Source organism: Mirounga angustirostris, unplaced genomic scaffold (genome assembly GCF_029215605.1).
Source record: "Mirounga angustirostris isolate CCGP_5_RB_7025 unplaced genomic scaffold, mMirAng1.0.hap1 SCAF_1, whole genome shotgun sequence".
Taxonomy (NCBI): domain Eukaryota; kingdom Metazoa; phylum Chordata; class Mammalia; order Carnivora; family Phocidae; genus Mirounga; species Mirounga angustirostris.
Window position 1 is genome coordinate 70,104,384 of NW_026991709.1, and position 121,896 is coordinate 70,226,279.

At 47.2% G+C, this 121,896-nt stretch overlaps 2 protein-coding genes across 28 annotated transcripts; both read right to left on the reverse strand.

Moving 5' to 3' along the window:
• Nucleotides 1–26,612: 26,612 nt before the first annotated feature.
• On the reverse strand, nucleotides 26,613–73,650 carry TNK2 (tyrosine kinase non receptor 2). 23 transcript variants are annotated; one of them, XM_064574987.1, is made up of 17 exons: nucleotides 73,385–73,650; nucleotides 73,239–73,286; nucleotides 45,035–45,215; nucleotides 43,902–43,972; nucleotides 41,756–41,977; nucleotides 40,582–40,734; nucleotides 39,805–40,082; nucleotides 38,249–38,375; nucleotides 37,689–37,835; nucleotides 37,516–37,610; nucleotides 32,538–32,732; nucleotides 31,044–31,135; nucleotides 30,358–30,477; nucleotides 28,373–29,727; nucleotides 28,173–28,268; nucleotides 27,870–27,997; nucleotides 26,613–27,440 (listed from the first exon to the last, which is right to left on the reverse strand). In XM_064574987.1, exons 3-17 carry the CDS (start codon nucleotides 45,195–45,197, stop codon nucleotides 27,434–27,436), a joined length of 3,249 nt encoding a protein of 1,082 aa, XP_064431057.1. In that variant the 5' UTR covers nucleotides 45,198–45,215; nucleotides 73,239–73,286; nucleotides 73,385–73,650; the 3' UTR covers nucleotides 26,613–27,433. The 23 variants fall into 23 exon arrangements, with proteins under 23 accessions (XP_064431057.1, XP_064430928.1, XP_064430953.1 ...); XM_064574858.1 differs by lacking the exons at nucleotides 73,239–73,286; nucleotides 73,385–73,650 and adding an exon at nucleotides 53,997–54,047; XM_064574883.1 differs by lacking the exons at nucleotides 73,239–73,286; nucleotides 73,385–73,650 and adding an exon at nucleotides 53,516–53,718.
• A 16,789-nt stretch (nucleotides 73,651–90,439) lies between these two features.
• TFRC (transferrin receptor) lies at nucleotides 90,440–117,922 on the reverse strand. 5 transcript variants are annotated; one of them, XM_064575598.1, is made up of 20 exons: nucleotides 117,769–117,864; nucleotides 115,469–115,529; nucleotides 110,436–110,497; nucleotides 109,652–109,862; nucleotides 108,420–108,633; nucleotides 107,105–107,254; nucleotides 106,822–106,927; nucleotides 104,936–105,049; nucleotides 104,160–104,258; nucleotides 103,641–103,780; nucleotides 102,035–102,192; nucleotides 100,954–101,073; nucleotides 99,745–99,830; nucleotides 99,113–99,176; nucleotides 98,091–98,158; nucleotides 97,261–97,319; nucleotides 96,963–97,044; nucleotides 95,254–95,475; nucleotides 94,101–94,241; nucleotides 90,440–93,505 (listed from the first exon to the last, which is right to left on the reverse strand). In XM_064575598.1, exons 3-20 carry the CDS (start codon nucleotides 110,469–110,471, stop codon nucleotides 93,263–93,265), a joined length of 2,313 nt encoding a protein of 770 aa, XP_064431668.1. In that variant the 5' UTR covers nucleotides 110,472–110,497; nucleotides 115,469–115,529; nucleotides 117,769–117,864; the 3' UTR covers nucleotides 90,440–93,262. The 5 variants fall into 5 exon arrangements, with proteins under 5 accessions (XP_064431668.1, XP_045759028.1, XP_045759024.1 ...); XM_045903072.3 differs by lacking the exon at nucleotides 115,469–115,529 and having other exon boundaries at nucleotides 106,822–106,924; nucleotides 117,769–117,922; XM_045903068.3 differs by lacking the exon at nucleotides 115,469–115,529 and having other exon boundaries at nucleotides 117,769–117,922.
• Between the last annotated feature and the right edge of the window lie 3,974 nt (nucleotides 117,923–121,896).

Sequence of the window (121,896 nt, forward strand, 5' to 3'; positions counted from 1 at the left end):
GTTTGAAAAGGGGAGGGGCCACCTCCATTAAAGGAAGGTTGAGGGCTTCAACCTGAAATAGAGTCAGGCTGGTATTGGGAAGGGGGGATGGAAGGGGGGGAAGGAGGCACGGTGAGCATGGAGGATGGCAGGCAGAGCATGGATGCTCCTGACGGGCCCTGAGGAACCCACGTGAAAGCCTCTGTTTGGAGCCTGCCCTGCACCCAACACTGTGCTCAGTGCCCTCCCTGGAGCACCATTCAACCCCACCTCCTAACTATCCTCTGGAAGGTGGTTACTATCCTTACTGGCGCGAAAGGAAACTGAGTCTCAGAGAAGTCTAAATCAGTGCTTCCCAAAATGTAGTCTACAGACCCATGCTGGTCACAGGGAGGTAAGGACAGGAGTTGAGAAAAGGTATCTGGAAATTTCCACAGCACTTTGACAGAGAAGTTGTATATGTCTTGTATCTAATAATAAACAATGGGCATACAACAGCTAGGAATAAAGTTTAAAAGAACTGTGAAAAGTCATATGATGAAAAATTTTAAACTGTTAATGAGGATTTTTATTTATTTATTTATTTATTTATTTATTTATTTATTGTTAATGAGGATTTTTATAAAGTCTTGAATAAATAGGGGAAGACATGTCATGTTCCTAGGTGAAAATCTTTAATAGTGTAAAGATGTTAATTCTCTCTATATTAATCTCTGCAGTTAGAATTAAAATGCCAAAATTTTTTTGGAATTTGAAATTTCAAGTATAGTCTCAACCCAAGAACTGGTAAATACATCAAGGCAAGGGAATTGTATTTAGAAAAAAACACATGGAAATTAAATGAAGATTTTGACAATGTTGAAACCTTGGTACTAAGTGGAATCCCAAGAAATAATATATATGTATTTAATGGACATGTCTCTAGGGATGTTTATTTCACTTAGGGTAGTTGGAAACACTTCCTATTTGTGGGTCCCATCAATAAATATTCACTGGAAACAAAAAATAATTGTTTTAATTCTACAAGGAAAAATATTATGAGTACATTGCTTCACAAGGTAGTGAGTTGAAAACTAAGATACTCTTGGGGAAATCGATAAATCTCACAAATGTTTGGCCAAAATGTGAAGGTTGGCAAACTATGGCCCATAGCTCCAATTCAGCTGCTGCTTGTTTTTGTAATTAAAGATTTAAGGGAGCACCGCAGGCCCCTTCATTTTCAAACTGTCTACGTCTGCTTTCACGCAAGAGTGGCAAGTTGAGTAGTTGTGACAGAGACCGCACAGCCCTTTGCAGAAAAAGTTCGCCAAGTTCTGCTCTGTATGACTGAACTAGAATAAATTAAAAGTGCAATGAAGGATATCTAAATTATGCCATCATTTATTTGTTATCAGAAGAAAGACCCCGGGGGTGCTGGGGTGGCTCGGTTGTTAAGCATCTGCCTTCAGCTGAGGTCATGATCCCAGGGTCCTGGAATCGAGCCCCACGTCTGGCTCCCTGCTCCGCGGAAGCCTGCTTCTCCCTCTCCCACTCCCCCTGCTTGTGTTCCCTCTCTTGCTGTGTCTCTCTCTGTCAAATAAATAAAGAAATCTTAAAAAAAAAGAAGAAGAAGAAGAAGAAGAAATACCCCAGGTAAGCATCGTGCATTTATAATCACAAAAGAGTTGTAAACCCACCCTATAACTTGAAAAATAAAAGCTAAAATAAAATTTTGGAATTGGATTTTTGTAAATTTCATTTTTTTCTAGTAATTCATTTTTTAAAAGATTTTATTTATTTATCTGAGAGAGCGAGAGAGAGGGGAGAGAGCGCACAAGCAGGGGAAGCGGGAGAGGGAGAAGCAGGCTTCCGGCTGAGCAGGGAGCCCGACACGGGGCTCGATCCCAGGACCCCGGGACCATGACCTGAGCCGGAGGCAGACGCTTAACTGACTGAGCCATATAGGTGCCCCTAGTAATTCATTTTTAATAATATTTTTAAAAGAATAATTTTCGATTGACAGAGAAATTGCAAGACTGGTACCAATACCCATGTACTCCACACCTGTTTTCCCCTTATCGATATCTTATGTTAGTAAATACATTTGTCACAATGAATGAGTCAATATGGATACAGTATTAACTAAAGTTACAATTTTACTTATTTATTTACCCATACTTACTCAGATTTCTTTACCTAAGGTCCTTTTTCTGTTCCAGGATCCTGTCCAGGAAACTGCATTACATTTAGTCATCACATCTCCTTAGGCTCCTTTTGGCTGCGACAGTTTCTCAGGTTTGTTTTTAATGATCTTGACAGTTTTGAGAAGTACCAGCCAGGAACTTTGTGTTATGTCCCTCGACAGGAATTTGTCTGATGTTTTTCGCATGATTAGATTGAGGTGAGGAGTTTTGGAGAGGAACATCACAGAAGTATAAAGTGCCATAGTCATCACATCTTAGCATGGGTACACACTCTTGACATGACCTGTCATTTCCGGTGTTGACCTCGATAACCTGGCTGAGGCAGAGTTTGTCAGCTTTCTCTACTCTTCTTGCCCCCTTTACATACTGCGCTCTTTAGAAAGAAGTCACTACGTGTAACCCACCCTTTAGTGTTGGGAATTATGTCACGTCTCCTTGAGTGGGTGGTAACACATCAAGTATTTGGAATTCTTCTGCAAAGGAGATTTGTCTTTTCTTCCCCATTTCCTTATGTGTTCAATCATTTTTTTACATCAGTATGGATCCCTGGATATTTATTTTACACTTCAGATTATAATCCAGTACTACTGGGGCGTCTGGGTGGCTCAGTCCTTAAGCGTCTGCCTTTGGCTCAGGTCATGATCCCGGGGTCCTGGGATCAAGCCCCGCGTCGGGCTCCCTGCTCAGAGGGGAGCCTGCTTCTCCCTCTCCCCCTGCCTTCTGCTCCCCCTGCTTGTGCTCTCTCTGTCAAATGAATAAATAAAATCTTGAAAAAAATAATAATCCAGTACTATTTTATTTATTTTCTTGCTCAAATTGTTCCAGCTCTGGCCACTGGGAACTTTTTCAATTAGCTCTTGTGTCCCTTTGACATACCTCATCATTGTGTTCGATTTTTATAAGCACTTCCTTGCTTTCTTCACTTCTACCAGCTGCTGCAGTTCATCTTGTATATTTCTCATCTCGGTCTTAAAATTAGTCATTTCTCCAAGGAACCCAGATTCCTTTTTATGGGAGAATGGAATGAGAAACCAAGATCTTGACCCTAGGTGTAGCCCCCACTGCTTCAGTGTTTCTCGGGTGACTAATCCATATACTAACGCACATACATATACATATTTATAAATGTTCTTTATATAGCCTTCTGTATCAATAGTAAGCTCAGCATGAATTCATACTGATGTCTCCAACTCCAACCCATTTCCACACGGGTAATTCTAGCCTCCTCCTCTTACTTACCTGTAACCTCCTACTCCCAAGGGAGAGGCACCTGGCTGCCCAGCACCATTCACTCAATTGCTCAGTTCCAGTGTGTAGAGTGTTGTCAGGATTCTTAGCCTGCACCTCCACGAGGAGGAACTCATGCAGTTCCTTTTGCCTTTAGTCTTATATACGTCACTCATTTGCAAAGTTACTTATATCGGCGCCATCTACCCCACCACTTTTAGTCAGAACTGTTTTGTACATTTGCAATACAGTTAGATTATTTTGTTGCATTCTGCATTCCATCCTGGGATTCCTGACCTCCTAAATGATCTTTGTTTCATTTGCATGCATGAAGGTTCACTTTATGTGCCATCAAATTCTATGGGTTTTGGGCGCCTGGGTGGCTCAGTTGGTTAAGCGACTGCCTTCGGCTCAGGTCATGATCCTGGAGTCCCGGGATCGAGTCCCGCATCGGGCTCCCTGCTCAGCGGGGAGTCTGCTTCTCCCTCTGACCCTCCTCCCTCTCATGCTCTCTCTATCTCATTCTCTCTCTCAAATAAATAAATAAAATCTTAAAAAAAAATTCTATGGGTTTTGACATGTGCATATCACGTATGCACCTCTACAGAATCATGCAGAATAGTTTCACTGCCCTCAAAAAACCCATGTGCCTCACCTTCTCAGTTCTACTCAGCTCCCCCTCTCCCCCTTCCCCTTAGCAACCACTGATCTTTTTACCCTTGCTATAATTTTGCCTTTTGCAGAAAGTACTGTATTGTGTAAAAATATTGATCTATAATGAATTTTTTTAATGTTTTAAACCTGATTCTTCACCACAGATAGTTTAAGAATCAGTGGTCTAGGGGCACCTGGGTGGCTCAGCCAGTTAAGCATCTGCCTTTGGCTCAAGTCATGATCCCAGGGTCCTGGGATCAAGTCCCACATCAGGCTCCCTGCTCAGCAGCGAGTCTGCTTCTCCCGCTGCCCCTCACCCCACTCGTGCTCTCTCTCTCTCTCTCTCAAATAAATAAATAAGATCTTTAAAAAAAAAAAGAATAAACTATTAAAAAAAAAAGAAGCAGTGGTCTAAAGAACTTGCTCATGGTCACTCTGCTGCCACAGGGCTGAGTGAGAATGTGAAGCCACATCTGTCTCGTTCTGAGTCCTGAGCTGGTTCCCAAATCTGTCCATTGTTTCTTCCCCCATTTGAGCACTAAGAGGGGACCCCTCACCCTGAATGGCTACTCTGAAACAATTTAGGAGCCAGTTGGACAAGATTATGGAGGAAAACAAATGTAGGCAAGCCTCGGTTATTAAAAGACTTTATGTGGACTCAGGAAGTTGGAGGAAAAAGGAGGAAGAAAACTATGTCTACGGCCCTGGGCATTGGGGAAACCCACTGTGTTTGGGGGATCCCATAGCCCCACATGGAGAGCCTATCTAATGCCAGGCCCTTACTGGGTGGCTGGGATACAGGACGTAAGGCATATTGTCCCTCAAGAAGTTCCCAGCCTAGCAAAGTATTTATCAATACATATACAATCTGATACCTACCTTATAAGAAGAAAACATGAAATGGTTCTTTCAAAAACATAAAAATGTGAGACTCAGGAAAAGAAATGAGTGGTAGGATTTTTACCCACTCAACCAACAACAAAGGAAGAGTCCCGTGAGAAGATCAGGTATTTGTGTTTATTATGCTTTCAGATACGAGGCAAATAATTGAACAACTGTGAAAACCTTTGGTTCCATGTGGTGAGGGGCGAGAATTCTAAATGGAGATGTGAAATGTGGGAAAGAAGCTCAGGGCAGAGGTACCAAAGAAGTCAGTCTTGGTGATTACGATGAAGGTGGAAGACTTTCAGGTAGACTTTGGGTTTAATGTGACCCCAGAGAAACCAACCAGTGAGTAACTCCAAGCGCTGACACTGGGAAAAGCCAGATTCTGTGGTCCCATAAAGTTGACTCTGAGGTAGTGCTCCATAGCAAAAATCTTGGTAGTTCTTTTCATAATACTGTACGGATATGAAGCCGACCTCGCTCCTCCTGAAAATGCAAAATTGTGCACTGCAAAAAGGGTGAACGATTAACACGAAGGGTGACTTGACCTTTGTCTCTGTGGGCACAGACCTAATGCAGCCGAGGGGTCTCTGTGGTTCTATGTGTTGATAACTGGCCTCTTTCCTGAGCCAAATACCACAACTACCTACTGGCCAATTCGGCTGGATGCCTTTCACACACTCCAAATTCACATCTCCCAAACAAACTCATTGTATCCTGAGCCTGCTCTTTTTTTTTTTTATAAATATTTTTATTTATTCGTCAGAGAGAGGGAAAGAGAGAGAGAGAGAGGCAGGCAGAGGGAGAAGCAGTCTCCCCTCTGAGCAAGGAGCCCAATGTGGGACTCGCTCCCAGGACCCTGGGATCATGACCTGAGCCGAAGGCAGATGCTCGACCAACTGAGCCACCCAGGCGTCCCCCTGCTCTTTTTTTTAATTGAAGTTTTTATTGATATAAAATTTGCATAACATAGAATTCATCATTTAACCCATGTGAGTGTACAATTCAGTGGTTTCTAGTATTTTACAGTGTGGTGTGACCTTCATCACTAATTCCAGATTTTTTTTTTTTAAGATTTTATTTATTTATTTGAGAGAGAGAGAATGAGAGACAGAGAGCATGAGAGGGAGGAGGGTCAGAGGGAGAAGCAGACTCCCTGCCGAGCAGGGAGCCCGATGCGGGACTCGATCCCGGGACTCCAGGATCATGACCTGAGCCGAAGGCAGTCGCTTAACCAACTGAGCCACCCAGGTGCCCCTTCCAGAATATTTTTATCAGCCCCAAAACAGCCCTGCACTCAATAAGCAGTCACTCCCCATTCCTCTCTCCCCCGAACCCCTGACAACCACTAAGCTACTTTCTGTCCCTATGGATTTGCCTGTTCTGAACCCTTAGTGTGAATGGGACCATACAACATGCCTTCTTTCATGTCTGACTTCTCTCAGCATACATTCTCAAGGTTCATCCGTGTGGTAGCACATGCCGCTACTTCATTCCTTTTTAGGGCCGAATAATATTCCATTGTACAGATGTACTACAGGTTTGTTTATCCCAAACCGGTTCTTGCACCTGCCTTCTGCAGTCAAATGCTCTGCCACTGAGCTATACCCCCAGCACCTGCCTTCTGTATCTCCTGAGTGGCCCCACCCTTCCTTCAGGTTCCAAACCAAAAATCGGGGTTCCTTTTTTGATCTTTTCCTCTCGTTCACCCTCATAACCCATTGAGATAAGACAGAAGTATAAAAGTCTTGTTAATTCTATCCCTCTCTCTATCTCCCCCCGCCATCCATCATCAGAGACCCTACCCCAGTACAGGACACCTTCCTCTCTCACCCAGATGACTGCCCCATGCCCCCAGGCCATCACCCTGCCTCCAGCCCTGTCCCTTCCATCCACCCTCTATGTCATGGTGGGCGTGATCTTCCTTATTTTCAGAGCTGACCATGTCTGCACCTTGCTTAAAATCCTTCAGTGCCTGCCCACTGTCCTTGGGATAAAGTCCAAGTTTCTCAGCAAGGCTTACAAATCCCTGCTGGCCGTGTGCCCTGCCTGGCTCTCAGGCTTGTCTTGCATCCCATGCTCCAGCCCACTGAACGCCCTGTCCTGACCCAGCCGGGCTGTTCCCCTGACGAATAGCAGTTTGTTGATCAAGATTTACCTTGGTGGCCACTTTCTGTCTGACGCTCTTCATCTCTTGCCCACGCTCCTGATCGGGCTAGACCCCACACAAGCCTCCCCACGGCAGTTGGACCCCTTGTTCACATCTCTGCTCAGATGTCACTGTGTCACCTCCACAGACAGGTCTTCCTTGACAATGCCATGCCACCATCCACCCTGGTCACGCCATTCCACTTTTAGCACTTATGACTACCTGAAACCTTATTAATTTGTTTGCTTCTTTGTTATTGATTTCCCCACACTAAAATATTAAGTGCTTTGAGAGCAAGAATCTTGTGTTTCTTATTTATCTTGGAACACAGCCTGGCACACAGAAGGGACTCAATAATCATATATTAAATGACTAATCTGTGGGGACGCCTGGGTGGCTCAGTTGGTTAAACATCTGCCTTCAGCTCAGGTCATGATCCCAGGGCCCTGGGACCGAGTTCCGCATCGGGCTCCCTGCTCAGCGGGAAGCCTGCTTCTCCCTCTCCCTCTGCCTCTCCCCCTGCTCATGCTCTCTCTCTCTGATAAATAAATAAATAAAATCTTAAAAAAAGTAAATGACTAATATACATTTAATGTGAAAATAGATTCTATTTGTTAAAAATCACATAATGATTTTTTAATTGAGGTAAAAACGGTATAGAACATTATATTAGTTTCAGGTGTACCCCAGAATTTGATCTTTGTATACACTACAAAAGGATCGCCACAACAAGTCTAGTTACCATCCGTCACAGAACGACTGTTTTTAAAGTCACAACTCTGAAGACCTTTGCAGGAGTGGAAGGCCCCCATCTCACTGTTGCACCTACCCAGCCCTGACTTCCTCCTCCTTTAGGAGACTTCCTACTCCAGCCTTGGGGCCACCCTGGTTTTTCTCTCACTCTCTTGACTGGTCCTTTGTCTACTTATTTTCTGTTTCCTCATCCTTTTCCTCCCCCCCCCACCCCAACTGTGGGCTTTCCTCAACACCTGGGTCTTCGTTCTCTCCGTTAGAGGGTAACGTGCATCTTCGCAATAACATCGGGGTCCCTCTGTGTGGACGGCTCACCTGTTCATTCTCCCACTACCTGCAACCTGCAAGGTCCCACTGTAATTTCCTATGTGCCTTTAAACCGTGTGATGACAGACCAATGGCTCCTAGCAACTAACAAGGTGATTACAAACTAGGTTTTGTAATTTGTGCCTCCAGACCCCTATGTTTATAGCAGCAATGTCCACAATAGCCAAACTATGGAAAGAGCCCAGATGTCCATCAACAGATGAATGGATAAAGATGTGGTATATATATATACAATGGAATATTACTCAGCCACCAAAAAAAAAAAAGAAAAGAAAAGAAATCTTGCCATTTACAATGATGTGGATGGAACTAGAGAGTATTATGCTAAGTGAACTAAGTCAACCCAAGAAAAGACAATTATCATATGATCTGACTGACAGGTAGAATTTAAGAAACAAAACAGAAGAGCATAGAGGAAAGGAGAGAAAAATAAAACAAGACATAATCAGGGGTGCCTGGGTGGCTCAGTCGTTAAGCATCTGCCTTCGGCTCAGGTCATGATCCCGGGGTCCTGGGATCGAGCCCCGCATCAGGCTCCCTGCTCGGCGGGAAGCCTGCTTCTCCCTCTCCCGCTCCCCCTGCTTGTGTTCCCTCTCTAGCTGTGTCTCTCTCTGTCAAATAAATAAATAAATAATCTTTAAAAAAAACCCAAAAACAAGACATAATCTCAGAAAGGGAAACAAACCGTAAGAGACTCTTAACCATAGGAAACAAACCGAGGGTTGCTGGAGGGGAGGTGGGTGGAGGGATGGGGTAACTGGGTGATGGACATTGAGGAGGGCACGTGATGTGATGAGCACTGGGTGTTCTATGCAACTGATGAATCACTGAACTCTGCCTCTGAAACTAATAATGCACTCTATGTTAATTAATTGAATTTAAAGAAAAAAAGAAGAAAGAGAGATACTGTGCAGAGTGGTGCTGCCCAGCAAAAATATAATGTAAGCCACACATGTAATTTTAATTCTCTCACAGCCACATTAAAAGTAAAAAGAAACAGATGAAATTAATTTTAATAATACAGTTCATTTAACCCAGCAGAATAGTAGCATTTCAACATATCAATATGAAAAATTATTAATGAGATATTTCCCTTTTTTCTCATATGAAATCTTTGCAATCCTAAGTCTTCGAGGCGTACTTTATACTAATTACATCTCACTTCGGGCTCGCCCTGTCCCAGGTGCTCCTCAGCCGCCCGCGCCGGCGGCCGCCCTACGGGCTGCGGCTGACTCCGTGCACCGCCAGCCCACAGCAGGGAACAGCTCCTCGGCTTCCATGTCCCCAGTCATCTTTCCCACTTAAATGCTTTATGGGACACTGGTGACTGACCATGGGCCATGGGAGCAGTTGGAGGCCCCCTTAAATGTAAGCTCCAGCTCCCTCCCATGGCCCTGCTTGGACACCTCCAAAGGCCTGCCGTTCGGGGGTACATAAAGACTCCTCCCATTTGTGCCCAGACGCTGTCTCCCCTAGGAAGCAAACTAACTCCTCTCATCCCAACCCCATTCTCATCATCCTCTAGGTGAAATTGGCCAAAATCAATCAATCAGCCCATCCATCAGTCCAACAACAAACAGTCCCTGTGGGCTTACTTTGTGCTAATTGCTTGCCAGGCCCTGGGGGCATGAGACACCTCCTTCCCGCCCCCCTGGAGCTCCCAGTCTTGTGGGAAATCTCTCCCCAGCCCCCCCCACCCACTCCCTCTGCCTGCCCCTCTTCTGACCCTTGATCCTCTTCGTGCCTCTCTCAGGGCCTCAGATCTCTGTCCTGGCACCCATGGGCAGTGATAGGCGGCTCCCCCAGGGGCCGACCACACCCTTTTTGGGCTCGGTTTCCATTTCAGGGTTCAGGCTGGTCTCTGCTCTTCCTGGGGAGGTTTCTGTGTATTAGTCACTCTGCTCAGGGAGCATGGGATGGCAGAGATGATAGGGTCATCTCTGGGGAGGGGAGGAATTCTGGCCTGCAGAGCAGGGACTTGGCTCGGGGCCTCAGAGCCTCTGGGCTGCTCTGGAATGACCAAGGCCAAGCTCGCCTTGGAGAGAAAGGAAAGCACAGACGGAGGTGGGTCTAGTTGACGCTGGGACTGGGTGTGGGGCTCCCGCATAACTTGCCTGATCTGCCCGCACACCTGGAGGAGAGGGGAACTGGCTCCCCTGGGGTGTCTGGTCCTGCACGGACTCTCCTCCTGCAGGTCTGTAACAAACCAACAGACTTCCGCTCGGCAGCGAGCTTCAGGCCCTCAGACCTGCTCCCTGCGGGCCACCGCCCTCATCACCCTCCTGGACTCCCCACTCCGGTTCATCCTGCACCAACCGCCCCATTCACCTTGGTGCAACCTTGCTCCTTTGTCACTCCTGCTGAACAACTCTGCTCGGTCCCTTGCCCGGGCCTCGGCGGTTAATGCACCCATCCCTGCCCCAGCCGTTTCTCCGGCTAACCCATGAACAATGGGACAGACCACCACGTTCACCCCACCCCAAACTCTGCCTGGGAGGGTTCTTTAGGGAAACAGAGGGAGAAAAATAGAGACGCTCTCAGCATAATAGTGTACCACGGTTGTGAGTTGTCCATGTTGGCAAGAGAAAGGCATGCTGGTTTTGTGGATGGGCCTTTCTGAGGCTGGACATGGAGTGCCATTTTCCTTTATCCTCTCCTCCTCCTACCCAGCTTCTGAAGTCTCCTTGCCAGCTCCACGAAGAGGAAACTCGGACAGAATCACAGCCCTGGGCTGATGAGAGGTTGATGGGGGTGTGCGTGTGTGTGTGGAGAGGGGTTGTTGGGGTCAGAGCAGAAAATCCTGTGTCCCCAGCTCCCAGTCCACGACTGACTGTGGCAGGGATAGAAACCCATTCCTGAGAGACACAGGCTCCAGGACTCCCTGACAACTTTGTCAAACCTTCCGGAGAGTCCTGAAGGTCTGCGACATTCCACGCACAGCGTCTGCACAGCGGCCTGAAGCTCTCCCTGCATCTCCAGCTCCCTCCCTCCTTAGCTCCTCTCACAGTCACTCCCCCAAATAAAATCCCTGGGCATTTAATCCCAACCCTTGGTGAGTGTTTTGTGGAGGATCTGAACCAACACAATTGGACTGTGCATGTCTCCCCCCACCGCCACCCCCCCACACCCTCAGCCTCAGGCAAACCCAATCCACCGATTCTACCAGCAGGGGGCGTAGTGCACAGAGAGAGTACCCCTCTGCCCTCCTCCACCGGGCCCAGTCAGGGAAGAGCCCACTGGGGAGAATGTGCTCCTTTGTTCTCCCATCTCCACCACAACCTCCATGCCTTTGTCAGCCTCCTCTTACACCTGCCAAACTTAGCTGTCCTTCAGAGCCTCCCTCAAGGTCAAGTCAATTCAAGAGGACGCTGGAGGGCATCAGAGCTGGATACTGGAGCACTCTCGGCTCCCTCTAAGGCCCAGGTGTGGAGGGGCGGGGAGGACCTGCAGAGCTGCTCTCACTGGCTCCTCCCTGGTCTGGGCCTGCCAGGTCTGTCTGAGGGTCTGTCTGTGGTAGTTGGGGTGGGGGGGTGGGGGGTGGGAAGCCACTTGGGGTGCTGCCTGAGGAAGGAGGCCTTGGGCTGTGGTTCCATCTGCCCGCCCAGGCTCTGAGGGCACAGCACAGTTCGGGGAGGCCCGGTTGCACTCAGCCTCGAGTTCTTGGCATTGCCCTGTGTCCACGTGGAGGGAGGCCCCTATATAAGGTTTATGCTTTTCTGTGATAAACAAACCTGGCCACAGCCTAGTGGCCATGCAACTTGATAAACGACAAACACCCACAAATTGACCTATACGGGGAAACCGGCAGCCTTGGGTTCAAATCTTGCTTGTTTCCCACTTACTAGCTGTGTGAACTTGGACAAGTTCCTTAACTTTTCTGAACTTGATTTTCTTAGCTAAAGAGAGGTAATAGCAACACTTACCCCCTAAGCTTATTGGGAGGATTAGATGAATAACGTGTAAAGTTCCAAGCACCGGGTTTTCTCCAGGGGCCGGATGGTTCGAAATGAGGACAGTGATGACCCCTGGAGGAAAGTTTGGGAAGTGCCGGGGGCGGTTTCCCTTGTCAGCATGCCTCAGGCCACTGGTGTAAAAGGCCCCCAGTACACTGAGCAGTAAAGCTCAACGAGGAAATGTCCTCTATTCTACATGGCAAGGTAGGTTTTGGCATAATTTTAAGACACACTGAATTTTCCAGGAAAGCAACTACTGGATAAATTGAGGGAATTTCATAATGTGTTTCGTTTGGCATTTTACCAAGAGTTGTTCACTGATTTGGAGAATCTTACCACGGACAGTATTGCCACTTGTGGTATTTGAGTGGCCATAAAGTGCACTTTGCATACCCCGCTGCGGCCACGCACCTGCTGGGAACCCGGCTGAGGTCTGCACGGCTCCCAAGCCCCCAGGAGGGGCCGCTGTTTGGGGTCCTAGCGCTGCCACACCGAGCATCCCAGACAGAACGTGTTTTATTGTAGATTACTCCTCTCTTATTCTTCCTTTGTATGGCAGGGCACCATATTCCCGTGAGTCCCCCAGGAAACAGACTCTAAGAGACATTTGTGTGTGCCTGGGGTATGTTCTCGGAACCCCCGTGAGGGGTGGGAAATGCAGGATTGGGCAGAGGGAGAAGTTGCACCATGATGCGGTCACAGGAGAGGCCTCCGCTGATCCCTGCCGAGCTCAGGACCTGCGGTTGGCCCTTCAGCGATGTCTCACACCGAAGCAGGAGGGGCCGGCTTTTACCCCACATCAGGCAGTCACTGGAAGTGATCGGGCATGACCTTGGCTCTCTTGTGTGGCAAGTCCTAGGGAGGCCTCAGCTGTGAGCCACCCACAGCCAACACTCCTGCCGCTGGGGGAGGGGCAGGGCCTCTCCTGGATGAGGGATCCGGGCAGGACACCTGGCATCCTGTGTGAGAGGTATTCAGTGTTTAAATAGCATATGTGAATAGATATTATCTCTGAAATTTTATTTTACAATAGTAAAGAGGATGTTTCAAAATATTTGTTACAGAAAGGGAGCTCTGGGTTTAATTTAGAACCTTTGAACATAGTAATTGGTGTACGTGTCTATTAATAAAAATAATAGTTCACCAAACTTGACATTCATTGGGTGCTTACTACACGCCAGGACTGGTTTTAAGCACTTGAAGATCATCAGTGAACAAAGCAACAAGGCCCCCTGCCCCTGTGGAGGTTACATTCTAGCAAGTGCCAAAGGGTTACAGACTGTGATCCCAGTTCTCGGTTTTAGGACTGCATCAGCCCTCCAGGTGGTCGGCCACCCATCCCGAAACCCATGCCAGTCAGTGGGCACCTCGTTCACAGTGAAAGCCTCTCCTCTCTTCCTGCTCCATCCAGGCTGTCTGCGTGTAACAGATTCCTTTTGGCTTCGTCGCTCACCTCAGTCACGTTCTCATTACTAGCCATAGAAACCACCTCTGGCTACTTTAAACAGAAAAGGAATGTGTCACAGGATACTGAGTAGCTCACAGATCCTCTAGGAGAGCCGGAGGGCCACCTCGTAATGCACGACAGTGCTAACCCACCCCCTGATTGATCGCACCCTAAATATCCAACAAAGGAAAGTAGGAATGTTTCTTCAAGAAGGATGTCATCTGAAGCCTCTTCGGTCCTCTCTACACACTGTTCAGCAGATAATAATCCTCAGGCACAGAAAGAGCCCCCCACCCCGCCAAAGGTGACTGACATGGTGGGAAAGTAGACAATAGAATAGCCCCACAGATGATGGCAATATTGACGGCATTATTCAAGGACTTGAGGACAACTGTGATTACCATGGTGAGGGAAATGGGGAAAAACTGGATGAGAAGGGCCTTTTCAACAGTTGAAAATACTTGTCACCAACCAGCTTGCACCGCTAGAAATATTAAATGAAGTTTTCATACTAAAGGAAAATGGCTGCAGATGGAAGCACAGACCTGCAGGAAGGAAATGAGATCATTAGAAAGAATAAATATACACTAAAAGGATTATGCAAAAATGCATAACTAAAAGCAGCTAGTAAAGGAGAAAAAAGTGGAATAATAAATCTGCCCAAGTTTTAAAGGGCTCAGAGGTCTCTAGAAGAGAAATCACATCTAACCCGGCTGAGGAGAGCCTCCAGAGAGCCAGGACCGTGGCCCCGGGCAGGACTGGTCAGAATGTGTAGGTTGTTTCCTTGAGGGAGGGGAGGATCGAGGTGGTAGACTGTGATAGATTTTATTATTGGCCAAGTCTTCTCTGCCCCTCCCTCCAGCACCCTCCTTACATGGAGCCCCGTGTTGCCAAACTTGGCCCTGTGACTTGCTTTTCCGTCATTGGAGTGGAAGTGAAGTGTATGCCTTTTGAGGCAAAAAGCTCCAGGATTACTACCTTTGTGCTGGTTTCTGCCCCCCTCCGCAATGAATCTGGGGTCCAGAATGAAGGACAGAAAATAAACGTTTTGGTGACGTGAGGGGGGGTGGTGGCTCAAGAGTAGCTCAGCCTCAGCACCAGTGGAAAACCTCTTCCAGGGCTCTGCTCTGACGCTGGACGGTTCTGATGATTTCTTGCCCAACATTCCATTCACTCATTCATTTAATCATTCAATTCTTACTAAATCCCTGAACCCAAAGGTGCTGAAAAACAAAGATGACTAATTCAGTCCCTGCCCCCATGTCCTAGCCGGCCGGGCAAGAAGTAAACAGCTCCAAGAGTGGCCCTACTCACAGCTGGGGGGGTGGGGGGTTGCTTGTTGAGTCAACGCAAACAATTTGCCAAGAGAACAATAGTAATAAGATAAAGACCATTGAATTCCCCTAAATCTCTTCCACTCCTGCCAGTGTCCCCACAGTCATGTTATACAGCTGTCACCAGCACTCTGGGACCATTTGCGGGACACCTCTTATGGTTTCGGCAAAGCCTACACACAGGTCCGGATGGATTCACGTGGCAGTCTGAGCCCCATGTTTGCTGAAATGCCGAGGGCCTGGGCCAGGAAAGGGAGGTGCTCAGACCCTCAGAGCAGCGGGCCAAGTGCTAGTGGGGAGTCACATGCTCAGGAGATGGGGCACGACTGTGGAACAGGGTGACTGTCATGCCAATGAGTTTGGGAGGATAGGGGACACTTCACTTTGATGAAACTGAGGTACCCATTGCTGGGTGAGCCAGAGGCCACCTTCTGGGGGGTCTCAAAGCCCATTCTGGGCCTCTTGCCCTCTGCAGCTTTCCCTCCACTAGGTCATCCTGCACCCAGGCCCTTACTGACTCATTTCTGGAAGAGACGTGCCCAGACTGGAGCCCAGTCAACGAGCTAAAGAGAGGGTCTCGAGGAGGAGGCCCTTCCACAGCAACCCTCAGCACCACTGGCCCCTCCGTGGGGGCAATCCCAGTTTCTGCCCTGAGTCTGGGTCCTCAAGGCTCAGTCTCCATCCCAGGGCCCCAAGGACAGTCAGGTAAGGGCCCAAGAGGGGGGACAGAACACTTATCTTTGCAAATGAACATGTACATGCTTTTCTGCATTTTTCTGAGCGTCTAGGAGCTTGGGTTTCCAGCTGGGCTCCTCCATCGACCCTCTGGGGAATCAGGAACCATCAACCTCAGATCATTTTTTAATTCACTAATAAGCACAGTTATTACAATGGATCTATCTCTATAATGTTTGATTTCCTTTGAGTACAAAATTATACACATACACGCACGCATGCACACATACATGATTTAGAAATTTGAGAAACTAAAATATATATATATGTGTATATATATATATGTATGTGTATATATATATATAAAGAAGAACTAAAGATCGCCACAATTTCACCACCCACATTCAGGCACCACTAACTCAGGATGAATAACCCACTAGGTTCTTTCTCTGAGGTTACAGTAGAACTGCTACGGGTAGCTTTTATAACCACAGCTGCATTCTTATTAAGACCTTAGCATTTGTTCAGGGAATATGTGTTTAAGCAACAACACTGTTCAATAATCAGGGCCCCACTGCAGCAGTGAGCCCCCTTGCAGGACCCTCTTCTGCATCCCTATTCTTCAGCTGCTCTAACCTGCAGTTTGTGCCAAGTGCTTTACATTCTTATTTCATCGAATCCCTACAACCACCTGAAAATATGTTTTATTATGCCCATTTTATGGATGAAGACACTAAGACTCAAAGAAATTAAAGAGTCTGCCAGAGGCGGCAAGTGGAGAGCCCAGGTCTGTGGGTTCCAAAGCTCATGCCCTTTCCACGGTAGCATGCAGCCTGCTGAAAGCCCTCTGGGGATTGCCCGGGCCGGAGATGAAGAGGCTGAGGGAAGATTCAGGAAACATCTTCTGGTCCATGTGGAGGTTTAAGTGGAGGGGCTAGTGACTATTCTGTCCTGAGAACAAGGCTAAGCATATGGCCAGAGGCATGGCTAAGCATCCCCCATTGGAAAGGGAACTCTATTATAAGCCACGGTCTGTACTGGGAGGCAGCTAGGTGGGTGCTAGAGTAACCCACATCTGAATTTGGATTCTAGTACCATCTCTATCTGTGATTTTGAAAAATAAAAAATAAAAAATCACCTAACCCTTCTGAGTCTCAGTTTCCTTGTCTGTAAAATGGGACCAATAACATCTAATTTGTGGGTTTATTGTATTAGATGAAATATGGTCTGTGAAGGGCCTCCTGCTTAGTAAATGCTCCATAAAGGTAGTGCTGGTCTCTGAGATGGAGTTTGTGGGTGGTAGGGCTGGGGTCCTTGGGGTGATGCTAATTAAGTAACAGGGCCAATGCAAGTTTTCTAGATGGGGATAAATCCTTGATTGGCCCATGGCTTTCTCCTATTTGTACACCCTCAGGAGTGCGAATCTGAGAGGCAGATCCCCTGTTCTAGTCTGAGGCCTGCTATTTGAGACCCTGAAAGGTAAAAGATGGCAGGTGGATCGGGCAAGGAACCCAGACCCCAAAGTAACAGCGAACCAGCAGCGACACTTACTTTTTTTTCTCCCTCTGGCATCTCCTAGCTTGGACTCAAAGACAGCTGAAAACTGGAATTGTGGTCTGGGCGAAGACAGAAGGAGTTCCAAAGAAGCTCTCTACTTCTGGTCCAAGGAATAGAAGAAGGACTCATGGGTCTGAGTGAGGGGAGGAAATCTACACTCGTTGTCGCTCTGTCCCCGCTGCCCAGCAAACCCACACCAGCAGGGACGGCAGCGGCCAGAGAGACAACCACAGCTCCAAGCGAGAGAACTCTGGTCCCTGACCGGATAGCCTGTGGTCCTAGAAGGACGGGGGAAACCTCATTGCTTTGCCCCCTCTCCATTCCCTCTTTGCTTGGTCCCAGGCAGGTGCAGTCATGGGAAGTGACGATAGAGCAGACAAACTCAAGTCCTGGCTGTCACGCCACAGAATCAGAAAGGGGGGTCATGGGAAACAAAAAGGGCCAACGAGGGGCACCTGGGTGGCTCAGTCAGTTAAGCGTCTGCCTTCAGCTCAGGTCGTGATCCCAGGATCCTGGGATGGAGTCCCACATGGGGCTCCCTGCTCAGCGGGGAGCCTGCTTCTGCCTCTCCCTCTGCAGCTCCCCCTGCTTGTGCTCTCTCTCTCTCTAATAAATAAATAAAACCTTAAAAAAGAAAAGAAAAGAAAAGAAATACACCAGACTAAATGCTAAACACTGAGAGAAGTTGATTAAATAGGAGAAAAATGGGATGTTAAATAGTGGTTGTATTCAAGTGTCAGACTACATCTGAGCTAAAAAGATTTTATTTTCTTATGTTCCAGAAATTCTAAAATGAGAGTGTTCTTGGGGCGCCTGGGTGGCTCAGTCGTTAAGCGTCTGCCTTCGGCTCAGGTCATGGTCCCAGGGTCCTGGGATCGAGCCCCGCATCGGGCTCCCTGCTCCCCGGGAAGCCTGCTTCTCCCTCTCCCACTCCCCCTGCTTGTGTTCCCTCTCTCGCTGTCTCTCTGTCAAATAAATAAATAAAATCTTAAAAAAAAATGAGAGTGTTCTTTTGGCAAAGAAGGAAATGTTTTTTTGGGGAAGGACAAAAAGACCACTCTTTTCCTTTTGGTAGGGGGCATAGCTGGAACATCTGACGTTAAGCAAATGTCATGCCTGGTAGCGCATTCCCCGTTTTCTCCTGCCTGAACCTAGATCAGTATTAGGTCTATAGTAGGAATGCAGTGTTGGCTGAATAAGTGGATAGATGACATATTTGGAAATATTTGATACTTGACTTTTTAAAATACCTAGTAGAGACATAAAGGAGTTGAAAATAAGAATTATTCCAAATGGGAACTATGTAACTGAGACAAAGAAAAATAAATGCACATGAGAGGAAGCCGTTAGCCTCCTCACCCTAGGGAAACAGAGCGTAAGCATCAGACAAGACACAGCACTCATAACCCCAGGGCTTTGGGCAGCCAAACCACTTCTCCAAAATACAGGCCAGACATGGAGTGCTCGCTTCGGCAGCACATACACAAAATACAGGCCAGACATGGATTTTCTGCAGCTCTGCCATCCCTCTCTGACCAGCTCTCCCTTACCTCCATGGCCAGAGCCTTCCTGGGGTTCTGAGGGGAAGCAGGTAAGTGAGAAAGGTGGGCAGCTGACAGGCCAAGAACAGAGAGGGTGGGAGGCTTCCCCTGAGGCTGAGTCCTTCTGGAGGTCTGCCCCTGACACAGGGGGCTCACTGCGCCCAGGGGCCTCCCTGGTGCTGGCAGGGGAGGAAGGGACTGGGGAGCCAGTGATTTCCCATGATAGACGGGATGTCTTACATTAATACAATTAATGCATCCTAAGTACCTCAGTTCCAACAGGGAGGAAGGGGGAGGAGGGGGGGGAAGAAAGGAGGGAGGGAAGGGAGGAGAGAGGGAAGGGCGAGGAGAAGGAGGGAGAGGGAGGAAAGGAGGAGAGGAAGGGCTGGGAGGGAAGAAGGGAAGGGAAGAAGGAGAGGGGGTTGGAGGGAAGGGAGGGAGAAAGGGAAATGAAATCAAAATGCTAACCTGGAAAACAACAAAAGCAAGTAATTGACACACTTTCCTGGAGCACATGAAGAGGAGTAAGCTACAAGTCGGCTCTCTAGAACTTAAAACCTAATCATAGAGACAAAACCATCCCCCGAGGCCACCTTTCCAGCTCTTTTTTCTGGGCTCTGCCTGCTGCCGGGCACCCTGGTCCAGCCACCATTTCCTACCACTCAAGTGCTTCTGTGATTTCAGATCTTTGCTCCTGCTAAGCTGCCCTTCCTCTCATCACCGAGAGCCCAGAGAGCCTCGTCACTGCGCCAGAGGGCGGCTCGAGGCTACAGGGGACCGCGGGGGGACAAGCACGGGGCCGCGGGCCGTGCACGCATGCACCGGAGGCTGCCTGGCTCGGAGGGGCTGGGAGACGAGCGGCAGGACTGCAAGCAGTCCCTGGACAGGGGTAGAGGCGGGCTGGTGGGGGATGCCAAGAGACCCGTGCACGGTGCTGCTCCTCCAAGAACAGGCTGATAATTCCCTCAAACAAGAAACAGCCGCGACAGAAGGCGCTAGCGTGTGTGGAGGAAGAGCCAAGCCCGCGCCCCATGCTTGGAGAGAGGAGAAAGGCCGAAAGCAGTATTCCCAGGGCCAGTGAAACCAGATGGTGAGAGATGAGGCCCAGGTCATGGTATCTGGCAAAAGGGCAGTTAGGACAACAAAACCCAAACAACCCAATTAAGAAATGGAAGACAGGGGCGCCTGGGTGGCTCAGTCGTTGGGCGTCTGCTTTCAGCTCAGGTCATGATTCCAGGTCCTGGGATCGAGCCCCGCATCGGGCTCCCTGCTCAGCGGGGAGCCTGCTTCTCCCTCTCCCACTCCCCCTGCTTGTGTTCCCGCTCTCGCTGTCTCTCTCTCTCTGTCAAATAAATAAATAAATAATCTTTAAAAAAAAAAAAGAAAAAGAAATGGAAGACAGACAAGTGACCACAAGGACATGAAAGATGTTCCACATCACTAATCATAGGGAAATGCAAATCAAAACCACAAGATACCACCTCACGCTCATTAGGATGGCTGCTATTAAAAAAAAAAAAAAGCATAAGTTTTATGGTATGTGTATTTTACCACTATAAAAAATTTGGGGGAAAAAACTGTAACAGGAAGCCATTTTACAGTAGAACAGGATACAGAAGTTAAAAAAAACCCACAATCTCATATCTCAGAAATAATCAATTTTAATGTTAATTGAATATTAGTCAAATACTCTTTTAAGGATTCTTTGATTTGCTGTGTTGATTCCCATTCTGTAGATGAAATAGTTATATTTAACCAATCCCTTATTATGGTACATTTTGATGGTTTCCAATTGTTTACTATTATAAACATGGCAATTAAATTCCTTGCATATATTTTTAAGTGAATTATTTATTCAAAAAAGGGCAATTAGGATGGGTGATGGGTCATGGGGGTGGGTGGCTGGGACAAGGCTGGGAGCACAGCCCTGGCCTAAGAGACCAGGGGCTCCTGGCAGCCAAGCAGGGCTACCCAAGGCCCACCAGCTCTTTGGGATTAGAGCAGAGCTGCCTTTAGTTCAAGGCTTTACACACTTGATCATTTCCACGCCCCCCCCCCCCCCCCCCGGGAATCTTGGTAGAACGAAGATTCTGGTTCAGTAGGTCTGGGATGGGACTCGGGTTCTGCATGTCTAGCAGGTTTCCAGGTGATGCTGATATGGCCGGACCTCATGCTATCCTTTCAGTAGCAAGGCCTCAGGACAAAGGGTGAACACGGGATGGGGTCCACAACACGGCTGGTGACAGGACTGGAGCGGTTTCCCTCAGGATTTGGTTCTGGGGTTTGTAAAACTCCACCCTGACTCTACCTCACAGAGGCCCGCAAGAGAAGGGGATTCTGAACACTCCGTGCCAGAGCCGCAAGGGCGGAAGTCATGCATCCTGGGGGCCATCCTGGTGGTGTCAGCAGAACAGAGAAACCTGCAAGGGCAATGTCAGAGAAGACAGAGGGCCCAGTGGGAATGTCCCCAGCTGGAGAACACATGCATTTTTGCTTCACTTTCTCTTGTGGAAAGGAACATCCACCATCTTGAGTACAATAACCCCTCATACCCCATCATCACCTTCAACAATTATCAACTCGTGGCTCATTTCCTCCAACCATCCAGACTATTCTCAACAGATCACTTCACTCAAAAATATTTCAAAACATATCTCCAGAATATAAGTCCTCTCTTTACTAACGTATATGCTTTGTTGTTGTTTTTTTTAAGATTTTTATTTATTCATTTGAGACAGAGAGAGAGAGAGAGAGAGAGCATGAGCAGGGGGAGATGCAGAGGGAGAGGGAGAAGCAGGCTCCCGGCTGAGCCAGGAGCCCAATGCGGGGCTCAATCCCAGGACCCTGGGATCATGACCTGAGCCCAAGGCAGACGCTTAACCCTCCGAGCCACCCAGGCGCCCTTATGTTTGTTTTAATAAAGAAGAGAAAGCTTTCTGGAAAGCCATTTAGCAGTATTTGGTAAAATAATTTGTCACAAAATAGGAGCGCCTGGGTGGCTCAGTTGGTTGAGTGACTGATTCTTGATTTCAGCTCAGGTTGTGATCTCAGAGTCATGGGATCCAGCCCCACATCAGGATCCCCGCTCAGTGGGGAGTCTGCTTGAGATCCTCTCCTTCTTCCCCTCTCCCAGCTCTCCCAAGCACGCATGCACTCTCTCTCTTTCAAATAAGTAAATAAATCTTTTAAAAAATCATGTTACAAAATAAAAATGTTAACAAAACAATGTATTAAATAACAAAATTTCTGCATTTCATTTCAACAGAATGAAAACCATAGTGTTTTAAAATTTGACATTTAATAACATTTGAGAAAATGAATTCAAGATATAAAAAACTGCCTGTGGTATGAAATATTAAGTAAAAAAGGGTCATAAAACAGTAGAAGCAGGATGACCTTAATTTCATAACACTATAATACACACAACATGTATGTGCACAGGAAAGAAACTGGAAGAAAATATATCAAAGTTCCAAGAGGCTTTCTGGGTAATTTTAATTTTCTCATTGTGCTTTTCTGAATGTTCAATGAACAATGAGAATGTATGGCAATCGTAAAAACATTAACAAAAGAATCAGTGGTGCCTGGGGCTTCCCAAAGGGCGCTGGTGTCATCCTAGGACTTGTCACTGGTGAGTGAGTGCATGTCCTCCCTTCGCCCGCAGCATCCTCCCAGGCAGCCCCTGGTTTCTTTCCTAGATTTAAGGGTGGTCTTCAGAGCCCCTACCCAGTCCCTTTTCCCTGGCATTAGATCCTAGCTGGCCCCCATCTGGCTCCAGATGGTGGGCGAACCCGTTCCCTCCCCTCCCAGATTCCCTGGGATGAGTCCCCTTAAGCACCCATGGGTCTGGGCCAGCAGCTTTTGGATTTAATGGATTTATTGGGCAATGACTTTACACAATCTTATCTCTCCACGATCTGAAATTTAGCCTGGCTGCAATGTCTCATTGGGCCAATAGGTGGTGCTGCGTAACCCCAAAGCACTAGAGCCCGGCGGTTCTGAAGACGGATTTCAGGGATCCTTAGAATAATTGCTGGGGAGGGCGTGCTGACATAGCATAGCTGCATAAGGGCACGCAGACAAACTTACCACCTGCCACTGCCACTCCCATCATCACACAGGAATAGCCATTGCAGTGTAAATGTAAGAAGACAGAAATCTCAGAATAAAAGCACTTGCTGAACTTGAACGCATTGTACTTTAAGAAAAACTACGTTGTATGTTTCTTATTCTTATCATTTCAACTCAGACCGATGAAAACTTGACCCTAGACCAGCACAACCCTAGACCAGCACTGGCGCTGACCTGGCCTTTCGGAACCCTCCAGCCAAGGATTCCAGGGAGGTCCTTCCATTCCCCAAGGTCAAATTTCCATAAAAATTAATTTGCTTCAAATTAAGAATCCTTTGTGTTCCTTCCCAGTGTGCAGTGAGACACATCTACTAGATCTTTCCTCCACTCATGGTTAAAGTGAAGCAGTGAGCCACTTTTTTTTTTTTTTTTAAGATTTTATTTATTTATTTGACAGAGACACAGCGAGAGAGGGAACACAAGCAGGGGGAGTGGGAGAGGGAGAAGCAGGCTTCCAGCTGAGCAGAGAGCCCCACGCGGGGCTCGATCCCAGGACCCCGGGATCATGACCTGAGCCGAAGGCAGACGCTTAACGACTGAGCCACCCAGGCGCCCCAGCAGTGAGCCACTTTTAAGCAGAGCTATCTCTCTTAAAAAACACAGGTTGGGGGCGCCTGGGTGGCTCAGCCAGTTAAGTGTCTGCCTTCAGCTCAGGTCATGATCCCAGGGTCCTGGGATCCAGCCCCGCATCGGGCTCCCTGCTCAGCGGGGAGTCTGCTTCTCCCTCTGCCTGCAGCTCCCCCTGCTTGTGCTCTCTCTCTCTGACAAATAAAATCTTTAAAAACAAAAACAAAAAACACAGGTTGACTACATCATTCCTCTGCTTATTCTCCTCTGCTCTCTCCCTTTGCCTACAGTCAAAAGGACTCAAGATATCACACCAGCAGCTTCATGATCCAGGCCTGCCTCACTCACCAGGATCAGGATCGCATAAAAGCTACCTCCAACTCATCCCAGGAACACAACAAAAGGATGGCCTCCAGGCTTACCGAACTTCAGCACTTGAACCCAGTCTGTTCCCTCCAGCTGCAATGTTGGCATGCCCCTCCCCTTCCTGACACATGCCTATTCTTCCCCAACAAGTCATCACAATGTCACCTACTCCAGGAAGCCACCTCCTCTGCTCCCAAGGCACCTGGCACATAATGATCTTAGAGTCCTTATCACCCGGTTATAATGCCACCGTCCTCTGGGCAGACTGTCTGTTCAGCTTGTGTTCCCTCTTCAGGACTTGACTCAGTAAGGTACCCAGCGAATCCTTGCTGATTCATTGATTCTCCTTGTTGGCAAACAAGCCTGGTCAGCTTTTTCAAAAGCCTCCCTTAAGATCTTTTCAATAAACCCAGGAGATGCTGGCTAAAGCTGGCAGGCTGGTTGGAGTGAGAAAAACAGCAGGAATCCCTGTGACTTAGGGAACTGGGGATCTGGCAAAAGTACATTGTGTTTCCTGATACTCTGAGGAGCCCCCAATCCTCTGGCGTCACCCTTGCGAAGTGTCTTCCTGAAATGTACTACCTCTGCCGTTGCTTACCAAGAAACAGCATTTTAAGAAATGGAGTTGAAAATGTCCATGATCAGGGCACCTGGGTGGCTCAGTCGTTAAGCATCTGCCTTCGGCTCAGGTCATGATCCCGGGGTCCTGGGATCAAGCCCCGCATCAGGCTCCCTGCTCTGCGGGGGGCCTGCTTCTCCCTCTCCCACTCCCCCTGCTTGTGTTCTCTCTCTGGCTGTGTCTCTGTCAAATAAATAAAAAATTTTTTTAAATCTTTAAAAAAAAGTGTCCATGATCTATAAAAAGGAATGAGTCTGTAGCCAAAGAACAAGCTATTTTTTTTAAAAAGATTTTATTTATTTGACAGAGACACAGCGAGAGAAGGAACATAAGCAGGGGGAGAGAGTGAGGGAGAAGCAGGTTTCCCGCTGAACAGGGAGCCCGATGCGGGGCTCGATCCCAGGACCCTGGGATCATGACCCGAGCCAAAGGGAGACACCCAACAACTGAGCCACCCAGGCGCCCCAAAGAACACGCTATTTAAAAAATAAAATGAAATTAAGGGAAATGGGAAGAGAAGACAAGTGTGCACAGAGTTGTGGTCAGTGAGTAATGTGAGCTACTGATAGAAACGGCAGGAACATGAAAAAATAAAATGTATAATGATTACAGTTTATTGGGTACTTGTCATGGTCCACGCACTAAGCAAAATACTTGATCTGTGCAACCTCATTTAATCCACACAACCGTTCTAAAAAAGCAGGGATGACTGTCCCCCAGCTTATAGGCTCAGAAAATTTAACTTTTCCAAGATCAAGCGCAACTAGAATGGAATCCAGGTCTAACAGCATAGCCCAAAATGAACTTAATATTACCTTCTTTTCTTTGGTGATATATTGTGACCAAATATTTTTTAGGGGCGCCTGGGTGGCTTATTCAGTTGAGCGTCTGCCTTTGGCTCAGCTCATGATCCCGGAGTCCTGGGATCAAGGCCCCTCCCCCCCCCCCCCCCCCCCCGCCTGGGGTCAGGCTCCCTGCTCAGCGGGGAGTCTGCTTCTCCCTCTCCCTCCCCCCACTTGTGCTCACACACTCACACATTCTCTAATAAGATCTTTAAAAATAAGTATTTTTTAATTGCAGTTAAATATAATTGAACTCTTGACTTAGTACACAGGGTACGCAGAACACTCTAGATCTGAAGGCTCCAGACCTCCCAGGCCTCAGGGCCAGCTTGGAGTAGCAGACAGACAGCGCCCAGGCCCATCCGAAATGGTCTTTGTGTTGTTTTTAACAAACCTAAACCATCAACTTCCTCTCTCATGATTTAGCTCTCTTCCTGCTCAGAGGCATGGTGAAGCTCAAAGGGCTAATTCCCTTAATCCAGTCATTTTCTAAAAACCACTAACAGACTAGTCATTTACTTTTTAAACGAGCCAAGGGTATTAATAGGTGGCTCACAGAAGAGGAAATATAAATGGCCCAAATCATTTTTTATGCATATTCACTCACTGGAGAAATGCAAATTAAAGCTAGGGAGACCTGTCTCACTGGTAAAAATCGGAAAGCCTGCAACACATGGAAAGCTCTCCCGTGCTGGTGTCTGTGGCTGCCGAACCACCCCCACCCCCCCGCCCCCAGTGGACAGCCGTTCAGCAAGGCCCATCGTGAGAGCACATACTCTGACTGTGGAGCTCCACTCCGGGGAACACAGCCTTCAGACTGACTTGCAAGTGAAAAATAGTCCACATGCGCCATTTATTGCAAGAATGGTTGTAACTGTAAAGGACTGGAAACAACCCAAAGACCCTCCAATCAAAAGGGGCCTGGTTAAATAGAACCAGGAACCCCAAACAAGAATGGCTAGGAACTCTTCAAAATACTGTAAGCAAAAAACAAAACAAAACAAAACAAGACTGATGCTGAAGGCAGCCTCTGGGCAGCTGCCCCCTCCCCTGCCCAGAGACTTCACTATACACGCCTCGATACCTTCTGAGTTTTGTACCATATGAAATATTCAGAAAAACAAAATTAAAGTATACATTGAAGCTTTCCTTGTTACAGAAGTTTCTGGCTTAGCTCCAGCTCTCTCCTGCAGTACACCCTGCCTCCTGGGAACTCGAGAGCAAGAACATGGGCACTGTGAGACTCAGCCCCTCTACCAGCCCTGAAGGGCAGGGGGAGCCCTGAGGGTCACCCCGGCCGCACTTCCGCCCTCTGCCCACAGGTGGCGCCCCAAGGCCGGCTGCCTGACAGATGGTGGCCTGGGAAGCCCTGGGGCCTCGGGCTGCTGACCAGGAGGCAAAGAAACAGGCAGGCACAAGTAAGTAACATAAAATAGAAACGAGCTTTATTTCTCTGGAAGAAGCAGGGAGCCACAGCTGGGGCAGCAACTTTAGCGGCAGGGGCTGGCAGGAAAACAGGGAACAGCACAGGGGAGGGGCTGGGTCAGAGAGGAAGCTCTGGTGTCCCTCCAGGGCAGCTGCCCCCCTTGGTCTCCTGCCAACCCTGGGGCCTTGGGCCCTGGTCCCTGCCACAGAACAATCTGGCACCCTTGCTCTGCTTCCAGAGCCACTTAGGGCTACTTCCAGGCACAAGATCCTAAGACCAGCCAAGTCCCAGAACGAACGTATCCACAGTGAGGTCACAAATCACATTCTCTCCGACACCCCAACGGCCCACCAGGGGATCCCTGGAGAAGGGCGCTCCCCTGGGGAGGTCCTGCTGGGTGCTGGTCCACCTTTCTGTGCGGCCAACACAACCTCCCTGCGCGGGTCAAGCCTGGCTTCCCTGCGGGCAAGAGCCTGGGGACACGCTCCAGCCACAGGCCCCACACCAGGGGTTGGAGCCCGAGGCAGGCCGGCTGCAGGGCCTGCTGGGGCCACCACCAGGCCTGCCTTCACAGGGCTTCTTCCCGTCCCTTGGCTGAGGGCACCAAGGGCTGATCCAAAGCTGCAGGGACAGCACTGGGTGAGGGAGGGACGGCAAGGCGGGGCTCCCAGTCTCCTGCTGCCTTGGCCTTGCTCGGCCACTAGGCACAGCGAGTGGCAGCAGGTCCTCCAGACCCAGATGGGGTGTCTCCTCGCCCTTGTCAGATGGACAGGCTCAAGTGATTCCTTCAAGGCAGACCCTCTGGCTCTCCGGACATCTCAGCGCCTAAAGATGGGAAACAACCAGAGAGCCCCTCTATCAACAGAGTAGGGAGCGTCTAAGGTGAGTGGGCACAAGAGGGCCTCTTGATGCTAGACTAATCAGTTGAAAAGTCGGCAATAATTTTGGAATTTATCATCCTGGGATGCCTTTAATCTTTAATAATAATAATAAAGAGAACAGTATTGCTCATTAGACTATCAGAGGGTGACAGGCATGGTAAACAACCCCACCACTCATCAGTTCGTTTGAACCAAGGGGCTAAAAAGTCTGATGCACTTAGGAGAAACAGTGTCCCCCCAGAGCTATCTGCATCCCGGCATCGGGGCTGGGGAGCCCCATGTTCCCTGGCCGTGCGTGGCCCGCGAGGTGCCGGGCTACCCCCTAGCACAGTATACTCCGGGACATGGCTCCTCGGGCCCGGGACTCACTCACTTGTGGTGGGCGGGGCCGCAGGGGCCTAGGAGGTGGCAGCCGGCTTGCTCCAGGTTCCAGTCACACATCTCCAGCACTTTGTGGCACTCACTTCGCGGCCGCAGACCCAACCCGAAGAGCTGCTCCACCTGAGGAGCAGAGGGGGGGGCGCCATGGGACACACTGGGGCCAAAGGGCACCGGCCACGGGTGGGGGCAGAGGAGAGCCAGAGGCAGGCTGGCGGGGAGGGGCGAGGGGAGGTGAGAGCAGCGGAACCAGTCCTCAGGGTCCCTGAAAGCCAGAGCAGGCAGGAGGTGGCGGTACCTTCAGATACTGGGCAGCCCGCTGCACGCTCCAGCTGTGGCTCTGCAGGGCCGCCTGGCACTCCTCTGTGGTCACCCCATGCACCATGGCCTGCAGCTGGGCACACCCGCCCACCGACCCGTCAGCACCACTTGGGCCCGCTCCTCTGGGGCCCTGGGGGGGCCCTGCCCCTCCGTCCGGCAGCCAGGCCCGGTCCTCACCATCTGGATCTTGTCTGCCGGCCGTCCAGCCTCTGGCCCGTCCCCAGGGCAGCCCCTCTGTGGCAGCCGCGCCGTGGCCCTCGGGGCTGGTGGCCGGGCCCCTGGGTTGCTGTTGTTGGCGGAGAAGTTGGCCTTGGGGTCTGGGGCGGCCTGGGGCATCGGTCGGACAGTGGCCGTGGGGGCGGCAGGGGCTGGGGTGCTGGGCGGGGGCAGCAGCAGGGGCACAGGCAGGGGGGCCGGCTCTTCAGGGCTCTGGGCCTCACGCAGGAAGCGCTGATAGCGGTCCAGGTAGGGCGGGCGCTCGGGCAGCAGGTAGTAGTGGGTGTTGCTGACCTTCTTGCCGTCGCGGACAATGGGTAGGATGCAGGGACCAGCCCGAGGGCCGGGTGCCTGGATCACTTGGGGCGTGGCGTACTTGGGGTCGGAGGCAAAGCTCTGGGTGGTGGGCATGGTCTTTCCCGGTGAGCTGGAGAGCCGGGGTGGCAGCGGGGAGCTTCCAGGTGGTACCAGGGGGCTAGGGGTCCTCGAGCCTTGAGGGGACAGGGGCTCTCGGGGAGGCACCCGGGGAGGAGAGGCAGGTCGAGGCCACCGCCCTACCTCCTCCTCGCCTGAGGGGGCCGGAGACAGCTCGCCACGTGGGCGAGTGGGCCTCGGGGGGATGGGCACGCGGGGGGGCACCTGGGGCTTGTCCTCACCCGCTGGGGCCGGGCCAGGAGAAGGGCCCAGGGAGCCCGCCGGGACCTGCAGCTGCCGCATGCACTCCTGCTGCAGCGCCTGGAAGATCTCTGCGGTCTGGGCCGAGCTGGGCGGCTTGCCCCCACCCTGGGGTGGGAGGAACAGATTGTCCTCCAGGGGAGGGAGCAGCTGCGCCTGCTCAGGCACAAAGGCGTAATTGGTTTCACCCTGGCTGGGCCCAGCACAGACCCCTGCACCCACCAGGGTGCTGTTGATGGAGCAGACCTCAAAGTCCTCCTCATCCTGGGCCACATCGTCGTAGGCAGGAGGCGGGGGCAGCGGGCGTGCGTCCCAGTCCACCACAGGCGTGGGGTGCAGGGGCCGGGGCAGGGCCCGCGTGGGGCTCTGCGGCGGGGTCTTGTCCAGTAAGGAGCAGGCGTCCATGGCCAGCTGCGCCAGCGAGGGTGCGCAGGGCCGTGGGGTGGGCACGATGGGCTCCTCGCCAAAGTCAATGAGCGTGACCTCGCCCCCGCCACCACGACCCGCCTTGGTGCCCGGCACCCGAGCGGAGGGCTTCGCTAGCCACAGCCCACGGGTCAGGGCTGGTTTCCGGAGGCCCAGCCTCTTGAAGTCGCTGGACAAGGGGTCCTGGTCCTCACTCACGGGGTCGTAGGTTGGCTCTAGGATAGAAAGGAAGACCCCGACAGGAAGGCAGTGTCAGGCAGGGGGACAGGGGAAGAGGGGCAAGTATCTTCCACCAACTCCCCACTCCCACTGCCCCCGGCTGCCAAAATTCTCAATGCACACCAACCCTATTCAAACAGGAGGACAGAACCTGCTCCGGACACTGTCAGCTCTCCACGGGGGCTGATGAGCCCCTGCCTCCATCTCAGCTACAGCAAGCAACACCCCACAGCTGCCCGACACACAAGACCCCAAAAAGCTCGGGCTCCTGGGCCCCGGTTAGTCATCGCTTCTCCCCACCCCATTACAGCACACCATTAGTGCAGGCTGGGGGCCATGGGCAATCGCCCACCGTCCAGGGCAGCAGGCGCTGTCCTTGCAGAGCACAGAACTCCTGACCAAGCACCACGAAGGCCCAGCCACAGCCTCCGCGGGTCCCAAAGGGAGTGGGGCAGGGCCAGGTGATGGCGGAGAGGTGGGCGCTCGGACCACACCCTTGGTCCAGAAGCCCAGGCTTTTGGGGGCCAGGGGGAGAGGCAGGCATGCTGGGCCAGGTCAGCGGCAAAAGCTCACAGCAACACACCCCACGTCCCCTCCCACCCAGCCAGCCCACCAGGGCTCTGTACCTTCCAGGAGAGGAGGAATGAGAGGAGAGAGGGGACGGGGGCAGGGGCCAAGGCATCGCGAGCAGCCCCACTTACTCTGAGCGAAGATGGCAGGCTGAGGTGGGCGAGGTGGAGGCTCCCCTGCAAGAAAGGCCATGCGGAGAGTAGAAGGGGCAGAGCAGGAGAGACAGAGGACAGGGGAGGGAAGACAGCCAGACGAGAGGGCAGAGTGTGGAGAGAGACAGAGAGAGGGCAGTGAATAGGGGTGCGTGAATGTACAAACCCAACAGCAAGGGGAAGCAGTAGGGCGGCAGGATGGGGGGAACCGTGTTCCGGAACGACAGGCACAGGATCCGGGAGATGGATGAGGCCCCTGGCCAGCGTGCAGCCCGTGGGGTGGTTTTGGCTCGGGAGAGGACAGCAGGATTAGGGGGAGTGAGGAAAGCCAGGATCTGAGCATGGCGGGGAGGAGGGAGGAGGGAAGCTGAGGTGGGCAGGCCAACACAGGACTGGCCGAGGATGCCCACCTCGGCGGATACAGCTGCCTCTCATCTTCCACCCCACAGCCAGCCGGAGCCAGGGCACAGCTGTCCCCCTGCGGCCCTGACCCAACTGTCCCTGAGCCAGAGCAGCCGGCTCGGCGCGCCCAGAGGGGACAGTGCCTCTTCCTGGGCAGCTGACAAACTTGGGGGGAGCTGGGCTCTTACTTTTCACCCTTCCTAGATGCTGGGTGGGTCGGGAGGTGCTCAGTTCCACGCTCAGCAGGTCAGGGGGATCCATGGGGTTTCCCAGGTACAGTCTGTGGGGGAGACAACCGGGTCAGGGGGGGAGGCTGGGGGAAGGGTGTGCAGTGATGACAGCTGGGAAACCTCAGGAGGAGAGACCCAGGGCCAGGCAGAGAATAAAAACCCGAGTGCGTGCAGGGAATCATCTTGTCCAAGCCCCCACAGAGCTGGGTCGGGAGCATAGGCCTTCCAACTCCCCGCAGCTCCCCGAAGACCATATGCAGGGGACGTGTCATGGAGAGAGGGCAGGGCAGAAGTCCTTACTGCAGGCTGAAAGGCCCGGGCCGAAGGGGCTCCGAGAATACCCCCCAGGAGCAGCGCTGGCCGTCTGCAACTGTCAGGGCCCCCCCGCCGCACCTGCAGCCACCTGCCGGCACTCTCCTTGGCCGCACCGGGCTGCACTACCCTGTCACGGTGGGCAGGAGGCACGCTCTAGCCCCACTGCCAGGTGGGAAGGGGCTGGGCCACCTGGCCTGCTCCCGATTCACCCTCTCCAGCCCTGTGCTGATTGTCAGGCCCCAGGACTTAGTCACTCGGCTGATTAAAGCCTGGAGGAATGGGGCTGGGCTGGCCACAGCACGCCAGGAGCAGGGCAGAGGGCGCCGGGCCTCCTTCTGGAGGGCGTCTACATACCTCGCCCCAATTCCCTCAGGCCCTTGCCTGGCTCTTGGGAGGTGAGAGCCACCAGCTGCTCTCCCAAGGCTTTGCGTTCTGGTGTGTGAGGGCAAGGGGGAAGGCCTGCTTCACGGTGCCTCTCAGGGCAGAACCGAACGTCCGAAGTCAGAGGAGAAAGGGCTGCCTGCAAGCCCCCTGGGGCCAGCAGAAAGGGGAGCTGCCAGGTGGCTCGCCGGGGCAGGGCGCTCAGGAAGTGACTAATTCTTCGCCATGTCCTCCCCAGATGCCCCCCAGTGACCTCATCCTTTCGCTTAAAGGGGACTGAACCCCCCTGCCAGGTACAGAGTGAGCAGGCAGGTGGGCGTGCTGCCTAACCTCCCTTCTGGAGTCTCCCCGCAGGGAGCTCTTTCTCTGCGCCCCCGGCTCCGAGAACACCAGCTCCCATGGCCGCTGGGCCAGCAGGCTCAGTCTCCAGGATTCCAGCAGCCGAGCGGAGAAGCTACTACACAAACACCAGGGAGCATGACCGCTCTCCTGCTGAACTCCTTCCAGAAGCTGTTCCCAAGTCCCAAGCAGTCCAAGGCTGCTGCGCCGGGGGGGCATTCCACCAAACAGAAGTGGGTCTCCATCCTCCGAAGCTCCTAACCCCAGTTCTGCCTGCAGGGAGCTTCTGGGCAGTAAAAGACCCTCTGCCCCACTGTTGTGACAAGGACGTTGGAAGCCAGCGAGAGCCTGTGTGCCCAGGGAGGGGCTGCTGACTCTGGAGCCACAGGTGACCGTCCCATCCCCAATCGCACTCACTCGTCAATCTTGTCGGGGAAACCCCAGCAGTGGCGGGGGTCACTGTCGCCATGTCCCGTGTGGATGAAGCTATTCTGCAGGGGTTGACTGATGTCCTGGGCCGACAGGCCAGCCACGGAGGTCACCACATTGCGCGGGAAAGGCCCCACACACAGCGTCCGCGTGTTCTGCCCACGCCACCAGTAATTTTCGGCCCTGCTCAAGAGAGATGACATGGTGAATGCTAGGGCATGGTGGGGGAGCCCCAGGGAGCAGGACCCTTTCCATACCAAGCTCTCTAGCCATGATATCTGACCACCTTGGCAGAAAGGGGCCCAAGGGCTACGGCCCTGAGACCAAGGGGGTGTGCCATGAGCCCGCCTGTCCCGCGACCGGTCACTCCCCGGGTACAGGACCCAGCTGTTTGCACACACCTTACCCCAAGATACCTAGGTGGGTCAGACAGCTTTTCCTGCAGTTTACAAATAAGGAAACAGGTTCAAAAAAGTGACAGGACTTGCCTACAGTTCCCAGACAGATCATAGCAGACCCAGGATTCAAACTCAGTTGTTACTCTGCAAGCCCAGCACCCTTACTATAAAGCTGCCTCACCTCCTTCCTCCTGGCAAGGCCTGGACCCCCCACCCTCTGGCCACCGGACGTTGCTCTTCAGCCCAGTTTCCTGGCATCCTGAGCTGCAGGGTCCAAAGGAGCACCACGGCCTGAGCACTGGACTTGGAGCCAAGCCCTCCAACCACACTATATCTCCTGCACACAGCCCCTCGTGCATTTGGAAGCACTCAAAGCAATCCATGCCATCCCATCAGCCCTTCTGTATCTCCAGTGCCTTCCACAACCTCTAGGCAGGGCTGTGGGCCCACCAGCCCCTCACTCTGATCTCAGACAGGAAACCTCTGCTGGTGTAGCCTAAGCCCGAGCCTGGGTTGGGGGTCAGGGCAGGAGGGGACCCTCCCGGACACTTCGAATGGCAAGCTGCGGCTTCTGCATCTGCCACTGGGATCACTCACACCTGACAATGAGGGCAGAATCTGAGCCAAGGCAGACGGAATGACAGCCTCATGCCGCTGTGGCAGATATGCGTGCGTACCCAGTCAACCCCCATCCGTGCAGCCAGGAGCGTAAAGGTCTCCTCCAAACTGGAGTCAGACCGCAGGAGCCAAGGCGGGATGGAGGCTGAGCTCCTGGACCCTCCTCCGAAAGGGGACGTGACCCACTGGGAGCAGCATGACCTCAAACCGCCTGCTCTGGAGATCACAAGTCGAACCCCATGAGTACAGCAGCGCTTGGGAAGCCGAGAGGTGGGGCAGGGAAGGGCTGGGAGCCCAGCCTCCCTATAAACAGGGCCGCTGACCAGCCCACCACCACACACAGCAACCCTGTGATTACACCCTGCCCTGGGGTGGGAAGGGCAGGAGAGGAAGGAAGAAGAGAGGACAACACCCAAGAAAGGACAAAGCCCATCGGAAAACAGCAGGGCCATTCCCAGGAGAGAAACGCCCCCCAGCACCGCAGCCCCTGGGGGCCGGTTGTGGTGGATGTCCTCCCATGAAGCAGGGGACCTTGTTGCTGCTCTCTCCCTCCCCCCTGTACCCACTGGCTCCCAGGGGTCCGCGTGCCTCTCCACGGACTTTCTCAGACACCCACCCCAGGCTGGACGTTGGACTCTGCTCTCCACCCATGTTCAGAGGCGCTCATTAACCTGGGTGAGAGAGGCGGCCAAGGTAGAGAGCTAGTTCAGCGGAGAACAGACTCATGTCCAAGGCCAGGTCCACCCTGTGACCATGTCCTCCCTGTGGACCCTGAGCAAGGCCAGACTGCCAGGAGGTCACTCCCTCCCTCCACCCCTTTCCTTTTGCCAGCACAGCCCAAGTCCTCACATAGTGGCTCCCTTGGACTGGCTTCGGAGAGCGAGAGACGCCAGTCCCCCTCCCTTTATTACAGGGACAGCCGAGGCAAGAGCCCCCATGCCTGCTGGGAATCCTGACATCATTTCCCACAAACACTGTGCTCCTGGGGGAGGTGAGCTGGGAATGCAGGGCACGTGTAAGAGAGAGAGACACCCTCGGGAGTCACATCCCAAGCACACTCAGAAGCAGCGTCCTCCCGACGAGGCTCAAATGTAACTCCTGAGATGGCCGATGCCCTACTGCGCTGCCCGCCTACCCCCTCTGAGGTTTGGTGGGACCTAGGTGTCGGCAGCTCAGAAAGGGAGGCCACCCTTCTCCCCCGGCCTGCCCTGGCCACACCCGCTCCCCCCACAAACAGACCAGAGTCCACAGCAACGGGAGGCTCAGGCCCACCATGGGCAGACGCTGCGGCGCAGGCAGAAGTCCCTGCGGGAAGAGAAAAGGGCCCAGCACCTCCAGCGTGAACTTCCTATTTCCTGCTGCCTGTCAGCATCCTGGGACAGGTAAGGAGTGGAGTGGCACCTGGGAAACCAAGGCCTGAGCTGAGAACTGCCTAAGGCTGCCCCTGCTCTATTTGGGACCAGCTTCTGGAAATTGCAGCCCCCCTGTCCCAGTCCTGGCCCAAGGTAGTCCAGTCCAGAAAGGGCTGATAAATGTTGCTTAAACATTCTGCTCAAAACATGGCCCCACTAACTTCTCTCTGAGCGACCCAGGCAGCCCTGGTTTCGAGGGACAACCCAGGCCCCTGCTTCCCCCTCCCCTACCTGCCACCGGAGGAAGAGGCTCCGGGGACCAGGCCAGGCCAAGGCCCCAAGATGGATTTCAAAACCTGTCTCCCGTCTCTGGTTCTATAAAATCGGAACATGAAAGTGCTGCTGGCCATCCCAGCTTCCAAGCAAGGCCCCCCCGGAAAAGACCCATTCGTCATTTGTCCCTCCATCTCGACAGCACCTCACAAGCTCGACAGAACATCTGGGTGTCCACTCTCTGCCCAATGCCTGGCGCCCCGAGAAGCACGGAGCCAGGGACGAGGGGATCCCAGACTCGACCTGGAAACGAACACCAGCACCGCTTCCACAAGGGGAATCCACGGTTGACGGAGGAGCAGACATAGAGCAGAGAGCCAGGCTAAGAGACGGGGAAGCAGAGACCCACACGTACAAGCCCAGAACCCAGAAGGCACAGGTGAACAGAGAGCCCCTCCACCCGGAGACATGGAGACAGCCAAACAAACACAGAGACATTTGGGCACCAAGAAAACAAGGGGGCAGAGCGAAAGCACCCAGGCCCACCCCCAAAGCCTCACCGGCCGTTGTGGCCTCCTGCCCCTCACCTCCCACCTCCTGAGCAGCTCCAGGAACCACCAGCAGGCACTGTGGTCCAAGTGGGCCGTGGCCCTGGAGGAGGAGCCCAGCGAGCCCACACTGGCAGGCAGCAGCAGGGCCTGGGACGCAAGGGTGGGGCAGGGCACGGCCACAGTGCCTCCCAAGAGGAGTGGCTCCCCCAGGGCCCCACCTGCTGCCCGCCTAGCTCTGGTGGTAACCCAGGGCACCAGCTCCAGAGACACACAGCCCAGAACACAAGGAGCAACTGAGTCACCCCCTGGGGAACACTGGGCCCCCACTGACAGCAAGGGATGGGGGGAAATAAAGACCCGAGGGCTACGGTGCACAAGAAGGATCAGGTCCAAGGTCCTCGGGCTCCTGGAGGTGGGAATAGGTATAGGTCCAGACTTTTGACTTAAGGCCCTGCCATGCCCCCCCCCAGACAGGCCCTCACCCTAACCTTCCTATTTCCAAGAATGTTCCCCAGACAGCCATGCCTATAGTCCCGTCTGGTCCCCAGCCCCAAACTCACAGACTATCTTCCTTCCTGACCCCTGTGCCTCTCTCCTCCTAGAAGCTTTCTGCTTTTCTGCACTAACTCCCCAAACCTCCACCCCCACAACTCATTGCTATGTCCTTTGTATTCCCAGATACTGGGCCCAAAGGCTAGGGGAGCCCTGGTCTGGGGAAGAGGTGCTGGGGCCACAATGAGGGCAGGTCATGTTCCTCCAGAACCACCCTGGGCTCCAAGGCCTACTCCATCACTCTGACTCAACCTAGAGCTCTCCTCTCTTACCAACCCCCATGAGGCACAGGATTTAACTAAAAGCCCCAGACCCCCAAACCTGAGGCCCGGGTAGAAAGGGCTCTGTGGGAAGCGACCCCTGCCCCTATCCCTGCCTGGCTCTGAGTCACAGAAGCTGGGAGCACAGGGGATTTCCTCTGCCTTGCTCCTCTTCCTGGTCCTCCATGCTCACCCCCTACCCCAAAGGCACCTCAAGCCTGCCCTGCCCCAACCAGTTTCTCAGCCACCCTGGGGATCAGATAACAGAGGGTGGGGTGAGTGGTGGGTAGGGCCTCCTGGGCAGAAGGGCTTCAACAGGGGCTGCAGGAAGGAGACATGACTCAGGGCCTGGAGGCAGAGACAAGCATCCGAGGTGTCTGGCAGGGGGAGGGGTCAGGAACAGAGGGCCCTGGGAGGGGGACTGGGGGCGAAGGAGCCCAGGTGGGCAGCCCAGCAGAGAACGGAGGGGAGCCCCCGAGGGGGCAGTGGGGCTCAGTGGGAGGACAGAGGCTGCCAGGAAGATGGTGGGTTGCTCTGGGGTACTCATAGGCACCCAGGTGGGCAGTCAAGAGTCCCTGGAGGAGGCGGCGGGAAGGGAAGGGAGAGAAGATGAGAGGAATGTTCAGGAGCTCCAGAGTCCCTAGTCGTGGCCCTGAGGCCCAGCTGAGCCACTTCCTAGGCCTCACCATATGGCAGCTTGGCTCTGACCCACACAGCCAGGGCCGGAGCCTAGTGGGAAAAGGGTAAAGGAGGTGGTGCTGGGCAGGGAAATTCCCTTGGAGCAGAGGCATCTGGTACTTAACCCCAGGCGCTCCAGAGTGAAGCCAGGCCCGTCCTCCCCTTACTGCACGGCCTGCGACGTCATGGGAACCCTGGAGGCAGAAGAGCGCTCAGCCAGCAGGCCTCTCCATCCCCACCCTGCACCCTTCAAGGCAGTGCAGGCGTGGCCCCGCACTCCCTACCTTCCCTCGATGACGGTGATGACGTCGTTCATCTGGATGTGCAGTTTGTCTGGTTCCTCAAAGTCCTGAAGGGCCCGCATGTCCGTGGGCTGGGCCTGGGGGCAGAGACAGGTCCAGCCTGGGACTGACGCCTGCCTAGATATCCCAGCCCCGGGGCGCAGACGGGCCCTCACCTCCAGCAGGAAGTCCCGCAGGGCCACAAAGGTGGGCCTGTCCTCGGGCTTGTGGGCCCAGCACTGCACCATGACGTTGTAGACATCCTGGGGGCAGTCCTCCGGCCTCGGCAGACGCTCTCCCTCCTTGTCAATCTTATGCAGAATCTGGCGGTGGGGCGGTGCAGTTTGAGCACGAGCAGAGCACCCAGCTCTTCACTTCCCACCTGCCCTCCAGCCCATGGAACCACTGGAGCTGTGGGCTACCATGCCTGCACCCCAAAGAACAGGTGTGTCTCCAGGAACCTATCCCGGGGCCTCTGACCTTTAGCCCCTGGTTGGGGCCTCTGGGTAGGCGGCCATGGCAAGGAAAAGAATGAGAGCAAGCCCCAATCTGTCCCTCTCCTCACCACTGGGGGCCCCTCTCTCTGCTCAGCTATCTGAGCCGTCATGTGCCGACCCAGGGCAAGGGGGATGGGGATCCTAGCAAGTAAGAGCCAGTTCTGACAGGGGCAGGTTGGGAGCCAGGAATCCAATCAACCCCCACCCGTCCTGTAGGGAGCGCATCTCCAGCCCCTCACCTGACTGCCATTGAGGCCAATCCAGGGCTCCTGGCCATAGGTGAACATCTCCCACAGTGTGACCCCAAACATCCAGGTGTCACTGGCATGGGAGAAGGTGCGTGTCTTCAGGCTCTCAGGAGCACACCTGGCAGAAGCAGGGGTCAAACGGAAGGCCTCTCAGAGCATGCCCACCCACATCAGCCCAACGGACAGAAAACACTCACTCAACAACATGTTGGGAGCCTGTGGGCCAGGCTCAACAGTAGGTATTGGTGACACGTGTGAAGTGAACAGGGACAGGACTTACTGTGCGATGCACAGACTGGGAGAAAATCATCTATGCTCATGTCTTTATTCCCATGGAGGCTGGGCAGGACGAGGGTGAAGTCTGGTAGGTCAGGGAAGCAGTGGGGGCAGAGGTCAGAGGCTCCAGGAGTTGGTGAGGGAGAGGACAGGGGATAAAATCTCGGGCTGTTTTCTAATCGTGGTGGGAGGATGACAATTTCCGGATTTGGGGCAGGATCCTGGGACTTGGGTCATTTCAGCAGGAAGGCGTGGGTGGGAAATTTGGATAGGGCCTGGGGAAGAACCGAAATGGCTGGAAACAGTTACACCGGCTTCACCCAAATACCCCACACTCCCTCTGGGACTCCCTTTTGGGTGAGACAGAGAACCGCCACCGCAGTGAAGCCAGCAGGGGTATTCCCAGGGGTCTAAGGTGTGGAGTGACAGGGAAGCCGACCGAATGGAGAACCAGAGACTCTCTCCTGGGACTGGAAACCTGGCCCTGCCACTCGAAGGGGATGGGATCCAGGGACAGTCACTCAAGATCCCCAAGCCTCATGTTCTCATCTGTGAAACTCGAGTAACAATCATCTGCTCATCACACAGTGCTGTTGTAAGGGGACTTTATCATTTACCACCCAAACCAGGATGCTTGGGTATGAAGGGGGTGCTATTAATTGCTCCAGAATAACAGGCATAATCCGGAATGTGTGGTCACCCGACATATAAAATCAGTTATTAATTGGGGGGGGTGCATCCTGGGTTAGAAGGATTTTCTGGCAAGAACTAGACCTATTCCTCGCACCCCAAAGCAAGGGACCACACTCCTTCCGGTACGTCCAGAACCAATGGACCACAATGGTCTCAGCACAGGAGAAACTCACACAGGGGCCAGGGTGGGGCCAGGTACCCCCTTAGCATTCAGGTGAATGTCCCTGGTCAGCCTGCCAGGCCCGGCATGGTCCAGCCCTGCCTGTGGCTAGCTCTACATGGAACATACTTGCCAACCAGTCTGCCTGGCTAACTGCTGATATTTCAGGAGCTTCCCATGGAGTCCTCTAGGAAGCCTTTCCAAGCTCCCACAGCACGCATCCCTGTGCATTGCAGTATCCGGCACATGGGCCCAGAGAATTCCTAGATGGATGAGTGGATGAACTACACACAAGGGCACCCCAGGCCCAGAAAAGACAAAGGCTATGTGGTGAGACTCTGAGGCCTGGGGCACGCAGGGACTGGGATGGGGCAGGATGGGGTCCAGGCCCTATGAGGCGGCAGCACCTGTCCCTCACCAGGCAAAGGGCACCTTGCGATGCTCTTGCATGACATAGTGGTCGTCATTCTGGGGTAGCGCACGCATCAACCCGAAGTCCCCAATCTTGACCAGGTCACGGGTGGCCAACAGCAGATTTCGGGCAGCCAGGTCACGGTGAATAAAGCGCTTGGACTCCAGGTAGCCCATGCCCTCAGCCACCTGCACAGCATAGCGGCTCAGAGTACCCAGGAGGAAGTGGCCCTGGTGCTTTCGCAGCCGGTCCAACAGCGATCCAAGCGGTGCCAGCTCTGTCACCTGAAGCCACAGGGGAGGCAGGAGGAGTAAATGTGGCTGAGCCCTGCCCCTCCCTCAGTGCCCCATGCTCGGCTCCCAGTCCCTCTCCTGAAGGCCTGAGCCATGCTCCATGCTCCTTCCTGGCCTGTACTCTGGGGACCTCTAGGACTTCTCCAGCTTCCCCAAGCCTCTCCCTCCAGGTAATATGGGAACGGAGGCCCAGAAAGAAGCAACCCACAGAGGCTCAGATTAGAAATTCTAAAAATGAAACTCTAAGGCCAGCCCCTCCTATGAGTACAACTCTCTGCCAATGAGCACAAACAAAATCCAAAGATGGACCTGGGCTCCAGCGGACATGGTACCAGGCTAGGCCCCTAGGAGCCACTCTGCCATATCAGTGAGGGACCAAAGCGTCCTTCATCAGAATGGAGGGACGAAGCACAGCATAGGCGGGGGGATGGGCAGATCTGGGGCCCCAGAGACCCTGCCTGAGCACCCGTCCACCACCCGCAGCACTCACCATCTTCATGGGCGGCGTGAGCACCACACCATAGAGGCGAATGAGGTTGCGATGGTCAAGCGAGTGCATGGCGTTAACCTCCCGGATGAAGTCGTCCATGGCCTCAGGCTGGCTCAGCACGTCAGGCTTCAGGCACTTCACAGCCACACTCACCTGCCCAGAGTGGGGATGGAAAGGAGTCAGGACAGGCCCCAGGCCCCAACACTTGGAGGCCACCTGCTCCTCCCTCCAACTCAGTCCCAACAGCCCTGTCTTGGGTCTGCTCGTCTGGATAGGTGAGCACGTCACAGGGGCCTGTGGCCCGGCTGGAGCAGGGCAGCTTACTGACCTACCCTGGACCTCCCCTTCCTGGGACAACGCCCAGGTTAAATAGCAAACCTACAATAAGAGATGATCAGTGTGATGCGAGAATATTAAAATGTTGTCATAAAATGCAATACTAGAAATGTTTTCGGTGTGGAAGGAAAATGTTGTAAATAGAATGCCAAAAGGGGCACCTGGGTAGCTGGCTCAAATGGTTAAGCATCTGCCTTCGGCTCAGGTCATGATCTCCAGGTCCTGGGATCGAGCCCCACATCTGCTTTTCCCTCTCCCTCTGCCTCTCCACCCCCCACCCCCGCTTGTGCTCTCTCTCAAATGAATAGTCTTAAAAAAAAAAAAACCATATATATACATATATATGTATATATACACACTACATACATATATATAGCCAAAAAACGAACCTATGGTGAGAGAAATCAAAAGAGTGCTTCCCTTGGAGGAAGATACACTCAGTGGAAGGGGCAAGAGGGAGTCTTCTGGGGTGCTGGGACCGTTCTCTATCATGACTGGGGCAGCGGTTACATAGGCCCATGCATACGTAAAAATTCACTAGGCTGAAATAACTCTGCTTCCTCTGAGCGGGGGGATTACAAACCATTGTTTTCTTATTTTTAAAAAATTTCCAGTTTTATGATAAGTAAATTTTTATAATTGAAAAAAAAAAGAAACAGACATGTCAAGTTAAAGCTGAGCGTGGAATCCGGAGCACGCCCCTTTCGACCTGTGCCCAGCCCCATTCACATCCCAGTAGAGGGGAAAGATCTGCCTCAGAGGCAGAGTGAGGGGGACTCTGCCAGAGTCTCTTCGAGGCCTGTCCCTCCACCACACCCCACAGGACCCAGAAGCTCACCGTCTTCCCCGAGGGGGCGTCCCACTCGCCCCTGCGCACCACGCCAAAGGAGCCATCTCCTAGCTTCTCGAATAGATGCAGGTCCTTCTCCCCAATGAGGCAGGTGAGGCTCTGCAGGGGCCCCTCCCCTGCCGGGCCCCCTGGGGTGGGTGAGGTCTTCCGGAAGGTGCTCTGAGAGTGATGAGGGGGGAACTCAGCCTCCAATCGCTTTCCACTGAACACCTGTTTGAAAGCAGCCAGGGGCCAGACGGAAGCCTCAGGCGCCGGAGCTGGTCACTCAGTCCTGCCCCATAGGATCCTCGGCTAGGCCTCCAGAGGTCCTGGCTTTGCCAAAGTGCCAGGGGGCAGCCTGGCTGGAGGCCCTCCCCTCTTCCAGACCACACCCTCAAATGGGAATCCACAGTCTCAGTGTGGCCTCGGGGTATGTGCCAGAAATGGACTGACAGGCATGTGGCTTGTGACTGCTGTGGCCCCACACCCAGCTGCGGGGTCAGGGAGAGCCCAAAGCCACTCCAGACCCATCTACTGCACCACTTGTCCCTCCCTGTCCCCCTACCCAACACAGACTCCGGCCCCTAACCCGAGCAGATGGGCAGGAGCCCGAGGGGCCCTCCACAAACACCTCCCTTTCCATTTTTAGCCCTGGCCCCCTCTCTGGGGTGCCCATTTGGCGCTGTTTGTCTCCACCCTCCCTGGGGAGCTGACTGCCCTTCATCCTGCCAGGGGGAGAGGATAATTTGAGCCTGAGGTTGGACCGTGAATGTGTGTATGTGGCGGGAGCGGGGGGAGGGGGGGGTAGCGCAGATGAAGCAAGGTCTTGCTGGGGAAGGGCCTGGGAAGACAGCTGGGCTTCTGGAGGGGTGCCTAGAGCTGAGAGCTGAGAAAAGAAGGCTGGAGGGGACTCTGCAGCCTGGGCTATGGAGGGAAGGGGCCAAAGGTCAGGCCCTGAGTAGCAGAGTTGGCCCCGTCGATCTGACTTGGCCACCACCACTGGGGCATCCAAAGCCTTGGCCTCAGGCCACAGACTCTGTCCATTTGAGCCCCTGCCCCCCAAAGGTTGGCAGGGTCTTATCTGCATGGGGTAGGGGGTGTCTCCACTCTGAGGGCCTCTTCTAGCCACTGCTTTCCTCCCAGTAACTAAACTCCCTTATGTTTGCAAGCAGTGCTCAGCTAGCAAGGCCCTTCACAGCCTTTATCTCAAGGGACCTTCTCTACCACCCAGTGAGGTGAGCTGGACAAGTGCCACCAGCACTCTTGCTGAAGACCCTCAGGTCTAGAGAGGTTCACCGACCGACCTGAAGACTGCCTATGTGGTGGGTCCACGACCCCTGAATCCCGGCGCGCTGCACAGCTCTTCCCTCCTGCCTTCATCCGCCCAACAAACCCAGCCTTCCCTAAAACCTGGGCAAGGGACCAGGAGAGTGTCCCCAGAAAAGGCCACAGGCTCCCAAGAGACAGCCCCTTGGCCAGACCAGAGCCAGGAAATCTCTGCTGCCCAATCCTGGTCCAGCTGTTCTGCCCTGCCCACTCCCCTCACCCCCCACCCAGCCCTGAGGCCAGAAGCAGGGAGGGAAGGCCCTGGCTGGTTCACTTCCTCTCGCATTGTCTTCCAGACAATGGGCAAAGTTCCACTGAGTCAGAACAGGGACTCACCACTCACAGACCTAAATTAGGGCAAAGGGAGAAGGGGGGCAGGCTGTGGGGAAGGAAGCTGTGAGCAGGGCCAGATGACCAGAGAAACCCCTGCAGACTAGGGAGGGTGGGGGAGGAGGGGAGCGAGGCAAAGATGTCCCAGGTCCAGACAGTCCCCACCACTCTGCCCTGGACACTGGCCCCAACAGTCAGAGCAAGGGCTCAGGTTACGGCGCACCTGTCAGCGAGCGCCTGTTCCACGCCCAGCACGACTGCACAGCGGGAGGGGATGGGAAGCCACCGCGGTGCACAGGCTACTCACGTGCCATCTCTGGTGGGGATGAGACACTTAGCCGGGCAGTTCTACAAGCACCCTGCCCAGGAAGACCCTGGAGGAGGGAGGTCTGGACCAGGTACAGATTACACCTGCCTGGGAATGGGGGAGTTTCCCAGGACTGACATCACAGGGAGGCCTGCGAGGCTGCCCACCCCATCTTGCACCTCGTCCACGCACCTTGCTCATCCAAGACTTGCGTTTGCACATGGCCTTTCTCCTCTTCACCGCCTCCCATAACCGCCGCTGGCCTGTGGGGAAGGAAGGGGTTCAAATGTTAAGGTAGCTCACATCCCCCAGAGAAGCTGCCCGCCTGCATGCTTCCTTGGTCACCCTGGGGTGGTCCACTGCAAGGTACTGCCCAGCACAATGACACCAAGGAAACAGACCATTCCAACCCACCAGGGGCCACAGTTAACCAGACGGCACTCCACGTCTAGGCAGTGGTTCTTGAACTAGATGGAGGTGTTTAACCACCAAAATTGAACAGCAGTGGTCTTTTTCCAACTCTCAAGGAAAAAAAAAAAAAAAATCAAGGTAATGGGTAGAATTTGCCCAATTTTGAGTTTTTTTCTCCCATAAAATTTTTTTATGTTCCTGACATCAGATACCAACTATCCAAGCCAAAACTAGCATATGTCGATGTCTAATTTAGCATGTTATTATTTAGCTATTTTAAGTTGAATGTACTAGTAAGTTTCTAATGCTCTACAAGGAATACCATGGCTTCTAGATGTTACAATCAGTACTTTTAGGATAAATACATAGAAAAAAAATGAGTTCAGCTGATACAGCAGATCTTGGTGCACGGGAACGAGACAGAAGGAGCTCAGTCTACAGCAGATCTTTGAGAGACAGAGACAGATTAAGAGAAAATTAGCAAACCCTCTGAGGGTTTTTATCTTCTCGTGTTCATACGGGGCTCTCTGGACACTGACCCTGGCGTTCAGAATGATGAACCGGGCCGACTCAATGCCACAATCACAGCAGAGGAGGAGATGGAGGAAATGCATCCTCCAAATGTCTGAACAAGCCAAAAGGGGTGTGTGTTTAATCCTGAGTATCCAGAGCTAGAAGACTTCATTCTCCTCCAACTCCAGGTCACCCTTCCGACTGCCAACTGTCCTCCTGCGCTCATGGCGTGCGGCATCTACTGATGCCCCCTACCCCACCTTGGGGGCTCCTGGGCAGGCCACGGCCTCCCACCCGATGGAATAAGGGGGAGGGCTCTTCCATGCAGTTGGCAGTCCTAATGACAGAGGAGGTAAATGGTCAGTGGGGAAGCAACCGGCAAGGCCAATGGCCCCACCTACCGGGCCGGCCCATGCCAATCTTCTCCAGGTCCTCATTCTTGACATACTCAAAGTGGGACAGGCGGGTCACGTTGAGGTCATCGCGGAGCCGCAGGAAGTACTGTTGCAGCTGCACCTCGGACAGCAGCTCCAGCAGCCAGCCCGTGCCCTCCTCCGGCTGCATGCTGCTGCCCCCCAGCCTCTGTGGGGAGGGAAGAACAGCTCAGGGACCAAGGCGTGCAGGGAGGTAGCAGGCGAGCCCGCCCTGAGTGCCCTGGGCTCACCCACATCCTACTACGCTGCTTCAACGAAGGGCTCGAACCACCTTCTTGCTCCCCCAAACTGTACAGAATGCCCTGTACCCCTGGGCCCCTCTTCCCAGCAGCAACAAGGATGGAACTGGGACAGTTGCAATACAGCCCAAGCCCTGGCGTCGGGGTCTTAAGCCCAAACTTTGTAGTGACCGGAGATCAACCTCTCTGTTCTCAGAGCCACAAACCCTTTGAGAACCACAAAAACTACCGACTGTGCCTCCAGGAAAACAGACACATTCTTACTCATAAAGTTTGCATTAAAAAATTGGGGAGGAGTAGCAGGCTGGCTCAGTCCGTAGAACATGTGACTCTTGATCAGGGTTGTGAGTGGGAGCCCCACACTGGGTGTAAATATTACTTAAAAATAAAACATTTTTAGGGGCGCCGGGGTGGCTCAGTTGGTTAAGTGTCCAACTCTTGATCTCAGCTCAGGTCTTGATCTTAGGGTTGTGCGTTCAAGCCCCACACTGGGCTCCATGCTGGGTGTGGCACCTACTTAAAACAGATACATATTTTTAGTTGGGGGGTGGTGGTGCAGGGTCCCTTGAGACCCATCCATAGGTTCCCCAGACCTGAGGGACCCCAGAGAAAGCACTGTGGACCAGATGAGCTCTAAGTTCCACCCAATACCTGACATCACCAGAGCCTCTCCCCGCGGATCCAAAGACCATCCCACAGGAGACCGCTCGAGTGCCGTCAGGACCACACGAGTGGAAGACAAAAGGGGCGCAGACGCTGGGGTGGGCTTTTTTTTTTTTTTAAAGATTTTATTTATTTATTTGATTGATAGAGCACACACAAACAGGGGGAGCGGCAGGCAGAGGGAGAGGGAGAAGCAGGCTTCCCGCCGAGCAGGGAGCCTGATGCAGGGCTCGATCCCATGACCTGTGCCCAAGACAGATGCTTAACGACTGAGCCAGCCAGGCGCCCCTGGGGTGGGCTTTTAGATGCTGGCTCAAAGAGGCAGCCTTGCTTACCTCCCTCGACAGCTGTCACCGCAGACCGCTGCCCTGTGTTGTTAAAGCTTTCAATTTTTTCGGGCGCCTGGGTGGCTCAGTTGGTTAAGCGACTGCCTTCAGCTCAGGTCATGATCCCAGGGTCCTGGGATCGAGTCCCGCATCGGGCTCCCTGCTCTGCGGGGAGCCTGCTTCTCCCTCTCCCACTCCCCCTGCTTGTGTTCCCTCTCTCGCTGTGTCTCTCTCTGTCAAATAAATAAATAAATAAAATCTACAAAAAAAAAAAAAAAAAGCTTTCAATTTTTTCAAGAAATGCTGGAAATCTGAATCTAGATGTGAAATCTCGCCATTAAAATTCTTTTTGAAAAGGTAATATATGCACATGATAAAATATTCAAAAGGCACACAGGAGCCATGAAGTCTCATTCCCTGCCCTATTGCAGAGCCCCCTAGCCCCCCATCCCCAGAGCCAGCTGCCATAAAGGACTTCTAAATATCCTTCCAGACTGTTTTTCCCCCACACAAACATTCACCCATCAAGCACACCATTCTGTTCCTTGTTTTCACTTAACATTCTCCTGACTTTTTTAATTATGTCAACCAATTCAAGTTTGAAATACACACACACACACACACGTTCTGTGCTGGCCAAGCAAAACACAAGTGCAGGCTATCATCAGCCAATGGGCCACCAGTGAGCGACCTCTGACCTACACTCTCTGCGGCCCAGAGAAAGAGGACACAGGGGCACCCCTGAAACGAAGCAGCCTGACCCGCTGGACCCGAACCCATCCTTGTCCAAGTCAGACACCTCAGAGCTGAGGGCTGACCCGCATTCAGTCCCCCACCAAAGAAGACCCACAAGAGGGAAGAGGCCAGCGACCCCTCAACGCCCCCCCAACAAGTCAGAGGCGGTCTCGGCCCCCGGCTCTGATCACAGTGCGCACTCAGAGAAGCAGACTCTTGCAGCTCAGGCCTAGCATGCGCCACCTGCCCCGACAGCTCCTGGCGGCCAGTGCCAGGACTTCAGACCTTCCCAGGCAGCTCAGGACAGTACAAAGAGTGACACACGGGAGTGGGAGGCCCTCAGTTCAAACCCTGGCTCCTCCACCAAGGCAGCTGGGCTACAGGGGGGGTTTCCAAATTTCAAGCTGTGACCCTTTACCCAGACGGTTCTCACAAGGGCTGTACGGCCCCCTAGGGGACATTCTTGGTTGTCATCATGTTGGGGGACCTCGAGTGGCATTTAGTGAGTGGCTGGGAGACAAGAACACAAGTTATCCTGTAATGTACAGAGCAATCTCACCCACTGTCCCAAATCCCACACAACTTAGTTCATGCAGGTGAAAAATTGGTTTACAATCACCTGACCCTAGAACTGAATTCCATCTTACATATGAACAAAAAAGTATTTTGCAGTCTAGATACACAGTGAATCCTCCTAGAGTGGAACTAATACGTACACTGAGGGAAAACTGGCCTTTGTTTTGTTCAGAACTTACCAAAAGCTGTTTGCTAGTCCGAAAAACGTCACGGAAGGCAACCCACCTTTATGATTTCCAAACTCCCCTATCAGTCAGCACTTGCAGGCGCTGCCTCCACGGTGGTTCTGCTGGAGGGCTCCGCACTGACTACTTCATGTCAGAACGTCCTGACATATCAGAATACCTGAAATGTTATCCTCACTTTCCTTTCATTTCCCCTTCATACTATAGGTGACATCATGTTGACTGACTATATACACACACGGTAAAAAGGACATATTTCTATTAATTTTATTTAAGAAGAACAATAAAAATAACTCTAACACTTGATACTTACTATACGCCAGGCATGGTTCTAAGCATCTGGCTGTATTAACTCACTTATCCTCAACAAAACTATCTGTTCCGCACAAAGCAGTGTGGACATAAGAGGGCAGGACACTGCTGCTTTCCAGAAGGCGGCCCCAAGGGCGCACTGTGAAAATCACCGACCCAGGCTGGAGCTCTCGGCAGCCTGGCCATGCAGGGCCGGCCAGGACTTCCATCATCACGGCCCTGTCTCTGAGGCAAAGAGACCGCACCCCCTGCAGGCCCTAAGTTGTGCCTGCCAGTGGGGCAAAAGCAGTCCACAGACCCCCTCCTCTTCTTGACCAGTCTCCAAGTCTCAGGGCTCCAGGCTCCCCACTCCCACCCTGCTCTGGAGGCAGCGGCTCCTCAGAGCAGCTCAAAGCCATGTACCGGGTGGTCAGGACTGGGGGAGACACAGAGCCCTTCCCCTGAAGCTGCTCAGAAAGCACAGTCTGGCCTGTTTCTTTTCCCCAAGACAACAGCGAACAGATCTCCCTGCTCAGCTGGACACTCCCCTCCCCGCTCTCCAGCCCCAGGAACAGGCTTGCTCTGCGGAGGGGTGTGCAGGGAACTGGAAGAACACCGGGATCCCAGTGAGAAGCAAGCAATCAGGGTCTCAGTCTTGTCTCTACCGCCTGGCCCCGGGTGAGCCAGGACAAGCCCCCTCCCCTCTGCTAACTGCCCCTTCCACAGCCAGTTTCTTTGTCTGTGGAGCACAGGGAGGGCACTGCCCCGGCTTCTCCCCAACCCTGCTCACACTCTCCAGTTGTGGGTGTGCCTGGCCCCCGGCACACCCGCAGTCCCACACCTGTGTCTGACGCCTGGCGTGGGGCTCTCCTGGCGTGCACACTTCCTGCGTACATTCTCCTAACACACTCACCAACCAGAATGCAGCAGCCGAGGGGAGAGGCCCCGAGCCCAGAACCCCTATCAAGCCCTCAGCCATTGCCAGTCCTGTACTCTGCCCCTCAGTGAACTGCTGGCTCTGGGGGGCTGGAGGGGGGGTTGCTGACCCAGTCCCCGGTCAGTCCTACTCACACCCCCAGCCCCCACTCACTGTGTACAGGCGTCGCCGTAGTCTGGCCAGGAGAGGGAAGGAGAGCTCTAGGCCAGGGAAGCGACGAGCCGCCGGCATCTCCACGGAGCTGGACCCCCTGACCAGGTCACTGGGGCTCTGGCCCAAGAAGTAGGAGGAGCAGGGGCTTTAGCTCCTGAATTCAAGGTTCTGCCCAGGATGGAAGCTGACCACAGGTCTGGCCCAGGAGTCCCCCAAATCCCACACCAGGGGTGGGAAATGGGACAGAAAGAACAGGGTGGGCCCCCTTTCTCGGCTGCACAGCTGTTTCCACAGCTGGCTAGTCTGGCAGGAGCGGGTTAGCTCTTTTCCCGGCTGCAGCCCAGATCCTCTGTCCTGTTTCTCTGACTTCTCTTCAGTGCAGTGGTCACAGCTCAGCCCTACTCCCGGGCTCCCCCGCCTGACCGCCCTCCCTCCCTCCCTCCCTCCTCCCTCCCTCCCCAGCTGAGCAGCTCTGACACTGGCTGAAAAAGGACCTTTCTGAATCACTGCCAAGAGGGTGGCGGGAATGGGGGGACTCTTCCTCCCAGCCACCCGCGCTGGCCCCCCTGCCTCCCCATACACAAGGCCCCCTGTCTCTGGCTTCCACCCCAGCCCCCATAGTTGCAGACAACTCCTGGGATTTTAGGGTGGGGGTTATGTGAATCAAGTAGTAATGCACAAAGAGGGGCTACAGGCTCCCACATGGGCTTGTCTGGGGCTGTGGGGGCTAGAACACCGCCTGAGTTGGGGGCTTGGGCCCCGGACAGTCATTCCTGGGCCCTGTAGGCAGACCCTTCAGAGACCCTCTCCCATCACCAAGTCCAAGCCTTGGCTGGGCGTCTGCTGGCTCAGGCCCTAATGTGGCCCTGTTACCCTGGTGCCCGACGGAAATAGGAGGCCGGCAGCCTGCCAGAGTGGGGCAGTCCAGCCAAGAGCGAGGGGGGGCTGTGGGGGTGAGGAATCTCCACCCCCTCCCCTGGGGTTGCCTTGCACTGCCCACAACATCCAGGGTGCCTCCTCCCCCAGACCAGCTGGCTAAGATCCAAAACCCCCTCAAAATAAACAAATATGTCCCTAGACCCTGCTGGGATGCCCCCACCCCAGAGCAAGGATTCCAGACTATAGGATGTTTCTTGTATAGCACCCCCACGCACAGACAACAGCCTCAGCTAAAAGGAACTGGAGACACTCCATCAAGCCCCCATAGGCCCCCCATGTTCCTGCAGCTGACAAATGATCCTTCTGCCCCCCCTCAAGAGAGCCAGCTGCCCTTACACTCCCCTCACTACAGCCCCCAGACACACCTGACAGCTGCAGGAAGTCCTCGCAGTCTCCCTCAGCAACCCCCCCCCCCAGCAGCCATGCCCAGGGAGCCCACTTCTTGTACACTGCTCTCTTGTCCCTATCCAGCTGGCTACTGGCTCTGGGAACCCCAGCCGGCTGATGGGGCAGGCAGCTGGGTGACAGTTTTGGGGAGTTAGCATATAGGCTCTCTTTCCAAGACCTCTCTTAGTACTCGACCTTCCTCGCAGAAAGGTTACCTGAAAGGTCAGCCATTTCCTGCTCTGACCCCATTGCGGGGGGGGGGGGGGGGGGGGAGACAAGAAGGTAGGTAGGGGGTGTGGGTATTGGTGGGCACTCCCAGCACTCAGTCCCTCTTACCCAGTGCTGTGTCACCCACCACCCAAAGCGTGTGGAGCCAGCCAGGTACAGCCTCCCCTTGGTCCAGTGAATCACCAGTCTGAGGCTGGGGTCAGAGCTAATGGACAAGATGAAGTCAGGATGAGGTCACACTGGAAATGACTTTTCTCAAAACCTGGCAGACAATGCCCATGGCTCAGAGAAGCCTACTGCCTACTTCCCACCAGGCACCACTCTGAAGGAGCCCCGAAGACCTGACTTTAGGGAACAATTTAAGAAAATTACTCCCTCTACTGTAAGATAGGGACTGCTGGATCAGAATGGCCAAAATAAAAATTCTAGCTACCCCCAAAAGATGTGCCCCAAATCTATCAGAACCCCATGCCTAACTCTTCCCTTAGATGTCGGGTAAGAACAAGCCTCAGCAGCTTGTTCAGCAATCCAGCTGGAAAAGGCTGTGCGGAAAAGCAAAGCATGGTCAGAGGTCAGAGCTCAGGCCAGTTCTTGGACCCCTTCTCCTAGCCCTGGAAAACACCCTCCACCTATTCTGGCCCCCTTTGTCCTGTCAGCTACCGCCCTCTGCCGACCAAGAGAGAAAGTGCTTGATCTCCAAGAAGGGAAGCGGCCCCATAAATACAGTGATCATCTTTTCTAAAGCAAACAAGGACATTTAGCTTGATACGCATATTCGGAAAGTAAGCAGTAATGTCCAGGGAACAAGGACTCAGTGCCCATAAAAGACTACACCCAAATCCTGGCAGGCACTGCTCCTGGGGGCTCCCATGGAGAGTTGAAGAAAAGCCCAAAAGGCCATTTAATTGGGTCCCAGAGAACCCAGAGACACTGAAGCAGGTGGCAGCATCAGTAATTCACCACCACTGACTTGCCCCTCACCCATCGCACACACACACAAATACCTCTTCACCCAGCCTCTCAGTCCCCCCAGGATCTGTCCTGGGGCCCAGAAGCACAGACACCCCTCACTCCTGAGAGGCTGCTGCGGAGCAGGGCTGGGCCCTCAGCTCATTGGCAGATGATGGGGTCTAGGACCCGGGTACCTGGCTAACCCCCAGGCTTCTCCCATTACCTGCTGTCCCTCCTCACCCCGAGCCAGGCGCTGATATGCAGATCTCTCCCCCATGGCACCCAAACTCCCGGCGGTCGTGCCAGGGAGGGGAGCAGAGCCCTCCCGCAGCCCCCGCCCCTCCGGCGGTACCGGCAGCGGCAGCGTCACTGCCCTGCGTCCTGAGGGGCCGGGCCTCCAGCATCCTCCAGAAGGAGGGGCGCCTCAACGGGGGAGGCCGGTCCACGGCCCCCCCGCGCACCCGCCCACAGCCCCTCATCCGCCACTGGCTGGCCGGCCGGCCAGAGCCCCAGCCCAGCCCGGACGGTCGCGGTCTCCTGCGGTCTCCTGCGCCGGGCCCGCGGCCGGCCCCTCCCCCAACCCGGTCCCCAGCCTCCATTCCGAGGAGCCGCCGCCTCCCGCCGCCTCTCCGCAGCACCACCACCACCACCGGCTGACCCCCGGAAAGCGCCAGGTGCCGCAGCACGGCCCCACCGCCAATGACCGCAGGGCCACAGCTCCCCTCAGCCCCTGGGCCACCTCCAGGACCCCAGAGCTCCACCGCCACCAATTAGGTCCTGGGGATTCATAAAGGAGGCCCCTATTCCATAAGGAGGTCCGTCCAAGAAGCTCACGTAAGAGGAGCCCCATCCTGACTTGACCTGAGACCCCTCCCCTCCTTGGGGCCTGATGCCTATCCCTCCACCTGCCCGGCTTCCACACCACCAGGCTCCAAGCATGCGCCCACCTGCCGGGCTCCCTGCCGCTCCACTCCGCACTCCACTCCCTCAGCGCCCGCGAACCTGCCCAGCCATGGAAGCCACGCCTCCAGCACCCGGAGCGAGACCACAGCCCGCCCCAGCCCCACGCCTCCTCCCAGCCCGGCCTTGACATCTCCCTGCCGGCCCCCCCCACCCCCCCAAGACTGCACAGGCTGTGTGCCTGGGAGCTCAGGGCAGGGCACAGGGCTGGGGCTGACCTCTGGCCTCAGAAGGGTACCTCGAGTGCCCACACTCCCCGTGGGAGAAGGTGCTCCAACACGTGCCCACACAGGGCTCTGCCACCCAGCACTGGGGTGAGGTCAGTGCTAGCAGAGGAAGTCCCACGGCAGAGGCTCCTCCTCTCCCGCCAGCCCTGAGGGCCCCAAGGTGCCCCACGCACACCCTCTCATTCTGCCGGCATCTGAAGCATCCACTGACTCCTTAGTACCAGGTATTTAGGGCTGAGCTCAGGGAACCCTCCCCTTCCGGGGTTGGGGCAGAGGAGGAGGGAGATGCTGAGATACCTAACCCCCTTCCGCCCACCCCCAACAAACTCAACCTCAAAACTGAGGAAAGAGACCCCAGAAGGATACTAGATGAGTTCCTACAAGGCTCACTCTCCTCACAAGCTCCTTCTCTGCCTTGAAGCATGCTGGGGTGGGGGATGACCCAGCCAGGCAGGGGATCTATTCCAGGCAGAAGTTCCTGGGCATCTTACCGCAGCTCTAACAGAAACTAGGTTTGTGGGAGGCTGTAAGAACCCAAAGTCAGGAGGCTGTACTGACCCAAAGTTAGAGAAAAAAAGGCTGAAAATGCCAGGCCCATCGCTGGATGAAGGATCTGATCCAAATCATTCCTCCTTCCTGCTTTCTCCTTACCTCCTCCATCCATAACTCCCCTGCTTCCTAATGGCATTCTGCTGTAAGATATCCGCATGATCCAAACTGCCTCTAGGATTTGGGGAATCCACCCTACATGTATACCCCTCCGGTCTATAACCTGCCCTCTTATCTCTAAAGGGAGCTGGGAGTGGCCAGGAACCAGCTTGCCTCTGCTGTCCACTCCCTTCCCCCAGCCTCTCCAGCAGCATCAGTGAAGTGACAAATCCACACTGAGGAGCAGACATGACATGTAATTTCCGGCCAAGAGATTTTTCCAAAACAATCTACCGTATTCATGGGAATATATGCCAACCTCACCTCCAAGCCAGCCCTCTCCCACCCCTGCCCTCCTTCTTAAGACCTGGAGGGAAAACAATATATTGGGGAAGAGGAGGGGGACTTATAGTTCCTCTCCCAGTCAGAGGATTATCTTGCTTCCACATGCCAGCCCCACCAAGCCCAGTCAGCCTCAACTCACCCCTCTGTACGTAGGCCCCAAGCTTCTGGACCAAAGCCAGGCTGGCTCCCCTTGGGACCTCATCCCAGAGGGAACTGCACCAGGCAACCCCACACCTTCAGGTCAGCCCAGGTCTGACATCACACTGGTCTGGGGAGGAGGCTGGCCTGGGGCCAACGGAGAGAGGGGGTGATTCAGACACACACCATGGCTGTCCACACCCTCTCCATCTCCAGGACGCAGGGGCCCAGCCCCTCCCAGGAGAGCTTGGCAAGCTGCAGTTCTGAGGAGAGGCAAAGCCAAGGCATACTGGCTTAGTGGTGCTGGGCCCCCAGGCCTCAAGTCCAGCCCTGGAGCCCCTTCACCCTTCTCCTTAACTGCTGACATTTCCCAAAGGCTTCTGAACTAGCCCTTCCTTCTCCTCTCAGTGCATGCTCTGCTCTCTGGGTGTCACTTCCTCTCCTCCCCCGGAGCTGCAATTACCACGTGCTCTGTCTCCATTTCTAACCCCCTGAAGCTCTAGGCCCACGTTTCCAGACAGTTCCAGGGCAGTTCCACCAGGAGGATGCATAGGTACCACAAATTCTGTATATCCAAACTCAGCTCATGAGCACCCCCTTAAAGCTAGCTAACACATGCCCCTATATCCTGACTGAAAATATCACAAGCCAACACTGGCCACCCAGGCTAGAAACCTCACCCCCACCCCAACCGTAACTTCCTACCTTCCCCACTAGGCAGGCCACAAAATCTTGTTTCTGCCTCCTTTTTATTCCTCTGATCAATACCAATGGGATCAAGAATCAGACAGACCTGAGCTGAAATCTTGGCTCTGTCACTTTCTAGTTGGGCAACTTTTGGGCAAATGACTTAACCTCTAAGACTCAATTTCCTCATCTGTAAAATGGGAGTAAACAGCACCTCCTTCGTAGAGTGCAGATTCAATGAGATAATGAATAGGACACTTAGCACAGCACCTGGCACATAGCTGCCTATTGCTATTATTGTCATCTGAAGTCCCTCCCCTGCTTATATCCTTCTGTAACTCCTCAGTAAGCCAAATACAAGGCCCTTCCGGATCTACTCCTTGCCTCTTTGTCCACCTCCATACCTTATCATTTTCTTCAAATGTCTCCATGTTCCAACCAAATCAGATACATGCCCTTCCCGATATAAAATCCATGCACAGAAATGAGTTGCATTTCTATACACTAATTATGAGACAGAAGAAAGAGAAATTGAAGAGTCAATCCCACTTACAACTGCACCCAAAAGTATAAGATACCTAGGAATAAACCTAACCAGGTTTAGGCAAAGGATCTGTACTCAGAAAACTATAGAACACTCATGAAAGAAATTGAGGAAGACACAAAGAACTGGAAAAACGTTCCATGCTCATGGATTGGAAGAACAAATATTGTTAAAATAGTCTATGCTACCTAGAGCAATCTTAACATTCAATGCAATCCTTATCAAAATACCATCAACTTTTTTCACAGAGCTAGAACAAAAAATTCTAAGATTTGTATGGAACCAAAAAATACCCCAAACAGCTAAAGGAATGTTAAAAAAGAAAACCAAAGCTGGTGGCATCACAATTCCGGGCTTCCAACTCTATTACAAAGCTGTAATCATCAAGACAGTATGGTACTGGCACAAAACAGACACATAGATCAATGGAACAGAATAGAGAGCCCAGAAATGGAGCCTCAACTCTATGGTCAACTAATCTTTGACAAAGCAGGAAAGAATATCCAATGGAAAAAAGTCTCTTCAACAAATGGTGTTGGGAAAATTGGACAGCCACACGCAGAAGAATTAAACTGGACCATTTCCTTATACCACACATAAAAATAGACTTAAAATGCACGAAAGACCTAAATGTGAGACAGGAATCCATCAAAATCCTAGAGGAGAACACAGGCAGCAACCTTTGTGACCTCGGCCGCAGCAACTTCTTCCTAGACACATTTCCAAAGGCAAAAATGAACTATTGAGACTTCATCAGGATAAAAAGTTTTTGCACAGCAAAGGAAACAGTCAACAAAACCAAGAGACAACCTACTGAATGGGGGGAAGATATTTGCAAATGACATATCAGATGAAGGGCTAGTATCCAAAATCTATAAAGAACCTACCAAACTTAAAGCCCAAAGAACAAATAATCCAATCAAGAAATGGGCAGAAGACATGAACAGACATTTCTACAAAGAAGACATACAAATGTCCAACAGACACATGAAAAAATGCTCAACATCACTCGGCATCAGGGAAATCCAAATCAAAACCACAGTGAGGGCGCCTGGATGGCTCAGTTGGTTAAGTGACTGCCTTCGGCTCAGGTCATGATCCCAGGGTCCTGGGATCGAGTCCCGCATCGGGCTCCCTGCTCTGCGGGGAGCCTGCTTCTCCCTCTCCCACTCCCCCTGCTTGTGTTCCCTCTCTCGCTGTGTCTCTCTCTGTCAAATAAATAAATAAAATCTTTAAAAAAAAAAAAAACCCACAATGAGATACCACCTCACACCAGTCAGAAGGGCTAAAATTAACAAGTCAGGAAATGACAGATGTTGGCGGGGATGCGGAGAAAGGGGAACCCTCCTACACTGTTGGTGGGAATGCAAGCTGGTGCAGCCACTGGAAAACAGTATGGAGGTTCCTCAAAAACTTGAAAACAGAGCTATGACCCAGCAACTGCACTACTAGGTATCTACACTAAAGATACAAATGTAGTGATCCAAAGGGGCATCTGCACCCCGATGTATAGCACCCTGATGTTTATAGCAATGTCCACAATAGCCAAAGTATGGAAAGAGCCCACATGTTCACCGACAGATGAATGGATAAGGAAGATGACATATATATATATATATATATATACATATACACACACACATACATATATAATATATATATTATATATACAATGGAATATTACTCAGCCATCAAAAAAATGTAATCTTGCCATTTGCAACGATGTGGATGGAACTAGAGGGTATTATGCTAAGCAAAGTAAGTCAATCCGAGAAAGACAATTATCCTATGATCTCACTGATTTGTGGAATTTAAGAAAACAGAGGATCATAGGGGAAGAGAGGAAAAAATAAAACAAGATGAAATCAGAGAGGGAGACAAACCATAAGAGACTTTTTAAAAATTATTTTAAAGATTTTATTTATTTATTTGACAGAGAGTGAGACAGCGAGAGCAGGAACACAGGCAGGGGGAGTGGGAGAGGGAGAAGCAGGATTCCCGCCAAGCAGGGAGCCTGATGTGGGACTTGATCCCAGAACCTGGGATCATGACCCGAGCCGAAGGCAGATGTTTAACGACTAAACCACCCAGGCACCCCAAGAGACTGTTAATCATGGGAAACAAACAGGGTTGCTGGAGGGGAGGGAGGTGGAGGGATGGGGTAACTGGGTGATGGACGTTAAGGAGGGCACATGATATAATGAGCACTAGGTGTTATATAGGACTGATGAATCACTGACCTCTACCTCTGAAACTAATAATGCACTGTAAGTTAATTAATTGAATTTAAATTTAAAAAAAGATACTTGCCCTTCCCTAGACACACTCCCTTTATTTTTTTTTAAAGATTTTTATTTATTTATATGAGAGAGAGAGAGAAAGAGCACATGAGAGAGGGGAGGGTCAGAGGGAGAAGCAGACTCCCCGCCAAGCAGGGAGCCCGATGCAGGACTCGACCCCGGGACTCCAGGATCATGACCTGAGCTGAAGGCAGTCGCTTAACCAACTGAGCCACCCAGGCGCCCCAACTCCCTTCTTTAAATGTCTCTGAGCTATTCTCTTTGTGATGGTCCTTCTCTTTGTCTACATGATGAACTCCTACACATCCCTCAAGACCCATGTCATCTCCTCTGTAAACCATTTCCTACCCCCAAATGGTTACTTTTACCATTCCTTCCATGTTATTGTTAAAATAATATTTGAAAACAGGAATGGTATAAACACATAATATAGTTAACCCTTGGACAACATGGGTTTGAATAAAATCCACTTATATGTGGATTTTTTTCGATAAATACAGTACGGTACTGGAAATGTTATTTTCTCTTCCTTATGATTTTTAATAACATTTTCTTTTCTCCAGCTTACTTTGTTGTAAGAATACAGTATATAATACACATAACATATAAAATATGTGCTGACTGCTGATGTTATTGGTTAAGTTTTCCAGCCAATAGTAGGCTATCAGTAGTTAAGTTTTTGGGGAGTCAAAAGTTATGTGCAGATTTTCAACTGTGTGAGAGGGGTCAGCAGCCCTAACCCCAACGTTGTGCAAGAGTCAACTATAGTATAGTACATGTGGAAAATAGCCAAATGAATTTAAAATTTTTTAATTATCCATCATGCTCTGATCCTTAATGGGTCACTATTCTTATAACAATCTGCAATCTGTATCAATACATAATTCTACTGAGAGAGTTCTATACACAAACCTCTACTGTGGTTTCTACCTTGTAAAGTAACCATCTGTTTTTATCTATCAACTTGAATGCAGAAGCTGGCAAGGTACCTGGTCAAGAGAGTTTGCCAAAAGGGACTTCAAACCTGTAAGATGGACCCTGCAGAAAGAAGGGCTGCCCTACTTCCAGCAGATACCAGGACTAAGCCTCACTGCCTCCCCTGCCTCCGCCTGCCCTGGCTTTGCTCCCTCCCGGTATTTCTAATCCAGAAAAGCAAGCACCTTTGTGGAGAGAGGGGCTGCCAATCTCAGTACAGCCACTCCTGTCCCAGACCCATAAGCTGCTTTGCTCCCACAAAGCCGGTTCAGCACCAGGGACGAAACCGCCAGTCTCTCAGGCAGAGAGAGAGAGCCCGCAACTGGCCTGCTGCAGAAGGCTGCATTCTCACTGGACTCTGCAGGGAGAGCTGGAGTACACGACATGGAAGCGTTGATGGGAAGGAAGTCCAGTGTGTCAGGCATCCCAGCCTCAGCAGGCGAGGTGGGGGCGGCGCGAGGGAGTGACAGGCTGGGAAGGCAGGGCACAGAAGCAGGGACCCAGATCAGATACAGGGACCTGCTATGCCTCATCTTCGACTGCAGCAGAGAAGGAGGTATGACTTTCAAAGAAAGGAAAGAATCTGACTAAACCCCACTGCACAGACCACACTGAACTCAACTCCTCCCCACACGTACCAACTTGGTGTTGAAGTATTCTGCAGCTGTTTCGTGCTCCAGCAGCTCAAGACTGGCCCGCCAACCTTGACACCCAGAGACAGGACCCCAAGAGCCCTACACATTCCTGGAGCTTTCCTCCCACCAACAGAACACCAGAGGATAAATTCCAGCAGCTGTCCGGGCTTTGTGCACATGCACACCAGGCATGTCCTGGTGCCAGGGCTGGGATGCAGGGTTCTGCAGACAGCTGCCTCTTGCCAATCCTCTGGCCCAGGCATCATCATCACAGCACCCACTGATGCAGTAACTCCCGGGAAGAAGGAGGCAGTCCAGCTGCCGGCAGCCAGCCACTCCCAGAGCTCTTCCAGGGCTGGGCAGGGGCTGCCGGGCTGGTGCTCTGCCTGGTGCTCTGCCTGCTGGCTCAGGCCCCGCCCCACCCCCACCCCTTCAGCAAGAGCCTAGAGCTGAAGGGGCCTATTGTTGAGCCCTGGAGGTGGGGTGGGGAAAGAAGCCAGAGCTGTGACTGGTAGAGTCACATTCATTCTGCAAGAGGGACTGCTCATCCCCTCTGGACCACGTCCAGAACCAGAACCCCAGGAGCTAGCAACATCCAGTACAGGACAGGCTACAGGGCCCAGGAGATGAAGGGTCTGAACCTGGGACTACTTCCCACCCACTATATCCTGCCTCTCCATTTTAGCAATAAGGAAACCCAGACCTTGAAAGGGGAAGGGACTTGCCTGGTCCAACGCACTTACAGACTATCATCCAGACTTGGGGGGAGATCAGCAGTTCAGAGCGGTGGTGATTCTTTTCTAGTCACAGACGGGCAGACACGCCAAGGTCAGAGACGAGTAGAGTAAAGGTAAGGGGCCAGGAGAGGAGACGCTGCCTTATCAAGAGACACAGCAATTAGGAGACAGGCAGAGACAGGAAGGACCCGGTGTTCTCACACCCAGCTGAGGCCCTTGGCTCCAGGTCTCCCAGGACGCACCACTGCTGAAGGAAGAGACCAGGCCAAAACTCTCGCGCCAATCCTCTCCTCAGTCACTCACTATGTACCTACAATGTGCTCACCCTGTGCTAGGCTTTTGGGGAAATAGGAAGGAGAAGTTACAGTCTGGGCCTTCAAGAAGACACTATGTACAGGTTCTTTTTTTGTTTTTTTAATGGAAAGCAATGGGGTTTTTAATTAATTAATTTGTGTGTTTATTTTTAGTAATCTCTATGCCCAATATGGGGCTCAAACTCAAGACCCTGAGATCAAGAGTCACAGGCTTGACCGACTGAGCCACCCAGGTGCCCCTATGTGCAGGTTCTTTAAAAGCTTTGGGGCACCTGGGTGGCTCAGTTAAGCGTCTGCCTTCGGCTCAGGTCATGATCCCAGCGTCCTGGGATTGAGCCCCGCATCAGGAAGCCTGCTTCTCTCTCTCCCGTTCCCCCTGCTTGTGTTTCCTCTCTCACTGTGTCTCTCCCTGTCAAATAAATAAATAAAATCTTTAAAAAAATAAATAAATAAAAGCTTTATCTAGGGGCGCCTGGGTGGCTCAGTGGGTTAAGCACCTGACTCTTGATCTCAGCTCAGGTCTTGATCTAATTATTAATTAGATCTAATGATCTTGATCTAATTATTAATTTAAAAACAAAAAAGGCTTTATCCTTTTTTTCTTTTTTTTTTTTTGGTGGGCAGGAAAGCAGTTTATTGAGAGATAGAATACAAAGCTCCCAAAGAGGGAGGGGACCCGAGAGGGTCGCCCAAGCTTTATCTTCATTGACTGATTACAAACCTCCCCTTACTACCCTGCATTATCCCTGTTTTACAGATGAGAAAACGGAGGTTTGAAAACGGAGGTTTAAAGAGGTGACCAGGGTAACGCAGAAAGTAAGAGAGGAAGCCAGGACTCAGCCCATATACAACTGCACACTGAATTTCTTGGCTCAGAGATGCGGGCCCACAGAGGGCAGAGCTGGAGTCCTATCATTAAATATATACTGAATGAATTCAGGGATTCTGTGAGGAAGTTTAAAGAGAGGATAGAGGTTCCAGGAAAAGACAGCAGACTGCACACATAGACATAATTCCACTCCTTCCTGAAACCCGACCAAAACTACAATTTTAAAAAGAGAAAAAAAAAATTTAAGAGAAACTTTTTGAATGGCAGAAGTCCCTAAGGATGGGAAGAACAGCAGAGGAAATGACCACAGCAAAACTGTGGAAGCTGGAAAGCAGCTGGGCCAGTGACAAGGGGTAGGAGAGCTGAGAAAAATCACAACCCCCAAGGTGAGAAGCACCTAACTGACCCCACGGAATCCTCCAACAGCCTGGGAAATGGAAGCCCCAAAAACCTCTACGAGAAGAAGAGGTGGCAGAGGGAAATGCTAAAAATATAGCGTATTACTTAAAAGCTATTTAAGAAGCAGTAAGACCACCTATACCCCTCCCCCCATACAAAGCCACTGGGTGACTATCCCTCTACCAACCTGCAAAGGGCAGAGAGTTCCCTATAGGGGTAATGGAACGTCTGGACTGGCACAGTGGGCCTGGTGGAGAATGAGGGGCAGGGGCGGGAGGGAGGGGTATGTGTGTGCTGCACATCCCAAACAAGGAAAGTTCGCAGAGATGGTGAGATCCTGGTCCCCTTCACCACTTGCTCCTGGAACATGGAGCCAGGCTTCCACCTCTCGGCAGCAGACAAGAGTGTCTCTTCTGGTGACTCTGACCAGGCTGAGGAAGGCAGAAAGATACCAACACCAGGAGTTCCCAACAAATGGCCCATCCAGGTCACCACACAAAGAAGCTCCACCAACAAGACCATCCAGTGCTGTAGCTTCCCACCCTTAGCTGAGAGCAGACAACACAAAATTACCAGACACCAGGGCAAGCCTCTAACATGGAAGAGAGAGAGCAAAATACACAAGAAAAAGTGACCAAGAGGAAACAGACTACGCAGGAGAAGAAAATTTCAGACTTCAAACTTTAATGCAGATTCAGATTCCATGGATATGGGGTGGGACCTAAGATTCTCCATTTCTTTTTTTTTTTTTTTTTTAATTTTTTTTTTTATTTATTCATGAAAGTCAGAGAGAGAGAGAGAGAGGCAGAGGCAGAGGCAGAGAAGCAGGCTCCCCGCCCAGCAGGGAGCCCGATGCGGGACTTGATCCCAGGACCCCGGGATCATGGCCTGAGCCGAAGGCAGACGCTTAGCCATCTGAGCCACCCAGGCGCCCCTAAGATTCTCCATTTCTAACAAGCTCCTAAGTGACATATGTTTTGGTCCAGTAGACCACACTCTGGGAAGCAAGGGTCTTCTGGAGTTATTATTTGTACTGGCTAGGCATTAAAATCACTTGGAGCTAGCAGAGTGTCCATGTGGAAGCCCCACCCACTGAGCTTCTAATCAACTTGGCCTAGGTGAGACTGAGGCATCATATCTTAAAGTCTCTTCAGATGAATCCAGATGGGGAGTTGAGAGCCACTGCTCTGGAGAAAGCCTGTAATTGTGCCAATCATTTGACTTAGCCAGAACAGTCCTGTTCGCACATATTCTCTCCCATTGTTGACACTGACCACTCTTTCTGAAGGCCCTTTTCACCATGGCCATGAGCATCAGTTTATAGGGCGACTTATTATACCGACGATGCTTCTCAATTCTGTGTAAGTCCCGTTAATGCCAGTGGATGGAGAAATCATTCTACTGAATTCCCAAGAAATTCATTCTGAGAATGTTCTCCTGATTAGATTCTCACACTTCTCCTAACCTTCCTAATATCTTTCTTACTTTGGACCTTAAAACGTTCAAGTTAAGCCCTTTTGGGGAGGAGTTTTTTGTTTGTTTTAGTGAAATGTGGGTATTTCCCTAATCAAAAATCCTAATCCATTCTCCCAATGTTCCTATCACTAAAGTTGAATTTAGTAGTTTTGTGTCTATCTCATGCATGCCACACATGGGATAAAGTATCAATAGACATTTACTGCTATCAAAATAGCTAAAATTACAATAGAAGGGATGGAGGATAAAGTTCAGGTCTTCCACAATAAAGAGCAAAAGACATAAAGATGGCAAACAGAAGAGAAAGAAATAAGAAAACCAGATGATCAGTATAAGAAGGTCCAACATCTAAACAAAAGGAGTACAGGGGAGAGCAGGGAAGGAGGGAAATGACCAAAATAAAACAAGAAAACTTCCCAGACCTGAAATACAAGTTGCCAAATTAAAAGGGTTCACTGAACATACAGTGCAAGATGAAAACAGACCCACAATGAGCTACATAATTAGGAAATCATTAGGAACAGAATACTGGAGATAAAGAGTATCTCCAGTATCCAGTATCCAGATCCATATCCATATGGATCCAGTATCCATATCTCCAATATCCAGTATCCGGAATACTGGAGATAAGAGAAGATCCTACACACTCCTGGGAAAGGGAGAGGGTACGACACAGGTCCCACAGAGGATGTAGAGTGACTTTAGACTTCAGTGTTAACTCTAGAACCTAAATGCAATATCCTCAAGATGCCAAAGGAAGGCAATTTCCAACCTAGATCTTTATATTCAGTTGATTATCAGGCTGGCAAGGTCTCCAAATAATCTCCTGCCCATATACCCTCCTCTCAGGAAGGTACTAAAGGACAGGCTCTACCAAAACCAGACAGTAAACCAACAAAGAGGAAGACATGGACACAGGTGATCCAACACAGAAAAGCAGTGAAGGAGATGCCCAGGATGCTGAAAGGAGGTCCCAGGAGGATAGCTAAGCATCTGTGATAGACAGCAACCAGGCCATGCTGCTGCAGGGCACAAGGCTCTGACGGAGACTTCTTCAGAAAGATCCATTCAATAGAACACCTAATGGAATTGACATCTTGAGGAATTTAGACAGCTACTGGAATTTGGCTAATTGAAAGGTGCATAGAAGCCTAAGCAAACAAACAAAAGCAACTCCAGGGAGAACAAAAAGGTGTGCAGGAAAGGAAAAGTCATCACAATTTACTACACGGTAACAATGTGAACACAGGAGACTGAAGGAAAAATGAGATACTTCAAGAGTGGACAGACTGAAAAATGGGGAGGGTGGAAGGGTGGCAGTGAGGGAAATAAACTCAAATTCTCATCTTTGGCCAAGATGGAATAACAAGGCTCAGATTCACCCTCCTGACTGCAAGAAAAAAATGGACAAAATATACAAAATGGTTTTGAAGACACCAGATATCAGGAAACAAACGAAAGTGATACATATAACAAAAGAGGTCAGCCCTGTGGTTGAGTTTTCAGGCTACAGCACAGAGAAGGGAACCAGTCAGATCCCAAAAGACTCCATGAGTTGAGGAGATGGAGCTGAGAGTCTGGGGAGTCTCAAGGGGCCAGAGTTCACAGAGCAGAGCATCAGAGACAAGAGAGTAGCACAGAAGGCTGTAAAGGGACCGCCTTAAGTATTTAGCTAAATACTAATCATCACATGAATGTGCAGAAATTACCCAAGGCTGAGGAAAATAACTACCCAAAACAACTAGAAGTAACAATGCCTGGTACTCACTAGGCTGGGAAAAGTGCCTGTTTCCACCAGACAAACTGGAAAAGCTAGGCATTGGGTAGAATTCACAGATGGGTCTTGCCTCAGCAGGAGAATCAGTAGCCCGAGATTGAGCATAGCTCTGGTCCTACCTAACAAGTCTTAAAAACAAGACGTAAGATAATGAAACTGTTTCCAAGTCACTGCATCCTAGAATAAAGCTCAAGAATAATTACAGGAATACAAAAGTACCCAGCAACAAATCAGGTAAAATTTATATTGTCTGGCATCCAACAAAAAATTATTAGGCAGGCAAAAAAGCCAGGAACTATGATCCATAATGAGGAGATAAAGCAATTAAACAAAACCAACCCAGAACTGACACATGTGTTAGAATTAGCAGACAAGGAAATTAAAATAATTAAACATTTAGAAATTATTACTATAAAACTATATTACTATTAAAATATTTATTTATTTAATTTTTTTTTTCTTAAGTAGGCTCCACACCCAGCATGGAGCCCAACACAGGGCTTGAACTCATGACCTTCACATCAAGACCTGAGTTAAGATCAAGAGTCCAATGCTTAACTGACCGAGCTACCCAGGCACTCCTAAAAATATATTTCTAAAGAGAGTATAATTGAACTTCTAGAATAAAAACTACTACATTGCATGAGGGGCGCCTGGGTGGCTCAACTGGTTAAGCGTCTGCCTTTGGCTCATCATGATCCCAGGGTCCTGGGATTGAGCCCCACGTCAGGCTCTCTACTCAGCAGAGAGTCTGCTTCTCCCTCTTATTCTCCCTCTGTGCTCTCCCTCTCTCTCTCAAATAAATAAATAAATAACTACATTGCATGAGATGAAAAAATAAACTGAATGGAATTAAAGGCAGACTGGACACTGCAGACAAAAAACCTGGTGAATTTGAAGACACGGTAATAGAAACTGTGGAGAGGAAAAATAAAATTCTTTTTTAAATAAACAAAGCATCAGTGAGCAGTGGGACAATTTCAAGTGGCCTAACATTTGCATCATTGGAGTTCCCTGAGGAAAGGAGAAAGAGCTGTAAATAGAAACATATTTGAAGAATAGCCAAAATATTTCCACATTTGACAAAGACTATAAGCCCGCAGACTCAAAAAGTTCAATGAACTCCAAGCATAAGACACATGAAGAAAACTATACCAACACACCTCATAATCAAATTGTTCAAAATCAGTTATAAAGAGAAAATCTTAAAGTGTACCTAGGGAGGGCAAAGGAGATAGGTTATAGACAGAGAGCTAAGATAACAATAACAGCAGAGAGGGCGCCTGGCCGGCGCAGTTGGTGGAGCATGTGACTCTTGATCTCAGGGTCTTGAGTTCAAGCCCCACAATGGGCATAGAGCTTACTTAAAAAAAAAAAAAGATGACAGCAAATTTCATACAGAAATGGAAATGAGAAGACAGTAGCACAACATTATTTAAGTACTGAAAGAATAAACTAATGACCTAGAATTCTAGTCCAATGGAAATATCTTAAAAAAAAAAAAAAAAAGACTAGGGATCCCTGGATGGCTCAGTTGGTTAGGCCTCTGCCTTTGGTTCAGGTCATGATCCCAGGGTCCTGGGATCAAGCCCCACATCAGGTTTTCTGCTCAGCAGGGAGTCTGCTTCTCTCTCTGCCCTTCACCCTGCTCATGCTTGCTCACTCTCTCTCTCAAATAAATAAAATCTTTTTAAAAAAGTAAAATAAAGACTAAATAAGCTTTTTAAACATACAAAAGCTGAAAGAATTAACACCAGCAGACCTGCACTACCATAAAGTCCTTCAGACAGAAGAAAAATAATACCATATAGATATATGGATCTATGCAAAGAAATGAAGCACTGGAGGGGCGCCTGGGTGGCTCAGTCGGTTGAGCATCCAACTCTTGGTTTCCGTTCAGGTCATGATCTCAGGGTTGTGAGATCAAGTCCCAGGTCAGGCTCCACACTCAACACAGAGTCTGCTTGAGATTCTTTCCCCCTCCCTCGCCCTGTCCCCCCCCAGCTCCTCCCCTTGCTCATGCTTTCTCTCTCTCTCTAAGTAAATAAATAAAATCTTAAAAAAGAAAAGGGGGAACTTGGGTGACTCAGTTGGTTAAGCATCTCCCTTTGGCTCAGGTCATGATCTCAGGGTCCTGGGATCGAGCCCAGCGTCAGGCTCTGCACTCAGCGGGTAGTCTGTTTCTCCCTCTCCCTCTGCCCCTCCTCTCCTCCTCCCACTTGTGCACGCTCTCTAATAAATAAAATCTTAAAAAAAAAAAAAAAAAAGAGGGGCGCCTAGGTGGCTCAGTCAGTTAATTGCCAGCCTTCAGCTCAGGTCATGATCTCAAGGTCTTGGGATTGAGCCCCACAACGGGCTCCCTGCTCAGCGGGGAGTCTGCTTCTCCCGCTCCCTCTGCTCCCTCCCCCACTCCTTCTCTCTCTCTCTCAAATAAATAATAAATAAATAAATCTTTTGAAAAAAAATGAAGCACTGGAAATAGCAACTACATGGGTAAAGTTAAGATGTTTTTATTATTTAATTACTTTAAAAGATAAATTGACTGTTTAAACAAAAATAAGACCAGTATAGTGTGGATTTACAACGTGTATAAGAGTAATTTTTGACAGTAATAGCATAAACAGAGGAAATAAAAATATAGGTTTTTTATACTATTATCTATTTACACTATTACTAATAAAAATATAGATATTTATACTTGAACACAGACTATAAGATAAAGAAGTATAATATGAATCCCATAGACAGTATAAGAAAACTGTCTTCATAAACATAAATATACTTTTAACTATAGGAAACAGACTGAGAGTTGCTGGAGGGGAGGTGGGAGGGGGATGGAGTAACTGGGTGATGGGCATTAAAGAGGGCACATGATGTAATGAGCACTGGGTATTATAGGCAACTGAAGAATTACTGAACTTTACATCTGAAACTAATGATACATTATATGTTAGCTAATTGAATTTAAATAAGATTTTTAAAAAGATGCAAAATTCTTAACAAATTCTTTAGCAAATAGAATCCAACAATACAGTTAAAGAATAATATACTATGATAGGGCGCCTGGGTGGCTCAGTTGGTTAAGCGACTGCCTTCGGCTCAGGTCATGATCCTGGAGTCCCGGGATTGAGTCCCGCATCGGGCTCCCTGCTCAGCAGGGAGTCTGCTTCTCCCTCTGACCCTCCCCCTTCTCATGCTCTATCTCATTCTCTCTCTCAAATAAATAAATAAAATCTTTAAAAAAAAAAAAAAAAAAAGAATAATATACTATGACCAAGTAGAGTTTGTCCTCAGAATGCAAGGATGGTTTAACATTTGAAAACCAGTTTTAACAAATCAGTTAATTCAACATATTAACAAACTAAAAAAAAAATCCTACAGTCACAGGAAAAAAATATTTGACAAAAGCAAAATAGGAATAGAGGGAGCACAACCTGATAAAGACCATATATGAAAAACCTACAGCTAACATCATGCGTAATGGTGAGAGACTGAATGTCTTCCCCTGAAAATCAGGAACAAGTAATCTCATCTTCTATTCAACCTTATACCAGAGGACATAATCAGCGCAATCAGACAAGAACAAGAAATAATTATCAGGCATAAGGATCAGAAAGGAAGAAGTAAAACTGACTTTATTACAAATGACATGGCAGTCTATGTATAAAATCCAATGGAAGCTAAAAAAAAGCTACTAGAATACATTTAACAGGTGGTAGGATTCAAGGTCAATATACAAAAATCAGTTGTGTTTATATACACACTAACAACAAGCAACAGGAAATTGAAATTTAAAAACAATACCATTTTATAGCAGCATTACTGACAACAGCCAAAAGGTGAAAGCAACCACCAGTGGATGAATAGAGAAACAAAATGTGGTATATTCTTACAATGGATTATTATTCAGCCTTAAAAGAGAAGGAAATTCTAACACATGGCACAACATGGATGAACCTTGAGTACACTGTGTATGGTAAGTGAAAAAAGCCAGTCACCAAAGGACAAATACTGTATGATTCTATTCCTATGAGGTATTTAGAATAGTCAAATTCATAAAGATAAAGTACAACGTGGCTTCGAGGGCTGGGGGGGAGGGGGAATGGAGAGCTATTGTTCAATAGGTATAGTTTCAATTTTGCAAGATGAAAAAGTTCTGGAGATAGGTGGCGGTCATAGTGCACAACAATGTGAATGTACCTGACACTACTGAACTATACCCTGAAAGATGCTTAAAATGGTGTATTTTACATTATATATATTTTACCACAATTAAAATAAAAAAGCCAAACACCATGTAAAAATACCATTTACAATAGCATAAAAAATACTTAAGTATATCTGACAAAAAATGTGAAAGATCTGTATACCTAAACTACAAAACATTGGTGAAATTCTTAAAAATCCAGATAAATACAGACATAAACATTGTTTATGGGTCTGAAGGTCAGATATTGCTAAGATAATGGACATCTCCCCAAATTCATCTATAGATCCAATGTAATCCTAACCAAAATCCTGGTGAGCTTTCTTGTAGAAATTACCAAATTGATTCTAAAATGCATATGAAAGTGCAAAGAATGTGGAGTAACTAAAAGAATTTTGAAAAGGAAGAACAAAGTTCAAGATCTTATTTCAAGATTTCCCATAATCTACGGTGATCAAGATAGTGTGGTACTAGGATAAAGACAGACAAATTGATCAATGGAACAAAAGAGAGTCCAGAATTACTTCTACACATATACAGACAATTGATTTTTGACAAAAGGTGCAAAGGCAATTCCACGGAAAGACAAGTCTTTTCAACAAATGGGGCTGGAATAGTTGGATCTCCACATGCAAAAAACTGAGCTTCAATTCATACCTTGCACCATATACAAGAATTAACCCCAAACGGCTCACAGACCTAAATGTAAAACCCATAACTATAAACCTTCTAGAAGTGGGCACCTGTGTGGCTCAGCCAGTAGAGCATGAGACTCTTGATCTTGGGACTGTGAGTTCAAGCCCCTACGCGGGGTGTAGAGATTACTTAAAAACAAAATCTTAAAAAATAATAATAAATAAAACTTCTAGAAGAAAAATAGGAGAAAACCATTGGCTTTGGCTTAGGCAAAGATTTCTTGGACATGACACCAAAAGCACAAACCATAGGGCGCCTGGGCGGCTCAGTCGTTAAGCGTCTGCCTTCTGCTCAGGTCATGATCCCGGGGTCCTGGGATCGAGATCCGCATCGGGCTCCCTGCTCGGCAGGAGGCCTGCTTCTCCCTCTCCCACTCCCCCTGCTTGTGTTCCTGCTCTCGCTATCTCTCTCTCTGTCAAATAAATAAAATAAAATCTTAAAAAAAAAAAAAAAGCACAAACCATAAAAGAACTAGTTGTTAAACTGGAGTTCATTAAAATTTAAAACTTCTGCTTGTCAAAAGACACTGTGAAAAGAATTAAAATGCAAGCCAAAGACTGGAAGGAAATATGTGCAATCAAACATCCAATCCCAACATATTTGATAAAAGGTTTGTATGCAGAATATATAAAGAACTTGCAAAACTGAATATGAAAAAAACCCCACAACTGAAAAATGGGTAAAGGATTTGTTTTTTCTTGTTTCGTTTTGTTTTTAAAAGATTTTTATTTATTTATTTATTTGACACAGAGAGAGAGCGCACAAGCAGGGGAAGGCACAGAGGGAGAGGGACAAGCAGGGAGCCCAAAGCAGGGCTCAACCCCAGGGTCCTGGGATCATGACCTGAGCCGATGGCAGATGCTTAACGACTGGGCCATCCAGGCGCCCCTGGGTAAACGATCTGAACAGACACAGCACCAGATATACAAATGGAAAATTAGCACATGAAAAGATGCTCAGTAATACTAGTCATTAGGGAAATGCAAATTAAAATCACAATGAGATAACCACTGCAGACCTATTAGAATGTCTAAAATTTTTTTTTTTTTAAGATTTTATTTATTTATTCATGAGAGACAGAGAGGCAGAGGGAGAAGCAGGCTCCCAAGGAGCAGGGAGCCCAATGTGGGACTCGATTCCAGGACCCTGGGATCATGACCTGAGCCGAAGGCAGACGCTTAACCATCTGAGCCACCCAGGTGCCCAGAATGTCTAAAATTAAAGAGATTGATCACACCAAGTGTTGGCAAAAAAGTGGACAAACTAGAACTTTCATCCACAATTGGCAGGTATGTAAAATAGTACAACCACTTTGGAAAACAGTCTGGCAATTTCCTTAGAAGTTAAATGTATCCCTACTGTCTGACTCACAATTCCAGTCCTAAGGATTTACCCAAGAGAAATAAAATAAGATGTCCATAGAAAAACTTACACATATGTAAGTTTTATTTGTAATAACCAAAAACTAAAAACAACCCATCAACAGGAGAATGGATAGACTGTGGTATATACATATAATGGAATGCTACTCAGCAATCAAAATGAATGAGTTACTGAAATACACAACATGAATGAATCTCAAAATAATTATGCTGAGTGAAAAAAGCCAGGCAAAAAAAGAGCACACTCTGTCTGATTCCATTGACATAAAATTCTAGGCAATGTGGACTAACGTATAGTGACAGAAAGCAGACCAGTCTATTGCCTGGGCAAAAGGGATAGTAAAGGAGGGGCAGGATGAAGGAATTAGGAAGGGGCACAAAAAACTTCGGAAGGTTTGGGAATAATAGGAATGTTCATTATCTTGATTGTGGTGGTGGTTTCACGGATATACACATACGTTAAAACTTACAGTTTTAAGTATGTTCCATTCACTATATATCATTATACCTCAATAAAGCTGTCATTAAAAACAAAAAGAATAAACACTTCATTTTCCAGAATAAAGCACAGGGCAGGGGATAATCTTGGATTTAGGGACCAGAGGACAAGATCTGGGAGCACAGACACCTGCTCCCTGACATCTGCCAGCCAGGGCTCCTGAGAAAGCGGGCACCAGACAGCCGAAGAGGGGTCTGAGCCCTCTACACTCAGGACAGAGTAGGGAAAACCACGGCCCACGGCACAGAAACCGAAGCCCATAGACAGTATCTTGCCCCAGGAGGTTACACAGCTAGGAAGTGGTCTAAACCCGGATCTGTCCAAGTGCTTCTCCTCATCTACCACAAATTCAAACAAGTTGACCTGAACTAGGATAAAGATATATGCTTGTGTGCATGTGTTTAGAACAGACAATTCTCTCCATTGAAGCCAGAGAGCCAGAACCAGTTTGGCCATCCCAGAAGAGCCAGGTACCATGGACACAGCAGCCGAACTTCCGGTGCATGAGTGTTTGGGGTGGCAGTGTGACGGGCAGGCGTGGGACGAAGCTGACAGTCGGTTTGGGGTTTGCATCAGGAGCAGACTAACCGGCTCCTCCAGCACAGTCCCAGCAGCCGCCTGCCTAAGGCTCTGCCGGGCAGCCACCACCACCACTCCCCCTGCCGGGACAAGAGAGAACTATCCGCAACCACACAGGTTCAGACAAGGGTCTGGGGCCATTTGACTCAGAGACCACGCCTTTAGTTGGGTCAAAGATGGGACCCAGCGGAGGCCTGCAGCAACCCTGCACCCACCCCAACCTGAGGGCCAGAGAAGCAGGAACGCACACGGTGCCAGGTAAGAAGTGAACAACCCTAGGAGGATGAGGCCCACAAACTGGTCAACCAAGCCCCTCTGGGCCAGGAATGAGTAGGCCTGGCACCCAGGCCACGGGGCAGTCCACAAGAAGCCAAATGTAGTCCCCACCCCTGCAAGCCCCACCTCTAGGCTGGGCTAGGAGCTGGCCCTGGCCAGTACAGAACCCATGATGCCACAGCTGCCCCTCTGTCCACCTCCACGGGTAGGGCTGAGCTCTGGGCCACAGAGGATGCCCAGAGTCCAGCAATACAGACACGCCCTCCTCAACCACCCCTTTCAGGTTGGGGTCCTGAGAGCCCACAGCGAGAAGGCCTCACCAGCAGTTCTCTGGCCTTCTGCCCCTATTCATCCTTGGCCCTGGGCCCTGGGTTAGTAATCAGCTGTGACAAGAAGGTGTGATGGGAGCAGGTCAGGTTCTAGCTCAAGTCGCCAGCGGCCACACGCACGTCTCAGATCACGTGGCAAACAGGGTTTACTAGATAAGGTCCAGTTAATGCAATGCTGCCCCTTCCCTTTTATGGAATGTGTTTTGAGGACCTGAGAAAACCTGCGCTGCCTGCACCATCCCAGCCCTGGCATGGAGGCACCCCATCAACAGGGGCAGACAGCTGGAGGGGTGGCTACCTCCTCTGCAACCTCAGCCTGGGGCTACCCGGCTCTTCCTTCTGCCCAGGCCTGGGAGCCGCCCAGATAGTCTCATCTCCAGTCTAGACGCTAAGGAAATGCCCCATCACTCCAGTTGGCATTTTTAGTAGTTGGGGGAGGGATCCTGTCTCGCTCTTGAAACTGCACTGCTTCCTCCCTCCCCAGGTTTAAACACAGGAGGGTTAACACCAGTAGCTTGGCGACCACCCTCTCCTGAAACAGCTGCAGCCCCCTGCTTCAAAACACACCAACTCCCGCTGCGAAGATAATTCCGTTTCCTTACCTGCTGCCTTCTGCTGCCTCCCTGCAGACAGTTTCCACGAGGTCCAGGCTGAGGTGGCAGAAGAGGATCCAGCAGGATAACACTGCCTGCTCTCGGGCAGTGGCTTCCAACGCTTCAATCCCCAAACCCCTACATCTTGCGCTCACCTCGGCCCTGGAGCGATCCTCGTGCCGGGCAGCCGGCCTGCAGGTTACCACCTCCTCCTCCGCCGGCGCCTCCGGATCCTGTGCCCCTCAGGGGGCCCCTCTCCCTCCCGGGTCGCCTTCTCGTCCAGGTATGTCTCCTGGACAGCCCGCACCACCTGTCCTTCCTGCACCCCAGGAAGCCAATTTGCTTCCTGCACCCCCAGGCGCCCCTCCCCCTCAGGCCCCTGGGGACCCACAGGCCGGGCCCTCCCCGCTAGCTCGAGTCTCTCCCGGCGTGCTGGGGCCGCTCCCAGGACCACCGCCTCCCGCCTGAGGTGCCCACAGCTCTCCCAGTACTGGCCCCCCTGCTCCCCGGAACTTTCGAGCCCCTCCCCGCGCTCCCTGGAGCGGTCCCCGAACTCGGAGAGCGGCTCGGACTGCTGCAGCAGCCTGCGTGGGCTCCCCTCCCCCTGCTCCTGCACCCCGGCGCGGGCCTCCCCACGCTCCTGCACTGCGGGGCTGCCTCCCCCCTTCTCCTGGTGCTGCTTGCGGGGCCCCAGCCCCTCCTCCTGCACCACAGGCCAGCCAGCCGAGCCCGTCCACGGCGGCGGGCGCCTCCAGTCCGCGCGGTCCGGCAGACCCCACACCACCCCCAGGCTGGGCTCGTGGCCACGGCCGCCCCGCTCCTGCACCCCCGGGCCCACCCCGCCCTCCTCCTGCACGGCCGGACCCACGCCCCCCTGCTCCTCCACGCCGAGCTTCAGCCCGCGAAGCTGCTGCGGGCCCCAGCTGAGAACCCCGACCCGCTGTGGCTGCTGCTCCGGCAGCGCCGGGCTGAGCCCACCGCGCTCCTCCTGCGCTCCCCGCCCGGGGCCCCCTGCCCGCACTGCCCAGCGCACTCGCTTGCCCCCAAGAGGCCGCGCGGTCCCACCCCTCCAGATGGTGCTGCCCTCGGCGACCGCTCACACCGACCCCCGCCCGGCTCCTTCCGCCCGGTCCCCCTGGGAAGGGGGCTGCGGGCTGGCGTCCCCTCCGGTTCCGCGGCCACCCCCCCGTCGCGGGCCCGCCTCCCCGCCCTAGCCTCCCGGCGTCAACGTCCGCCTGCCGGGCGCCGCGCCCAGCGCCGGCCCCCGCAGGTGCTGCGGCCCCGCGCGCCGGCCCGCGAGCCAGGAGCGCCCGCCCTCCCGCCTGAGTTCCTGGAGCCCGCCTGCGCGTGCGCCGCCCCAGGGGGGCGGGGTCCGGCGGTGTTGGCCCTCCCTCTTAAGGGACCAGGTCTCGCTTGCTCCTCCCCTCTCCCCTTTCTTCAGTCCCCCCACCAATCCCCCTTCTTCACCCGACCGGAATCTCCCCACCCTAGATCCGCCTTGCGCCTTATGTGCCTACGGGAGGAGAGCCTGAAGCCGAAGGTAGGGAGTTCACACTGAGATTGTGCAGTCAACCGGGCCCAATGGAGGAGCACTGAAACAGGAGTCTCCAATTCTCAGTAGCAGCAGTTCAGCTCCTGCTGACTTACCTTGTGACAGTGTGAAAAGTCACTTCCATCTGGTCTCAGTTGCTTTGTTTCTAAAATGGGGAGGCTGGATTGGAAAGTTTCCAAGTCCACAATCCAGTGAGTATTTGCAGAGAGGGACTAATCTCTCAGCAGGAGCCATGAGGCCTGGGAACCTGAGACACCCCCATCCTTTGCCTGGGGCCAAAGGAGGACATTTCAACAAGGGAGAGGTGGTTTCAGGCCTGTGACACTTCCTTCTGGGAACACAGGCAGAAAAAGTCTCTGGCAAAGGGACCTTCCTCCCTCCTGCACTGCTCCCTCTTGGGTGCTCTCCTCCTGGCTCCCACAAAGAAGGAGAAAATTCAGAGCTCTTCCTCCCAGTGATAGTACAGCCCTCAGATCCAGACCCTAGCTAGCTGAAGGCAGCCTTGAGCCATGGTGCCTAGAACCCAAAGGCTTAAGGCCACTTGGCCCTGTTACTGACTATCTCATCTATAAAATGGGTACAATAATAAAACAAGTCCAGAGAGAACTGTCCCAAGGATCAGACATCAAAGAACCGTGTAATATGGCTCTTTCAGCACCCCTACGGTCTGGCATTGGACCCAAGGGCCCTGGCCAGAGGGCAGTAGGGCAATGAAAAAGGAATGGGTTCCAGACACATATGGGGGGCTGGACTGGGTGGATTTGCGTCATGGTGTCTTGCCCTGTGAGGTAGGCAGGACAACTTTTCACTAAGTAATTTTTTTTTTTTAAAGATTTATTTGTTTTTGAGAGAGAGAGCTGAACATGAGCAGGGGGAGGGGCTGAGGAAGAGGGAGAGAATCTCAAGCAGACTCCCACTAAGCGCAGAGCCCAACTCAAGTCTTGATCCCATGCTGAGATCATGATGGGAGCCAAAATCAAGAGTCAAGAGTCAGACACTTAACGAACTGAACCACCAGGTGTCCCTCCACTAAATCATTTGATAACATTGTTGTATCAGCTTCCCTTAATCAGGAAACCAAGCCACCAGGCAGAGAGTGAACTCACACTACCTGATCCAAGAGAGGGTCTAGAGCATGCAGGACTGACAACTTCTGGGTACGGCCAAATTCCCCCTGTTGCCTGATCTCAGAGGGGAAACCCAGAGGGGAAGGAATCTGAGAGAAGTCCCCTCCCAAGCTCCTTCACACTACCTCAGTAATGACCATTGCTAAGGTTTATGGAACCTTCCTATGGGTAAGCCCTGCTTGGCATGTATTCTTATCTACCTGCCACCACAACCGAATAAGGTACACATTACCATCCTCATTTTAAAGATTGTTAAGTAACTTGCTCAGGGTCATACAGCTGGTAGTATTAAAGCCAGAATTCAGGGCACCTGGGTGGCTCAGATGGTTAAGCATCTGCCTTTGGCTCAGGTCATGATCCCAGGGTCCTGGGATCGAGTCCCACATCGAGTCCCACATCGGGCTCCCGGCTCAGCGGGGAGCCTGCTTCTCCCTCTGACCCTCTCCCCTCTCATGCTATTTCTCTCTTGCTCGCTCTCTAAAAAATAAATAAAATCTTAAAAAAAAAAAAAAAAGCCAGAATTCAGACCAGTTTTTGACTCCAAAGTCCACTCGGAGCCACGAACACACAAGAAAGCAATGCCGAACCCAGAAGCCTCACCTTGGATGCATTGGGGCTGACTAGATTTGGGGGGTCAAGAGATGCAAACAACTAATTTGGAGCAAGTTTCCTGCCTATAAATCAAGCTCCAAATCAAACAAAGCAAGAGGTCGAGGCACTTGTATCCCGCTAGGTGTTTTTCTTAAGGAGGCCAACTCCCCATTCTTCCACCTCCCCTCCAGTTGCCCATGAGCCAGATCCATGCCTCTTACATCCTTAGTGTAAGGTTATCTGGAGCTTTAGTTTCACAGAAAAGAGGTCTCCTGTTCCCTTCCCCCATCCTGCCTAGTCCCAACTCCTGGATGTCTCCACCACCACCACTGAGCACTGGGGGCTGTACGGAGGGGTCTCTGAGACCGTCAGTCTCCTTCTCTGAGACCGTCAGTCTCCTTCTCTGCATTGTTCTGCGTGAGCCCAGGACTAATAGCCTGGAGACACCTAGGGAGACTGCTCTGCCCCCAGGGAGCTGACAGCTTATGGGAGGAAATGAGACACAGTCTAGAAGCATAAAGCTCAGGAGCTTCAGGAGGTGGCTGTGGGGATAAACCCCAACCCTGTAACGTGCCTGTAGCAGTCTCTTCCAGATCTGGAACTTGAGGAGAGTTGCCCACAGCCGAGTGACTGCAGGGAGAAGGGCTTGTCGGGTCTCGTTCTAAGTAAGTGGAGGCGGACCAAGCTGCCTGAGGGATGCTTGTGGGGGTGCCCTTAAGAATCTCCACCGTGAGGGGCGCCTGGGTGGCTCAGTCGTTAAGTGTCTGCCTTTGGCTCAGGTCATGATCCCAGGGTCCTGGGATCAAGCCCCACATGGGGCTCCCTGCTTGGCAGGAAGCCTGCTTCTCCCTCTCCCACTCCCCCTGCTTGTGTTCCCTCTCTCGCTGTGTCTCTCTCTGTCAAATAAATAAATAAAATCTTTAAAAAAAAAAAAAAGAATCTCCACCGTGAGGACACCTGGGTGGCTCAGTTGGTTGGGCGACTGCCTTCGGCTCAGGTCATGATCCTGGAGTCCCTGGATCAAGTCCTGCATCGGGCTCCCTGCTCAGCAGGGGGTCTGCTTCTCCCTCTGACCCTACCTACCCCCTCTTGTGCTCTCTCTCTCACTCTCTCAAATAAATTAAAAAAATAAATAATAATAATAATAAAAAAGAATCTCCACTGTGAGATGGCTGCACTGGAGGGTATACAGAAGGCCAAGGAAGGCAACTGCGGGGTGGTGACGGGCAGCCTGGCTTATACCTGCAAACAGGTGCTCAGCCAAGATGGTGGATGCTGCTGAGTGATTGGGCTGAAGATTTTTTTTCTTTTTTTTTTAAATAGAGCAATGTTGTTTTAAAGTACTATTGCAGCCTATATGAGTGGGAGGTGAACTGAATTCAATGGGTTCAGTGGGTTTTGACTGGATTTTTTTTTAGTGCAAGAGGACAATAATGCAATATAAAATATCAGAATAATTTTTTGAACTTTTTATTAAAGTATGACATACATCCAGAGAAGTGCAAAAACTTGCACATTTTACAAAGTGAATATACCCAGCACCCAGATCAAGAAACAGGACATATATAACCAGCATCCAGATGTACCTCCAAATTTAATTTTTAAAGTAAATGTTATTATATTAATCTAACATGCCCTCCGTACTCAGGATTTATTTTTAACTCTCTGACAACCCTCCTCCCTCCCCAAACGCACAATGACGGAGAGTTTTATCTTTGAATAGACTGGCGCAGGCGCCCGGGATAATGCCTACCATGCAGTGGGTGCCAACAATATTAGATGAATTGCATTTACAGGTAGTAAAGGTTTTGGTTTTTTGTGACATTTTTGTTTCATTATATATACACATGTGCTCTACTTCTTGATATAAAATCTATTTCTGTAGGTCACAGTCAAACACTTGTGCTCCAGCTTGAGAAAGTCGTGGTGGCTGTGATTCAGACCTGGTGAGAGTGTGGGGGAAGCAGAACAATGTACTAATTAGATCAGCGCTTCTCAAGCTTCAGGGTCATTCAGCAACTGAATGACCTGGGGATCTTGTTGAAATGCATATTCCGATTCAGCAAGTAGGGAAAGGGATGCTGAGATCCTACATTTCTATCAAGCTTCTACACTTTGAATAGCAAGGCTTCGGACCCAGAGATTTTCAATAATGCTGCACATAAGAATCACATGAGAAGCTTTTAAAAAACACTGATGCCCACGGGTGCCTGGCTGGCTTGGTCGGTCGATAGAGCACATGACTCTTGATTTCAGGGTCGTGAGTTCAAGCCCCACATTGGGTGTGGAGCCTACTTAAAATAAAAAGCGAAAATTAAACACGGATGCCCAGGCTCCACTCCAGAATAATTAAATTGGAATCTCTGGGGTGAGGCTCAGCATCCATAGTTTTTAAACGCTCCCCAGGTGATTCCAGGATGCAAACAGAAATGGCAGCTCCTTGGTCCCCTGCGCAGCCCCAGTGCCTAGAATAAAGCTTGAGCTGAGGGGAGAGGGGAGTGAGGTGTGGGTCACGTCTGGTATCTGAGCCAACAATCCAATTTGATAAAGGGCAGAAGATTTCTTAGTCAGGAAGGGACCATCTGTCTCCTAGTGGAGGTGAGAGGAGGGATTTCTGAAGGAATTCTTAGGCATGGGGCTATCTGCCAACCCAGGCCATGTCCTCCCAGGACTAAGAACAGACCGTGCCTTTACCCTATCAAGCAAGCCAGAGCTCCCCGGAACTGCTCAGATGGGCGGGGCTCACGTGCCCCCAGGCAATTCAGACAGTTTCAAAACCTTACTCGGGCACTGGGAGGGGGTGCTGCCGGTTGTTCCCCCGCGCCTGCCCCCTCTGCCCAGCCACTGAAGAGGCCGAATGAGCCAACAGATTACAAACCCTCCATCAACGGTGGCTATTCACAACGGAGCACCACGGACCTGGGTTCTGACGCCCCCTGGTGGACACCTAGAATTGAAGTTTAGTAACCCACAAACGGACCCGTGGGGACAGGTACTCAGGATTTATCATGTGTCCAGCCAGTGTCCGGCGCAGTCACGTAAGACATGGCCCAACGTGCACAATCCAGAAACTGCTACTGACTAAACATATGAAAGACGGGCTCCTCTTATGCTCTACCTACTCCTTTACGCCCCCGAAATCTGAACTCTGGCTTCCCCTGGAATTCACTGTACTAAGTTTAGAAATGAGGAGCTGTCAGGGCTTACCCTTAAATGGCGAGATATTTTATCACTTTTGTACCTCTCTCCTTCTTTGTTTAAATCTCCCCTTTGGTAGTGTAGACAGCACAGCCCTTTGCTGCCTGTTCTCTCTCCTTCTGCTCCAAAGAGGACCCTCCCCCAGAAGCCCCTCCCAGCTGCTTTTTGAGACACCATCCCAGCTTGGTAAGCTCATGTCCACTAACACACACACATCTGAGTTAATGAGGCCTGCATGGATAGAGCCTCCCGCATCTGTGGCTGCCTCTGGAGGGACGAATGGCCATGTTCATCGACTCCCAGACACTTGGATTTGGTCACACCGATCTGAGGAAGCGGCGACGGAATCCAAACTCTCAAATCCAGCTCTGTCTCCCTTACTGCCCTAGCTTTCTCATTGGCCCAGAAACCAGACTCAGGTCTTTGGCAGCCTCTTTACCCATCTCCGTCAGCACTCTCTGCAGACCCCAAACATTGTAGGGTCCCACCCTCCCTCCTGCCTCCTCTCCTAGTTTCCTCTCAGCCACCACCTCAGCGCAGTTAGGGAGAACCTGGGCCCAGGGCCCAACTTCAGCACATCATTTGACCTCCACATCTACCTACACATTTATTTCCCTGTGAGGTGGGACAAATCCTTTCATCAGTGGGCCTCTGTTTCTCCCTTCCCGGGGAGACTGTGAGGATTTGACAAGATGATACTGTGACACATGTATCCCCTTGAATGGCGTTTTACCATAAATGTCCTTTCATGACCTTATGGACTTCAGTCTTTTTGCCTCCATGTTAATTCTCTATTAACTTTTCTAAAACACCTGTTAATCACATTGCTTCCTTACTCAAGAATTTTTTTTTTTAAAGATTTTATTTATTTATTTGAGAGAGAATGAGAGAGAGCACATGAGAGGGGGGAGGGTCAGAGGGAGAAGCGGGCTCCCTGCGGGACTCGATCCTGGGACTCCAGGACCATGACCTGAGCCGAAGGCAGTCACTTAACCAACTGAGCCACCCAGGCGCCCCTTACTCAAGAACTTTTCATCGCTCCCCAGTTCCCCCTAAGTAGTCTACAACTCACAGCAGGTGATTCTTCCTGGTAACAGTGGGAAATTGGGTCCTGATGGGCCAACGGGCTAAAACTAGAGGTCAAGACAGGTCTTGGGTTAGAACCCAAGAAAATCCTGTTTCCAGAAGACAAGGCAGTCAGTATGTTGGAAATCAGAGAAGCAGCTAGAACAGCAGATACAAGTCACCAATCAGCAAGGATACTAACCTATAACTCCTACAAGGGTGGGCTTGTCCATAGTAAAAGGGCAAGTTCCTAGAACGTTAGTTTTAGTTGTCCAAGACCCCTCAATATCAACAGCCCCAAAGGAGGTGATGAGATGGTGAGACCAAGGAGAACCCCCAGAGCACCTGAACAAGTGCCTGACGACTGCCTACAAGATAAGTTCAGGTTAACACAGTCACATCGATAGCACAGCTGTACTCTTGGGAAGGGGAAGAAAGGATTATAATGGTACCCTTAAAGGAGAGAATTGAATCTGGGGTTGAAAGAGCAAACGCACATTCTCAGTGGGAGAGGGATTTTATGTGAGAGCTAGAAAGGCTATCAGAGACCATCAGACCTCACCCCCTCATGTAGAAGCGAGAGAACTGAGGGGTATACCAGGTCACCCAAGGACACCCAACAATTTAAAAGTGGTGACTGAACTTGGATTAGAATCTCCATGACCCAGATACGAACTGTGCTAATTTTCTCTCACCTAACTCCCTAACCTCTCTCGCACATACATGTATGCCATGCCAAAGCTGAGCTGCAAAAACAAACCCAAGAGAGTGGAAATATTTTAGTGGAGGGGTACCTGGGTGGCTCGGTCGGTTAAGCATCCGACCCTTGGTCTCAGCTCAGGTCATGATCTCAGGGTCATGAGATCGAGCCCTGCGTCAGACTCCACGCTTATGGTTCTCTCCCTCTCCCTCTGCCCTCCCCAACCCCCCGCTGGCTTGTGCGCACTCTCTCTCCCTCTCTCTCTCAAAAAATAAATAAAATAAGTAAAAATATTTTAATGGAGCTGAGGACTTACATATAAGGATTATATATGGTGGCCCAGTCTCTATACAATTGGTTGGGAGTGTTGAGAAAGCACCTCAAGGGATTTATTGAGGGGACCAGCTGGATATCAAGAAAGGCTGGGACTGGATTCTAGCACAGGGAGAGGTTAGACCGTTAGGGCCTCCCTGTTACCCTCCAACTTGCACATACATGAACATACCCACATACGCTTTCTTCTTGAATACCGGTAGCCGACATAGATAATAGTCACAATTTGAGCTGATGAGGTTCCTGGTCCTTGGTGTGGGCACTTATGTAGGACAAACTTTTCAGCAGGGAGAGGAACAGGAAACAGGGCAGCAAATACAGAAGAAAGGAGGAGCCAGGGGAATGATGTTGTATTATAGAGCCTCTTTAGGTATTAAGGAAAGTTTTTATGTGTGGAGAAAATACTTTTTATTAGTTTGTCAATTGACTTATGATTGGTTTATGCTATTTCTTCACCATGCAATCATGATTTGTATAAAATTGGTTTGGGGCGCCTGGGTGGCTCAGTGGGTTAAGTAGCTGCCTTCGGCTCAGGTCATGATCCCCAGGGTCCTGGGATCGAGCCCCATGTCGGGCTCCCTGCTCAGTGGGGAGCCTGTTTCTCCCTCTCCCCCTCCGCCTTCCCCTCCCCCTGCTTGTGCGCTCTCTCTCTCCGTCAAATAAATAAATAAATAAATAAAATCTTCAAAAAAAAATAAATAAAATTGGTTTACCCATCTTTGCCCACATGGCACCTATTTTGTTTTTGTTTTTTATTTAAAGTCCATCTTGTCTGATAATAATATAGCCACCCAGCTTTCTTTTGGTTATATTTACATAGCATATTTTTTCCCATTCTTTTACTTTCAACTTTTTTGTGTCCTTAATCTAAAGTGAGTCTTTTGTAGATGGCATATAGATGGATCCTATTTTTTTACTCCAATCTGCCAATCCTGCCTTTTGATGAGAGTTTAATCCACTTACATTTCATGTGATTACTGAAAAAAGAGGATTTTCTTCTGCCATGTATCATGTATTTGGTTTCTATATGTCCTTTATGGTTTTTTGTTCCTCAATTCCCCTATTTCTGCCTTTTTTTTAATTTATTTTTTGTACTGTGACATTTCAATTCCCTTCTTTCATTTTCTGTATATTTTTAAATTATTTTTTTAAGATGTTATTTATTTATTTGAGAGAGAGAGTGCACACAAGTGGGAGTAGGGGCACAGGGAGGGGGACAAGCAGACTCCCCACTGAGCAGGGAGCCTGACATGAGATCCCAGGACCATGCGTTCATGACTTGAGCCAAAGGCAGATGCTTAACCAACTGAGCCACCCAGGCACCCTTTAAATTATTTTCTTAATGGTTGTCTTGGGGATTACAATTAACATCTTAAATTTAGAACAACCTAGTTTAAACACCAATTTAGTTTCAATAGGATACAAACACTCTGCTCCTATACTTTTCCATCCTTCCATCTTTATGCTGTTGTCACAGATTACACCTTTATATATTGTATGCCCATTAACATAGATGTATAATTATTGTTTTATGCATTTGCATATTAAATCATATAGGAAGAAGAGAGCAGTTACATACCATTCCAGAAGCACAATAATACTGGCTTTTATGTTTACCTAGTTACCTTTACCAGTGTCCTTTATTTTTCCTCATGTCTCTCTGTTACTGTCTGGTGTTCTGTCAATTCAGCCTAAATGTCTCCCTTTAGCATTTCTTGTACATCAGGTCTATTGATAATGAAATCCCTCAGTTTTTACCTGCAGTGTCTTTTTTTCTTTTTTTTAAGATTTTATTTATTTATCAAAGAGAGAGAGATCATGAGCAAGGGGAAGGGGTAGAGGGAGAAGCAGAGTCCCTGCTGAGCAGGGACCCCCCCAATGCGGGGCTCGATCCCAGGACCCTGGGATCATGACCTGAGCCAAAGGCAGACACTTAACCAACTGAGCCACCCAGGTGCCTTACAGGCAATGTCTTAATTTCTCCTTCATTCTTGAAAAAAAGTCTTGCCAGACATAGAATTCTTGGTTGACAGTTCTTTCACAACTTTAAATATGCCATCCCATTACCTTCTGACCTTCATAGCTTCCAGAGGGTAATCAGCTATTAATTTTATTGAGGTTTTCTTGTATGAGATGAGTTACTTCTCTTGCTGCTTTCAAACTTCTCCCTTTTTCTTCTGGTTGTGAAAATTTAAATATAATATGTCCTCTTTTTGAATTTATCTTCTTTGGAGGTCACTGACCTTGGATATGTAGATTTATGTCTTTCCTCAGATTTGGGAAGGGTTTTTTTTGTTGTTTTTTTAAGATTTTTAAGTAACATCTACACCCGGCATGGGGTTCAAACTTACAACCCAGAGATCAAGAGTTGCATGCTCTATTAAGTCAGCCAGGCATCCCAGATTTGGGAAGCTTTAAACCATCATTTCTTCAAAAGTGTTTTCTGCCCCAAAAGTCTCTTCCCCTGAGACTCCTGTAATGCCTGTGTTGGTACATTTGATGGTGTCCCATGGGTCCCTCAGGCTCTGTTCATTTTTCTTCATCTTTTTTTCTTTCTGCTCTCATACTGGATAATTTCAATTGTCTTGTCTTTAAGTTCACAGATCCTTTCTTCTACCTGCTCAAATTTGCCATTGAATACCTCTCATGAGTTTTTCACTTCAGTTATTTTAGGTCTCAGCTCCAGAATGTTTGGCTCCTTTTTATAATTTCTATCTCTTTACTGATATTCTCATTTGTTCTACAGGTTTCCTGATTTCCTTTAGTTCTTTGCCCATGGCATCTGCCTTCATCTCAGGTCATGATCCCAGGGTCCTGGGATCGAGTCCTGCATCAGGCTCCTTGCTCAGCGGGGAACCTGCTTCTCCCTCTGCCTGCCGTTCCCCCTGCTTGTGATCTCTCTCTCTGACAAATAAAGTTAAAAAAAAAAAGTGATCAAGAGCAGTGTCAGTCAAAACACACAACTCTTGATATTTAGAGGACAAAATCCTTACTGCCTACTCTGGCTCCAGGAAGCTGCACCAGGAATGTGGGCCACTCTCCTTCCTCCCAGCTGCCTGCTGAGGCTGGGAAGTGGGGGATGGTAGCCACTATGTGAAAGACCAAAACTGACTAGAGTTTATGGAAATTTACTAGCCTCTTCATCAAGCTCTACCCTGGACATTGCAAGTGTTCAACTAGACTCGAATTCCAAAATAGTTAGACAGTTCTTGCCAGCTCAATAGCTACTGAGGTGAAGGAATGGCTTCCTACTCTGCCATCTTCCATATTACTTCAGTTCTTTCCTTTTTATTGCCAAATAATATTCCATTGTATGCTTATACCACATTTTGTTTATTCATTCATGAGGTAATGAACACTATTATGAATAATGCTACTATGATCTCTTGTATAAATTTTTGTGTGGACATATGTTTTCATTTCAGTTATATGCATATATGTATATGTATATATATATAAATAGATTTTTGAGTATTAACCCTACATTCTTTGAATAAATCTTACTTGGTCATGATACATTGGAATGGAATAAATCTTATTTGGTCATAACATATATATATATATTATCCTTTTATACATTGTTTACAATTTGCTGGTATTGTTGAGGATTTTTGCATCTATATTTACTATAATATTGGTCTGTAGTTCTTGTAATGTCTGTTAGGCTTTTGGTATGTTGTATTAACCTCAACAGTTTCCTCTTCCTGTTTTCTGAAAAAGTTTCTGTAAGATTGGTGGTATTCCTTCCTTGAATGTTTGGTAGAATTCACCAGTGAAACTGAGTCTTGAGTTTCCTTTTGGAAAGTTTTGATACATTTTATTTCTTTGATATAGGGCCATTCAGATTTCCAGATTTTTCTTGTGTTAGTTTTGGCTAAGCTGAATTATAAATATATTTGTTGACTTTGTGTGAGTAGTCTAATTAGTGGGCATAAAGTTGTTCATGGTATACCTTTTTTCTCCTTTAATGTCCATAGAACTTGTGGTGATAACCTCTTTTTCATTTCTGATAGTGGTGATTGTTTCATACATTTTTCTTTATCAGTCTAGCTAGGGGTTTTTTAGTTGTGCTTTTCATTCCAAAAAATCAGATTTTGGCTTTGTTATCTATTGTCTGATTTCTACTTTGATTTTTGCTATTATATTTCCTTTTTTTTTTTTTTTTTCTATTTCATTTGGGCTTACTTTGCTTTTCTTTCTCTACCTTGTTAAGGTGGAAACTGAGGTGATTGATTTTAGATGTCTTTTCTTTTCTAATATAAATATTTAAAACTCTTAGTTTCCCTCTAAGCCATGACTAATAGAACTTTTTACAGTGATGGAAATATCCTATTTTCTGCTGTCCAATTCAGTGGCCACTAGCCACATGTACCTACTAAGCACTTGAAATGTAGCCAGTGTGAGGAATTGGAACTTTTATTCTAATTAAATTTAATCACATGTGGCTAGTGGCTACTGAATTGAGCAGTGTATCTCTAAGCACTGCTTTACCTGCATCCACAAATTTTATATCATTAAATTCAAATTTGTCTAATTCCTCTTGTGATCTCATCTTTGACCCATAAATTACTTACAAATATGTGGTTTAATATCCTGATGTTTTGGGGTTTCCTGCATATCTTGTAACCAATTTCTCACTCCACTGTGGTCAGAGAATACACTGTGTATAATTTTAATACTACAGCCCCGAATATATTCTATCTTGATGAATATGCCATGCATACCTGAAAAAAAGTATTTTGCTATTGTTGGAGGTAGTGTTCTGTAAGTGTCAAGTAGATTGAGGTGGCTGATAAAGTGGTTTAAGTCTTTTGTCCTGACTTGTCTAGTTGTTCTATGAACTGCTAAGTGGGTGTTAAAAATCTACTACAGCAGGGTGCTGGCTGGCTCAGTCAGTAGAGCATGTGACTCTTGATCTCAGGGTCACACATTGGGCGTGGAGCCTATTTAAAAAATTTTTTTAAATCTATGGCAAAATTGTCAGTTTCTTCCTTCGATTCTTTAAACTCTTTATTCATGTAATTTAAGGCTGTTAAGCATATACACATTTATACTTGTACTATCTTCCTGATGAATTGTCCCTTTTATCATTATGAAACATTCCTAATTTTTATCTATGGCAATAATCTTTGAAGTCTATTTTATCTGGGATTTATATAGCCACTCTAATCTTATGCTAATTTGCATGTTCTATTTTTTCCATCTTTGACTTTAAACTCATCTGTCTTTTTTGTTGTTGTTGTTGAAGATTTTATTTATTTGATGAGAGAGACAGTGAGAGAGGGAACACAAGCAGGGGGAGTGGGAGAGGGAGAAGCAGGCTTCCTGCAGAGCAGGGAGCCCCATGTGGGGCTCAGTCCCAGGACCCTGAGATCATGACCTGAGCCGAAGGCAGAGGCTTAACGACTGAGCCACCCAGGCGCCCCCTCATCTGTGTCTTTAAAGTGTTTCTAATAGGTAGCATATGAGCTTTTCCCTAACCCACTATCAGTCTTTTAATTAGAATGTTAATAGGTCAATAATATATAATTATTGATATGGTTGGACTTTGGCATACAATTATTCAATTAGTTTTTTGTCCCCTCTTTGTGTTCTTGCCGAACACTTCAGGTTTTACTCCCCTCCAGTCTGTTTGCCTTTACTTTTTAAAGCCCTTGTGTGGTTTTCTTTCTTCCTTTTTTCTTTCTATTTTAACCAATTTGTCATTTTAAGTGGTGGGAGGGTTGGGTTGGTAGGGCTGACATTGTGATAGTGGGTGGAACCAAACCCCCACGTGTGCTTTTATGAAGGTTTCATAGACATTTTCACTTATGCATAGACTACTTTGGAAGTATACACAAGAAATCGGTGATTGAGGGGAAAAGAAATAAACTGGTGATTGTGGATATAGGGAGAAATTGTGAAAAACAAGAGGAAAAACTTTTCAATACAGACCCCTCTGCACTTTGACCATTAGAATGTACGTATTTTCAAAAAAGGTATTAACTAGTCAAAAAAAAAGGGGGGGTATTAACTAGTCAAAGCAGTCCATGTGGGATGGATTAAACATTAGGCAGTTTAAAGGACAGATGTAGCAAATGGCAAAGGCTCTATCCTGATCACCTAAAAAAGTAAACCCATTGGTAGCCACAAGGAAGATAGCAGTATCTGATATGTTATATTCCAAGTGAAAGTGTATCTTGCAGATAAACATGCCTTCAAATATTTGTTTAGGGCTGCCTTCTGGCCCACCATCTTTCACAGAGGCGCAGCAGTTTAATTTTTGTCATGCTTCTCAAGAGTATGCACGCAGCTACGCCTTCTCACAGGAGCAAGCTTGGGCACAGGTGAAGCAATTAAAAAGCTTCTCTATTCTAGTGGGGGCAGTTCCTGCAATTCTACTGAAGAATCCCGGCTGGCACTTGTAGTGAGGAGATTAAATTGTATGATGGCTTTTTTGGTAACTGCATAGTAGAAAGCCTGTTTAAAAAAAAAAAAAACGAAAACCAAAAATCTTACCAATCATGCCTTTCACTATATAGCAGCAGTGTCCAATAACCATAAGTAGCTATTGAGCACTTGAAATGTGGGTATTCCAAATTGAGATGTGCTATAAGTACAATGGATTTTGAAGACTTACCCTGAAAAAAGGAATATAAAATATCTTGACAATAATTTTTAATGCATACATGTTGAAATGATAGTATTTTGGATATATGGAGTTAAATATAGAAACATTTCACCTGTTTCTTTTTAGTTTTTTAATGTGGCTATTAAGGACATTTAAAATTACATACATAGCTCATATTTCTAGGGGGAGTCTTAGAATTCTTTTTTTTTTTTAAAGATTTTATTTATTTATTTGACAGAGAGAGACACAGCGAGAGAGGGAACACAAGCAGGGGGAGTGGGAGAGGGAGAAGAAGGCTCCCCGCGGAGCAGGGAGCCCGATGCGGGGCTCGATCCCAGGACCTGGGATCATGACCTGAGCTGAAGGCAGTCGCTTAACCATCTGAGCCACCCAGGCGCCCCTTAGTAGAGTATTCTTAACAAAAACTCATGACCAGTTGGGACATCCACATGTAATAAAATGAATCTAGACACAAACCATATGCTCTCTACAAAAATGAGCTCAAAATGGATCACACACCTAAATGTAAGAGCAAAACTTATTATAAAACTCCTAGAAGATAACGCAGGAGAAAATCTAGATGACGCTGGGTTTGGCAGTGACTTTTTAGATGAAATACCAAAAGCACGATCCGTGAGAGAAAAAGTTGGACTTCATTAAAATTAAAAACTTCTCCCTAGAAGACATTGTCAAGAAAATGAGAAGACGAGCCAGCCACGGACCAGGCAAAAATATCTGTAAAACACATACCTGACAAATCACAGTTATCCATAATATACACAAAATTCTTAAAACAATAAAATGAACAACCCAATTAGAAAAAAGGGGCAAAAGACCTGAACAGACCCCTCACCAAAGATAAACACTTGATAGACACATGAAAAGATGTCCAACATAATGTCATAGGCAGAATGGAAATGAGGTATCACTACTAGTACACCTACTAGAATGGCTGAAATCCCAAACACTTGACATCACCAGATGTGGCAAGTATGCAAAGCGACAGGAACTCATTCGTTGCTATAGGAATTCAAATGGTACAGCCACTTTGGAAGACAGTTTGGCAGTTTCTTTTTTTTTTTAAAGATTTTATTTATTTATTTGAGAGAGAGAATGAGAGACAGAGAGCATGAGAGGGAGGAAGGTCAGAGGGAGAAGCAGACTCCCTGCCGAGCAGAGAGCCCGATGCGGGACTCGATCCCGGGACTCCAGGATCATGACCTGAGCCGAAGGCAGTCGCTTAACCAGCTGAGCCACCCAGGCGCCCCAGTTTGGCAGTTTCTTACAAAACTAAACATACTATTACCGTAGGATCCAGCAACTGCACTCCTTGGTTGGATATTGATCCAAATGAACTGAAAACGTCCACATAAAAACCGGTCCACATATCTTTATAGCAGCCTTATTCATAATTGCCGAAATTTGGGAGTAATGAAGAGGTCCTTCAGTAGATGAATGGATAAACAAATTAAGTTACATCCAGACAACGTAAAATTCAGCATTAAAATGAAGTGAGCTATCAAGCCATAAAAATACATGGAGAAACTTTACCTGCATATTACTACTAAGTGAAAGAAGCCAAGTTGAAGCCAAATTGTACATACCATACAATTCTAACTACATGACATTCTGGAAAAGGCAAAACTATGGAGACAATAAAAAGATCAGTGGTTGCCAGGGATTAGGGAGAGGGAAGATGAAGAGGCGGAAAACAGAGGATTTTCAAGGCAGTAGAACTATTCCATATTGTATTATAAATGGTGGATATATTTCATTGTAGATTTGTCCAAACTCACAGAATGTACAACACTGAAATTAAACTTTAACGTAAACTATGGGCTTTGGGCAATGTGTCAATGTATGTTCATCAGTTGTAACTTGTGTCCTACTCTGGTGGGGGATGTTGATTGTGGGGGAAGCTGGGCCAGGGGTGTGCAGGCCGAGAGTTTATGGGAACTCCATACTTTCTGCTCCATTTTGCTATGAACCCAAAACTGCACTAAAAAAATAAAGTCTATTTTAAAAAATGACGACTCAGTGTTCAAGCATTTTTATTAAATCAGGTAAGGGATTTCCACACTGTTGCACATACCAGCTTGGACACAATTTTAAGGGCATATCACTTGTTTACAAAGATATAGATGAGCAGTAGGTTGGCAAGTCTAATAAGCCATGTTTAGCCAACTGAAATTTCAAGAACATTCAAAGAGGAAACACAGTAAAGGTCATGCAAGTTCTAGAACAGTGAGTCATGATAGAGCTCATTTCTTTTATCCTTTACCTTCAAAATGCACTTGATATCTATAACCAGAAAAAATCTGAAGTCCAGCAGGTTGTTGCTAGTCAGATACACATTTCATTCAGGAATATTAAGCCTCTTACCACTTAGTGGCTTTTTGGATTAGAAATAACTGAATCCTCACCATGGAAAAGAGGTTTTTGAAGAGATTTATTGCTGTAAATGGATGCCCATTATTCATATTATGTCTTGAAGTTACTGAGCTTTCATTAAAGTATGATAAAGCATGATACCCAAACCAGGGATCTCAGCTATGACCTTTTCACTCAGCTACACTAAATACCAGTTCAAGAGAAAACACTGTGAAGACTAAACAGACTGCGAGCAGTGAAGCAGTTCAGTGAGGCTGTAATCATCTAGATCGAGGCTAACTTAGGCAGGTGACGCTAAGTTTAGGAACCTTAAGAGACCCTATGGACTTTTTCTTACGTGACGATTTCTTAGGGTGAACTACTGCCCTATGACAAACAGCTGATTATCAGGTTTATAATGATGGCTGACCAGAAAATAAAGTCTTACTCATGTAGCTTCAAATTTATTTGTTTACATCTATATTTAACTGAAAACCACCACATACTAATGGGTAGGTAGACATGATCAAAGATCCTTTTGCAAGCCTCACTTCCCTACACCTTTCACTCCCCACCCCCCCACCCCAGGCCTCCTACGCAAGTTTCCCCTGATTTAAGCTAAAAGGTCAATTCTGGATTCCAACTTGTATGAACTAAGTTTACAGGAGAGAACATACAAATACGGGGATAAAGTTAAATTCATTTGTCAACGGCAAACATTATAAATGTATACTACTTTCCCGCTAAACAGAAGACCTGGAGAAACCACAAATATAACGAGATACTACATTAGGTTTAAAAACAAAGAATCTTGAAGGAAGTAATTTTATTTTATAGTGGTTGAATTCACCCACCAAATGCTTAATGACCATAAAATGTTTCTGCAACTAAAACTAAAAGAGAATTATAGGGAGCTGGGAATACATGTTAGATACTAACGATCTTCAAGCTTTGAAGATGTCATTGCATGAAGAAAATTATGGGAAACACTGTTCCCGATAATTACGTACACCCTTAGTGTAACATATGGAGATCACTGTCTCCGATATAGACACTGTGGTAGGCAAAAACTACCTTGTTCTTTATACATTATGGAAGACACTGCTTCCGATAATGTGAGTTAGGTTTGTGACAAAGGTACTGGAAATTTTGCAAAATTCGAATTAAAGTTACACCTTGGATAAATTGAGCTGTAAAATTTCACACATATGAGTACTATCAAGCCTTTAAGTGACATTAATTTATGACTTGGTTACAATTCCTTCCCTTTAGGAGAACTGCTATTTTTATCTGGTTGGCTAAACAGAAGTCTAACTTGATTAGCAACCCCCAATTAAATGGAATTCTTTACTGATATTTAGCTTTAAAATTTTATTTGGCTTGTGGCTGTTTTCTAAAACCCATGAGTGTTGGCCATAAATGCAAAACTTCCAGTATCTGTTGGGTTTTATTAGCAGATGCTGCTTTTATTAAAAAAAAACGACAGTATAACTGTCATAATTATGGAAGGCACTGCTTCCGATAATTATCTTCTATAAAAAAAAACACCATTTATAGTGAACTCTGTCACTGATAAATAAACAATAAATATCTCAGTGCCAAAATGATAGAAAGCTTTTCCAAAAAATTAACACTTTGGCCAAAATTTGGCAGTGTGTTCTTTAACGTCTGACAAACTGAGTTTGAAATTAAACACCTGAAGCTGGTTCTCTTTCAAAATACTTCGGGAAACACAAAAACGACAAAAAACTAATGAACAAAGGCTTACGGGGGAGGGGCAGATGAAAAGAAAATATAGGTCTTTGGCTTCTGGTCTCCTCTTTTCATAAATAATCTTGAGGTTAACACATTAAGGCCTTACTCCTGTGATAAACAGTTGAACCTCATTTTATTCAACTGAAGGACCTCTGCTTCAGACCTCATGGGCAAGAAAACAAGTCCCATCTCTTCTGAAAGTTAACTGTTTCATTCAAGGATGTGGAAACCAGCTAAATCCTTAAAGAAGGCATATATCTCATTTGGAGAATGAGGTCTTACAACCTGGTATCTCCTATCCAGCACCAAATGAAGGCAGAGGATCACACCAAGCCACCACTTCCAGCCTTCAGCAGGTACCACCCTCCTCCTCCCCCTTAGAAGATAGCAGTTCATGTCCTTAGGATTTAGAGCAATAATTCATGTAACTGGTTCTGACTTTTTCATAACTGTAACAAGAAAGAGGCAGTTACCATACAAAGCATTTAAAATTTTAGAGATGATCAGAGAAAAGATTCTATTATGAACATTTTTAAGTCGTTATTCACTTTAAGTGCAGGTACCTACCCTGTAATAAAAGCTGCTGCCTAAAGATATCTAGGAGTACCAAGATGGTTGGGTAGAATTTTAACAATATTAGGTTTTGTAGCCCTACTAAAAATTTAGCACAACCAGCACAAGTCTAGAAATCACACTACCCTGATGTTCTTAGAGAAGTTATGGGCATTACATTTAAAGCTCATTGTCAATGTCCCATATGTCACCAGAGAGGGCATTTGCAGCTCCTTGAATAGTCCAAGTTGCTAGAGCCAACTGGTTTCTCAGCAGTGTTTCATTAAAAGCACTGTTATTTTTCTGACGCAGCTTCAGATGCTCTAGTAAAGCTGACAGAGTGTGAGAGCCAGACCCCCAGAAGATGTGTCGGAAAGGAGAATCTCTCGGAGATATGTAGGGTGAGAGGAAGTTATATTCCACCTATGGAAACAAAAACATACAAGAGAACTTACACAGTGCTGGGACTTTTGCTGTGAGGGGAGGACCTGATGTAGTAAAACAACCGTCATTCTCTCACTTTAAATGTTAAAAATCCCCAAATTTAAGAACGTGGAGAACCAGGTTACTAATCTTCTAACATGAAAATTATAAAGTAAACTGTCAATTCATTTGTAAAAGTGAACTCTAATTGTATTTTTTTTTTTTAGTTACAGAGCATACATATGGAAGATTTACAAGTTCCCACTGTAATGAAGTCTCCTGCCTCTTCCAAGCAGATTAAGATAAAAGCAGTTAAGGGCTGAATTAGAGAACAGGAATACAGAGAAAATGACAGCTAAAAATCATTAATGATCCCTTTCTAAAAAGGTTAATACTAGGTCAAATGCCTTTTGTATTTCCAGTTTAGATATGTCAGTTCTAGGTCTTGCTAATAAGAGTTAAAAATCTGTGCTCAATTCTAAAGCAGCAAAGGATTCTAAGGTCCTGGAATCCCTACTCTACTTTTTAGAAATGCAAGATTTACCAATGAAATATCAACATACTTTAGTTCTCCCTTTTTTAGACATTTACTTACTTTCATGATACGGTCATTGATCTCCCTCATGATATATCTGTTTGTTCTCTCTGCATTCTTATAATCTGTTGTTAGTCTGGAGGTGGCTCGGAAAAAGTCTCCACGAGCAGAATACAGCCATTGTAGATTCAGACCCATCTCCTGAAGCAGAAAGACATGAAACTTCTATGAGATATTTATTCTAAGGATATTATTCTACATACCTTTCTAATTTAGTGGTAGCAACTGAGACAGTTCTGATAAAAGGGGGTGACTCGCAGGCAGAGAATGCTAGACTTAGGCACCTTGCCCATGAGGCCCCAGGCTCTATGAACTAGAGTAATACACTCGTATCTGAGCCCAGCAGATGGCACAGTTATCCATTCTTAGTCTCCCAAGGAAGCCGTCCTCATCAAGAAATTTAACAGAATTTACTTAATATATAATCCTGTGCAGTATATTGTTTCCAGGCCAGTTTGCTGATGGGGGAAAATCTTAACCATTTTGGCTCAATGAACTTCACAATCTAGTAATTTTTCTCATAAGTCCCATTTTCTGATCAATTATAGTATCAAGTTTCAAGAAAGCCATAATCATTAAGACTTATCAGTGATTTACTTCATTTAAGGGATCTGTTAAATTGACTTCTAGTACCATAAAACCAGTTGGAAGCCACCTATTACTATTAATTTGATTTTATCAAGGATTTGAATACTAGGCACACAGAACCAACACTAAGTAAGATTGTAATTACTGGCTATGTTCTCTCTCCATCTGTGACATCCCTGAAAGGCATGATATATGATATATATATATAGATATATATATAGAGATATCATATGATATATGGCCCAAACTCATAGGTCCAGAGTCATGGTTGAGATCTTTATATTCTCTGGGTCCTCTTTACAGGTCGCTTGGAATTACATAAACATAACATACCTTAGGCTAATTAGATTCTGAAATACTTACTGTGGTATAGCCTAGATTTATAACCCACAGCCTCTCAACTTTCCTTTCAAATGAGTTACAAATTCTATGAAAACTTATACATTAGTTCACTTTAAAATGTACTTCAGCTACCAACCCTGTCCCTCCTCAGGAACAGCTAAACATCATTCTTCAAACTGTTGGATATTTCAGCACTAAGAACCTGATTTTAATTAGTGCTCACCTTTATGTCTGCTCTGAATTGGTTCATATCCCTCACAAATGCAAGTATTTTGTCATTATACATCTCATAGTTCAGGTTCAATTCAAGATCATAGGTAAGTTTCATTATAAGCTGACCAGCTACTTCTGCTGCTCCACGTGCCATTTCATTCAACTGAGGAATTTTCTGTTTCAGTTTCTCATAGACATCCATGGTAGTACCCAAATAAGGATAATCTGTGCCCTGAAAAACAAAGGTAGGTGAATGTACTCACAGGTGGGTCCTAAGAACAGGAGCCCCACATTCATTTCACTATCAAGGTAATAGTAGTTGGGATTCTTCCCTTGCTTCTAATGTATTCCTACTCCAATTTTATCTCCCATCTACTACACTGGTACCACTTTTGCTACTTCCTCTGAACCTAACCTGCTCCTAGAATGACTGCTTTCTTCTAGGTCCTACAGAATCCCTGTTCTATTGCATCATATACCCTGAACAGATGTCCAGCCAAATTTCTTGAGGTTGTATCCTTATTTTCCACTCTCTGGGAAGTTTGGCTCATTAAATAAGGAAAGAGGACAGCATATGTGAAGTGTATTTTTGATATAAAGTGTCACACTTAGACTAAAATTGACCTTCTTTCTAATGATTCAGCACTCAATCCATTCATATGTGTTACCTTTCTAACAAGAGGTTGTCTCTACCTTCATTAGACAATTTAAGTAACTATTTCTTCAACTCTATTTTCTTTACTTTCAGACTATATAGACTATTCTGTATTACCTGCTAGGTTTTTGACATGTAAGAAGTCAGTAAGAAGTTTTTTAAAAACCTTCTGGAGGTCAACAGAAATCATTCATAAATCTCCTCAACCCTAGGACCAGACATTCAGTTCTTCCTAATGTACTAAACAGATATTGTGACCCGCTATTTCAATGCCATCCACACTGCTGTTCTAGCAGAAGGTCAAGAGAGTTCCAGCTATGTTAATCTTCAAATCCAGATCTTACATCACTCCCTTGCTTCAGACCTTTCCCCTCCTAGTCCCAGGCCAAAACATCCAGTGATAAAAAGTCACGTGAGGACTTGGCCTCCATGAGATCAATAATTCGATGCAAAAGTTAACACTTTCCACCCTGACCTCCTATACTAAAACTCCAGGATCTCTTCATCCCTTGGAGAGCCCACTACAGGCCTGGCTTTCCAACTTTAGCACTTCAGCACAGAGGCCTTCATCCTTCTGTTTACTCAGAGTAGCCTTCAGGGCCTTCTAATTGGCTCCTGAAACAAGCCAATCTTGCTTTCCTACAACTTGGTCTGTTCAAAATTCTGTCTCGTAACAACCTTACATCTGTTTGGTTTTTGTGCTTTTACCCATAATCCCTGTTCAAGAGATTAACATCTTTGGACAAATGTCTAGAACGATATCTTAACAGGTATCAAGTACAGCAATGTCCAGTTGAACCTTCTGTTTGGTGGAAATATTCTATATCTGCACTGTCCAATAGGTAGTAGCCTTGTTATTAAAACTCATGATACCTAATTGAAGATGTTTTAGCAAATAAATTCAACTGCTAATTAAGCTAACTGAGAACAATTCTACGTCGAGACTGATAATAAGGGAGCATGCAATAACTGCATGTGTATAACTTCTTAAAACATTTTAAGCACTCTAGGTCTCAAAATTGATGAAAGAAGATCTAAGATATAACTTTAGAGTTCAGACTTACCTCACAAAAACAGAAAGAAACTGCTGGGATTCCAGAATACGCAAGGAAAGGGAAAGCAGCATTATCCAAAGAAAATTCCTCTCTGCAAGGAAAGCAAGAATGTGTCTCTAGAAAGTTTTCTAAGTAGCAAACTGTGCTATCATGCAACCCTACCCCTATCCCCAAATAAATTCTTAAATTGACTCTAAGTACAGGTAAGCTCACTGCAAGGTTAGGTTTAGATTTCTACCTAACATAGCAGGTGCTACTGGATGATTTTGCTTTTCTATAAGCCGTTCATTCACTTTTCTCAACTTACACTTTGTTGATCCAGTTGCTGTCCCGATAAAGAGACTGCTTAGTAACCGGATGTTTCACCTGTAAAATAAAAAATTAATTTGTCACTAAAATGAATCTTTCTGGACATAGTTATTCAGGCTGGTCACAAACATATTTAGATCTATAAACATTTACTGTATCTTCTTGAAAAATTTACTGTATCTTCTTGAAAAAAATTTAAGATCGTTAAAACAATCTCAAATTTCTAAAGTTATTCCTACTAGGCTCATGCTGTCACGGTTCCCTTCAGTTACAAGGAGAAAAAAATGTTCTCCTCCTTTAACCATTTTAAAGGTGGGTTAGCCTCAATTCTAAAAGCCCTTTCTAGCCTTCATGATAGGCCTATCTTGTTTCTGTTTTTTTTCCCTTGTAGCTCATTTTATACTACTGCAGCCTAACCTGCAAACACATTACTGCCTTGCTGGAGACTCTATAGCAATTCCTAGTTTCCCATAGGATCCAGGTCAAGTTCTCTGACCCTTGTTCCATCCGTCTTTAATCATTCCACAGGCGCCTGAGTGGCTCAGCTGCTTAAACGTCTGCCTTCGACTCAGGTCATGATCTCAGAATCCTCAGCAGGGAGTCTGATTCTCCCTCTCTCTCTGTGCTCTCTCTCTCTCAAGTAAATAAATAAAATCCTTAAAAAAAAAATCATTACCGATATATATGGCCTCTAAGCCCATTACGCCAAATCTCATTCCTCCCTGTTGCAAACCGTGGTTACTTATGAGGGTTTAAACATCATTTTCCATCTTATTGTAAATTAGATGAAAAATAAGTTACAGATTTTGTAATTAGGTATACACTCACATCTTTCATCGTTTTCTCAATAAGCGAATACAACAGTGGGCTGGCCGAAACCTTGAAGTTGTTGGTACCTGCAAAGAGATTATTTTAAAAACACTGCCCCTTCCCTAGTCAAGTAATTTTTACATGGCAGCTTCTACAACCAAAAGTACTCAACAAAAAAGGAAGACAATAACTTAGATGAGTGGCCAAATACAATTATCCTCTTCAAGAACTAGACAAAAGAAGTGATTTAAGAGTCAACTTCTTTAGTAACTGCTAACCCTAATTTGACTCGACTGAAGCTCTTACTCCTGAGTTGGCATATGTTAATGTTAATGATTGGTTTTTTGGTACCTTTCTAGTTCACCTAATTAGGGCAGTCATCTGCTAGCTACTGTCTGCTCGCTACACTCCATACATTCTGCTGTATAGGTAAGATAGCAATAACGACGAATCCAATAAAAATTTAGTTCAATTTTAACTCCTTCCTTTTTCTTTCCAATGAGATATTTTACTATTCTCAGTTCATCCACTGGCTACCTCTGCACTTTTAATAACATTCAAATTCTTTTAGAAGTTTGACTACCTGGTATTTCTATTTGTGATGCCACCATCTAGCTAGAAGTGAATTAGTCTCTAGAAGTACCATTCTATATGGTACGGTTTAGTTCCTTCTTGTCTAAAAAACAATCCAGACTCAGACTTTAGTGCATCAGAATCACCACAGTGCTTGTTAAAACACAGTTTGCTGGACTTGTGCTCCAGTTTCAGACTCAAAAGGTCTGAAATTTTACATTGCTAACAGTTCCCAGGTGATCCGAATACTGCTAATTGAGGACCACACTGGGAACTGTTGCATTCAACAAGGCAATCTGCACCCATTCTACAATTTAATGGACTACTAAGAGAAAGCTAAGTCAGTCTTAATCAGGGAATGGACAATGTAAATTGTAGAAAATAATGAGTGTTGCTGTAAAAAGCTTTCTTCTGTTTTATTAGTAGTTTATCTAAATTCATAAACAGTTAATGAAAAGGATACTTACCAAGAATAGCTTTATCCAGATTAATGTACGTGAAAGCCTTTAAATGCAGGGAGGAAAGGTATCCCTGGAAGAGAAGGAAAAATACTAAATGTACTAATATGTATTAATCCAACTGTCACATGGAGCAGCTATTATTAGGGGCCTCTTTTTAAATTTAGAGTCTATTCAGATTAAATATACAAAGGCAAAAATGATATACAGTTGACCCCCCTAACGTGGGGGTTAGGGCACTAACACCCTCCCCACGCAATTGAAAATCCACATATAACTTCTGACCCCCCAAAACTGAACTACGAATAGCTTATTGTTGACTGGAAGCTTTACCAGTAACAGAAATAGTTGATCAACACTTATTTTGTATGTTATGTGTATTACGTATTGTATTCTTACAATAAAATAAGCTAGAGAAAAGAAAATGCTAAGAAAAGCATAAGAAAGAGAAAATACATTTAGAAGACTACACTGTATTTATATATAAAAAAATCCACACATAAGTGGACCTGCACAGTTCACACCTGTGTTGTTTAGGATCAACTGTAATCAAATCTAAAAGAGTATAGTTTCTGCAGGACAAATTAAGCCAAGACAAGTTCAGCTGCCCATTCTGGGGATGGGTGCTGTACAGATAATACCTCTAGCCATTCAGTGGCACCAACTGCTCCAAAGTCTCCAGCACTCCAGCTGGCAAAGACAATGCTTCTGCTGGGTCTAAAGCCATCTAAAAGGTAACAACAAGTTGTTTTATCTTAGAACAGGTTATAGGTAGGCAACTGACATAAGATGAAGTCAGAAATTTCTAATTCAAGACGGCAGATTAAAAAATATTTCTTTCCCTTTTGAGGCCCCAGGTGAAAGAACAACAACAGACAGAATAAAAATAAATTTTAAAATAATCTACAAGGATTACTTGCATAAGAGATCATTTGCAAAAAAGATTTCAAATACATGGTAGGGACCAGTTTTTATAGGAAATTACTTTTTTCCCAACTCTATTCTTTGAGCCCCTTAACTTCTGGACCAAGAAATACTTGAAATCATGGTATAACTACAACGTGTACCTTCTCTGAAAACAATCTGCGCAGAGGTCAATCACTTAAAATGCTGGGTTACTTTACAAACAATTGTTATGAAATAGAATACAAATTCTCACATTTAAGTTATAAGAAAGAGTTTTCAGAGGAATTACATTAATGACAGCTCCTTTTGGGACTATATGTGCCACTGCCCTCCATTCCTCCCCTTTCCTTGGGTATGTATTTTTTTGTATTATGTACTTTTGCATAAAAGTTAAGCACTGCAACTTACCCTCTGACCCAAAGATTCAAGAAGGTGATGGGGGTTTGTGGGGGGGGGGTGTGTGTGTGTAGAGAAGTGGCCAAGTACCAAGGGAGAAAGGCTTGAAAGTGTTTATATATTATAAATATATATGAACATACCTAGTATTCTAAGTATAATATATAAAATTACATATTACAACTTTATAACAAAATTACAGAAAATTAGTACAGAGGTATACCACTGCTTGCTTTAAAATAGATTCCTTAGGGACCATGTTAGATTTGCCATATCATTCTGAATATGTCAAACTAAGAATTAGGGTCCAGTACAATACTTTTTTGGTGTCTCAAAAAGGAGCTGATACCCAATGCAATGAAGACACTACATGGAAAGCTGTTTCAAAGTCAAAGGCAGATCCAACAAAAGATGATCTGCTTTATACCTAAGAGCTCAGAGCCCAGCATAAGTGAACCATAATAATATAGGCGAAAGTGAGAAATCATATAATATTTAGAACTATACACAGCACATAGATATTCAAGTTCTCAAAATTTGTACTCTACCTTTTAAGACCATATCAGAAAATATCCGGGCAAGCTCCAATAGGAGAGCTGTTCCTACGCTAGACTTTGCAGCTCCAGGACCCCAGGCATCCCTCTGAGCCCCTATTACAACATAGCGATCTTAAAAAAAAAAAAAAAAAAAAGGATAAATTATACAATCAACTTTTAAACTGTTTTCTAATATTGAACTCTAGAATAATCATGTTAGTAAAAAGGGTAAAAATGCGGTATATGCTCTAAGGGTAAACAAAATATTTCATATCTGACTTAGGACTCCAGAAATTAAAAATTCACATGACAATACTAATCTCTTTCTCCTTATTAGTATTGCTACTCTTTCCACATTACCAATTAAGTTTACTCATCGGCTACCTATTAGTGCCCACTAATTGTTTAATAAGCAACCAAAGTCCACGGGCTTTCTTTACTAAATGATAGGACTATTAGATTCTACTTAAACAGATGGCCCATTCAAGGGGTCAGTGGTAAATCACAGCCTACGTACGCGTTCATTACGTATCATTTATGGCTGTTTTCATGCTGCGACGTTGGAGTTAAGTAGCTGCAACTGAGACTGATAGCCTGCAGCATGTTTATTATCTGCCCCCTTTAAGAAGAAAGGTGCTTACTGCTGTTCTATCCTGTAACTTAAAAGAGATTTTCTAATCTTAATAGCCAATTTTTGACAAGTTAATTTCCTAGGGTCTTATTATCTCCCAATAAAACTGACACCAAAACAGTTCGCTTTAGGACAGACAAGAGTTAGCATTCCACAAAACCAAGCCAAAGCCAGCCTTCCTGCACTCCCTCTTCTGGCCACATTCTTAAGAACTAGGAAAACAGGGGCGCCTGGGTGGCTCAGTTGGTTGGGCGACTGCCTTCGGCTCAGGTCATGATCCTGGAGTCCCGGGACTGAGTCCCACATCGGGCTCCCTGCTCAGCAGGGAGTCTGCTTCTCCCTCTGACCCTCCTCCCTCTCATGCTCTCTGTCTCTCATTCTCTCTCGCAAATAAATAAAATCTTAAAAAAAAAAAAAAAAAGAACTAGGAAAACACAAACAAAACAAAAACAAAGGTCTTACCAGGTTCTTCAAAACCTTTAATAACTCCAAAAACGTTAAAAATTCTTATCTCTTTCAGCACATTGTTCACAGTGAGCTTCACATTCCTGTTCTGGGAAGTCTCCAGCCTGCACGAGGAGTCTATTTCCCAGGCAGAAGGACAGTCTCCTTCCATATTTCTAGAAGAAGAAAAGAAACATCAGAGTTCTGAGTTACTGTTGCTTCCCCCAGGCTTTCAAAATCGGTCTTCCTTACTGCCCGGGGAAGGTCTAGGCTAAGAGGACATATAAAGAAAACATATACAAAATTTACTTCTTGGTGCCCAACCATCTGTATCTTACTCTGACTTGTAGGCAATCATTTGAACATCAGTTACCTCCAAGTTTAACCAGTGTTTAAAAAATTTCTCTACCTGTCCTCATCTGACACGTGCCTTTCTGCCAGAGACCCAGTTATAATTTACATTTTAAGTAGATACCAAGATGGACTCAGAATGAAGTTCTTACATACAAGCCCATTAATACATCCCCATGTTTCCTCACTCTCTCTACTAACCAGTATACATTCTTATCTTAGTTATAAAAGAATATTTTCATGCTGCTAATAGTTAGGTATCTTCCCCTATCAAATTCCTCATATGTTATCCAAACAATGACTGCTTCACTTACAGAAGTATGTCAAAACATTATTACCCCCCACAACACAAGGATAAAATAGGGAGCTGGCTTCACAGGTTAGGGAAGACTTGTAAGTGGTGATCGAACGATAAAAATCACCTATTAAAAATGCCTCGCAGATAGCATTGTTACTAGTCGCATAGTATTATACAGGTATCCTTACATGTAGATGCTCTTCATTTGAAACCAATCACCCTATTAGGTAGAATATATTTCAACTATCTAATTAAGTCAAAGAAACATGATCAGTGGGGTTAGAGTAACTTGTTCTACGTCACACAGCAAATAAATGTTCACCTAAGTGTCTGAGACTAGATCGATATCCTGTGCCAATACCAGGTGGGAAATATGTCCAGATCAAGATAAAAGTTAATGACAATTCCTCTAATCAGATTGGGTTCTCTTATTAAAGAGGGATACTAAAACATTAGGGAGGATATCCAGGACTAATCATGACTGTAAAGCATCTGGGAACTGTCACGAGAACTGAAGATATTCAATCTATGGACTAGAAAACTTGAATTGTTCTTTTGCTAAGAAGAAACTCTAAAACTAACAGGTGTTACAGGGAGTAAGATTTCAGCTCAACATGAATTCTAACAGACCTACTCCAAAAACTGAATGGGTTGCCATAGGCAACAAAGTGCTTTACCTCAGGAAGTCCTCAAGCAGAAGCTATATGCCAGGAATAGTATACAAGGAATTCACTGGGTAAATTGACCAAGGACTCACTGAGTTTATAAATCCAATGTCTAATTACTAAGATCACCTTATGGAGGAAAAAATTCATGTTTATCTACAAGTTAACAGCTATCCACCCCATGATATGCCAAATATGGAAAATTATAGCCAATTGTTTTAAATGTTATCAAATTAACTGAAACGATTACTATTCCTTTCTAATCACAAAACCAGTTTTCAAATAAGAGAGCTTTCCAATAAGAACTTACTCAAACAACTTTTCTGCAGCAGCTCTGGAAATTGTTTGGACAGGAATGCTGGGCAATCCTGATGACTGAGACGGTGGAAACTGAGTGTGATTGAAAGAAGGGAATCCAGGTGTGTACGGGTCACCTGTTCCCAGGTGAGCCTAGTAAGACAAAAGAATAAGTGCTCTGTCAGGCATTTGTTCAAGAAATCCCTAGAAGATTCAGATTTAGTATGAGGGTATAGCCTAAATTTAGTTTAGCACCTCAAAGCCTGAAGGTCTGAGTGGCTCTACAACACGTTACTCTTGTTTTTATATGGCATACGCCAAATTCCCAATTCAAGACACTGTTGAGAAGGTTCCGTTAGCAATAATAACTAGGTCTCAAAGTCACATAATCCATCTTCTTGTCAGTGCTAGACTCTCCCAGAAAAAAAAAAAGAGCATTTAAGGAAGGCATGTTATACTTCTACTAATATAGATGGAACCCAGCAACAATTTGTAGAATCCAAAAACTTATTTACTTAAGAAAAAAACTCACATGTCCAAAGACTGGAATCTCTGCATTAACAATGGGAAATCTAGCCTGGTCCATGTATATCAAGACACCAATTGCATTGAAACTTTGAGCATTTGCAACCTAAAGGAAAACATGTAAAGATCAGAAAATGAAGATGTAATCACACAAAATCAGAAGAATATGTATTGGGCTTTAAGCTAAAAGACAAAGGGTTAGAGAGGACTGCACTGAAACCCCTCAATGTTTCAAATAGCTTATATGTTGAGACAAAATTCTTGCCTTAACTAACTCATCAAGGAGTTTCAAAGACAAATAATAAAAACCCATCCAACACAACCACGGTCTTTTGCTATGTTCCATTCTAGGTGCTTATAGAGCTTTGACTTTTAATTTTCCTTTTCATAAAGCATAGTTAGAACTGAATTCTCTATATACATAAAACTGGGTTATATAGAACATAACAGTTAAAGCACCTTAATTTAACAATAATTTAACAATCCTATATGACAACAGAATATTGTTATTTTAAATTTAAACTGCTTTCACTTAAGCATTTCTGATTACTTCTTTTTCACTGAAAGACAATGACTGCAGAATACTCCAAGTGGCTCTGCCATAGTTTTACAAGTGTCCTACAGTTTAGAGAATTGGAATGTACGTAATTTGTTGAACACTTTAATAAATTATGTTATTAGGTATGAGAGTTTAAGACTGACAGTTTTCAGAATGTAAAAAAAATCAATACCATTTAAATGAAGAATGGTATGATACCAGTGTACTCAATAACTTATACTCACCTTTTCAGCAAAAGTGATTTTCCCTGCTCTAACGATCACTAAAGATCCATTCACAGGAGAGTTTAAATTCTCAAAGTCTTTTTTGGTGCCAAAATTAGCATGGACCAGTCTACCCTAGAATAAAGACATCAGAGTTAATGAGCATTATGGTAATTAGAACAGCCATAGAGTCTGAGACAGGATGGTTTTTACAGATCAAACCCAAGAGAGAAAACAAAAAGACAAAAAGGAGGTGAAAGCCTAGAAAGGATGTAAGAGAGTTCTAGTCGAACCGGTCACAGTTATCAGGAGTGAATCAAGACTTTTGGCCTCCTATATTCACGTCTGGTACCATCACATGCTGCCTTTAATCTAATTCGCATTGACCTATTGACTTTTAATCTCTTTTACATTGCTTCCAGTATTTGGGGGGAAGAGAAAAGCAAACAGAATATGATAAACAAAGAGACATATACCAATATAGATACTGTAGGCTAGCCCTGGCCGCACCAATTACATAAAGTTCCTAACATCTGAATGCTAGATAATTGAGGACATCCATAGGAATGGGTCTTAACTGAAAGTTCTGATAATAAACCTGTGTGAAAATTGTTGAATACTACTACAATGAAGTGACTTGCATAGATCAACTTTTAGATGTTTATAAAAGCTGTCTCATAATGTTCCTAAATTTTATTAACAGAGCTATCAACTGACATTGACAAGCAAATATCCAAATATAGAAAGCTCGCAGGTGAACGAAAACCCTGTGTTCTTTTATTTTTTTTAATTAATTAATTTATTTGAGAGAGAGAGAAAGGGGGGGTTGGGAGGAGGGGGAGAGGGAGAGAGAGTGCCAAGCAGACTCCGTGCTCAGCGTGGAGCCCCACACAGGGCTCAATCTCACCACCCTGAGATCAAGACCTGAGCTGAAACCAAGAGTCGGATGCTTAACTGACTACGCCCCAGATGCTCCCAAACCCTCAATGTTCTTGGCCAGAAGTCCACCCACCTCCAAACTCCTAGCTTGTAGGTAGCCAGGGAAAGTGATATGGCACACGTAAGACTTTATCTGGCTTGAAGGCATCCACCAGATAGACCCCTGATATACAAACATGTTTTTTCACCTGAAAAACCTAGATAGATCTATTTTTCAATTTCTGTAGTAGTTTGGCCATATTTGCCTAAATTTTAAAAGATCAAGCATTAAAAATTCAAGCTAAGACTAGACTCCAGCCAAGATGGTTACTTCTCTCTGTCCCCACATGGCATCTTGATATACACATTCATTCAGCAAACACCATCATGTGTCAGGCACTGTCCAAGGCTCTGTGACATAGCAGTACATAAAGCCAACCTCTAGCCCTTCATGTAGCTTACATTCTAGCATGGAAACAAATGTCAGGTGTGTAAGTCCCATGAAGAAAAATAAAACAGGATAAGGGGAAGTGAATGGAGGACGGCCATTTTTAACAAGATAATCAAGGAAGACGTCCCTAAAGAAGGGAAGAAGTGGAGCAGAGACTTGCACAAAATGAGGAACAGGCCATGTTGGTATTTAAGGGAAGAGTGGGGCCGGCAGAAGAAAAGGTAAGTTTTATAAAGGCCTTGAGGTGGGAGCATGCCTGCGTTTGAGAGTCTGAGGAACACCCAGAGAAGCTGGGGTGGCCAGAGCACAGTGAAGGAGGAAAAGAGCAGGAGGATGACTAGGGCCTTACTGTCCTAGATGAGGACCTGGGATTTTACTTTCACTGTGGCATAGGAGGTTGAGAACAAGAGCATCTCACGATCGGTTTCATTTTACAAGTAAATTTACACCAAAATCCTAAGAAAAGTAATGATAAGGAGTTTCTGAGCTCCTCAGCAGGGAAAAAAAAAAATCTCATGCACTGTTTTGCCTTACTTACAGTAACTGTCGCTGCCTTACTGTATGCCACGTAACCCTCAGGACTCTCCACCAGGTACACCATGCCACCGTCCGTGCCCACTATGGTCACCGAGTTTTGAGCACTGCTAAAAAAGATTAAGTTAAAGTGAAGCTGAAGCTAAGGACAACCTTGGGGAAAAAAATTAAATGGCTTTAATACATTTAGCATTTGACTTGCATTATTTACTTTGAAAGTCTCTGCTATATTAGCACACCTGAAAACAGCTACTTACATAAAATCAGTTTACCATCTTTCAACATACCTGCTTTTGACCTGAATCTTAACAAAATGTTCATCACGCCAGATTTTGCTAAGTAGAAATGCACGGAACTGATTCTCAATGAAAAAAGCAAGGCTTTCATCTTTTTGAGATCCTGCCTCACGAGGGACATACGAATTTTCATTCAGCAGCCTAGAGGAAAAACCGTCACTGTTAAATGAACTGAAATTTAATTTAAAATAAACAATGAACTCAAATATCAAGCAAATTGTTTTAAAAGCATAACTCAATACTACTCAACATAGCTAAATTAACTGTGACCCAAAATTCCTGGGCTGACTAAAGACAAACTTAGGAAAAAATGGCCAAATATCTGAAGGAATTTATGTCTTCAGCTTGTTAAAAACTCTTTATCCAAAGTAAAGTGGTCCTTCAAGAGCCCCATCCTAAGGAGGTACCTGCTTAGGATAGTTTTAGGGGAAATGAATAGTTTCCAAGAAATCTGTTGTAAGCAAAATGAAAGATAGTGTTACTGTTGGTGAACTCAAGAAGTACAGCTTTAATTTTCACCTACTTTGAAGCAAAACTACTCCTTGTTCTGATTTCCTATGTCTCATTGTAAATATATATAGATCATATAGATTTTTTTCTTTCGTAAACTATACTCTCATTTTATCTATAATGCCTGGTATATAGTATACACAAAAGTATTCACTAGATGAAGTAAAAATGCCAAGATTCCTAACCTAAGACTAAGAGAATTATTGTACCACTGCAACTGTAGGAAGCCAGCTAATAGGTGAAAGATGAATACATTCTTTACACAGAGTTAGGTAAGTGTCTACAGAAGATCTTAAAAACCAAAGGACAGAAACCTTAAGGACACTTCTTAGTGTATAGATTAATGAGAACAAGAAGAAATCAAGGAATACTAAAGACATGATATGTCTCTATATCAAGTCGGGCAGTCAAGTTAGTCCTGATCTAAAGAGTAAAGAAGGCTACTGCTACCCTTGTGGATAGTAGCAAAGCTCAGCATGACTTACAAGGGGTTAAGATGAAAAATCAAAGCAGAAGAAAGTCTGACAGCAAGCAACAAGCTATAAAGAGCCAGATGACAAAAAGATCAAAGACCTATGGATTTTTTTAAAGAAAAAGGAGTGTCCTCACACTTCTCCCCATCCAACATAGTTTGAATTCTTCACTAATCGTTTACCCTCCAGCTGAACACAGGAAGCTTCCCCTAACTCTAAGAAGGCTTTCCTCCAGACTGTCACGTTTGTTGTGTTGCACTGCTCTGAGTAATTGGTATTTGTTTAGGTATTGAGATTAAATTTGTGAAGTAGCTCAAGCTTACCTGATGGTGGTGAGGAAGTTTGTGTTACTCAGTCTCTCTGACAACACTGTTTTGAGGTCCGTCCAAAATAAGCGAGAAGGTGTTTCAGGGAAGTACTCTTCTGTTTCTGAAGGTTCTGTTCCCTCTGTCCCCAGAGACTTCGTTCCTGATGGTCTCTCACATTCAGCTTTTGGTTCTATACGTTTACAATAGCCGAAGTAGCCAATCATAAATCCTAAGGATAAAAAGTTTCATGGCTGAACTCACAGATTTTCCCTTATAATATATCCCCATAGGAACTGTTAATATTTTCAGCTAAGCCTTAAAAATACAGGTTTATTCAAATTGTAAGCAGTTTGAAAGTAAATAATCTCAGTTTTGTATAATTTTAAACCATTCAATCTAATAAATCATACAGTTGACTCTTGGACAATGTGGGGGGATGGGTTTAGGGTGCAGACCCCACACACAGTAAAAAAATCTGCATATAATTTTGACTCTCCAAAAACGTAACTACTAATAGCCCACTGTTGACCAGAAGCCTTAGGATGACATAAATGATCGATTAACATATATTTTGTATTTTATATGTATTATACAGTATATTCTTACAACAATACCTATCTTTTTCTTAACTTTTTCAGTATTTCTAGGCTATGCAGTTTGGTCTATAAGTTTTTTCAAATTGTCACAAATCTCCAAAAAATTTTCCAATATATTTATTGAAAAAAATCTGCATATAAGTGGGCCCACACAGATCAAGCCCATGTCGTTCAAGAGTCAAATGTATAATAACTCGAAATAGTTACCTTTTTATTTTGTTTTTTTTTCCATGTATTTAAATAATCTCTACACCCAGCATAGGGCTTGAACTCATGATCCCAAGATCAAGAATCACATGTTCTACTGACTAAGCCAGCCACGTGTCTCTAAATAGTTACCTTTTAAAGATATAGGTAACTTTTCTTCCCAGAAGCCTTCCTTGAATCCTTAGGGCAAGCTTCTATGCTACAAATATCCTGTGAGTATTTCTAGTATAACATTTGCACATTACAATGAAATGATTCATGTGTCTTTCTCCCCCCACCAGGCTCAACTCAAGGCAGGCCTGGAATCTTCTTCATCATTGGTATACCTAGTGCCTAGCATAATGGCACATAAAAAGGTACAAAATAAATGTTTGCTTGGCTGAATTAACACCCTTCCTAGAGTCTTTAACAAGGAACATTTAAGTTTTGAATGGTCACTCTTACCAATCAAGAAAAAGAGGACTACAGCAATAGTCCCATAGCAGATAAATCCATTAAGCTTTTTTGGTTTTGTGACACTGGCATGATTACCCCCCACGTTATTGTCAACACTTTCTTCTTCATCTGCAGCTAGTTTCATCTCCACATGACTGTTATCACCATCTACTTGCCGTGCCAGACTAAACCGGGTATAGGACAATGGTTCTCCACCAAACTGAGATTTGAAAAAAAGAGAGAAAGAAAGCATTATGAAAGAGAAGAAAGGGAAGAGGAACATTTACAAAAAGTTTGGTTGGGTACTGTACTTATTATTGGGCCATTATTAGGACTTGCTATATATTCTTAAGAAAAAAGAAGTGCCTCTTTCAAAGCGACATGCTTCCCTATGCCTAGTTCTGTCCATGACAGATGAAGGCTAGGTCACACACTGGCCTTCCTCTCATTCAGCCTTTTCATTCAGGGTGTCTGTTATGTATGTCTACTAACATAGGTATATATTTTGAACAGCGCTTTCTTCAGTTCCTCTTATCCACTTGGCTGTCCCCCTCCCACCCCACCCAAAAAATACCCTGGAAGTTCTTATAGGATTTTCCAAGTTCACTCTACTCAAGACTGAATATACCCTTCCTTTGTGGGATCTGTTACATCTCAAGACCACCACTTCAACATAAACAAATACTTTATGATACCTTTGAATATTACTTCATGCTTACTGGGTGAGAGTCATTCTTGTATACTTCATATTCTCACAAACTGGTGACAAGAAATACAACCTAAAATATCTTACCAAGGTAGAGAATGCTGATCTGGCTTGATCCATCATTCTGAGCTGCCACACAGAAGAAGAGCCTAGTATTAAAACAGAAAATTAATATGAGATAGATACCACTATATCAGATAAGTGAGGGCTTTTCATTATCATGCTAGATTATTATACATCAAATTTACTTTTAAATATATTATCACCTTTCTAGAAAGAGTCTTTAACAAAGATATTTAGTTTATAGGATAACTAAACTTAGTGTAATCCTTGATTAGATCCTGAATTGAGGTGGGGTGGGGGTGGGGACAGGGACAAAGAATATTGTTGGGAGAAATAAATCTAAATACAAACTACATACTGGTTAACAATACTGTATCAATGTTAGATTTGGAGAGTGAGATAATGGTATTCTGTTTTTGGAGGAGAATGCCCTTGTTCTTAGGAAATTAATGCTGAAGATTTCAAGAATGAAGTATCAGCTCAGTTAGAGGAGCATGCAACTCTTGATCTCAGGGTTGTGAGTTCAAGCCCTATGTTGGGTGAAGAGATTACTAAAATAAATAAATAAATAAACTTAAAAAAAGAATAAAGTATCATAACTTCTATTTTTTTTTTTTAAGGATTTTATTTATTTGACAGAGAAAGAGCACACACAAGCAGGGGAAGCAATAGAGGGAGAGGGAGAAGCAGGATCCCTGCTGAGCAGGAAGCCCAATACGGGACTCTATCCCAGGACCCTTGGATCACGACCTGAGCTGAAGGCAGATGCTTAACCATCTGAGCCACCCAGGCGCCCCACATCCTAACAGTTCAGTTTTAAAAAGTGTATAAGAAATAAAGCAAATGTGGCAACTATTAATAACTGATGAATCAGAGTAAAGGGTACAAGTATATATATACTGTACTACTATTTCAATTTTTCCTATAGGCTTGAAATTTTTCAAAATTAAAAATGTGGGGGGCTCTATTTTCAACTTTTTGAGGAACATCCATACTGTTTTCCACAGTGGCTGCACCAGTTTGCATTCCCACCAACAGTGTAGGAGGGTTCCCCTTTCTCCGCATCCCTGCCAACATCTGTCGTTTCCTGACTTGTTAATTTTAGCCATTCTGACTGGTGTGAGGTGGTATCTCATTGAGGTTTTGATTTGGATTTCCCTGATGCCGAGTGATATTGAGCACTTTTTCATGTGTCTGGGGTATTTACCCCAAAGATACAAAAGTAGGGATCCAAAAGGGTACGTGCACCCCAATGTTTATAGCAGCAATGTCCACAACAGCCAAACTGTGGAAAGAGCCAAGATGTCCATCGACAGATGAATGGATAAAGAAGATGTGGTATATATATACAATGGAATATTATGCAGCCACCAAAAGGAATGAGATCTTGGCATTTGCAACGACGTGGATGGAACTGAAGGGTATTATGCTGAGCAAAATAAGTCAAACAGAGAAAGACATGTATCATATGACCTCACTGATATGAGGAATTCTTAATCTCAGGAAACAAACTGAGGGTTGCTGGAGTGGGGGGTGGGGTGGGAGGGATGGGGTGACTGGGTGATAGACACTGGGGAGGGTATGTGCTCTGGTAAGCGCTGTGAATTGTGCAAGACTGTTGAATCTCAGATCTGTACCTCTGAAACAAATAATGCAATATATGTTAAGAAAAAAAAAAAGAAGAAGGTAGCAGGAGGGGAAGAATGAAGGGGGGGAAATCGGAGGGGTAGACGAACCATGGGAGACGATGGACTCTGAAAAACAAACTGAGGGTTCTAGAGGGGAGGGGGGTGGGAGGATGGGTTAGCCTGGTGATGGGTATTGAGGAGGGCACGTTCTGCATGGAGCACTGGGTATTATGCACAAACAATGAATCATGGAACACTACACCTAAAACTAATGATGTAATGTATGGGGATTAACATAACAATAAAAATTTTTTTTTTAATGTGGGGGGGCACCTGGGTGGCTCAGTGGGTAAAGCGTCTGATTCTTGGTTTCAGCTCAGGTCATGATCTCAGGGTCGTGGGATCAAACCCCATGGTGGGAATCCACGCTCAGCAGGGAGTCTGCTTGAGATTCTCTTCCTCTCTCTCTCTGCTCCTCCCCTGCCCCCCCCAAATAAATAATAAATCTTAAAAAATATGTGGGGAAAATTAGTTAGAATGCCACCCATGTTAAGTAGATTTAAGTAACTGAATTTAGTAGTCAAAAGAACAAATACAAAAGACAACAGACTAGCACCTGAAAAAAAAAAAACAAACACCCAACTAAAGTAGAACTAAGCCAAGAATGGTCATGCTACAAAGACCAGTAACAAAGCATCTCCAATAAAAATGAGCAAACACCTGATCCTTCTGAGTAAATGAACAGTTCTTACAAATGATCTGGTAGATCTTTGATGCAAAAAGAATAGACAAAAAAAGAAAAACACAGTATGCAAAGAGGCCAATTATCTGAGATGTTAAGTGTCTTGTTCAAGGCCGAAAACATAACCCAAAACTGAAGTTCAATGGGTTACTGGGTTATAAAAATTGTGTTCTCATCTCCAGAAATTTAAGAAATTAATCTTAACCTTTGAATCACTATGTTTATGCCTAAAACTAATATAATATCGTATGTCAACTATACATCAACACATCAATTAAAATAAATGACAACCATTTTATTATTATTTTTAAGTTTTTTTTAATTTTCCAGTAATCTCTACATCCAATGTGGGGCTTCAACTTACAACCCTGAGGTCAAGAGTCACATGCCCTACCGACTGACCGAGCCAGCCAGGCGCCCTGACAACCACTTTAAAAGTACAAAACAACTCTGTAACCAAGAGAGTCCTATATTAAGTTAAAGCATAGGTATTAACTGAAATCTGGATTTTCTAATTATTTTTATTTGAGTGCCTCTAGATGTTTGAAAGTTATATTATGTTGAAATTTATTTTATATAATGGCCACTTATTTCATACTATTTTAAGGCTTTTCCGATACTACAATTACACTTACTGCACATTTAACATCCACATGGCACAAAGCAAACTGTGAGATACACGCAGATTGTAAAAGACAGTATATAAACTGGCAATTAGAAAAGTCTCCTATCAAAACCTATTAACAACAACAAAAATTTAATGCCCACGCTTTAAAGACCAGAGCTAAGAAGTAAGAGATCATCTTAGAAGCACAGTCTCTTGCCCTATCTGGTACAAAAAGTTTATCACTATCACTGCACCAGAACGGTACAAACCCAATCACTAAAACCAGAACTAGAAGACTCCACCCTGAACCAATTTTAATCACCCTTTTCTAGGAAAGAGCAGCTTTCAAGTTTAATATTCTTCTGAATCAGCCATTCCTCAAGGTTTCTGGCTTTAAATTAATTTTGAGACTAAAGTGACAACACTTTTAAATACATGATCTGAGGATTTAAATAAATGACAATGAAATTAAATGACTGCACATCTGCATAAACAAAGATATTAATAGAATATAATTATGATTTTGTATAATTAAAATCAAAATACATTTTTTACTGAGAAAACCAGTATGTTATTTCTATTTCAATACCTAGACACAAAATTAAGATTATAACATAAAAGAAATCAAGTTAGAGGAAAAAAACTGTGACCTAGGCAATTTCCATTTTAACCCCATAATTTAATCCCACATCTATGAAGAACATGATAATTCTATGATCTATAAAAGTTGTTCCTTAAGTTTTATATATAACAAATGAGTCATTCTTTCAAAATGACCTCACACACAGTAAAGCTCTGTATTTAAAAGAACCCCCTAATAAATTTTCTTGCAACTGAGATCACTTTAATTTATGTGCTCTAAAAGCATGGGAGAAACTTTCCATACCAGTTATAACTGTCTATAAACAGGTGGTTATGTTAAAAGACATAAGGATATATGTATTGTGTACAGACTCCTGGTTTTAAGACACCCCAAAGTAGCTTAAGACCTCAAGGTAGTTACTGTATTTTAAAAAATTAAATAGAAATTAATGCCACATTTCCAGAAAGTAGGAATAAAACGATTTGAATTATAAGGAAGTTCAGGACTGTATTAGCTAGTACCTAACGCCAACAACTTTTATATGGCTTATTTCAAGATGTCACCACTGCTGATAATCTATAACAAGAGACAAACCAAACATCACCTTGATTTTTATACATACTAGCACCTTGTATATATTTAGTGCTCTCAGATAACTGGAAAACCTATTCAGTTTCTCACATTAATAATGAAAACTAAGCTAAGCAAACAGAGCCCCCCATGTTTTGAACACAAAATGGGAGGAGGATCGGTAATGTGTTAATTGAGCCATGGGATGGAAGACAGGAAGTAGGCAAAGGTACTAGCTAGACTACAGTCTACAATTTATAGTTTACAAAAAATAGGGACGCCTGGGTGGCTCAGTTGGTTAAGCATCTGCCTTCGGCTCAGGTTACGATCCCGGGGTCCTGGGATTGAGTCCCGCATCAGGCTCCCTGCTTGGCGGGGAGCCTGCTTCTCCCTCTACCCCCACCCCCTGCTCATGCTCTCTGTCAAATAAATAAATAAAATCTTAAAAAAAAAAATAATTTACAAAGAATTAACAAAGAATAAAGATATTTTATTTCTTAACAGTATTGGGGCATGCTTAATGTATATGAAGTTCATTTTTCATATCATTTGGAAATTACATAAAATATATAATGAAAATCTTGGACCTGGAATCTTCTCCCTTTCCTGCCACTATTCTGGTTTATCCTGGAATCACTGGGCAAAGCACGGATAGTAGGGAGATTTTAAAAAGTAGAAAAACTTTAGGGGCGCCTGAATGGCTCAGTCGGTTGGGCCTCTGACACTTGGTTTCGGCTCAGGTCATGATCATCAGAGTGGTGGGATTGCGACAGGCATCCAGCAGCAGATCTCTGAGCTCTGCGAAAGAGTTGGCTTGAGATTCTTTCCTTCTCCTCCTCCCTCTGCCCCTGCCCCCACTTGTGTGTGTTCTCTGTCTCTCAAATAAATAAATAAAATCTTAAAAAAAAAAAAAGGCAGAAAGGTTACCTGGTAGGGCTCCAAGTTCTTAAGCAATTGAGTATGGATACCCGTTTTGCAAACTGTTTCCCTATTCATTTGCAGGTGAAAATGAAAAGGTTACATGAATTTACAAAGCTTCTGCAGAGCCCTCAGGACACATATTATTGTGTACACCCAGGATGACTTGTAAAGAGATGGACAAGGTCTTTCCTAGTTTTAAGGGTCTAAAATGAAAAGGTTGTGCGGTGTCTGGGAGGCTCAGTCGCTTGAGCATCTGACTCTTGGTTTCAGCTCAGGTCACGATCTCATGGGTAGTGAGATCGAGCCAGAGAGAGGCTCAGCACTCAGCAGGGAGGCTGCTTGAAGATTCTCTCCCTCTGCCCCTCCCCACCAAATAAATAAATAAATCTTTTTAAAAAATGAAAAGGCCGTGGAGGAAAACAAAGAGAATCTTCATTCCTATTCAGCTTTCTGTAAAAAGATTGCCCAACTCAAAGGTCAGGACCACTTGAAGTCATTGCCATCTACCTGTATGGTGTTCATCTGAGACAGCACACAAGAAGCACACAGAGAAGAGTTCCAAAAGGCCTCAGAGGGTCATTTTTAACTAGATTTCACTGTTGTCTGATTCAGGTTTCATCAGGAACCTTGCTCCATTATAGATAAAGTACATTATCAGAGGCAAATAACTGCCACAACTTAGGGCAGAGTCAGTAGAGTCGTTGTCTCTACCCAACAATCTTCAGCACAGGCTAACTTCACAACCATTACTTCACAAAAACCTTCCACCAACGAAAAGTTAAAGGGTGCTGTGCTATATATAAATTTTTGGAAAATATTTCATATCGATAAAAAATTTTTTAATTTTAGGTCTTCTTGTGAAGTATATTGAGTTCATTATAATCTAAAACGGAGAAAAAAACCCAGCAGGGCCAACAAGTACTGTAGAGAGCCTAAACTTGAGTTTTGCAATAGAAAACAACTTCTGGAAATCACCTTAAATGTCTTTGTCAATAAGGTCACCCCCCCCAGCCCCCCGCCGCCCAGCTCAGCCGCAACTGAATCAGCATCTAGTATTCCAACTCATATCTAAGCCTAGAATAAAGGTATCAGGTATCCAAATACTTCTGTAAGAGGACAACTATTTCCTACTTCAATCCTCTTACCCCACACCTCCCAGAAAAGAAAGCAAAAGCAATTAAGTTCCCTGGTCTATCCACGGTCGCTGGAAGCAGGGGAAAAATGTTAACCGAAGAGTCAAGTCACAAAATATTATTTTCTTACCCTACCCACTACTACTTTAGCCATCCACTAGAAACACTAATACAATGGGCCTCTAAGGCATTTATCAATATAGCACAGCCTTTTAGCCATATCGCTAATTTCCTGAAAGCAAAAGCCAATTCCAATCCAAACAGCTTTTACTTAGCCTCTAGACCATAGCGTTCACAAAGCAGAAGTCTCATTTCTGCGTCTCCCACCTTAAAACAAGGAGAGCCTAGCAATCAGAATAATCTTCGAGTCAATACCTGCGGAGTTCAGGGGGCTTCTGCCTGGGGAAAACTGAGAACCCACACACAAGGCCAGCTGCAACGCTGAAGATCAGGACGTACCAGAGTTCAAACGCACGGCTTACAGAAACTCCCATCAAATTCCCAGGACACACTCGTAACCGAGTCGAGGACAGCTCTGTCCCTTTCAGCAGTGAGACCAGGGCCCGCGCAGGCCCCGAGAGCGAAGGGCTACAAGCTCAAGGTCACCCATGCACCCCTACAGCAATTCCCTGCGGACACTTCCCGGAGCGGCCACGTGTTCCCCGCAGAGCTGGTCTACGCTGCGGCAGCGTGGCTCGCACTCCCGCGCCCGCGGCCTAGGGTTGTCCCACGAGGTCCCGCATCTTTTAAGGACGAGCTAGTGAGGACAAGGGATCCGGGTGGGCCTGAGGACCGGAAGCAGAATGGCGGGGTCAGAACGACAGTGGGGGACCCCTCATCTCGCCCTCCGTGCCCTAATGGAGAAACCATTCGCCGCTCCGCGACCGAGACAAGGCGCAGAAAAGCAGACAGGACAGCCCTTCTCCGCACAGCGGCTCCACCTCGCTGCACCTGCAGCCCGCTCCCCGCGCCGCCGCGGCGCCTTCCAGACCCGCACACGGACCCCGCTCCATCCCGCCCGGCCCTCTTGGAAGTCGCCGCAGCCTCCCCGCGCCCCTTGCGGCTCCCGGACGCTGCTGGACAGCACCCAGCGGCCTCCGGTGCGGCCCCGCCCTGCCGGCTGCGGAGAGGCCAGGAGGGCCGCCGGGATTCCGGCTTCGGCGCGTCACTCACACGGACACCCCTCCGGCCGCTACCGACAGAGCCGCCACAGGCCGAAGCTGACGTTCTCTGGGGGATGTTCGCCCCCAACCGGCTGTTTATAGCTTGGCCCCACCCTCTTCCGACCCCTCTCCCAGGCTTTGCGTCACTTCCTGTCTCACGTAGACCCAAGAGGTGCCCTGGAAATGGACTGCCTGGGGCGAGGGGTGCGCACGCACCGGGACAAGGACCCTCGGCTAGTGTGCGAGGAGGGGCGAGGAGGGGCGGGGCGGGGCGGGGCGGGGCGGGGCGTGGTCGCACAGAAAAGGCGCCAAGACTGCAGGTGCCGGGAGCAGCGGTGGGATCCGCGCGCTGGCTTTCTCCTCGCCGCCTTCCGCTGCGGCGCGCGCGGGCCGCAGCCCTGCTACCCCGATCCCGCCGTCTAACCTTGACCGACCTCCAGGCCCTGCAGTGCAAAGGCAAATGGTGTTAGCGTTTACTCCTAAATTTTGGATACATACACGAAAATAATTCCGTAAAGTGTATGACCTTGTTGGAATATTAGGTAGCCACTAGCGCCATATTGTATATATTTTGCAGCCTCTGAAATATTTAGGATAAGCAAAAAGGAAAAAAATTAAAAGCAAAATGCAAATTTGTACATAGGATGTGTAAAAGATGCACATGGACCAAGACTGGCACAGTGCTTTGCATAATGTTTAATGCAAGAAGGAATGAAAGGGAAAATAGAAACAAGTGAGATTTATTAGGGGGATAGAATTGTAGATGAACTTTTATGTTCATTGCCATTATTGTTATTACAGAGTTGTGCAGTGTATAACAAATAAAATAGGATTCTTGTCATTTTTTAAACTCTTACCAACATCCACACCCTCTCCCCGCCTCTAGGCGGTAATTGCAGTCCAGGGAGGGAGATTAGACGATTTTACAAACAGCTACAAAGCGAGAAGAGGATCCAGGGCCGTAAAAGGGTTACAGATAAAGCACTTTCCAGGTCAGAGCCCCGAGGGACGCAGGACCGTCCTTTAAAATGCAAATCCGTTTCCTGGCTTCGGCCCCGGCTCTTTCCCCTATTCTGCGATATATTAGAGGAAATAACACGGGGTTTGCACACCGCCCTTCACTCTGGCCCAGTTCTAAAATCTCTCCCCAGGGAGAAATATTTTTAAATCTTATAAGCAGGAGCTTCGCTGCATCCTAGTGGATCTACACAGGAAAAAGTGAAATCGGCGAATGGGATGGTTATGGATTAGCTGTGGAGGGGCCGCCTTGAAATTCAGACAATGGGCCAGCTGAATGAGTCTCTTCTCCCTTTCCTTGACTGCTGGGATCTTAACAATGCTAGAGTCTAGGTGAAAATCTTATAACCATATATGGAGAAATGGGCTTAGGAGACCACAGTCGGGAGGGAACCTATGAAAATCCAAATTAAAAATTTACATGCCCTGGTGCAGCCACTATAGAAAACAGTATGAGGGTTCCTCAAAAAATTAAAGATAAAACCACCCTAGGGCCCAGTAATGGCACTACTGGTATTTACCAAAAACTACAAAAACATTAATTCAAAGGGATACATGCACCCCTATGTTTATTGCAGCATTATTTACATTATTTACAATAGCCCAATTATGGAAGCAGCCCAAGTGTCATTGATAGATAAATGGCTAAAGAAGATGTGGTGTATATATACAATGGAATACTTTTTAGCCATAAAGAGTGAAATCTTGCCATTTACAACAATATGCTTAGAGCTAAAGAGTATAATGCTAAGCAAAAGAAGTCAGAGAAAGACAAATACCATCTGATCTCACTCATATGTGGAAGTTAAAATACAAAATGAATGAGCAAAGGAAAAAAGAGAGAGACACACACACCAAGACTCTTAACTATAGAGAACAAACTGATGTTTATGGGGGGAGGGGCAGGGGATGGGGATTAAAGAGTACACTCACCATGATGGAAAAAAAAAAATTAAAAGAAAAAGTAACACGAAAAAAATTTACAGTCACTAAAATGAAACAATAAAGGAGACACTACTTTAAAGAGCATGTCAATTATATTTTTAATTTCATACCTCTTATTAGTAATAATGGAATGTAATTAAATTCCCTTTCCTATCCCTTTCTCCCTAGAAGCTTTGCAGGATCTCCCTCTTCTGCAGTTTCAAGTAGATGAATATAAATTTCTCTTGCTTCGTTGCAGAATCTATACATACTGAGAGACAATTCTGCTTTGTCTGGTATTCCATACAAATGTTCAAATATTTTATTTTTTTTAATCTGATCTTCGTTGTTGTTGCCATTATTACATAGCTTTATATCCCACTTCTGGACCCAATAATTTGGATGCTTGCAATGAAATAAGTTTTTGGTAACTAATCTTTATTTTTTATTTTTTAAAGATTTTATTTATTTATTTGACAGAGAGAGAGACAGCGAGAGAGGGAACACAAGCAGGGGGAGTGAGAGAGGGAGAAGCAGGCTTCCCGCCCAGCAGAGAGCCCAATCCCAGGACCCTGTGATCATGACCTGAGCCAAAGGCAGACGCTTAATGACTGAGCCACCCAGGTGCCCCGGTAACTAACCTTTATTTAAACTATCCGGCAAACTGAAATGACTATTATTCAAGTTCCAACCTTCTTCAGACAGTTACATTAAAGTCACACTAGAACTAAAATTCTTGCAGCTTGGGGGAAGGTCCATTTTTTCCTCTGTCCTTCTAGTTCTTTGGCTGGTAAGTTGATATAAAACAGAGTAACCGGAGAAAAGCAAATGTAATTACAGATATATGGGAGCCCCACAAGAATATGAGACCCAAGGACAAGTTGGACAATTGAGGCTTATATGCCATCAGGAGTTAAGGAATAAGATGGGGGCCTAGGGCTTTCAAAGGGAAGAGGATAATTCACAGGACCGTAAGAAGAGCAGATGTTTAGTAATTAAATGTTTGCCCTGCCATACTGATGGGTCATTCAGACAAAATTTATCTCTGGTAATAACTCTTATTCTGGGTAAAACCCCCAGTTTAGATTCTTCATGGTAGTTAGGGGAGGGGCAAACCTTTCTCTTGAGCCTGCAGGTCTTAGTTGCCTTCAGCTCAATGTAGTCCACATGCCCAATAGTATATTTTGGGGTCACATATTCTGCTTCCCTTCACATTCTTCCAAAAGGCACACAGAAATTTTTTTTGAGTCATGTTATCAGAATTTTGCATAAAGGAAACTGGAGGTTGGAGAGGAATGTACAATGTACTTTCAAAAAAAAAAAGCCCTTGAGGTCTGGGGGAAAGAGCACAGAATCAAGGAATGGGAGTTCTCAAATTTCATGAGCCTGGTATCAGCACTAAAATGGGATTGGGGCGCCTGGGTGGCTCATTGGTTAAGTGACCAACTCTTGATTTCTGCTGAGGTAGTGATCTCAGAGTTGTGGGGTTGAGCCCCATGTCAGACTCCATGATCAGCAGGGAGTCTACTTCTCTCCCTCTCCCTCTGCCCCTCCCCTGCTGTCTCTCTCTCTCTCTCTAATAAATAAATAAATCTTTAAAATGGGATTAAAAATACCTGCGTTGCAGAGTTTCTGTGGGTTTAAATGCAGTAAGACAATCCCAAGCTCCTAAAAACACACAGTAAACTGGCACATAGTAGAGACACTGGTCAGCATTGGTTGAGTCAGATGGGTGGGATGGAGCAGAGTCAGGCAGGAAAGTAACATGGAAGATGTCTGCAGACCAATATAGGATTTTAGGTTAATGAAGAGGAAGAAATAAGGCCTTCACCCTAGGAGAATGGCTTGCCTGAAGACTCCGAAGTGAGGATGAGCCTGTGGCATACCATAGTTTGAAGATCCTACTCTACAGAAATACCTGACAGTTACTCCCAGGGAATTACTGGTGGAAGAAGGGGTACAGGAGTCATCAGCTGGAAAATTCTCCCCCTTTCCCTTTTTTCTTCACCTTTTAGATAAGAGCCAAAGTTCTGTTATTTGGTGAAGGAGAAATTGCAGGAAAAAACAAACCAGAAAGCCATCCCAGCCTAGAAGTCAGCAACTGGCCTCGGAGTGGTTACCAGTTGTGATGCAGAGACATGGGCTTAATGGCTCCATGCCTCAGTTTCCCCATTGGCCACATGGAGATAACACCCTT

Excerpts from the sequence above, each read along its gene's own strand:
- TFRC (XM_045903068.3), bottom strand. The coding sequence starts at position 110,471 with ATGATGGATCAAGCCAGATCAGCATTCTCTACCTTG. Across the intron at positions 109,863-110,435 it reads GATCAGCATTCTCTACCTTG|TTTGGTGGAGAACCATTGTC; the intron begins GTAAGATATTTT and ends TTCAAATCTCAG. Across the intron at positions 98,159-99,112 it reads TCTGGATAAAGCTATTCTTG|GTACCAACAACTTCAAGGTT; the intron begins GTAAGTATCCTT and ends ATCTCTTTGCAG.
- TNK2 (XM_045903053.3), bottom strand. The coding sequence starts at position 49,250 with ATGCCGGCGGCTCGTCGCTTCCCTGGCCTAGAGCTCTCCTTCCCTCTC. Across the intron at positions 32,733-37,515 it reads ATCACCGTCATCGAGGGAAG|GGCCGAAAATTACTGGTGGC; the intron begins GTAGGGAGTGCG and ends TCTCTTGAGCAG. Across the intron at positions 28,269-28,372 it reads CGGCAGACAAGATCCAGATG|CTGCAGGCCATGGTGCATGG; the intron begins GTGAGGACCGGG and ends GGGTGTGCCCAG.